The following is a 143,437-nucleotide window of genomic DNA, read 5'->3' as shown; positions in this document are numbered from 1 at the left end:
TTTCTAAACCAGATGAGTTCTCAAATAGCTGCTGCCCAATACCATGGTGGGCATGCATAATGTTGGATCCATTGGAATATAAGGTATGGATAATAATAGAGCCTGTAGAATTATAGAAAAAGCAGTTGGGAAATGAATGTTTATGTTTCAAACATTAAATGTTCAGAATGAGAATAGATTTAGGTGGTTTAAATTATTAGCCTAACTAACTTTCTAAAAGTTGACGTCCCCAAATTCTGGTCCATCCATTCATTATTCTACTGACTATGACTGAGTGAGACATGTTTTCCATAATGTATGTTTTATGCATATACATTAGAACAAAGAACACCATCACAAATAGTGATTCACAGAGACAAATAGCAAAGGTGTCTCAGGCAGTATTTGAAGTATCTAAATATAGTGTCGCCTGGACGTTGCAGTCCAGAAATGAGAGCTTTACCATCTACGCCAAAAGGCTGGATCTCTGATGGAGACTGTCATCAACGCACGCTTCAGTATTCCTCCTCTCTAGGAGAAGGAGTGTGCCCAGGCCCCATAGGTGTATCGAAAGGATCCCACCCTGGTCACCAATGTAGCCAACCGATATAGAGAAAGAAGTGTCGTAGTGGAATGCAATTTTAGGAATGCAATCTTAAAATCGTGTGGTCCGGAGACTGAGAACTCCACCATCTACAGCAAAAACCTGGGCTCCTAACATCGACAATAGAATTCTCATCACTTCATGTTACAATGGTAAAACATAATCTGTTTACAATAGTAAAACATAATCATAACCTTGTCTTCGAGATGCTTTAACAAGCATGTGTATCTGTAGTGGGTGTTCTTCTACTCTAAAATGCACTAGACTGTGTAAGACAACATCTACAAAGAAAAGACAACAGGCAAATGCACGTGGTCACAATGTCTAATAGTGACAGGAGGGCTAGTTCAAATGAAATTAGGATGGTTCTCCTCACAGGTGAGTGAATCAGTTGAGCCAATGCTTGGTAAATAGTACTTGGTTGATCTCTGGGAGCAGGACACAAGAGAGGAGAGATACTAAATCCATGTGTGTAGTGCGCGAAGAGGTTCCTCGTCATCTTAGCTGCCGCACATCTAGAATTTCCCAGCATCATTGCCGGAACTAGTCATTTCTATGCGATGCAGCCACATGTAGAAGTAAATGACAGCGCACCCACAGTGCTTCCAAAACAAAGATCTACACACACATACAAGAGGCATATACAGTGGGGGAAAAAAGTATTTTATCCCCTGCTGATTTTGTACGTTTGCCCACTTACAAAGAAATGATCAGTCTATAATTTTAATGGTAGGTTTATATGAACGGCATAGTGTGTTACCAATTGTTTTCTTGGTGACTATGGTCCCAGCTGCCTTGAGATCATTGACAAGATCCTCCCGTGTAGTTCTGGGCTGATTCCTCACCGTTCTCATGCTCATTGCAACTCCATGAGGTGAGATCTTGCATGGAGCCCCAGGCCGAGGGATATTGACAGTTCTTTTGTGTTTCTTCCATTTGCGAATAATCGCACCAAATGTTGTTACCTTCTCACCAAGCTGCTTGGCAATGGGCTTGCAGCCCATTCCAGTCTTGTGTAGGTCTACAATCTTGTCCCTGACATCCTTGGAGAGCTCTTTGGTCTTGGCCATGGTGGAGAGTTTGGAATCTGATTGATTGATTGCTTCTGTGGACAGGTGTCTTTTATACAGGTAACAAGCTGCGGTTAGGAGCACACCCTTTAAGAGTGTGCTCCTAATCTCAGCTTGTTACCTGTATAAAAGACACCTGGGAGCCAGAAATCTTTCTGATTGAGAGGGGGTCAAATACTTATTTCCCTCATTAAAATGCAAATCAATTTCTAACATTTTTGACGTGTTTTTCTCTATTTTTGTTGCTATTCTGTCTCTCACTGTTCAAATAAATGTACCATTAAAATTATAGACTGATCATTTCTTTGCCAGTGGGCAAACGTACAAAATCAGCAGGGGATCAAATACTTTTTTCCTCCACTGTAGCTCACTCAATACAAAACATGGATTTTCTCTGGTGTTTGTAGAACCACCTGCAACTGGACACAGACCTTTATTAGATAACTGTTTTCCAGAATCGAGAACGATGAAAGTATTGCCAATACCAGGTTAGTTTTAGAATCTATAGCGGCGTTTTATGTAAAGTTGGGAGTTATTTTTCTATAACTAAATAGAATAAAAATGTAAAAAAGACGTAGCAGTTTGTCGGACGGAGTTCTCTCTCGAACTGTCACCAGCTGTGTTTAGTTCCTTAGATACGGAGAACGTGATTGGCAGACGTGATCAGCAGAGATGGTACCTGGATAGTAGGTGACTCACTGTGTTGATTGGTTTGCTGCTTAGTACTTGGCAGTGTTTGCCTGTCCAGCTAACAAACATAAAATTATTTAGAAAAAAAGGGCAACAATTGACATTGCCAACAAAACAGAAATGTGTTCCGAATAAAAAAATATACACTATATAAAAACCGATCATCTCGAAAACTAAAGCAGATACGATGCTTCAGTTCGCTAACTATAACTTTTTCACACAAATATTTCTTCAAAACAGCATGGTTCGAGACAGCACACTCTGCAAAATTCCAGGTACAAATGTTCTCTTCTTCTTCAAGGTTGATTGGCAGACTACAACCTATGAAGTGCATTGCCGCCACCAACTGGACAGGGGTGAGTCATTAATCCACACTAAAAATAAAAATAAACAGTGTAACAAATATCATCCCACAGTCAACAAAAAAACGACATAAATCTCTACTCAGGTTCTGGGGCCTGAGGGTGGTACTGCCTGAGACAATTCTCCATGTAACTCCTCCGCCGAGAAATCTTGTAATTCCAGGAACCGCTCTGCCGTAGACACAATGACGTCAATCTTTCTGGACTTCTTTTCCACCTTGGCCACAAAGTCCACCTTTTTTTTACATGTAAAGTTTCTGGGTCTTGCCGGTGAGAGGTAAACTCTGCAGCTTGCGGTGAAGGCCCCTCCGCCACCATTGAACTTTCTGAACCACTCGGTCCCTCAACCCTTTTCACAGCCTCTTTTCCTTGTTTCCATTCACCACACGATTCATCCGACTTGCGTTGACCACACCTGGGATATTCTTCATTAGAGCAACATCGACTTCCCACGAGACGGCAGATATTAACCCATTGAGAGGTGCCCTACTCCGAACAGCTACGAAGACACGGCATATTTCTCAAATCGGGTGAGAAGCAACATGCCTTTTCTGTTCTGCTGAAATACAAAAAATCTGAACAAGCCCACTCCTTTTGATCCTCACAGCTTTCACTTAATCCACCACTTTATCCACCACTTTGGATATCCCAAACGGATTCGTGAAGTTTGGTATTGAGCTCTGTTCATCTTCAAAAAAAACATACCCCTACCAGATAACAGGAGATATTAGCAGAACTCTAGGTTCTGTTTTCCACCAGAACTTTGCTCAGTTTTCCATTCTTTTGGACAAAAGTCAAATCTTCCTCGATTCTACCGCCATTAGATTCAAGCTCTGCTGTACACCTACTTTTGCCATTTCTCCACCTGCCTTCAACTGCTAACTTCTTTGGTGGGGTTTACAGGCGGTTGGCATCCAATATGTTGCATTACCGCCCCGAACTGAACTATAGTATAAAGCCATTACACTGTGTGATACAAAATGGGAAAGGGGAACTGGGAAAAATAAAATAAATGTTATTTTTTTATTACCCTACCAACTACCCTACACTCTTTAAAACCCACCACATTATTCCACTAATTTAACCCTATCTGATCTTACCCTAGGGCAACGACATTAGAGGACATCACTCAACACACCCTGTGAAAACTTCGGAAGTCTCTGCAGCTGCCACCACAACATGTATTTTCTGTGACTTACGTTCCATCTCTGCAGTACAGTTGATAACCATTGCTCTGAACTTACTGAAACATACACTACCATTCAAAAGTTTGGGGTCACTTAGAAATGTCCTTGTTTTTGAAAGAAAAGCAAAAACAATTGTCCATTAAAATAACATCAAATTGATCAGAGATACAGTGTAGACATTGTTAATGTTGTAAATGACTATTGTAGCTGGAAACTGCAGATTTTTTAATGTAATATCTACATAGGCGTACAGAGGCCCATTATCAGCAACCATCACTCCTGTGTTCCAATGGCACGTTGTGTTAGCTAATCCAAGTTTATCATTTTAAAAGGCTAATTGATCATTAGAAAACCCTTTTGCAATTATGTTAGCACAGCTGGAAACTGTTGTTCTGATTAAAGAAGCAATAAAACTGGCCTTCTTTAGACTAGTTGAGTATCTGGAGCATCAGCATTTGTGTGTTCAATTACAGGCTCAAAATGGCCAGAAACAAAGACCTTTCTTCTGAAACTTGTCAGTTTATTCTTGTTCTGAGAAACGAAGGCTATTCCATGTGAGAAATTGCGAAGAAACTGAAGATCTCGTACAACGCTGTGTACTACTCCCGTCACAGAACAGCGCAAACTGGCACTAACAAGAATAGCAAGAGGAGTGGGAAGCCCCGGTGCACAACTGAGCAAGAAGACAAGTACATTAGTGTCTAGTTTGAGAAACAGACGCCTCACAAGTCCTCAACTGGCAGCTTCATTAAATAGTACCCGCAAAACACCAGTCTCAATATCAACAGTGAATAGGCGACTCCGGGATGCTGGCCTTCTAGGCAGTGGATTCAGCACAAAAGCTCTAACAGCCTAACTCATAACCTAACATTACTTTATCAGCTAAAGACTAATTCAAAGCTCAAAATATCTGTTTCACCACACTCTCCACCAGATCTGTGTCGCACCAAACGTCACAAACACATGACATCTTCAACTTCAATTGCTCCACCTCCACACTTAACACTACCCCAGAAATCACTCCCTTCAATGGTGCCCTATACCTAAGCATAAAGCAAGATACAGGTCTTCCCCAAGTTGAGTCACATGGAGCGCCTGCTCTCTCTGATCTGAAGAAACATCACAAGTCCACTTCAGGTTACCTTCACTGACTCAACAGCACCCACCATCTTTTCCACAAAACCTGAATCCACCCATGTGTCGTGTCTTTGGCATCATTAAAACTGAAGACTTATTTATTAAATAACTCTGTAATTATTATTACGCGATTAAACTGATTAATCATGTAACTGTAATTAACTAGGAAGTCGGGGCACCAAGGAAAATATTCAGATTACAAAGTTATAATTTTCCTAATATAACTTTCAGATATTTTGATATCTGACCAATTAGTCTTCGAATTAATGAATTATTATTTACCTCACGTTAGTCTCATTCCAAACGTCGTAAATTGTTGGTTATCTGCATGAACCCAGTCTTCACTATGAGTCATCCATACATCAATTGTCTTAAAATCATTTATTTACTAAGAACTCACAGAAATGCATAACAAACAAACAAAGTAGATATGGTTACAAAGAAATGATAGGAGGATGTGCCCTAATGGGCTAAACTGGTATGGCGGCTTGTTAGACAAAAGGGGAGTGGGGGTCAGCTGAGAAGACACTACAGAGTTGATAATTATAACAAATGAAATGCTAATCCTTTGCACCTGAACGCTCACTCATTCGGGAATAATTGCAATCAATATATATATTTATGCTCAGTGTGTCGCCGGGATTTCTGTTGAAAAGTTTGTTTCTGTTGGAAAGTTTGTCCGCTCTCTCTCTCTCTCGTGGTTAGAATGGATAGTTTAGAGTGACATTCATTCATGTCGTGATAGAATAGTGGTTAGGCGGTTGTCGGTCTTCGCATTCAATGATACCGAATTCCTAGCTGCAGACTAGTAATTAATATCAAAGACTTGTTCTTATTCTGTCGGTATCGATAGTCTAAGAGTTTAACCACGTGTTATGGTTAAAAGATTCAGCCATCTACTCAAACCTTAGCTTATACTCAGGTTTATGGTCTCTCCTCAAACCTTGGCCCTCTCGTGGTAAGCTGGTCTGCAACCTTTAGCCATCTCGTAATTGAGGTAAGCTCGGTCTCCTCTCAAACCTTGGCCCTCTCGTTATCGAGGTAAGCTGGTCTGGTGATAGAAAACCTAGGTGGGGGTTTTATTCGGATGTCTCATGACGCCAGGTCCTGTCTGTGCCCCTGGGGGCGTGCCAATGACTTAGTGAAACTTTAAACAGAAATACAATTCTCTCACATTAACATCATTACATAGCATCCCATCATCTCACAAATAGCTTCATCCTTATTCATTCATTTTATACAACCATTAGATGTAAGCCTCATAACTGAGACTCTTCTATAAACATGGTTATGGTAATGTGGCGGTATTGTCTCTCATGAGTTTCACAAAATTGTACCAAACGGACCAGTTCGTAGCTGGATTCTTCACTGATCGTTTATACCTTCTCCAGAGCCTAAATATTGTTCGGTTGTCAAGTTCTGTGAGGTGGAAGAAATTCCTTTGTTCTCTCTATGAAAACTCACTCTCTCTTATACTCTGGCCATGAGGAGAGGGTCTCCTCATGGCTAAACTGGGATATGCTTAACACCCCGGCAGTCTTACAATCTAAGCTAGATGCCCTCAATCTCATACAAATTATCAAGGAACCCACCATGTACAACCCTAAATCCGTAAACATGGACACCCTCATAGATATTATCCTGACCAACTTGCCCTCGAAATACACCTCTGCTGTTTTCAATCAGGATCTCAGCGATCACTGCCTCATTGCCTGCATCCGCTGTGTGTATGGGGCTTTGTCACCAAAGCCCCATACACCACCCACCACTGCGATCTGTATGCCCTTGTCGGCTGGCCCTCGCTACATATTCGTTGCCAGACCCACTGGCTCCAGGTCATCTATAAGTCTTTGCTAGGTAAAGCTCCGCCTTATCTCAGCTCACTGGTCACGACAACAACGCCCACCCGTAGCACGCGTCTCTGCAGGTGTATCTACCGATCCTGTAGGTTCATGCTCTACAACATTCGCAGAGTACGACCCTGCCTCACACAGGAAGCGACGCAGGTCCTAATCCAGGCACTTGTCATCTCCCGTCTGGATTACTGCAACTCGATGTTGGCTGGGCTCCCTGCCTGTGCCATTAAACCCCTACAACTCATCCAGAACGCCGCAGCCCGTCTGGTGTTCAACCTTCCCAAGTTCTCTCACGTCACCCCGCTCCTCCGCTCTCTCCACTGGCTTCCAGTTGAAGCTCGCATCCGCTACAAGACCATGGTGCTTGCCTACGGAGCTGTGAGGGGAACGGCACCTCCATACTTTCAGGCTCTGATCAGGCCCTACACCCAAACAAGGGCACTGCGTTCATCCACCTCTGGCCTGCTGGCCCCCCTACCTCTGAGGAAGCACGGTTCCCGCTCAGCCCAGTCCAAACTGTTCGCTGCTCTGGCACCCCAATGGTGGAACAAGCTCCCTCACGACGCCAGGACAGCGGAGTCAATCACCACCTTCCGGAGACACCTGAAACCCCACCTCTTTAAGGAATACCTGGGATAGGATAAAGTAATCCTTCTAACCCCCCCCCCCCCCTTAGCCTGTTACATCTAGGGGGCAGTAATTTCACGGCTGGATAAAAAACGTACCCGATTTAATCTGATTATTAGTCCTGCCCAGAAACTGGAATATGCATATAATTATTAGCTTTGGAGAGAAAACACTCCAAAGTTTCTGAAACTGTTTGAATGGTGTCTGTGAGTATAACAGAACTCCTATGGCAGGCAAAAACCTGAGATGCTTCTGTTCAGGAAGTACCCTGTCTGAACATTTCTTGCCCTTCTTGATTCTCTCTATCGTTTACAAAGGATCTCTGCTCTTACGTGACACTTCTCACGTCAACAATGGAGTCTCACAGCCCGGGAAAAACAGGAATGATGTCATTCAAAGCCCTGGCTGAAGCACACGAGAGCAAAAGCTGAGTGGTCAGTCAATGGACTAAGCCTTAGGCGCGTGACACGCCCCGCCCCCGGCTTTTGGTTTTTTCCTCAGTTTACAGACAGGCAGATTCCCGGTCGGAATATTATCGCTTCTCTACGAGATAAATTGCATAAATATTGGTTTTAAACAGCGGTTGACATGCTTCGAAGTACGGTAATGGAATATTTCGAAATTTTTTGTCATATTTTGCGTCATGCTCGTGGCCGAGATTTAGCGTTGGGATAGTGTCTAGAACGCACGAACAAAACGTCGCTGTTTGGATATAACGATGGATTATTTGGGACCAAACCTACATTTGTTATTGAAGTAGAAGTCCTGGCAGTGTATTCTGATGAAGAACAAGCAAGGTAAGAACATTTTTCTTATAGGAAATGTGATTTTGGTGAAGGCTACACTGGGTGGGTGTCTAAATAGCTAGCCCTGTAACGCCGGGCTATGTACTTACATTATTGCAAAATGTGCTTCATCCGAAAAGCTATTTTAAAATCGGACATATCGAGTGCATAGAGGAGTTCTGTATCTATAATTCTTAAAATAATTGTTATGCTTTTTGTGAACGTTTATCGTGAGTAATTTAGTAAAATCACCGGAAGTGTTCGGTGGGAATGCTAGTTCTGAACGTCACATGCTAATGTAAAAAGCTGGTTTTTGATATAAATATGAACTTGATTGAACAGACATGCATGTATTGTATAACACAATGTCCTAGGTGTGTCATCTGATGAAGATCATCAAAGGTTAGTGCTGCATTTAGATATGGTTTGGGTTTATGTGACATGATATGCTAGCTTGAAAAATGGCTGTGTGATTATTCCTGGCTGGGTACTCTGCTGACATAATCTAATGTTTTGCTTTCGCTGTAAAGCCTTTTTGAAATCGGACAGTTTGGTTAGATAAAGGAGAGTCTTGTCTTTAAATAGCTGTAACATAGTCATATGTTTGAAAAGTGTAAGTTTTCGGATTTAGAGGAGTTTGAATTTCGCGCCCCGCCCATCATTGGATATTGGAGCAGACGTTCCGCTAGCGGAACGTGTAGATGTAAGAAGTTAAAAGATTTAGATGCACTATTGTAAAGTGGTTGTTCCACTGGATATCATAAGGTGAATGCACCAATTTGTAAGTCGCTCTGGATAAGAGCGTCTGCTAAATGACTTAAATGTAATGTAAATGTAAATGTAATCTCACTGGTCATCCCCAAAGCCAACTCCTCCTTTGGCCGCCTTTCCTTCCAGTTCTCTGCTGCCAATGACTGGAACGAATTGCTAAAATCGCTGAAGCTGGAGACTTATATTTCCCTCACTAACTTTAAACATCAGCTATCTGAGCAACTAACCGATCATTGCAGCTGTACATAGCCCATCTGTAAATAGCCCATCCAATCTACCTACCTCATCCCCATATTGTTTTTACTTACTTTTCTGCTCTTTTGCACACCAGTATTTCTACTTGCACATCATCATCTGCCAATCTATCACTCCAGAGTTAATTTGCTAAATTGTAATTACTCGCTACTATGGCCTATTTATTGCCTTACCTCCTCATACCATTTGCACACACTGTATATAGACTTTCTTTTTTTCTATTGTGTTATTGACTGTATGCTTGTTAATCCCATGTGTAACTCTGTGTTGTTGTTTGTCACACTGCTTTGCTTTATCTTGGCCAGGTCACATGTGTAAATGAGAACTTGTTCTCAACTAACCTACCTGGTTAAATAAAGGTGAAATAAAAATACAATTAAAAAATTTAAATAAACTATTTGTCAGCTAAGTTTAGCGTTACGTTAGCTAGCTAACAGCTCGTCTTCCATTGAATAAAATTACAGCATTGTTTGCCGGTAGTGGCAGCTAGCTTTCATGCTGACACCCCAATCATGAAATAAATAGCTGCAATTACTAACTTAATCATCCTAAGCATTTAGTACTCCATGTTGAGTCTGTGGTAAACTCAAATAACCCGTCAGCAGCTAAATAGCTGAAGTAACATTAACTAGCTAGTTAGCCAATAAAGTCTACCAACACTAAGTCTTATTCAAGGTTAAACAGGATATCTAGCTAGCTAACTTAGCTATTGTGTGTGTTTATAATTTCAGGGTCAAAGCCAGAGTGGGGGCCAAGGAGGCAAGAAGGATGACAAGGTGAGAATGACATAGCAACAACCAGAGCCTCTGACAACAGCATCTCCTCACCTGGATCTTTCAGATGTCTGTGTTAACCTGTTTTATTCTACTGTCACTAAACATGTAACCATATCATATGTTTATAGGAGAATAAGAAGTATGAGCCTCCCATCCTCACCAGAATTGGGAAGAGGAAGAAAAAAAGCAAGGGACCAGATGTGGCTAGCAAGCTACCTTTGGGTAACGCTGTTATGTCACCTCACTTAGGACAAAGAATCTCTCTTTAAAACGGAACCATCGGCTCAATATCTAGCATCTGTCTCTGCGTCATTCCTAACTCTCTAGCTATGTCATTTCTCACTCACTCGCTTGTCAAGAAAAACTATATTGATAACGTATTGTATCTCCCTCTACAGTCACCCCTCACACCCACTGCAGGCTGACGCTGCTGACGCTGCTGACGCAGGAGAGGATCAAAGACTACCTGCTGATGGAGGAGGAGTTTATCAGGAACCAGGAGTAGATGAAACCCCTGGAAGAGAAACAGGTGGTACTGAACATAGAGATATATAATACTATATTACATATAATGCTATTTTACTTTAGTTTATCAGGAACTAGATGAAACCCCAAAAGGAGAAACAAGCGGTACTGAGTAGACCATTGAGATACAGGTAACTGACAAAATAAAGGAAACGCTTGAGTAAATGAGGGATGCAAAGTGTTTTGAAAGCAAGTGCTTCCACAGATATTTGGTGCCTGAGTTAATTAAGCAATTAACATCCCATCATGCTTAGGATCATGTATACAAATGCTGGGCAGGCCATTATTTTCGCTACCCTGGCTATGCCCCCATAGGATGACAATGCCCCCATCCACAGGGCACGAGTGGTCACTGAATGGTTTGATGAGCATGAAAATTAATGAAAAAAAAAATATATATATATATATATATATAAAATACTTTACTTTATCAGGAACTAGCAGATGAAATGGGAGGTACAGAGTAGACTACAGAGTAGACCATTGAGATATACTGTATAATACAATTATTATATGAAACTATAGAGCAGAGAAAAAGGAGGTACTGAACATAGAGCTATATAATACTACAGCTATTACTTTAGATTATCAGGAAGAAGGAACAGATGAAATCCCTGGAAGAGAAACAGGAGGTAAAGAGCCAGTAGATTATGTCAATTCAAATCATAAAGTTCTTGTGTCTAACATGTATTTCCTGTGTGTTCTTCTGCAGGAGGAGAGGTCCAAGGTGGATGACCTGAGGGGAACCCGCCTGTCTGTGGGGAACCAGGAGGAGATCATCGGTGTCTACATCAGTGGGATCTGAGCACTACATCAGCATCCTCTCCTTCGTCAACAAAGACCCGCTGGAGCCGGGCTGCACGGTACTACTCAAGAGAACCTCCTTCCCTCAGCCAGGGCATTGAAAATGGGTCGTGGATGGGTATTCCAGCATGACAATGACCCAAAACACACGGCCAAGGCAACAAAGGAGTGGCTCAAGAAGAAGCACATTAAGGTCCTGGAGTGGCCTAGCCAGTCTCCAGACCTTAATCCCATAGAAAATCTGTGGAGGGAGCTGAAGGTTCGAGTTGCTAAACGTCAGCCTCGAAACCTTAATGACTTGGAGAAGATCTGCAAAGAGGAGTGGGACAAAATCCCTCCTGAGATGTGAGCAAACCTGGTGGCCAACTACAAGAAACGTCTGACCTCTGTGATTGCCAACAAGGGTTTTGCCACTAAGTACTAAATCATGTTTTGCAGAGGGGTCAAATACTTATTTCCCTCATTAAAATGCAAATCATTTTATAAATTTTTTCACATGCGTTTTTCTGGATTTTTTGTTGTTATTCTGTCTCTCGCTGTTCAAATAAACCTACTATTAAAATTATAGACTGATTATTTCTTTGTCAGTGGGCAAACGTACAAAATCAGCAGGGGATCAAACACTTTTTTCCCTCACTGTACGTGTGGCGTTTATATTTTTCCTCTGTGTATATCTGCTCTGTACTAATCAACCACAAGGTATGAACATACGCTGAGTGTACTGAACATTAAGGACACTTGCTCTTTCCATGACATATGCTGACAAGCTGAATCCAGGTGAAAGCTAAGATCCCTTATTGATGTCACTTGTTAAATCCACTTCAATCAGTGTAGACGAAGGGGAGGATGCAGGTTATAGAATGATTTTTAAGCCTTGAGACAATTGAGACATGGATTGTGTGTGTGCCATTCAGTGGGTGAATGGACAAGAGAAAGGATTGAAGTGCCTTTGAACAGGGTATGGTAGTAGGTGCCAGGCGCACCGGTTTGTATCAAGAACTGCAACGCTGCTGGGTTTTTTATGCTCAACAGTTTCCCGTGTGTATCATTTAATGGTCCACCACCCAAAGGACATCCAGCCAACTTGACACAACTGTGGGAAGCATTGGAGTCAACGTGGGCCAGCATCCCTGTGGAACACTTTCGACACTTTGTAGAGTTCATGCCACCGAATAATTGAGGCTGTTCTGAGGGCAAAAGGGGGAGGCGCAACTCAATATTAGGAAGGTGTATATCTGATCCGTACAACTCAACCACAAGGTACTGACATATCTGCTCTGTCCTACTAGTGCTGAGCGATTAGTGCTTTATGAGGTTGGTTCAATCATTTTTGACATTATATGCATTATGTGGGTTGAATGCTGTAACAACACAGACTAAAACAATTAATACAAGTCCCATGATGGTAGTGACTGCCCATTACTGCTTATCACTTATTAACCATTTATTCACATTACTTTAAAAAAATTATATTTCAGTTGTTGTGTATGTTACATTTGTTTTTATTTGATGACTGTATTATTTCATTCCAAGTCATCTAGTCTTTATAGTGCTGCTGCCTATGCTGTCTGACAAAATCACTATTTTAGTAGTTCTTTAAAGTAAATAAGGCATACTTTTTTATGACTGCTGAATATCAACTATCGACCACTTAGAGCATGTATTTTCAAGTAGAGATACCTTGGGAAGCAACTGCTCTCTATCCCTCTCGTCTTCTCTCTCTGTGTCTGCCCCACACTAACCTAATGTCGCAGGCTTAAAAGAAACACACAGGCCGGACTAGTAGGCGCGCGATAGATTATGGTTGTTGTCAATTACCAAGTTTTCTGCGCTAAACTATGTAGAATATTGGCCTGTTGGTAACTACAACTCCTTACTACATCGCACAGTTCGGGCTTGATCTGATTTATCTCTAGAGAAACTGTGCAATGTACGCATTAAGCTCACAGAAAAAAAAGGAACAAAATGGAATTCAAATAATTGAGCCGACTTCGGTCAATTAGTTTAAAAATATATATTTAAAAAATAACTGAAATGTTGGTTAATCGCTCAGAACTATGTACTACTCAACCACAAGGTACTGACATATTTCTGCTCTGTACTACTCAACCACAAGGTACTGACATATTTCTGCTCCGTACTACTCAACCACAAGGTACTGACATATTTCTGCTCCGTACTACTCAACCACAAGGTACTGACATATTTCTGCTCCGTACTACTCAACCACAAGGTACTGACATATTTCTGCTCTGTACTACTCAACCACAAGGTACTGACATATTTCTGCTCTGTACTACTCAACCACAAGGTACTGACATATTTCTGCTCCGTACTACTCAACCACAAGGTACTGACATATTTCTGCTCCGTACTACTCAACCACAAGGTACTGACATATTTCTGCTCCGTACTACTCAACCACAAGGTACTGACATATTTCTGCTCCGTACTACTCAACCACAAGGTACTGACATATTTCTGCTCCGTACTACTCAACCACAAGGTACTGACATATTTCTGCTCCGTACTACTCAACCACAAGGTACTGACGTATTTCTGCTCCGTACTACTCAACAACAAGGTACTGACATATTTCTGCTCCGTACTACTCAACCACAAGGTACTGACATATTTCTGCTCTGTACTACTCAACCACAAGGTACTGACATATTTCTGCTCTGTACTACTCAACCACAAGGTACTGACATATTTCTGCTCTGTACTACTCAACCACAAGGTACTGACATATTTCTGCTCCGTACTACTCAACCACAAGGTACTGACATATTTCTGCTCCGTACTACTCAACAACAAGGTACTGACATATTTCTGCTCCGTACTACTCAACCACAAGGTACTGACATATTTCTGCTCTGTACTACTCAACCACAAGGTACTGACATATTTCTGCTCTGTACTACTCAACCACAAGGTACTGACATATTTCTGCTCCGTACTACTCAACCACAAGGTACTGACATATTTCTGCTCCGTACTACTCAACCACAAGGTACTGACATATTTCTGCTCTGTACCACTCAACCACAAGGTACTGACATATTTCTGCTCTGTACTACTCAACCACAAGGTACTGACATATTTCTGCTCTGTACTACTCAACCACAAGGTACTGACATATTTCTGCTCCGTACTACTCAACCACAAGGTACTGACATATTTCTGCTCCGTACTACTCAACCACAAGGTACTGACATATTTCTGCTCCGTACTAGTCAACCACAAGGTACACAATACATATTTTATAGGGCTTTTTGCACTACTGAGCCGAGTCAAACCGAGCTGTACTGGGCTGGCGTGGTTATGCATCCAGCATAGTTGCTGGAACCGTACTGAAAAGGACAATGTGGAAACAAATATCTGAATCGGCATAGTTTGGGTTCGGTGAGCACAATAGTGTGAAAAGGGTATAGGTTTTACGCACTAACTGTGGATACGAGCGTCTGCTAAATGACAAAAATGTGTCCAAGTCAAAGGCAAATTTCATTAGTTTGGTGGGAAAAGTATTTATTATTATGTTTGGGTTGAGTAGTGAGTGACGTTGACTGACTCTGTCCCTATTCTCTGATCCATGTCTGTCCTCTAGGTCCATGCCGGGATTGGTGTCCTGATGGACGACACTGATCCCCTGGTCACGGTGATGAAGGTGGAGAAGGCCCCTCAGGAGACCTTTCGCTGACATAGGAGGACAGGAAAGCCAGATATAGGAGATCAAGGTACAAGAGAAGGACTCCACTAAACGTCATACCTTGTAACTGTTTAGTAAGTATTTTAAGCATTTTATCTGAAATGAGATGAGTACCACGTTATGTACCAGCCTATACTAGACTCTCTGGACACTCTCTGGACAGCCTGTAGTCATTCACTGTACGTTTGTTAGGATACCGGTATCGCGATACCAGATTTTCCTTGGCAAAAAAGAAAACACGGAAGCATACAGAACTCTATGGTCCTTTTTTAAAAAACGACTTTATGTCAAATAGTGTGTGCTATAGCTTGCAAAATTAACAAACGTGACTCTGGGTGAGAATGTACGGCTGTTTTCTTTCCAACATTAGGACTGTTTTCCTAAAATAATTCAGTCTGCTTCTGACTGTGACGCTGTTGTTCTGTAGGAGTCCGTGGAGCTGCCCCTCACCCACCCTGAGTACTATGAGGAGATGGGCATCAAGCCCCCTAAAGGAGTCATCCTCTACGGAGCACCTGGCACTGGTGAGTAAGATGGACATGAAATAAACCATCAATACATAATAACAAACATCAAAACAATATACATAATCCCTGAGACATGCTTAGCGACGAGCAGTATGGACAGGGAAATTATATTACAATATAATAAATATTATAATATATGCCATTAAACAGACACTTTAAGCGACTTACAGTCATGCATACATTTTACGTATGGGTGGTCCTGGGAGTTGAACCGACTATCCTGGTTTTGTACGCCCCGTGCTCTACCAACTGAGCTAAAGAGGACCATAATTACTTAATATGGGTGCGGTTCGTGCAAGGTTGTTTGTCTGTGTGTGCGTGCATATCTGTGCCTGTTTGTGCGTCTCTGCTAATATGTTTGTGTGCCTGTGCCTCTCTCTGTGTGTTAGGTAAGACCCTGCTGGCCAAGGCGGTGGCCAACCAGACATCAGCTACATTCCTGCGTGTGGTTGGCTCAGAGCTGATCCAGAAGTACCAGGGAGACAGGCCCAAGCTGGTCCGAGAGCTGTTCATGGTGGGCCGAGGAACACGCACCATCTATCGTCTTTATCGACGAGATAGACACCATCGGCACTAAACGGTACTTACTAAAACTAGATCTGAATTTGGACTGCACTATGCAGAAATCGCTCTGCCATTTCCTGGTTGCTAAAATTCTAGTAGTTCACCTAATTTCAGTTTGTAACAAAACAAGCAAGTATAGTGTAGATGGTATAATGACTATCTAAATATATTTCCCTTAACCAAACATATTGTATTTTCAGCTGTTTAAAACTGGTGTATAAAACCGAAAGTAAAAAAACGCTAAAACAAAAACTTAAGAACGGGAAGCATAAAAATAGCGCACATAGAACAGATCTACCGCTTCTTAGACTTACTTTCACCGAAAATTACAGATCTATAACACACGTTTCTATGTGAATTTGGTCAGGCCGCCCCAAAAGTTACATATTGCAGCTTTAAATGATAGGAATAGGCATAGCAAGGTTGTTTAATAGCTCCACCTTGCCCTCTGATAGGCTTGGCGAAGGTTGACCCGAATCCTCTTAGATATTGACAATTACAGGATCTGACGGGTTGATTTGGGAATGTGCCGACTACTGTTTCTCTGCCCTTTAGGTGTGACTAAACGTTGTTTTTCTCTCCATGTGTAGATATGAGTCTAACTCTGGAGGAGAGAGGGAGATCCAGAGGACCATGTTGGAGCTGCTCAACCAGCTGGATGGTTTTGACTCCAGAGGAGGTGTCAAGGTGATCATGGCCCCCGACAGGATAGAGACCCTGGACCCTGCACTCATCAGACCCGGTAAAACACTCTCATGAGTATCTGAAAGATGGAACCTATTTTCGTATCGTGTATCATATTGAAATCGACCGGTAGAGTGGGACTCTTAGACAGGGATAAAACGACCTCAGCTGAAGTGTATATTGAGGATCAAGATTCTACTATAAAATGAATGCAGATTAATTTCCTCCTTCTGAGCTCCATCTGTGGAACTGATCTCTTGACCTTGAGCGAACAACGGATGGAGCTCTCAGAACACTTTACAAGACTCCGATCAAAAGAAACAACATTCACTGAAGCCATTTGAGCAAAGCGTCTTTTTTTCTTCCCACACTGTTGAGTCAATGTCAATAAGTATTCTGTTCTAGAATCAGAATGAGTAGAAAAGAACGGCCATTCCCTCGCTTTGATATTCCATGTCCCTCACCCCCTTCCCTATGTTTTTTCCAGGTCGTATTGACAGAAAGATAGAGTTCCCTCTGCCTGATGAGAAGACCAAGAGGATCTTCAACATCCACACCAGCAGGATGACCGTACCTGGTCTATCTGCATGGTCATTGGGAAGACTCATAACAGCATAGGTCATTGCGATACAGTTACCCAAAAAGTTTTTAAAAACACTGCATTACCACTACTAAGATGAGGTAGTCCCCCTATCTAGTACTGTTGCCCCCTGCCTGCCCACAAAGAGTTGGCCTCCATGGGTTTCAATTGCTTTAGGTGTGTGGTGTTTGCAGCCACTCCAGGGAAAACATGATACTCAAACTGCCTCTTGCTAAACCAGATTTAGTATATTTGACTTGACTATGCTGCCCTCTAGTGGCAGTTCTTTTAAGGGAAATCCTGAAAGTATTCTTCTACCTCCCAGGAATGCTGGGCCTTGTTCGCCTACTTTCAGAATGCCTCCCTCCTTCCTTGAAGTCATGGATCTGAGAGAGTTAAGTCTAGGATCAGGTGTTCCATGTCCATATATTCTTATTCATTATGACATAAAAGACTAAACTGATGCTAGATCAGTACTCCTACTCCGAGACTATTTGTGAATACAGGCCCTGATCTTTTGAGGCTGACCTGAGTTGACCTTTCTCCTCTCTTTCTCCCCCTCCTCCAGGCGATCTGCACCGAGGCAGGCCTCATGGCCCTGAGAGAGCGCAGGACGAAGGTCACCAACGAAGACTTCAAGAAGTCCCAAGGAGAACGTGCTGTACAAGAAGCCGGAGGGCCTGTACCTCTAACCCCGGACGTTTAACCCTTGACCTGTACCCTGTCCGTGGTGTGAGAGAGCAGAGAGAGCTTTGATATATTTCGTTGGATGTTACGTTTGGCTTCCTTTCCAGTTGTCTACTTTAACTTCATGAACTCTGACAATAAATACAAGAATTTGAATGGGAGAGAAGTGTTGTTATTCCTCGTTCCATATATGATTACTCTCATTTCCCTCCGTGTTCTGTTTAGTATAGGTAGTGTCACGTCATCAGTTGTCCTAAAGTTTGGTCTGCATTGGAGAAGCCTGGAAATCTAGGCTAGAGTAGAAGTAGTGTTCAATAGCATACAGTCTGCATCATACCCACGTTCGGGTTACATAACTGGTTCATCAGCCCCAGTAATAATCTTTCTATGTTTATTTTGCGGGAAATGAATCCCATTTTATTTATTCCGGGTCAATCACCATGTTCCAGTAGTATTCAGACTTCAGACAACACTGTACATACTGTTTATACAGATGCCCTGTTTCTTCATAGTCAGACTTAAGGGATATCACTCTATTCCTCTTGGTTGCAGAGGTCTGTCTGATTCCCAAGACAGAATAACAGGACAGGGGAGGAGGGTGCAACTCGTGTCCTGATGCTGAAACTATCGTATCTCTCTTTACCATCTCGCTCCCCTCTTTCTCTTTGCTTAAAAGAAGACCTCCACTAATAACAGGAATGTTCCAGGATCTCCCGCCCACGACGTGGTTTTGAAGCCACCCGGACACACATCTAAATAGTCCCTCGCATCACTTCTCTCTGTTCCAATAGGAAGTGTAGTATATCGCTTTGATATGAAAAAGACATGCTATACACACTGAAACAAATGAGCCCCTCCGAATCCTCCCGGGCCTCTCAGAAGCTACTCATTTCCAATCCCCATTCCAGTGATTCACCTCTATGTTCACCCCTTTTGCAGTACACTGATCTTAAGAGCACAAATTAATCTGCTTTTTTGTGTGCCGTTGAGCAGCCGCAGTTCATTTGACGCGTGCAGCAGAGACGCGGGGTTGATTTATTTCCTCTTGATGTGGGGCCATGTATAACTTTGTATTCAGCAGAACGCTCGCTAGCCCATAGAGTTTCGTTTTGGGATTGAGTGAAAATGCCGCACGCAGCCCTGATCGCTCTCCCCGTCATCCCCCTTATTAAATCTGTCACGCAGTTCAACTGCAACGCAGCGCACATTGCAGCACATTCAGCAAACCCTAAGAAAACTTTAAATCAAGCGCAGCGTATAGTAGGGCCAGAGAGACAGGATAGGAGGGGAGAGGAGGGGAGAGGAAGGAGGGGCGAATTGTAATGAGCCATTTGGCCTGCCAAGGATAATATCTGTTGAGGATGTCTTATGCATGCCAGCATTAAAGACTGTTGGTTGTGCAGAGCTAGCCTACACAGTTATAACTACTGGTTATTACTGTGTAATAAAACCTATGTCATGTGGGACTGTCGTATAATAATAAAGGCTAACCTTGTTTCCATGTTCTGGTACATATTTATTCTAATTTTACCATTGAACTGAGATTTGATTGACAGGCCCACTGTTGACCTTTCAGTGATTTCTCAGTCAACTGAGGAGGCAAAGATCCTGGACGTATCTGAGGACTTCTCTTCATTGTCATTTACTTCTAATGTGTTGAGGGTGACTTTAACAACCTCCGTTGCAGGCAGAGACTTCTTAAAGACTTCGTGGATTATTAAAATACTTGAATTAATGTTCTGACAGACAGGATCTGATTGCGTTCGCAACTGGATTTCTCTGTGGCCAGAGGGAGAAGCATTCTCATCATTCACCACTAAGTGGCGCCTAAAGTGCGTGTTTTTTTAAATAATCGCACTGACAAAAATAAACTGGACGTTAGAATTAGGCCGGTCACACTTCTTGGACAACGAATATCGCATAAAATCTGATATTTTGTTTTCATCAATCGAACACAACATTTACTCAATTATAAACTAGTGTAACCTATGCTAAATCCTGAAATAGCATTCCTTGAAAACATGTTATATTTAGCCTTATCAACTCCTTATCAAAGCAACAAATACAACATACTGATACTGTCTCTTATGAAGGCAAAACTGTTCAAATAAAATATAGAGAGCAGCGCTGCAGCTTTTGCCAGATTACATTTATTTACACCACCGCAACTATCCTCCATTCTTAAATTTCGCGTACATTTAGAAATACTTTCTAGTAGGTTGCATATCATCCAATGGAAATACTTGCACCTCCCAGCATCGAGTCTCAGCAGCATGTCAGCCCGACAGATCCTCTCTTCTGTCACAAAATACTAACATTTCCAACGCTTTCAGTAAACCATAATTCCATACCCATCTAGAACAACATCTACAGGATTAAAATGTGCCGTTTGGACAAGCGACGGCCCTAAAACGCATTTGTTTTTAACTTTGTTATATTTATGGGATTTCCATCAAGCACTTCTGCCTGGTGCAATGCAGATCCGACCTAGCCAATAACTGTGGCCAATACATAGTGTGTAATATTGCGGGTCTGCTCTAACCAATCAGAGGCAGCGTCACATAAACGGCAGCGCAAAATCCTCCAGCGTCAACCAGGTAGCGTCTTCATACACCAGTGGTATCCTTCCGCGGCAGAGAAATAGTTCCGTGTGGAAGTTCTGCGCTGCTCGAGTCGAGATCTAAGTTCAGTTTGAACTCATGGCCCTTCGAAATACACTATCATGGATGGTCATAATGATATTAATGCGGAAAGAAGGTCTCTATTATTCACTGACATATTTACTGTAGTGTGATCAATTATGATTTTTTTGTAGCAAAATAACATTAAAGGGTGTTTTGGAGGTTCCGATATCATCTATCCTCATGCTTGAGGGTGGGTCAACCAATATGGGCACAGGTGTCTATTACCGAAGGGAAACATTTATAGCTAAATGGTTATTTAGACTTGGATGAGATGTGCCTATGATTTATATGCCTCTAGTAAAAATAACATAAAGGGGCATAATCTAGAAGTACCATGATGACGTTTAGAATGTTCTTGGCTGTTGCCCGGAGTTTATGGAGAGTTGCAGCTGCTAACAGATCAAACGCATTTGTCAATATGCTTCGTAAACAACAGGTGTAGACTAACGCTTACTTACAAACCCTTCCCAACAATGTAGAGAGAAAAAAATTGAAATAATAGAAAAATAATAACACGAGAAATAAGTACACAATGAGTAACGATAACTTGGCCATATACATGGGGTACCAGTACAGAGTCGATGAGCAGGGGTACGAGGTAATTGAGGTAGATACTGTATGTACATATACTGTCTGTAGGTAGGGATAAAGTGACTAGGTAACAGGGTAGATAATAAACAGTAGCAGCAGCGTGTGTGTCGAGTCAAAAGAGTGCTAAAAGGGTCAATGTTGCAGATAGTCTGAGTTGGTGCATCGGTACGGCTTGCTGAGCGGTAGCAGAGAGAACTGTCTATCTATATATGCTACACCGGTGGCTGGTGGCACCTTAATTGGGGAGGACAGGCTCATTGTCACGTCCTCCCCTCAGCAGCCTCCTGTGCCACTGGCGCAAATCATCATTGAATTGGGGGATGTGCACAGCAGGGGTGTATTCATTACTGAAACTGTTACCTAACGGACGCAAACAGCAAAGAGTTTTTATTGGATAAATGTAGGTAGCTTCCTCCCCGTTTCGCAACAGAATCGGCGGAATGAATACACCCGAGGCCTGCTGCACCACAGGACGCTACAGTAGACGCGAGCTGTGCTGTGACTGGCGTGTCCCGGTCCTGTAGCGGAGCGGGAGGGGGGCTCAGATCGGCCAACAGCTCCAGTTGAAGGAATAAGGAAGTGAGTGAACAGGCTGGGCTGGTGTGGCGGAGGGATACATAGTCCCCGTTCTCACCACCACCACCACGGCGACGCACCTCCATCCCGCTGGAAAGTCCATCTAAGGAACGAGCACACACGTTGTCTAGTTCATAGACAATCAGCCCAGATCCATCGAACATGGTATGTATTCTATATTTTTGGGGGGATTCATTTTTTAAAATCATTTGTCAATGCATTTAATGCCACGATGTAATGGGACATGGAAGAGGGTCAAGATATGGGGGAAATCCACAATTTTGCTATTCATTCATATAGGTTTACAGCATTTTATCTTACCGGGAATTAAATGAGGGTGATCAAAAAGCTTGCTGATTTGCAACTGTTATGTAATTGCATGGGATATGTCATCTTTAGTCTTACGAGGGCGAGTTGATTATATTTGGATGAACATTTTCTAGGGCGATATAACCGCTGAGGTGTATATGAACAGGATGTTACACAAAATGGAGCGGGATTCCGCGATAACTGCGCAATTCCTACGGCATAGTAGTTGGCTCGATGGCTATACCGGGGTATGTTGCTGGCTCGAGGCTGCACGGTGCAGATTTCATTAATTCAAACATCTGATTAATAGCATTGGGATAACTGGCAAGTTGCTAGATGATTACAGCACAATTCTGTAGCTAAAGTGATTACATTTCAGAGTATAGTGTGTTGGCTGGAATAGGAAAGCGCACTGGCAAATTATGGGGTAACGCTGCACTCGTAAAGAGTTGACAAGCCTTTTTACCTATGATGCTGCTTCATGTCTCAACACGTTTTATTAATGGGCAATCTAGTTATATCAACTCCTATATGCTACCGAATAGGATTCATCCCATTTTGAGGAAAATGAACCCATCCCATTAGCTGCATTTTTCCATGTTGCATCATCGCGCTGTCTGATGGACCAACCATAATGCGAATTGCAGCAATACATCGCCTGTGATCCGCAACTGAAATCGCCCGTCTCCCTCAAATGGGGGAATCTGAAAAAATGGAAACATTTTATATAATTCTACATTACAGTAGTTACAAAGTTTCGCCTTCAAGCGCCGTTTATCTCACTGTAACGCCGCCTGATTTTGCGTTCTTAATGGTATGCAAATGCCTACTCGGTAACCTACTCGGTAGCCTAGGCGAGAACATCAACAGCTGTTCAGTCTTGGGTCTGCTGTTTTTTTTATTCCTTCAAATGCAGAATAAAGTATTTGATTGATGTTTAATGTCATTCTTATTACATCATTTAGCAGCAACAAAGTTATATTTTCTGGGAATTATTGTTAGGCTAAATCATAAATGTGTTTCAAACTTCACTGTATAACTGTCAACGATCGAACGGCTCACACACAATTTCCAACTGTCGAAATTGACTTCATTCAATGACATAGAAAGGGAACGGGTGATACCTAGTCAGCTGCACAACTGAATGCATTCAAACCCAAAATGCCTATTCTACGTTTAACCCAACCCCTCTGACTCATATAAAAGCATCTCTCGGATGTCACAGCAAGATAAATCATCCGGTGGAAGTGATGAAGCCGGGTGTGTTGAAGGGAAAAGTCTCTCCCAATCAATATATGAACGATCTATTGATTACCAGCCCTGTGGATCATTCATAGCACTAGGGGGAGTCAATAGAAATGTTTCTCTGTGCGATCGCATATCTATCCCGTGTGGTATTGAACTGCTGCATGCGGTAGGTTTCATGTTGCACACCAGTGTAGTAATTGAAGTATACGTTGCGCATCGCCCTTTTGAAAAGTTGAATCCGTGAGCAAAGCCCCGTGTAGGCCTACCATACACTCCAACATAATACAACTATTGAAGTGGAAAACGTGTGTCTCTATTCAGATGGAAGTATCAAGTGAGTCTACCTGTCCCTATCCTGTTCCAGCCTTCTTTGCTGGTGCGTGTTTAGTAACTTAGAGGACATCTGATCCAGGGCATTGAATCATTTATTTGCCTGGCAGGTGGTCCTGGCCTGGATGAGTCAACCTGTAAACTGCTACCGGGGTTGTGTTCATTAGGCACCAAACGGACTGAAAAATGAGGAGGAACTACCTGGACTCGTCCAATAAGAAATGCACATTTTTGTTTTCCATTGCAAAATGTTTTCCATTTTTTTACTGTGGGTCCTAATGAACACAACCCAAAACTCAACCCACCAATCAGGTCCATATGGTGCCCTAGGCTGGTGTTGATGATGCACCCCCCCCCCCCCCATCTTTTGTCCAGACTGAAAGAGAAGAGGCGTTCAACACATATGAGCTCAAAAGCTTCCCAGTACAAATGTACGTCTGTGTGCTCATACATATAGTATGTCCCTGGGGACTAAGAGTTTCCTTTGTTATGAGTCATATATTCATACACTTTAGGGGAAGCAAGTCCATATAAGGGGCCTTACTGATGCCACCTACTCTCTATTGTAGGCTACACTGTAAAACAATAGACTAGAGATGCTCGGATAATACCTGCCTGCCTTGTAAAGGATGTTTAAGAAGCGTGATGGACTGCATAGCAGAGACCAGCCAAACTAGTTTCTATCGGTAAGCTACTGCTGTTCTGCAGCCTAAAGACAGACACCAGAACAATAGGCTACCTGATGATGTTTGAGAAGAGAAAGAATGTCATTTGTCTAGTGAACTAACGAGTCCTGTCACTAGTCCCGTGCTGTGGTTGGTCAGTGGGAGTGGTTGTCCCACTCATGCCAGAGAACCTGTAACGGGCAGGAACCCCTCCACCCACACCCTTCTCTCTCAAGCTGGCCTGAATGCTTGCCCAACAACACCCTCACTTCCATAGGAAATGGTGACTCAGAGGGAGTTTCCTGGACACAGACGTGTGTGTGTGTGTGGAGTGGGTGGAGTGGTTCTGTGTTGTGTTAATTCAGCAGTACTTTGCTGCCTACCAGCACGTTGCTACATCCACCAAGCCCCCGTTGCCTTCCAGCTAGACTGGCCAAAAGAGAGAGGGAGTGAGAGGGCGCCCCAGAGGGGAAAGGCCTGTATTAGGAGCGTGGGCCTGGTTCCAGGCAGCCCCAGTGATGCCAAGGGAAAGGAAGGGCCGGAGAAGGCCTGGTCGCGCAGCAGCACTGTGAGGCCCAGTCATGCAAAGGGAACGGAAGGGCTGGAGAAGGCCTGGTCGCGCAGCAGCACGGTGAGACACAGCTGTCTGGGAAACAGCCACAGGAGCTCTGCCACTGAACCCACCTGACGCCCCGCCCTTCAGAGGGAAGAAGATAGGGATGACAGAGACAGAGAGGAATAGGAGCGTGAAAGATAACAGGAGTGAGGGATGAGAGAAACATGAGTTGTAGGGCGGGAAGAGAGGCCGTGGCCGATGTCCATTCGTTCATTAACCCCACCCGTCAGTGTAAAATCATTTATCTCGGACATTTCACAAATCTCGCAGATGGAGGGAACAGGGAGTCGAGAAGGAGGAGAGGGAAAAGGCTATTGTCTAACGCTTATCGAATCACGTCAGCTAATCTAATTTAGCCTGGTGAAGTTAACCATCGCACTGGACGTATCAATCAAGGCCACCGGAGCCATGTAGAGACTATTTTGCTATCAGCCTGTTAAAGAGCATCTAAAAAAAAATTCAATTGTGTCATTTGAGGTCTAGGCCTTCCCTCCGGCCGTCTCCATGAGTTTGTGTCTGATCTATCCAAACCAGCAGGCCTTATCGCTAGGAAAGAACCTCACCCTTCATACACACTGTGGTATAAGGAGTGGCCTTTGCGCATGTCCGTTTCATATGGTTGACTGAGGACAGAATCAACACTGTCGTGGTCTATGTTTGGGGTTGCAGTTACACAGACGTCTATAAAGCCTCCACATATCTACTGTACTGTAGGGTATTTGGTCTGCTTTGGGACAGAACTGAACTGGTTGCTATGGGACTAATTCACAGGAAACCTGGCGATGGAAACTAATGGCATAGAGGGAAATGCCAATTAAGAGTGTGTTCCTGTCCCCCCCCCCCCCCCCCCCCCGCCAGCAGCAGGCACTCAGCGTTACGTCAGTGGTTTGTTGCCGTAATCATAAGCATGTTTTGCCAATCTGGGAGGGTACCGCGGGATTTACCATTTACACACACACAGTGTTGTAAGACCTACGGTGCTGTTGCTGTGTGTGAATGTTTGTTTGAAACCTGAGGTCCTGTGTGTGTGTGTGTGTGTGTGTGTGTGTGTCAAGACTTCATCCATCTGTGGGCCAACTGTAGAGGAGTGCTGCCAAGTCATTACACACACACACACACTCACACACACACACACACACACACACACACACACACACACACACACACACACACACACTCATTAAAACGCCTCTGACTCACCGGAGTCATTAAATAGGGCTAACAGAGAACAGGGAACATGCTGGGAGGGAGTCAGGGAGACCAGATCAACTGAACACACCCCTACAGCCGTTTTAGCATTTTCAGCTAACAGCAGGCCAGGGCCATGGCCAGTAGGCACAGAACAGGTTCTTCCACCTGGGTAGCGTTCAGTCGGAAGAAAAACGTTTAGAAACAGACGTGGTACATGACCTTGGGCCAATAATAGAGAGCACTCTTTTTCTGTTTCAAAAACATGTTTGTGGCCACTGAAAATGGTCCAAGGTAGTCTCTGGAACAAGGTGGGGGGGGAGTCTCTTCCCTGAACAATGTCCTCACTGTGGGGTGTTGGGAAATCACGGAGGCAGCATGACTAAGTCGTTTGGTATTTGGGATTTAGCGACTGAGTGAATGACTGTTTGTTTGTTTTTCTCCCTCGATGTTTTACCCTCAGGCCGATCAACTAACTGAGGAACAGATTGCAGGTAGGAACGACTGAGTAATCCCGCTCTCTAGCATGTTTAACACGTTTGACTAATTCATGAACAGTGCACACACACATTACATATATATACATATATATTTAATTTTTATTTTATTTAACTTTAATTTAACTAGGCAAGTCAGTTAAGAACAAATTATTTTTACAACGACGGCCTACCCCGGGCCAAACCCGAACGACAGATAACATACTGTAACGGAAAAATACAGGAGTTTATTTTCTCACTGTCCATTGACTTCAGCCATGTTCTTGTCTGAAATAAGTGGAATGAAATATCGTCTTCTCATTTGATGTGTGTGTGATTTGGGCCAGCGATAACTAGCTAGTACACTCTGTTATTCTCCTCAGTTAGATCTCTAAACCCCTGGGTGGCTAATTAGCCAATGCTACTGGGTCCCAGGCTAATTCGGTCTTGTCTTCAGCAGTACACTTCAAACATCTAACCCCGGAGGGGTTTCTTGTGGCCCGTCAATATTAAAATCCCTTAGATCTGCCTGTATATTGATTTGAACAAGTTATCAAACACCATCACGTCTGCTCTAAACTTCCTAAAACACAGATCTTTGGCTGTAGGTCTCTCTTGAACTACGTCTCGCAAACTAGTAATTAACTGTCTATATAAGCCCCTTACAACCTCCCTTAAGTCTATCTTAATGTAAAGTGTTACCCATCCCACAACCAAAGCTTGAGCCACAGCCCAAGAAGCCCTGACTGAGTCTGTGATCCACCCACCAGTAGGAAACACTGACTTAACCATAGAGACTTTACGTAACCCCACCTTTCCTTCTCCTCCCTCCCTCCCTCCCTCGCAGAGTTCAAGGAGGCGTTCTCCTTATTCGACAAGGATGGCGACGGCACCATCACGACCAAAGAGCTGGGCACCGTGATGAGGTCGCTGGGACAGAACCCCACAGAGGCGGAGCTGCAGGACATGATCAACGAGGTCGACGCTGACGGTGAGTAAAACACCTGAAGCTGGGTTAAGGCACACCCGATTGGTTAAACAACTCATTAAAAATGGGGGTGTGAAGTTCAGACGGGGGAGACTTGGGCAAACGCGTGCGTCGTCAAAAGGCGACGAAACCTGTAGTCATTGTGAGTTCCACACCACGAACTGCCCAAAATAGAATGCACTTGCATGATCTCCACGTATTGGTTTAGCACGGTCTGTCCCCATTAGAGTTTAGCCTATACAATTGTTTGGGATTGTGCCTTTAGCAGTTGTCACTCACTGCCTGTCAAAACAGTCCCTCGGTGTCTTATGACTTCACTGTTACCTGCCTGAAGGCCAGGCAGATTACTGCCACGGTGTCAGCTTTCGCACTAAGAGCACTATGGTGAGTGACAAGTCTTCAAGACCCCTGTCAACTTATCAACACAACTGTGTCCTGATTAAATAGATATGGCTGAATCAACTGAGACTCTTGAGATTTAATCCCAAATTACACTCTGTTCCCTTTCCAGTGCACTACATTTGTCCAGGGCCCATAGGGGGAGCCATTTGGGACACACATTGAGTCAGTGAGAATGAGAGTGATCATGGTAGGAGGCAGTGTCCTTGACTCTTAACGATGTTGGAAATTAAACCTGCTAGTCGTCTAGGCGACCAGGCAGGGCCACCTATACCAAGATGATGCCCTGTCAGCGTAAAGGCTTTTGGTAAATGGGGCCTTATCAATTGCAGACATATTGCTAGATCTCACCACTGTTTGGCTCGGCTCGCTGTATCTATCCAAAGTCGCCGCCTCTCTCTCTGTCCTCTCTATCCTGTCTAGTTATCTGTACAGCGTTTTCTCTCTGGTTTAGGCAATCTGGGTCAGACAGCGATGAAGCTAGTAATGGAAAATAAAACTAATTACATAACCTCTGATCTGCGTTTCGCTCTCTACACTCAGTATCTTCTCTCCTCTCCGCTTTGTACATTCAGTACCCTCATAGTGATGTCAACAGCAGGGCCACAGATTATTTACTAAACAAGCAGAGTGGATGCCCGAGGGAGAGAAGGAGGTTAGCTTTACCCCAGAGAGGTGTGCTGTTGGTCTCTGAGAGAGGAGGTCTCTTGTTTGGGCTCTGAAGTGGTGTTTTGTGTTGCCCTATCATTGGTTCTCCGGGTTTGATCCCGCCCCACCAATCTCTGTTGCCCCCGTGTGAAAAATATTTGGACTTCATTGGTTTCAATGGAACATTTTGCATGTTGTCTTAGGGGTTGGTCCGCCTTGCCTAGGAAAAGCTATGGGGAAATAGTACTAGCCTAAGGAATGAATGTCCTCATAGACCGTAGAATGAGTCTTCCTCTTATAGTTTGCGTCAGCAGTGGCTCTTATATACAGTATAATCGTACCATCTCCCACTCGTTCCCTCTCTCCTCCTCATCTCCATCTCTCCCACCCACTCCATCGCTCCTTCTTGTACTTCAAGCCCGGCAGAGTCGGGCCCTGGAGTCACAGCCAGCTCTCGCTGCAGAAAGATCTCACCGGGTGTTTCTCAATATGCATACTACCGGACTCCACACTCTCATGCTCCGAGTGCATTCTCCGAGGACGTTCTCTCGAGTTCATTCTTGTGAGGACAAGAGTGTGGAGAACGCTTAAAACGTTACATTTGAGAAGCACTCGCACTCCCCCATGCTGCCTCACGCTGCACCTCCCCATTCACTGAACGTTCTTCCAGCCAGGACAATGGCAAGAATAGAGACAAAACAAGGTACACGCAAAGCAAACAATTGACTTAATTATTATCAGCCAGCTATGTGAATCATAATAATCCTGCTAACCAGCTGGTTTAACAGGAAAAAACAACCTTCAAATAATGTTATGCAATGTAGAGGTCAATTCTTCGTGGGTAGCCAGCTACCAATTCTTCGTGGGTAGCTAGCTGTCAATTCTTCGTGGGTAGCCAGCTGCCAATTCTTCGTGGGTAGCCAGCTGCCAATTCTTCGTGGGTAGCTAGCTGTCAATTCTTCGTGGGTAGCTAGCTACCAATTCTTCGTGGGTAGCTAGCTACCAATTCTTTGTGGGTAGCTAGCTACCAATTCTTCGTGGGTAGCTAGCTAGGCCTATTGACTTAATATGGACTTACCCATTCATGGAACCTTCTTACAGCCAGAACAGTGGCAAAAGAGACAAAACAAGATATACACAGAGCAAACCTTTTACTTCATACAGTGCCTTCAGAAAGTATTCACACCCCTTGACTTTTTCCACATGTTGTTGTGTTACACACAATACCCGTAATGTCAAAGTGGAATTATGTTTTTGACTTTTTTTACGCATTAATTAAAAATGAAAAGCTGAAATGTATTGAGTCAATAAGCGTTCCACCCCTTTGTTATGGCAAACCTCAATAAGTTCAGGAGTAAACATGTGCTTAACAAGTCACATACGTTGCATGGACTCACTCTGTGTGCAATAATAGTGTTCAACATGATTTTTGAATACCTCATCTCTGTACCACACACATACAATTATCTGTAAAGCCCGAGCAGTGAATTTCAAACAGACTCAACCACAAAGACCAGGGAGGTTTTTCAATGCTTCGGAAAGAAGGGCATCTATTGATAGATGGGTAAAAAAACTAAACAGACATTGAATATCCCTTTGAGCATGGTGAAGTTATCACATACACTTTGGATGGTGTATCAATATATCCAGTCACTACAAAGATACAAGCAGCCTTCCATGAGGTCAATGGTGACTTTAAAACAGTTACAGAGTTTAATGGCTGAGAAAACTGAGGATGGATCATTGGATCATAACATTGTAGTTACTCGGCAATACTAACCTAATTGACGGAGTGAAAAGAAGGATGCCTCTAGAGAATGCAAATATTCCAAGACATGCATCCTGTTTGCAACCAGGCACTAACTAAAGTCAAACTGCAAAAAATGTGGCAAAGAAAATTACTTTTACTCATGAAAACAAATCTTCCTGATTGGCCGAGTTACAGCTCTAAATCTACTTAAATCTGACAAGACCTGAAAATGGTTGTCTAGCAATGATCAACAACCAATTTGACAGAGTTTGAATAATAATATATATAAAAAAGAAGAATAATACACAAATCCAGGTGTAGAAAGCCCTTAGAGACTTACCCAGAAAGACTCACAGCTTTAATCACCGACAAAAGGTGCTTCTGCAAAGTATTGTCTCAGGGGTGTGAATACTTATGTAAATGAGACATTTCTGTATTTCATTTTTAATACATTTGCACACAAAAAAAATCGATTTAATCAATTTTGAATTGAGGCTGCAACACAACAACATGTGGAATAAGTCAAGGGGTATGAAACATTTCAGAGGGCACTATAACGATCAGCTACATGTGACTCATAATAATCTAGCTAAACAGATAGTTTAACAGGCTAAAACGTTATGCAACGTAGACGTCAATTCTTTGTAGGTAGCTAGCTAACAATTATTTGTGGCTAACTAACAGTAGTAGCTAGCCAGTTAGCCCGACGGACATACAATGGACTTGCGATCTACGCACACTGCAGTGAGTATTGGAAGGCAGGTAAACATGCTAAAATGAACATAGCATGTATTTATTAACGCATCGAGTAATATTGTAGTCAGGCAACATATGAGATGTGAACGGGCAACATTTCATTCTGAAGTCGGAATGTATGTTCTCTCGCTTTAGCTCAAATAACGGCGCCATTGATTTCAAGAAATGTAGCAAAAAAAAATGTTTATATTTCTGTGCATACTTTCCTCTGAAGCTTGCTTCGATGCGTGCTTCAAAATATGTACAGAAAGGGTACGTATTCGAGATATGTGCTCCGTTTCGCATACTTTGATTTGGACTCCTACTCCGAGCCTTCCGTGCTCCGATTTGCGTGCTCAAAGCACGGTAGTATGCATTTTGAGAAACAGCCATAGTTTCCCTTCGAAATTCAAATTTGTTATGGACGAACGTCTATTTCAGAGTGGTTACAGGGTTAATTCCGCATGCTTACAGGGTTAAAACAGAAACAACTCAAATTAAGTTTAGGTATTAATTCCCGAGTGCATAAGGTTAGGTCTATGTTTCGGGGAAGGCTTAAAACAAAATCATGAAAAACATCACCCATTCTCACGGCTTGCTAGAGCATTTAGACTGCGGTGGTCCAGTAGCCTAAGCAGCACGCTCCGGTTCCGAGCAACACGTGATCGAGCCCAGTGATGGGCGATCGTTTTTCTATTTTTTTGTGAGCGCCGAGGAAAGCATATCGACGTTCCCAGGACTTTGTGAAACGTCCGAAACTGCTGTCTGTTACTAGTGATCAGGCTGCTTTATTACTCCAGGCCTCCTCTTCCTCTTGATTGTTCTTCCAGTGCTATGTTTTCAGGCCCTGCCTGGCTGCAAAGGGGCTCATCACACACACACACAAAGGCTGTCTGCTCTCTGATTGGGGCTCCCCAGTGGCATGTGTTCCTTTTGATGGCTGCTGTGCTTGTGCTGCTGGCCCGGCCAAGTGTGAGTGTGTGTGTGTGCATCTCTCTGTATCTCGTCTGTCTTTCTGTCTGTGTCTCTTTCTGTCTATGTGCGTCTATGTCTCTGTGTGTGTCTCTCTGTGTGTGTGTGTGTGTCTCCATGTTTGTTTGTGTCTCTGTGTGTTAGGCCCTGAGATCACTAGCCCGCGGCCATTAGATCACCATCTGCCTTATCGCATTATGCTCTCTACTCTGCTGTTGTTACAGCCCTGCTTACAGGGAGATCTGCTATTCCCTGGGTAATCCCAATACCACCAGCCCCACCCATCCTCTGCTCCACACACACACACACACACACACACACACACACACACACACACTCTACTCCATGCGAGGTTAATCCAGCGGGTTCTCGGACCTCTCCTCTGACCTTCCCCCTCTCTCTGCCACCCCCGCACATCCCAGTCCACCCACCCACCCAGCTCCCTCTCTTGCTGAAAGGCACTCACACACATTCACACACTCATTCACACATACTGTACACACACAGCATATGTTTTACTATCCTTGTGGGGACCTAAAATTGATTTCCATTAAAATCCTATTTTCCCTAACCCCAATTCTAACCCCCCCCCCCCCCCCCCCCCCCCACACACACACACACACACACACACACAATCCTCATACATTTTACATTTACATTTAAGTAGTAGATCCCAGAGCCTATCCCCTCCCAGTAGAGTACCATTATAATCCCTGGGTACTGTACTGTATGTAGATCCATAGAATAGGCTGGTTAGAGCCTATGTCAGGGAAAGGGTAGGGATCTCACCGCTGCCACCAACATCCATCACACGATGATGAAGAATTGCTAGTCAACAAACAAGCCTTTTTTGTAATTTACACACAGTTAAAAACATTTTTTACTGTATGTTTACTATTATCAGCATCTTATCATTGCAATTAACTAAACAGGGTGTTATAATGAACTAAACGGGGTGTTATAATGAACTAAACAGGCTGTTTCCTATCTACAATCCAGGCAATGGCACCATTGACTTCCCGGAGTTCCTGACCATGATGGCCAGAAAAATGAAGGACACAGACAGTGAGGAGGAGATCCGTGAAGCCTTCAGGGTATTCGACAAGGTAAAGTACTGCATGTTTACTATCTAACACATCCTCGGAGAGTAATCCTCAAATGACAATGTTGCTTTGTAATGAACTAGTAAACAGTCCATATATAAGATACATCCACCTTTGATAAACACATCGTCAAAACCTCCGGTTATGGTGATGGTGCACTCTTAGAAAGAAAGGTGCTGTCTAGAACCTAAAAGGGATCTTCGGCTGTCCCCATAGGAGAACCCTTTGAAGAACCCCTTTTGGTTCCAGGTAGAACCCTTTCCCTAGAGGGTTCTACTTGGAACCAAAAAGGATTCTACTTGGAACCAGAAAGGGTTCTCCTATTTTTTTTCTGGGAGTGTATATATATCATTAACCATCCAATGGGGATTTGATACTCCGTTCATTACCTAATGGGGATTCACCTCTCCACTCATCATTGCCCAATTGGGATTTGCGTCTCTTTTTTATCCTGATTGCTCCCCAATGGGAATGCCTTTCCGTCTATTCTCACCCAATGGAATTTCTTCCCTTGTGTCTCCAGGACGGAAACGGCTACATCAGCGCAGCAGAACTCCGTCACGTCATGACAAACCTGGGGGAGAAGTTAACAGACGAGGAGGTAGACGAGATGATCAGAGAAGCAGACATTGACGGAGACGGACAGGTCAACTATGAAGGTAAGAAGACAGTACACCTAGCCCTGTATGCTTAACCAGCCACATGTGGCAGTGGATATTATTGGTTAATATAACGGAGACGAATTATGAAGGTAAGAGGAGGACAGTAGTTGTTCCAGGCTAGCTCTGGGTAGTGTTCATTGGGTCACAAAACGGAAAACGTTTCAAAACATTTTGCATGGAAAACAGAAATTTGTTTCTTATTATAAATCTAGGAAGTCCCTCTCTGTTTCAGTACATTTTCTTCCATTTGGTACCTAATGAACATGGCTACAGTGCCTTTAGAAAGTATTCATACCACTTGATTTATTCCATATTTTGTTGTGTTACAGCCTGAATTCAAAATGGATTCAGTTAAGTTTTGGGGGGCAAATGTATTGATAAGGAAATATAGAAATATATCTAATTTTCATAAGTATTTACACCCCTTTGCAGTGACACTCCAAATTGAGCTCAGGTGCATCCGATTTCCTTTGATCGTCCTTGAGACGTCACTACAGCTTGATTGGAGTCCACTTGTGGCTCATTCAATTGTTTGGGCATGATTTACAAAGAAACACACCTGTCTATATAAGGCCCCACAGTTGACAGTGCATGTCAGAGCAGAAACTATACCATGAAGTCCAAAGAACTGTCCGTAGATCTCCAAGATCAAATTGTGATGATGCATATATCTGAGGAAGGGTATAAAACATTTTTTGTGTTGAAAGTTTCCAAGAGCACAGTGGTCTTCAACATTGGGGTAATTGAAAAAATATGGAACTACCCAGATTCTGCCTAGAGCTGGCCGTCCAACCAAACTGAGCAACCAGTCAAGAAGGATCTTAGTCAGGGAGGTGACCAAAAGCCCAATGACCACTGACAAAACTACAGAGTTCCTTGCCTGAGATGGGAGAACCTGCCAGAAGGACAACAGTCTCTACAGCACTTCATCAATCTGGGCTTGATGGGGGAGTGGCCAGACGGATGCTAATCCTGAGAAAATGACACATGATAGCATGCCTGGAGTTTGCAAGAAGGCACGTCAAAGACTGAGATCATAAGGCTAAATATTCTGTGGTCTGATGAGACAAAAATGTAACTCTGGCCTGAATGCAATGTCTGGAAAAAACAGGCACAGCTCATCACCCGTCTAACGCCATCCCTACCGTGAAGCATGGTGGTGGCAGCATCATGCTATGAGGATGCTTTTCAGCGGTCGGGACTGGGAGACTGGTAAGGATAGAGGGAACAATGAATGGAGCCAAATACAGGCAAATCCTTGATGAGAACCTGCTTCAGAGTGCAAATGACCTTAGACTGGGGTAAAGATTTACATTCCAACAGGACAATGACCCCAAGCATACAGCCAAAGCAACACTGGAATGGCTTCAGAACAAGAATGTGAAAGTCCTTGAGTGGCCCAGCCAAAGCCCAGACTTGAATCCCATTGAAAATCTGTGGAATGACTTGGAAGATTGCTGTTCAACTCCGCTCCCCATCTAACTTAACAGAGCTTGAGAAAATCTGCAAGGAAGAATGGGAGAAAATCCAGATCTGCCAAGCTATAATCGCCGCCAAATTTGCTTCTACAGAATATTGAATACTTATGTAATTGAGATATTTCTGTGTTTCATTTTCAAAAATGTCTAAAAATAAAATAATGACATTTATAAAAAAAAATTATTCAGGCTGTAACAGAACAAAATGTGGAATAAGTCAAGGGTTATGAATACTTTCGGAAGGCACTGTACATGCATCAGTCAGTGCTATCCCTGTAATGGGCATGTAACAGACATGGAAGAGGTATAGCCAGCTACATGTAGCAGTATTGGTTACTACTGGTTATACAGCCTTTCCAGCACTGTACAGCAGGCTGAACCAGCTACATATACCATTTGTAGTGCCAGCCCTGTAGCAGGCTTGTAGCATCCCTGGAGCAGGCTTGTAGCATCCCTGGAGCAGGCTTGTAGCATCCCTGGAGCAGGCTTGTAGCATCCCTGGAGCAGGCTTGTAGCAGCCCTGGAGCAGGCTTGTAGCAGCCCTGGAGCAGGCTTGTAGCAGCCCTGGAGCAGGCTTGTAGCAGCCCTGGAGCAGGCTTGTAGCAGCCCTGGAGCAGGCGTAACTAGCCTTTTGCTCTCTTTCTTGTGCTTCCTCTCTCTTTTTCTGTCATTCTTTTCTGTCATTCTTTCTCTTTCCTTCCTTCTCTGTCTCTTCTTCTTTCTCTCTCCCCCTCTGTCTTTTCTCTCTCTCTCAGAGCTGGGCGACATGGACAAAAATCTATTTTGCGATAAATTGCCTAAATTGATGCGATAACGATAAATAGAATGATACGTTTCTAACATTAATGTGCACCACAGATTTTCTTTAAACGATCCTTTAAACTGCTACTGCTAGTTAGATGGTTGTATCCGTCAATTGTCCCATTAACAATCACCCATATCAGAAAATGCATTTCATTTCAAACTTCACGATATCAGCAAAATGCCTGCGATAAGTGACCGGTATGGTCGACGTCGATCATTTTCAGTTTTCTACTCTGTCTTCCCCTCCCTCCACTGTCACTCCTATTCCCAAAGTGCATTACACAAGACACTGCGCTCATTTTTTTTTTAGAGGGAGCTGTTGACACAATAAACAGTCCATATGTCTTGGCTGGAAAGCGCCCTACTTCCTCACTCTCTCATTGTGCCATAAAAAGCATATGTAGTCTAAGCATTTGAAAGCCTTCTCTTTATTTTGGTTGGACGTCATTGTGTTGTTTTCACAGTGCAGTGACTTTTTAATCAAATAAGCTTAATGGGATGAACATGAAAGCCGTTTGGAAACGGGACACTAATTAGAATGATGTGCATTCTGTTTCTCCACTGCTTGATTAAGAAAATGTATAAACAATTTAGCAGGTGACTGCCTCGCCTGGAGCTTTGCCAATGGGGCTTAATGAGCTACAGTACGTTACTTATCTTTGTCTTTGTGTTCTTCTCTCTGTCTCTCTCTCTCCTTTCAACAGAGTTTGTACAGATGATGACTGCAAAGTGAAGCTCGGCCAACCTGCCTTGTCCCCTTGGAGACGGAGAAAAAAAGATCACTAAAGTTTTACTTACCTCTTGGGAAAAAAAAATGTTCATTTATTCATACTGTTTCTGTATAGAAAATAATTGAATGTTAAAATAAAATATCCTTCTGTCCATCCACACAGAGAAAACAAAAAGATACAAAAAATATCTGCATGATATGGTTAGTGACCCCCCCCCCCCTAAAAAAAAAAGATGAGTTTAGCATCAGTACTTTAAAGACATATAACAACCCTGTAATAACTACCTTCAAACTGAAGCAAGGCATTTGGATCCCCTGGAACCCCTTCCAAGTTCCATCCATTTGCTGGTGATGTTTGGGCTGGCCATCTCTCTCTCTCTCTCTCTCTCTCTCTCTCTCTCTCTCTCTCTCTCTCTCTCTCTCTCTCTCTCTCTCTCTCTCTCCCTCTCTTTCCTGTTCTTCATGCATGCAGCTTGTGACTGGAGCACTCCCTCCAGCCAATCCGAGCGTGCTGATTCCACAGGGCTATGGTTGGTATGGTGTCGTTGGTTTGGTACAGTTTTTTGTATTTGGAGAGGAACCCTAGTGATATGGTATATGAAAGGATACAAGGTTTATAATTCAAGCTGAAAGTGGAATGGAACTTACTCGTATGACAGATAAAGTACATTTTCAAAATGTTTGGCATGTGTTTTTTTTTAATTTTGTTTATTTTATGTTATTTGGACGGCCATCTTAGGTATTTGTGCGTCCCTGCCCTGAAGAGGAGGGATATAAAAAGTCTTACGGTGGAGCTTTGTTTTTTTTGCTGGGATGGAGTGTTCCTCTTTCTGGCATTAAGGGAGATTCACTGGCCTTCACGTTTTTTTCTTTCTTCTGTTTTCTCGACTCGGACAAGAGTGTGGCGGAGTTGTTGTGTACGGTGTATATGCAGTATGCATTCTGTAGGTAGGAGTTGCAGCACAAGAGTCTTTTCAACTGTTCATCTGAGTTCAGTTTACATTCATTCCAAGTTGTACATGCTAGTCTTTCATTTTTGTTTTTCAAATAAAAAAAAGACCATGAACTTAATCGCTGTTGTTATTGTGTGGTTATAGGATGCTGCTGAGATGTCATGCGACAGTGATTTTGAATCCATTGTCAAATATCACCTGTGATGATACTACAAAAAAAATAAAGACAAAGTATGCATATCTCTGACATAGAAGACTGAATTATAGTCTTAGCTTATTCAATTGCTCAAGATTACCGTGTTGTACACTGTATATCGACGTCGTTCGATTTAGCCAAACCATAGCCAAACCAGTCGCGGCAACATTTGAATATCTGGTCCTGCTCTGTCAGCAAACTCTGGCTAGAGGCTTGGGGGGGAAAGGGAAAAAGACACCACTGTTTGCGTACTCACTCAGCCATAGATAAACATCTATGTGCTTCGGCTCTCTGTTGCTAGGCAACAGCTGCATGCTGTTACTAGGATGTTGGGGGGTTTGGAAAAAGGCAGGAAGGGAGTTTTAATAAGCCTCAGCTGGAGAGGGAAGCTTCCATGATGTAGCCGTGTCCTAGTAAGGCCAGGCTAAAACTGGTCATAAATGTTTCAAACACACCAGTAGAGAAACGTGGTTGACCACTCTATGGTCTTACCTGAAAGTCCATGAAGACAGAACCACATTGTCGGACTATATTTGGGTCACGATTTGACCATAACGACCAGTTAAACCAAAGGCTCCATTTCATGGTCGTGTGGTGCAACCTGTCAGCCACTCACTCTCGTGGTTGGCTTGATGCTAGTGGGGACACCTATAACACACAGAACTGTCCCACTACTCTAAAGTCCAATACTGATTGTGGACAGGTGGGGTACTGACAATACATGCCATTTAGCAGATGCTTTTATATAAAGCGGCTAATACATGCGTCCATTTTACGTATGGGTGGTCCGTGAACAAAACCAGTGGGCGTGACAATGAACAATACCCTACTACTGACAACCGGCCAATGAGCCGGAGCACCGCGTCAGCCAATAACCAGACTCCACAGACGTGCATGGTTGAAGTGGAGGGCGGAGGAGGAGAGGGACCAGACTTCCCCTCTATTCTTGACACTGGTGGGTTACACACGTACACACACACACACTGCATACCAGTAAGACCTCCCCTCTTCTCTGTAGTAACACCGGAGCCCCCCCAGGGGTTAAATGAAGTGTAAATGAAGTGTAAATGAAGCAGCACTTTGCGGTGGCAGTGGTAGTAAGGGGAGAAGCACTTGCCAGGGAGGGAGAGACGGAGCAGGGGAGAGATCACGTATCACAGCTGCTACTGCGGGAAAGAACTAGGCACACTGATGAGACAGGTCTGTGAATTACAGGTCTGTTTTGGTGGAGGGGGGGCACCGACTCATAGGATCCTGCCAGGAGTTATTCCTGACAGCATGAACTGGTCTATAATGGTGACTGCAGTATTGGTGCAGTCTTACAGAGCTGAGCCACAGTGTTCTCTAGTAATCTATCACCTCGCTGTACAGCCCCTTTATGTCCTAGTCATCCCAACCTATAGCCTACTGAATCAACCTGTGTGTCTTTTCAGCTTGGGTCTGTCTCTCTCCATCTCCCTCTGTTTCTCTCTCTTTCGCTCTCCCTCTTTCTCCTCTCTCTCTCTCTCTCTCTCTCTCTGCGGAGCTGGAGTTAGGACCACAAGGAGCACCCTTCATCACTAGGGCCCTCTTCTCTCTCCCTCTCTCTACTGCTCTCTCTCCATCCCCCCTATTGCTCCCCCCTCTTCCTGTCTCCCTACCCGTTCTGTTTACAGCATTTCTTCGTTTTTATTCTCCCCCATCACTCATCTCTTTCATTTCAACTTGATTTCTTCAGTCTGGTTTCATCTTTGGGGGTTTTCCTCGTTTCATTATTCTCCCTCCCTCCATGTACCTATGGGGGAGAGAGATCTTTGATTGTTGGGAAATATTACTACAGTGTCACGCCAACAGGGCCTCTGAACTCATGCAATATTCACAGGCGATAATATACGATTCCCTCGCCAGGCCAGGCATTACAAACAACCTTTAATAATGGACGGACTGGCAGAACAGGAACAGTTTGCTCCCTCCTAGCGGTGTGTGTGTACGTACATACGTACGTGCGTGTGAATGTGTGTTTACGTCTTGTGCACGTATGTGCGTGCGCGTGAATGTGCGTGTGTGCGTGTGTACGTGCAAGAGTGCAGGCATAGATCAGCCGGCCATCTATGGCTGCTAGTGGTGCAGAGTCCCAGTCCTGTGGGGCCCACCTGCATTGTAGAGCCCAAACATTGTTAAGAACCTTGGAACAGTGGGGATAACCTGCACCGTGGGGTCCAACAGCGCCACAGGGCTTATCTGCAGCACACGGATTACCTGCGCCATGGGGCCCACCTACAGAATGGGGCCTACCATCACTAGGTGCATATCTGCACAATGGGGCCTTCCCTCACTTTGATAGCTTATGTATATCATGGAGTTACGGTAATAACATTAACACAGTCTGAAGTGCACCAACACAGCTGTGTGGGGGAAACCCTCCCCCCCACACACTCCCTATTCCCCTTACATAATACAGTTGACTGAACACACACACACACACACACACACACACACAGAGGGGGGATGACTTCGTTGAAGAGGATTGTGGCAGTGTCAGCAGTTGTGTGCGCATGCATGCAAGTGCACATGCGTGTGTAGTACTGTGTGTGTGTGTGTGTGTGTGTGTGTAGTACTGCCAGTGGGTGTGTGCAGAGGGAGAAAGTGCTGAACTGGGATCCTCGTGACAAGGATTTCCACCCTCTAATGTATTCCCCTTTTTTCCTGCACAGTACCCCCCACACACACACACCCACACACACACCCACACACACACACACACACACACACACACACACACACACACACACACACACACACACACACACACACACACACACACACACACACACACAGACAAGACCAGAGTGCACTGGCTGTTCCCCATCACAGTCTGGAGAAGACGTGGCAGAGAGGCAGGGGCAGGGGATGGGAAAGGGGCCAGTCTTGCAGAGGCAATAGAATGCTAATGCCACCATAATGCAGTAGACAGGAGAGGAGCAGCATTGCAGACGTTATAACTGTTGTTTATTGAGTTAGCTACATAATGTGTTGTTATGACTGTTGTTTACTGAGTTAGCTATACAATGTGTTGTTATGACTGTTGTTTATTGAGTTAGCTACATAATGTGTTGTTATGACTGTTGTTTATTGAGTTAGCTACATAATGTGTTGTTATGGCAGTGTTGTTTATTGAGTTAGCTACACAATGATGTTGTTATGACAGTGTTGTTCATTGAGTTAGCTACACAATGATGTTGTTATGACAGTTGTTATTGAGTTAGCTACATAATGTGTTGTTATAACTGCTGTTTATTGTGTTAGCTACATAATGTGTTGTTATGGCTGTTGTTTATTGAGTTAGCTACACAATGTTTTATGGCTGTTGTTTATTGAGTTAGCTACACAATGTGTTGTTATGACTGTTGTTTATTGAGTTAGCTACACAATGTGTTGTTATGACTGTTGTTTACTGAGTTAGCTACACAATGTGTTGTTATGACTGTTGTTTATTGAGTTAGCTACACAATGTGTTGTTATGACTGTTGTTTATTGAGTTAGCTACACAATGATGTTGTTATGACAGTTGTTATTGAGTTAGCTACATAATGTGTTGTTATGACTGTTGTTTATTGAGTTAGCTATACAATGTGTTGTTATGACTGTTGTTTATTGAGTTAGCTATACAATGTGTTGTTATGACTGTTGTTTATTGAGGTAGCTGCACAATGTTTTGTTATGACAGTGTTGTTTATTGAGTTAGCTACACAATGTGTTGTTATGACTGTTGTTTATTGAGTTAGCTACACAATGATGTTGTTAGGACAGTTGTTATTGAGTTAGCTACATAATGTGTTGTTATGACTGTTGTTTATTGAGGTAGCTACACAATGTGTTGTTATGACTGTTGTTTATTGAGTTAGCTACACAATGTGTTGTTAGGACTGTTGTTTATTGAGTTAGCTATGCAATGTGTTGTTATGACTGTTGTTTATTGAGTTAGCTACACAATGATGTTGTTATGACAGTTGTTATTGAGTTAGCTACACAATGTGTTGTTGTGACTGTTGTTTATTGAGTTAGCTATGCAATGTGTTGTTATGACTGTTGTTTATTGAGTTAGCTACATAATGATGTTGTTATGACAGTTGTTATTGAGTTAGCTACATAATGTGTTGTTATGACTGTTGTTTATTGAGTTAGCTATGCAATGTGTTGTTATGACTGTTGTTTATTGAGTTAGCTACACAATGATGTTGTTATGACAGTTGTTATTGAGTTAGCTACATAATGTGTTGTTATAACTGCTGTTTATTGTGTTAGCTACATAATGTGTTGTTATGGCTGTTGTTTATTGAGTTAGCTACACAATGTGTTGTTATGACAAGTGTTGTTTACTGAGTTAGCTACACAATGATGTTGTTATGACTGTTGTTTATTTAGTTAGCTACTTAGAGTGTTGTTATGGCTGTTGTTTATTGAGTTAGCTACACAATATGTTATGACTGTTGTTTATTGAGTTAGCTACACAATGTGTTGTGACAGTGTTGTTTATTGAGTTAGCTACACAATGTGTTATGGCTGTTGTTTATTGAGTTAGCTACACAATGTATTGTTGTGACGGTGTTGTTTATTGAATTAGCTACACAATGTATTGTTGTGACAGTGTTGTTTATTGAGTTAGCTACATAATGTGTTGTTATGACTGTTGTTTATTGAGTTAGCTACACAATGTGTTGTTATGACTGTTGTTTATTGAGTTAGCTACACAATATGTTATGGCTGTTGTTTATTGAGTTAGCTACACAATGTGTTATGACTGTTGTTTACTGAGTTAGCTACACAATGTGTTGTTATGACTGTTGTTTATTGAGTTAGCTACACAATGTGTTGTTATGACAAGTGTTGTTTACTGAGTTAGCTACACAATGTGTTGTGACAGTGTTGTTTATTGAGTTAGCTACACAATGTGTTGTTATGGCTGTTGTTTATTGAGTTAGCTACACAATGTGTTGTTATGACTGTTGTTTATTTAGTTAGCTACACAATGTGTCGTGACAGTGTTGTTTATTGAGCTAGCTGCACAATGTATTGTTGTGACAGTGTTGTTTATTGAGTTAGCTACACAATGTATTGTTGTGACGGTGTTGTTTATTGAGTTAGCTACACAATGTATTGTTGTGATAGTGTTGTTTATTGAGTTAGCTACATAATGTGTTGTTATGACTGTTGTTTATTGAGTTAGCTACACAATGTGTTGTTATGACTGTTGTTTATGGAGTTAGCTACATCTTTCTCCCCTCTCTCTCCAGATGAAATCTTGCGTCTTGTGACGGCCGGCCGCTCAACAACCTGCCCGCTTGACTCTATCCTCTCCTCTCTTCTCCAGACCATTTCCGGAGACCTTCTCCCCTACCTCACCTCGCTCATCAACTCATCCTTGACCGCTGGCTATGTCCCTTCCGTCTTCAAGAGAGCGAGAGTTGCACCCCTTCTCAAAAAACCTACACTCGATCCCTCCGATGTCAACAACTACAGACCAGTATCCCTTCTTTCTTTTCTCTCCAAAACTCTTGAACGTGCCGTCCTTGGCCAGCTCTCCTGCTATCTCTCTCAGAATGACCTTCTCGATCCAAATCAGTCAGGTTTCAAGGCTGGTCATTCAACTGAGACTGCTCTTCTCTGTGTCACGGAGGCTCTCCGCACTGCTAAAGCTAACTCTCTCTCCTCTGCTCTCATCCTTCTAGACCTATCTGCTGCCTTTGATACTGTGAACCATCAGATCCTCCTCTCCACCCTCTCCGAGTTGGGTATCTCCGGCGCGGCTCACTCTTGGATTGCGTCCTACCTGACAGGTCGCTCCTACCAGGTGGCGTGGCGAGAATCCGTCTCCGCACCACGTGCTCTCACCACTGGTGTCCCCCAGGGCTCAGTTCTAGGCCCTCTCCTATTCTCGCTATACACCAAGTCACTTGGCTCTGTCATATCCTCACATGGTCTCTCCTATCATTGCTACGCAGACAACACACAATTAATCTTCTCCTTTCCCCCTTCTGATAACCAGGTGGCGAATCGCATCTCTGCATGTCTGGCAGACATATCAGTGTGGATGACGGATCACCACCTCAAGCTGAACCTCGGCAAGACGGAGCTGCTCTTCCTCCCAGGGAAGGACTGCCCTTTCCATGATCTCGCCATCACGGTGGACAACTCCATTGTGTCCTCCTCCCAGAGTGCTAAGAGCCTCAGCGTGACCCTGGACAACACCCTGTCATTCTCCGCTAACATCAAGGCGGTGACCCGATCCTGTAGGGTCATGCTATACAACATTCGCAGAGTACGACCCTGCCTCACACAGGAAGCGGCGCAGGTCCTAGTCCAGGCACTTGTCATCTCCCGTCTAGATTACTGCAACTACCTGTTGGCGGGGCTCCCTGCCTGTGCCATTAAACCCCTACAACTCATCCAGAACGCCGCAGCCCGTCTGGTGTTCAACCTTCCGAAGTTCTCTCACGTCACCCCGCTCCTCCGCACACTCCACTGGCTTCCAGTTGAAGCTCCCATCTGCTACAAGACCATGGTGCTTGCCTACGGAGCTGTGAGGGGAACGGCACCTCCGTACCTTCAGGCTCTGATCAGGCCCTACACCCAAACAAGGGCACTGCGTTCATCCACCTCTGGCCTGCTGGCCCCCCTACCTCTGAGGAAGCACAGTTCCCACTCATCCCAGTCAAAACTGTTCGCTGCTCTGGCACCCCAATGGTGGAACAAGCTCCCTCACGACGCCAGGACAGCGGAGTCAATCACCACCTTCCGTAGACACCTGAAACCCCACCTCTTTAAGGAATACCTGGGATAGGACATAGTAATCCTTCTAACCCCCCCCCAAAAAAGATATAGATGTACTATTGTAAAGTGGTTGTTCCACTGGATATCTTAAGGTGAATGCACCAATTTGTAAGTCGCTCTGGATAAGAGCATCTGCTAAATGACGTAAATGTAAATGTAAATGTAAATAATGTGTTGTTATGACTGTTGTTTATTGAGTTAGCTACACAATGTGTTGTGACAGTGTTGCTTATTGAGTTTGCAACACAATGTGTTGTTATGACTGTTGTTTATTGAGTTAGCTACATAATGTGTTGTGACAGTGTTGTTTATTGAGTTAGCTACACAATGATGTTGTTATGACTGTTGTTTATTGAGTTAGCTACATAATGTGTTATTATGACTGTTGTTTATAGAGTTAGCTACACAATGTGTTGTTATAACTGTTGTTTATTGAGTTAGCTACATAATGTGTTGTGACAGTGTTGTTTATTGAGTTAGCTACACAATGTGTTGTTATGACTGTTGTTTATTGAGTTAGCTATACAATGTGTTGTTATGACTGTTGTTTATTGATTTAGCTACCTAATGTGTTGTATGACTGTTGTTTATTGATTTAGCTACCTAATGTGTTGTATGACTGTTGTTTATTGATTTAGCTACTTATTGTGTTGTTATGGCGGTTGTTTATTGAGTTAGCTACATAATGTGTTATGACTGTTGTTTATTGAGTTAGTGACACAATGTGTCATAACAGTGTTGTTTATTGAGTTAGCTACACAATGTATTGTGACAGTGTTGTTTATTGAGTTAGCTACACAATGTGTTGGACAGTGTTGTTTATTGAGTTAGCTACACAATGTGTTGGACAGTGTTGTTTATAGAGTTAGCTACACAATTTATTGTGACAGTGTTGTTTATTGAGTGAGCTACACAATGTATTGTGACAGTGTTGTTTATTGAGTTAGCTACACAATGTGTTGTGACAGTGTTGTTTATGCATGCGTCGTTATTCTAATTCATGTTTTGTTTCCCTCACCATTGTTGAGTGTTCGACTCTAGTTGCAACAACAACCAGTCGACTCAGAGGTTTTTATAGAGATGGACAGGCTGAGGTACAGTCACATAGTCTTTCTGCTGTGGGAAAAGCTCTGTCGGAGAAGAGAGCTACACATGCACGCACGCACGCACGCACACACACACCCTATCAGAAGAGAGATGAGAAGGATGCGACGGTGAGATCAGAGGAGAGTAGTTTGGACAGTATGCCTGGTGTATTCTGTGAAAGATGCTGACAGACAGACATTGGTGTTAAAACCTGTTTGGTATAGGGGGCAGTATTGAGAATTTTGGAAAAAATATGTTCCCATTTTTAACGGCCTCCTACACCAACTCAGAAGCTAGAATATGCATATTATTGTTCAGGTTTGGATAGAAAACACTCTGAATTTTCTAAAACTGTTTGAATGGTGTCTGTGAGTATAACAGAACTCCTATGGCAGGCAAAAACCTGACAAGGCTTCAAGCAGGAAGTACCCTGTCTGACAAGGAGTCGTGCGTCTTACCTCTTTTTATTGAAAAGTAAGGATCTTAGCTGTAACGTGACAATTCCCAGGGCTCCAATAGGCTCTCAGAGCCCGCGAAATAACTGAAGGTTTACGAGGGAACCTCAGGTTGAAATATATTATCGCCTTTTGTAAGTGGATGCTCGGAGGACCTTTCAATGATGCGCGTGCATGAGTCGCTTCTGAGGAGAAATTTTATTCGGCTGTTTAGGCTCAATGCATACTCCCGGTCGGAATATTAACACTTCTCTATGACATAAATGGCATAAAAATTGGTTTTAAACAGCGGTTGACATGCTTCGAAGTACGGTAATGGAATATTTAGACATTTTTGACACGCCAATGCGCCATGCGCGACACCGCGAAAAAGCATTCTAGAACTCACGAACAAAACGTCGCTGTTGGAACATAACGATGGATTATTTGGGACCAAACCAACATTTGTTATTGAAGTAGAAGTCCTGGCAGTGTATTCTGATGAAGAACAAGCAAGGTAAGAACATCTTTCTTATAGGAAATGTGATTTTGGTGGATGCTGACCTGGGTGGGTATCTAAATAGCTAGCCCTGTAATGCCGGGCTATGTACTTAGATTATTGCAAAATGTGCTTCATCCGAAAAGCTATTTTAAAATCGGACATATCGAGTGCATAGAGGGGTAATGTATCTATAATTCTTAAAATAATTGTTATGCTTTTTGTGAACGTTTATCGTGAGTAATTTAGCAAACTGTTAGTAAATTCACCGGAAGTTTGCGGTGGTTATGCTTTTTCTGAACGTCACATGCTAATGTAAAAAGCTGGTTTTTGATATAAATATGAACTTGATTGAACAGACATGCATGTATTGTATAACACAATGTCCTAGGTGTGTCATCTGATGAAGATTATAAAAGGTTAGTGCTGCATTTAGCTGTGGTTTGGGTTTATGTGACATGATATGCTAGCTTGAAAAATGGCTGTGTGATTATTTCTGGCTGGGTACTCTGCTAACATAATCTAATGTTTTGCTTTTGTTGTAAAGCCTTTTTGAAATCGGACAGTGGGGTTAGATTAACGAGATTCTTGTCTTTAAATAGCTGTGAAATAGTCATATGTTTGAGAAATTGAAGTTATAGCATTTCTAACGATTCAAAAATCGCGCCACTGGATTTCAGTGGCTGTTACGTAGGTGGGACGAGTTCGTCCCACATGTACTAGAGAGGATAAAAGGACAGGCAGTAGGCAGCATATTTCCTCCCTGCTTCCTCCCAGGATAGGTCAAGCACCAGTGAAGGCAAAGCTACAGTTAAAAAACAGACAGTGAACTGTCAGAGCTCTCGTCTCTCTTAAAAACCCCTGTAGGTCTAAGCCCTTAGATATCAATATCTACTAAGCTAGCATATGGAATTGTTTTAAGATGGTCATAAAATTGATCATTTAGCCATTTAAATTTGACAAACTGTCAGAAACCGTGTCAGAGAAGCTCATATGATTGCTCGTCGTCCTCACCAGGGTCTTAACCTGACTGCAGTTCGGTGTTGTAACTGACTTCCGTGTGCAAATGCTCACCTTCGATAGCCACTGGCATGCTGGAGAAGTGTGCTCTTCATGGATGAATCCAGGTTTCAACTGTACCGGGCAGATGGCAGACAGCATGTATGGCGTTGTGTGGGCGAGCAGTTTGTTGATGTCAACGTTGTGAACAGAGTGCCCCATGGTGGTAGTGGGGTTAAGGTATGAGCAGGCATAAGCTACGGTCAACGAGCACAATTGCATTTTATCGATGGCAATTTCAATACCATGAGGAGATCCTGAGGCCCATTGTCGTGCCTTTCATCCGCCACCATCACCTCGTGTTTCAGCATAATAATGCACAGCCCCATGTTGCAACGATCTGTACACAATTCCTGGAAGCTGAAAATGTCCCAGTTCTTCCATGGCCTACATACTCACCAGACATGTCACCCATTGAGCATGTTTGGGATGCTCTGGATCGACGTGTACGACAGCATGTTCTGGTTCCTACCAATATCCAGCAACTTCACACAGCCATTGAAGAGGAGTGGGGCAACATTCAACACGCCACAATCAACAACCTGATCAACTCTTTGTTTGTAACTCACGCGGTTCGGGTTATACAGGCGCAAACTTTATATTGGTGGAAAGAGGGGATTGAGTTGCAGCATAAATAGCATAAACACACAGGGAGGTATTCAATATTCAATGTGATGCACAGGTGTGTCAACCAACTCTAGGGGTTTCATAAAGAATTGAACAGGATCTTGTAAGCACTTACAAATTCCTAACATATTATAGCAATTGGAATTTGCAGCATGTCATACAATTTGCACGATTTTGTATATTTTTTTTGCAGGACAAAACATATAAAATGGATGAAGTACACAGTAGGGCAACATTTTCGAGGACCTGTTTTGGCTCGTGAGTCATTATAATCTATTTATAAAGTGGATGCAATAAGTTATTTGTTTTGATTTTAGTCTGAACGGTTATATGGAAAGTAGATGTATTGAATGTTGTATTATGTTCAAGATGTTGTTTTTAGATGGGAGAAACCGGTATGACACACTGTGTCTGATGATTCGGATCAGGAATACATCATTTGCTTTTAGATGGGAGAAACCGGTATGACACACTGTGTCTGATGATTCGGATCAGGAATACATCATTTGTTTTTAGATGGGAGAAACCGGTATGAAACACACTGTGTGTCTGATGATTCGGATCAGGAATACATCATTTGTTTTTAGATGGGAGAAACCGGTATGACACACACTGTGTGTCTGATGATTCGGATCAGGAATACATCATTTCAGCACCACTTCGCTGTCCATCTATTTTCTCTCTCGCTACAGCACGGCAGGCCGCGCAATGATCCTATCTGTTGGTCAACTTTTTGTTATTTCGCCATCCTGATTGCAATTCATCTCTGAATCTGATAGGCCAGTCTCCGTTCAGGAAGATGACTGATTTATGATGTGACGTGTTATTAAAAAGTCAGCCTAATTTAATATTTGGAATGGACAACATGTTGTCTGTTTGATAGGCTATGTTTTGATGTCATTCATGGCTACGTGAAGTGGGATGGAACTAATGATAAGTCACATGATTAACTTAGTTATTTTGATTTAATTTTTAAAGCTTATATATGGAAAGATGATATATTGAATGTTTCTAATGTTCACGATGATTCATTTTGAATCTGATCTAATGTTCAGCAACAGGGCGCTGTCCACCTCTTTTCCCTCGCCACGGCGCCAAGCCGCCGCCCACAGACACAGTTCTAAAGGCAATAGCTTTTGTTAATTAACTTGTTTGGATCATTAGCAACGATGACTATTTGGCCTATTTGTTATGTTGACAGGACTTGAGTTATGTCATTAAACCGTTATTTGATCAAGTCTATTCCAGTCTTCCTTTTCTATATTCATTTTTCCATTGGCTTATTGTGTGGGGGGTATTTGCTATTGTGTGTGTGTGTGAGGAGTGCACAGAAACATTGCCAAGGCAGAGATGATGGCTGGTTCGCTGTTGGTTCCTGGAATTATTTAGAGTGGATCAACGTGCGCAGGCAGCCTACGGTGCCTTTGAAGTGATTTGTTTGACAATCAGATGAAAACGCTCTGACTGGTTCTGCTAACCGGTATAAAAGGTAAGCCATTTAATAAGTGAAAAGACGGGTTCTATATGAATTGGGACCATCAAAAATATTCGTGCACACACAAGCGCGTGCACAGATAGGAGGTGCGGTACTGAAAATAATTTTGATCTACTTTCACCCCTGCTCGTGAGCACTACTTTCAAAACTACTGGCTGGAATTATACAAAACCTTTATAACGCATATTTAAGCCAGTGGGACATAACAGTTCAAATAGACCAGGACAAATCTCATACAGGCAATACACTACAGTAGCTAACACACAACAGAATTTATCTTGTAAAGATACATAGCATTATCTAACAAATGTCTCTGATACAGTAGGGACAGGCAACAAGTGTCAGTACCAAATAAATAACAAATCAATGTTGTTGCGGTCGCAGATTCACCCATTTAATAAAAAGATGATCTGGTAGACTAGTTGCTAGTTATGTCATCAGGCTACTGCCTGTCTGATCACAGAGAGGCTGATGGTTTTGAGCACTGAGCGTCCGTAGTGCCACGTCCTACCAGACACACTACCACACACACTACCACACACACACACACACACACACACACACACACACACACACACACACACACACACACACAGAGGTCTATTCACCAGGTTGGACTCAGTTGAACAGATCTAGGCTCACAGCGACTGAAACGCAAATAAAATCGCTTTCCCGAGCCAAAGAAAAATAGTTTCCATCTATGATGAACGCGCGCACCCATACACACACACACATGCATGTAGCGCACACCCACACAGACACACGTTGCAGAGATGTGTAGGGCTGTTTCAGGATGAAAGTCAACATTTACCTACACAAGACCTTCAAAAGGTTTTTAGAATCCTTTTTGCAGTGACTACCAAAGGATGAGCAATTCACCCTTTCCAATATGAGAAAATGTATTATTAGGGAACAGATAACATGTCAGATGACTCAGATTGATGACGAAGCATGGTGTGTACAAAACCAAGAGTTGTGGTTATGAGTTGTGGGTTGGATTCCCGATGGGTCACTTATACTCAAGTTTGGATATATGCATGACTCAATGTGGATAAATGCATAATGTACTAAAGCATCTGTTAAATGTATAAATACCATATTATCATCATAATCATTATAAAGTAGCCATGAGTGTTAAACCAACCTGGTCTCATAGACTAGACGTAACATAGTAAACGTAAAACAGTCTAAATAGTAAGATATGTTACGTTTGGTATGGTTAAATAAGACAGAAGTTCACTTAAGGCAAAAACGAAGTAGGGTGGTTGGTCGGGGTGGATGGGTACAACGCGAATGCCTAGCAACCAAAAGGTTGCGTGTTTGAATCTCATCACAGATCATTTTAGCTAATTAGAAACTTTGGAACTACTTACTACTTTTTTAGCTACTTTGCAACTACTTAGCATGTTAGCTATCCCTTCCCCTAACCCTAACCTAACCCCTAGCCTAACTAACGTTAGCCACCTAGCTAATGTTAGCCACGACAAATTGGAATTCGTAACATATCATACGTTTTTCAAATTCGTAAGATAGTGAAGAGTCAGGATTAGATTAAGGGCCTTGCTTTCTAACTACTGACTTTATCTAATGAGGGGGAATCAAATGCCTGCCTGGCCTTTAGTTAACAAACGTTTACTTGTTTATAAAAATAAAAAATACAGAGAAAAGAGCAAGAATCTAAATCCATATTATAAGATATGATAAAGGCTCATACGGTACATGCTTATAACAAGTTATAAAGCATTACACCTTCAGACTTTTCTAATGGGTCTTTGTGGAAAATAGAGGGGTCATACAGGCCAATGTTAACTTCTAGGGCCTAGCTGATGCAGAGCTTCAGAGACAGGTCAAGTGAAGTGGGGGGGGGGGGGGGGGGGGGGGGGTGAACAACGAAGCTGTAGTGTGTGAAACGTATGGAGTGGCAGACCAAGAGAGAAGGACATTCCCCATACCACATCTCTAGGCTATGGAGTGCTCCTTTGTCTGTCTGAGTACACCTCTTTCTTTCACTTCAACACACATGCTTACACACACACACACACACACACACACAGCTTTGCTTATTTTCTCTGTCACTGAACGAGCACTAAAGTGGATAGATAAATTAGAGGGTCCATCCAGCGTTGCTACGGGGACGCAGCGGGGACTCAACATGGATGAAGAACCTGAGAAGTGCAGGGACACAGCACGGTGAAGCGCTGCATTAAAACTCACCACCACCTATCCAACCTGGGTTCAATTTACCCTGGAGTGGAGCTTGTCAGATCCCTCTCCCTGCCTGGGCCCAATCAGTCGGCTCCCTGAGACTAGATGACAAACAGGCTGGCTAGTAAAACTGGGTTCAAATACTATTTGAAATCTTTCAAATACTTTCAGTGTTTGCTTTATCCTGCCTGGGGAGCCAAATGGGTGAGGTTTTCCCATTTAGCCACCAATTTGTTCTATTGCGCCAGGCAAGCTCAATCAAGCTCAGATAAAGTATTTTAAATGATTTCAAATAGTATTTCAACCCAGGTATTCTGATTCTGGTTGACAGACTGCGGCTGAGCTGATGTCATAGACGTAATAACTCCTTAACCCCGCTGTATTAATGAGACACTGGATCCCACATGAGGACAGAGTGTTTATCAGCGGCCACGTGAGATGTGGTACCTCTTTAATAATGGAGGTTTATGGCCAGTTGCCTGGGGTCAGAGTCAGAGCTCAGTCCTGCTGGAGCACCACCAGGAAGGCCTGGCAGGGAGGGGGTTAGAGAGAGGCGAACAGACCATGGCCTTTGGGCATCACGCCCAGTCCTGCAAGTGGCACTACCTAGGGCTTAGGTCAGTAATACAGAGCAGTGTCCTAAAGTCCATAAAATGTCTTGTCATACTACATAGTATGCAAAGACACTGTGTGCAAGTATGGATATTGGGACAGATTCTAGACAACCACAATCTATCTAGCACAGAAAGCGCAAAGGTGAGGCTTCAACATTTACTATGAGGCTCACTCATTCTTGGTTAATTCGAACAAGCAAGGAAAATACTAGCGATTCAATATAAAAGCCCATTGGGTTGGTCTGACCAGGAAATGATTAAACCTTCAGGGACTCACTCCATTAGTGGTTGTTGTTCTGTCTGCTGGCTGTGGTCCGTCTGCCTCTGTCTGTACCCAAACCATAGACCCAAACCCATTACATCATTGTCCATTTCGCGATAAAAACGCTTTCACAACAAAAGCCCTTTCACCACAGACATACTGTAACACCGTGGCCCTGTGCATTAGCTCTCTGACAGAATAAAGGGAACCCAACGTCTCCCTGTAAAGCCAAGTGGACTACTTCTCTATCCAACCACTATTACAAAACATCCCCACCACCCTATCCCTCCTCTCTCTCTCTCTCCCTCCCTCTCTCCCTCTCTCTCTCTCTCTACCCCCCCTCTCTCTCCCCCTCTCTCTACCCCCCTCTCTCTCTACCCCCCTCTCTCTACCCCCCCTCTCTCTCTACCCCCCCTCTCTCTCCCCCCTCTCTCTACCCCCCTCTCTCTCTACCCCCCTCTCTCTACCCCCCCTCTCTCTCTACCCACCCTCTCTCTCTACCCACCCTCTCTCTCTACCCACCCTCTCTCTACCCCCCCTCTCTCTCTACCCACCCTCTCTCTACCCCCCCTCTCTCTCTACCCACCCTCTCTCTCTACCCACCCTCTCTCTACACCCCCTCTCTCTCCCCCCTCTCTCTCTCTCTCTCTGTGTGCTCTCTTTATATAGTATGTTCCAGTGCACAGTCTGTAGGCTAAAACACATCCTGCGGCCACGCTGACGCTCAACGAAGACAGTGAAGAAGAAAGAAGAAGGAAAGAAGTGCCTCTTTTCTCTCTCACTCTCTCTCACTCTCTCTCACTCTCTCTCACTCTCTTCTTCCTGGTTACAAAAGAGGTGAAGGTAAATCTCAGATGCAGAGAGCCCAGGCATGGCTGAAAGAGCCTGGAGGTGAAAGCAGGGCTGTTAAGCTGAAGCTGGGTTGTGTTACAGCCCAGTAGGAAGACATAGCCATATGAACGAATGAATGAACGGCACAGCAGCACAGAGAAGAGAGAAATGGTCGGTCAGAGTGAGCTATTCTGTTACTTATTTTTTTTAAAGAGCTCGGGGGGGGGGGGCATAAGATTATTCACAGTGAACGTGATTGTGCGTGTGTTGGGGGGGGGGGGTGTACACGCGTGCAACGTGTGTGTGTGATGACATGCATATATGTCTTACCAAAGAAAATAAATCACAATTGGGATCATTCATTCGGATCACACTGATGTCATTAGCATTAAAAAGTACTTGATTTGGGCTGTGTATTTGGAAATAATCAAATACACAGGGGGGAAAAAAACGATGGTAAATATCAGATACTAAAATGTATTTTAACCCAGGTCTGCCTCTTATGTCCGGTTCCTTCCTTAGGTTGGCAATACACAGTGTCTCATACAGTATGTGACAGGCGATGTTGGCTTATAATGATAGATGAACCAGTGTTAAGGGTTAAGCACTGAACCAGCTTCCTGATAAGTGGAACAGGTTTACTGTAACTCCTCCGCAATGCCCTGGAGATCTCTGTAGCACAGCTGAAAGGTTTCTCTTGTTCAATGCCCTGGAGATCTCTGTAGCACAGCTGAAAGGTTTCTCTTGTTCAATGCCCTGGAGATCTCTGTAGCACAGCTGAAAGGTTTCTCTTGTTCATTGCCCTGGAGATCTCTGTAGCACAGCTGAAAGGTTTCTCTTGTTCATTGCCCTGGAGATCTCTGTAGCACAGCTGAAAGGTTTCTCTTGTTCAATGCCCTGGAGATCTCTGTAGCACAGCTGAAAGGTTTCTCTTGTTCAATGCCCTGGAGATCTCTGTAGCACAGCTGAAAGGTTTCTCTTGTTCATTGCCCTGGAGATCTCTGTAGCACAGCTGAAAGGTTTCTCTTGTTCAATGCCCTGGAGATCTCTGTAGCACAGCTGAAAGGTTTCTCTTGTTCAATGCCCTGGAGATCTCTGTAGCACAGCTGAAAGGTTTCTCTTGTTCATTGCCCTGGAGATCTCTGTAGCACAGCTGAAAGGTTTCTCTTGTTCAATGCCCTGGAGATCTCTGTAGCACAGCTGAAAGGTTTCTCTTGTTCATTGCCCTGGAGATCTCTGTAGCACAGCTGAAAGGTTTCTCTTGTTCATTGCCCTGGAGATCTCTGTAGCACAGCTGAAAGGTTTCTCTTGTTCAATGCCCTGGAGATCTCTGTAGCACAGCTGAAAGGTTTCTCTTGTTCATTGCCCTGGAGATCTCTGTAGCACAGCTGAAAGGTTTCTCTTGTTCAATGCCCTGGAGATCTCTGTAGCACAGCTGAAAGGTTTCTCTTGTTCATTGCCCTGGAGATCTCTGTAGCACAGCTGAAAGGTTTCTCTTGTTCAATGCCCTGGAGATCTCTGTAGCACAGCTGAAAGGTTTCTCTTGTTCAATGCCCTGGAGATCTCTGTAGCACAGCTGAAAGGTTTCTCTTGTTCATTGCCCTGGAGATCTCTGTAGCACAGCTGAAAGGTTTCTCTTGTTCATTGGAAATTGTACAACATCAATCAGACATTTGTTGTGACTCAGGGATGATAATATGGACATGAAACAGAATGAATCGGCATCAGAACATCATAAATGGAGAAGGAAGCAGCTAGGGGGAACAGTAGAACAGCGCACACTTTCACACGCGATCGAATATTCACGCACACAGCGGAGTAGTGTCTCCAGCCTACAGAGAACAAAGCTAAAACAAGAACTTTTAGAAACGGCATCTCTCAATCTGGGTGTCGCTTCTCATTAAAAAGCAGAAGCGAAGACAACCCTGAATAGCCTAGACAGGGGTCAAATGTACAAGCGTGCAAGTTCTCTTTCTTTTCCCAAACCTCAATGATCTTTACCAAGACAGATGTGAATTCCGGAAAAGATGGAGACCTATAGGAATAAGACCTAACGGGAGGTCTTACTATAAAGACATGTGTAAATCAGTAACACTTGTAGCCGTTGCAACCTCACATGTTTTGTATCATAAAGCTGTTCTTTTATGAAGCGAGCATGTGCTGCAGGACTGTTGAGGGGGAGGGGTGCTGGGAAAGGAAACAGTGTGATGTCGGTATGTGCTGAGAGAGTGAGTGTGTGAGAGAGAGAGAGTGAGAAGAGAAAGACAGTCGTAGAGAGAAGGGATGGATGCTGAAGAGGGAGACAGTGAGGAGAGACTAAGCTGAGAGATAAAGAGATAGAAAGAGAGAGGGCGAGATGGAGAGAAAGAGAGAGGGGGCGAGAGAGAGAGAAAGAGAGAGGGCGAGAGAGAGAGAGAGGGAGAGAGAGAAAGAGAGGGCGAGAGAGAAAGAGAGAGGGTGAGAGAGAGAGAAAGAGAGAGGGCGAGAGAGAGAGAGAGAGAGGGAGAGAAAGAGGGCGAGAGAAAGAGAGAGTAGGGATATTGAGAGGGAGACCGTGAGGAGTGAGTATAAGCTAGTTAACCATGCCTCCACTGCAGTCGTCCCCTGACAGTAGGCTCTGAGACGCCTGGACACTCAACACTACAGTTGCATTCTAAATGGCACCCTACTCCCTATATAGTTCTATGGGCCCTGGTCAAAGGTAGTGCACTATGGAAAAGAGTGGCATTTGGCACGCCGGCTACAACTCTCCCTCCTCTTAACTCTGCCTCTCTGTTGAAGGAATTAACCACAGTTCACTTCTTCTCAATGTTGCTTGCTCTGAGGTCAGACTATTTTGCTCTCCCTCATTTCTGTAAGGTTCCTAGAAAGATATGTAACCAGGGTCTATTCAGGCTACTTTAAAACCTTCTCTGGGGGCACTGGACTGAGGCTGACCCTGGGCTTTAATCTCTTAGTAGTTGTTTATGTGTGTGTCAACAACAAAACAATTGCCACAAAATAGACTTGGGCGATATTGCGGATGAATGTAAACTCTATAGTCCACAAGTGGAATACATGATGCAGTCTATTTCAGGTGAACTGACCAAAGGGGAACTCCTAGTTTGTACGTTTGGGTGTCACCTGAACATTTACATAATGTTGGGTTTAAATTGCAGTCTTCCTACTAGACACATCCTTCTGCCCTCCGCGGCAACCAAGTGTGTGTGTTGTCCCATTGAGTCAAGTGTGCAAACTGTACGTGTGGGGGTTTGATTATCTATGCCCAGGATGTCTGGCTCAATTTGTCTGAAGTACCGAGATAATTAGTGTGTGTGTGTGTGTGTGTGTGTGTGTGTGTGTGTGTGTGTGTGTGTGTGTGTGTGTGTGTGTGTGTGTGTGTGTGTGTGTGTGTGTGTATCCAGGCTGGGCTGGGTCACCATGCAGTAGAACAAACTGGCTGATGAGCTGAGAAAAATATTTTTAGGCTTGGCTCCACTCCAGCATGTTCCCCTTTTTTTCTGTAGCGAAAGCTCAGAAAAAACAAAGTAGTACTCTTCAAAGGCCGGCTCAGAAGAAAGGAAGGGCTGCTGCTGTGTTCTTTGGTGAAAATTAGGACAGCGGGGGATTCCTGGGCGGAGGAACGCACACACACACACACACACACACACACACACACACACACACACACACACACACACACACACACACACACAGAATTAAGTAGCTACCTGTCTGAGATGCACTGTCAGCATCCTGTCAACTCAACCAATTAGGACCAGAGCCAAATGGCTGGCTGAGCTTTCTCCTCACTCCACTGAGTCTGAGTTGCGGTGTCCAGTACGTACCCACGCGCACATACAGATACATACGCCGCCACAAAAATACATACACTCGCCAACCTGGTCTGAAGAGCATTTTGTATTATTTTGTACGGAAATCTGAAGATTCTCCATTTGGTATGATATGTTACGTTTCATACGGTATGTATTCATTTGTGGATGTCCATCCCCCATTTAGTATGATATGTTACGAATTTGAGTGTCCCAGATTTACATTTACTCTGAGACCAGTCTGCACACACTGACAGTACTATACACACACTTGCATGCATGGGCACACAAACACACGTATGCAAGCACCGCCGTGCACACACTTCTGTAAATAAAAGCTACTCCAGCACTGGCTACTCCAGCACTGGCTACTCCAGCACCGGCTCTGTAGTCTCCCAATGACAACCAACACCAGCTGGAAATTTGACTACGTTTCCATATCAGCCCAGCTCTGTGCTTGTGCCCACACTACTGCCACCCTACAGCCCTGCCCACCTTCATAGGGAAGTTACAGCTGCTGCTTTCCATATCATACTTTTGGCATTATATTATGCCACTTCGAAGACACTCCTTTTATCCCAAATGACTTACAGTACAAGCATGCGCTTCCCTTCACTTCTTTTATGAGATAGGAGTCTGAGGAAAGACAGCGACGAGGAACCTTATTTACACAGCCACCATGACAGTTCATAGTCTTTAACCAGGCCAGGGTTGTATGTATTAGGCACCAAACGTACGAAAACAGACTGAAGCAGGGAGGGACTACCTGACTCCAATAAGAAACGCTCATTTTTGTTTCCCGTTGCACATTTTAAAACGTTTTCTGTTGTGTGCCCTAGTGAACACAACCCAGGTGACAGCTGAAGTGTGATGGTGACACTTGGCTGCACTGGGCAGGCGAGGCATACCTGCTTTCTGTATCTCACACAGTGAGACAGATACCTGAGAGAATGCCTTTCTTGCCATGCTGAAAATACATTTCCCCCGAGGGCGCAGTCATCGTGGTGAACGCTTCCGCTGCTGACAAGTTGCCTGTCCAGCCTGTGTGCATATTACATCGTCACACACATACCCACAGACACGCACGCACACACGCTGCAACCCACACACAGGGACAGAGGACTATACGTTATTTTAGCGGAGTGTCACACTTTACGGTCTAATCAGCTCCATGTGTTGCTTTAAACACATCCCAATGACTCTCACAGTCTGGTGGCTCATCAACTACGGATAGGACCGAAACTAGCCTCTGCCTCGCTCTCATCCAGCAACACCTCAACACCTCTGCAGTCACAGGACCTAGTATCATACAAAGCTCCAAACAACCTGGCTAATACAGCAACGCAGACCTTCTGACATGAGTGAGAGATAGGGAGAGAGAGAGAGAACATGAGAGGGGGAGAGCAAAAGACAGAGTGAGAATCTCCTCTTGTAATGCATGTTTGAACAGATTCCGGCTCAGAGAGAAGGCTCTAGAGAAATGCGATTGTGTAGAGACAGACAGCCGGGGCCCAGTCCTGCCTGCCTTTGAGGCTGTGATGGGGATTTTCCTCTCTCACTCTCTAGTTCTCTCTCTCCCTCCATCTCTCTGTATTACCCTCTTTCTCTTGTTCTCTCTCTCTCTCTCTCTCTCTCTCTCTCTCTCAGCAGCAGCAGACATGGCCAGCGAGCTGTGATGTGATGAAAGTGTCCCTCCACAGCAGACGCCCGCCTGCGTCCCTCCCTCCCTCCCTTCATCAGCTGGGAAGCTTCTCTCCAGAAGGGTGCCTCAGTTACAGGGACCACTCTCCTCTCCAATCTAGTGCAGTGCTGCAACACCGCCATAGTGGAGCTCTACTGACACTACCTGGTCAGAAGGGAGCTCTGCAGTGAGACATTTGATTTTGGTAGTACTGCACTATATACTGCATGTGCTTTTGGGAGTAAAATCACCTCCAACCACTGATACAGGGTCAGATATATTTCATACCTCTAATTGTTGTGGGTAGGATTGGGGGCAGGGTGAACTGATCCTAGATCTGTGTCTAAGGTCAACTCCTATTCAGTAGGCTACTTTGTAAATTAGTGTATTAGATTGTGTTCAGCATAGGAGATAAGTCGAGAATGGAGAAGGGGATGAGTGAAACATTTAAGTGGATCCTGAATCGATCCCAATACAGTGTTAATCTAGTGAGTGCCCCACTGGCAGACAACACTGGCTAAAAGGTTGACCAGCACAGCGGACTTAAGCCAGTGTCAAACTAGCCACGCTCACTATTACAAAGCAAGTCATTTTCAAATGAAGATGGTTAGGTTGCATAAACGTTGGAATTGGCAGCATTGTCAGCCAGACTGGCGCTATTATGATTATACCTAGTGATTTGGCTGTGGTAATTAATGCTGCTCATTTCACAATGGACAGAGAGCAATAAAGATTGGCTTATGCTGAGCACAGCGGACTGCCCATTACACGTCAAGTTGATTTAGCTAGACATGCTGTCAACTAGGCTTGGGCGATATACTGTATACCAGGGTATTTAGACATACTGACAGTACGATTGTCAATACCGTAAAAAAAAAAAAAAGATATAATTGGGGTTGGGGGCCCCACCGCCCCGCGGGGATCTGTGCTACGTATCTGGATCAAGATCCCCATGTTGCCTAAATTGTTGAGCCCCAACAATTTTTATTTTTAAATAGCATCTTTTGTGTGCACTTCTGGTAATATTGTATACTCCCTACAGAAACAGTACGAAAATCAAGATACTGCTCAACCCGAGCACATTATATATATTATATACATCTCTGACAGACAATATAAAAATGAATTATGATAGGCCCTAACATCCCATCCAGCATATTTCGCTTCAATCAATGGCTATAAGTGTAGTTATATTTTTATGCATACTTCATGGGACTTCAATCGTTACAAATGAAGGCAAGTGACATGTTTACTACAAAATTAAACATTTAATTTGCTGTACATGCATTGGCACTATGACAAGAGTTGTATTCATATTTCCCTCCCGCATGATATGAAAAGATAGGCTGAGCGTTATGACTTACTACAAACCCCCCCCCCCCCCCCCCCAAAAAAAAATATATACACAAAATAACAATCCATACTTGACAAATAAAACAAGAGGACAAAAGCAATACTACTTTTCAATTCATGGCACTGTAACATTTGGCCTAATCGTATTATGACAGACCTTCTCCGTGAGCTGCAACAAAAATAAAAACACAACACTGCAAATACTCCCGACATTACAGCTTGTAACATCTCTACACAATTCATAACATGTTGAGAATCTTCTCAATGCAATACTGTTGGCAGTTGATACTTTTATACAGATGTGATGCTGCTGTGAATGTAAAGCACCACATGACCACATAGAGGTTGAACCAGCAGTGCGTTACTATACACACACACGGTTTCCCCTCTATCCAATAATGTGCAAAAGAGTGGATGGGATTGCATGGACGGGATTGTACGACAACCAGACACTTTGACCCTTCTCAATGTCATCAGATCCCTCTGGCGTGGGTAGGGAGGAGTGCGCAAGTGCGCACTACAGGAGAAAAGGGTAGAGCATAGTTCGAACATAGAGACGCAGGGAGTTCTTCACAGGGGAGGGAAGATGACACAGAGAAACGCAGGGGGAATCTCAATTGCGTACACCTCGTGTCGCCTCTCCCCGACGACTCCTCAACACCCGTTGGAGGATAAGGTCAGAGGGGAGGGACCTCTGGCTTTCTCCCCCAATCGGTTTTGAGGGGGAGGTGAGGCGAAAGGATGCAAGGAATACGCAATTGAGATTCTCCAAAAGTACACTACAAGAGGCAGATGGCTACTGAGTTCACAGTGAAGTTAAGACATGACACAGAATTAGGGCCAGGAGTTTTTCCTGACAATGTGTCCAACAGAGTTCTCAAGCCCTAGTCTCTAACCAGGCCTCAGAGATCTTCTGGCGCTCATCATAATCAACAAGGGTTCTGTACAGAGGGCAAACATACGACTGGCTGTGCCAGCCTGCCGGCGTAAAATATGCGATCTCAATGTTTAGGAAATTCGAATAGTTCATTCTTAGCCTGGAAGGTACACTGCAGGTTTCCATTTATTCACCCGCTCCCAAAAAAATGACCTGCTTTGACTTGATCCTAGTACTGTTCTCACAGGCCGTAGGAATTAAGGCTTCACTGCACTGAGTTGGTTCAGGACTGTAGGCATCTTGTTCAAAAAGGCACACTACAACACCACCACTACTCTCAACAGCAACTCATCCCTTCTTAGCAGCACTTGGTTCTTTCTCTTCCAGGAGGAACGACACTTGGACGCCTTGCAGATATTAGTAACATACATACATATTTAGAGAAAGCAGTAGTTAGTCACCAACCTTGCACAACCCCTACCCACCCTGACCTACAGCTCTCCAGCAGCTGGTGAAGACCGTTGACATAATGTTGTTTCCCCCTACGGCAATGAAAGTAAGGGACGGGATCTTGTGGCACTGAAGTTCACTATTTGTTATCCAGGGAGAGAAAGTACGGCAAGCCGTGAGGGACATTAGGAGTGTTTGATGGTGTATTTGCCTTTCTGCAGCTGAGAGATGTACAACTTGGACTTGCTGCCGTCCTGCCGCTTGAACCACACCTCGTCGTGGTTAATGGTGGTTATCATGGCGCTGTGGAGGAGAGGTGGAAGAGGATTGGATTAGAAAACATAGGAACGTACATTATGTACACACACGGCTCACCACACAGCGACAGTTGAATCTAGTCTATGAACGACAGCAGCATACGCGCGCAATTGCGTCACATGCAAATATACACGCACGCACTTTACTCAAGGACTCCAACGTAAGCGCACACACGCCATTTAAAAACATACATTTCATATACAGACTCACACCTGGTGGGGTATTGGTCCTTCCTGTTGATGCATATGGCCTGTCCTCTGCAATACCACTGGCTGTCATAGAACAGTCTGCCCTCCTCAGACCTCGCCACATGGTGGTGTCTGTCAGCCTTGGTAGGGACTACACACACACACACACACACACACACACACACACACACACACACACACACACACACACACAGCAAAACATCTGTCATAAGGGCAGGTTCAACAGTTTCAACTATTACTACATATCAACAGTTGCACTGCAGTTACACTGTACCAGTCTACATTGAGTGTAGAAAACATTAGGAAACCTGCTATTCCATGACAGACTGACCAGGTGAATCCAGGTGAAAGCTATGATCCCTTATTGGTGTCACTTGTTAAATCCACTTCAAAATCAGTGTAGATGAAGGGGAGGAGGCGGGTTAAAGAAGATTTAAGCCGTGAAACAATTGAGACATGGATTGTATACGTGTGCCATTCAGTATGGTACTAGGTGGCAGTTTGGGTTTGGGTGTTTCACGCTCAACAGTTTCCTGTGTGTATCAAGAATGATCTCCCCCATCCCCCCCCAAAGGAAATCCACCCCACTTGACTAAAATGTGAGAAGCATTGAAGTCAACATGGGCCAGCATCCCCGTTGAACGCTTTTGGCATCTTGTCGAATACATGCCACGACGAATTGAGGATGTTCTGAGAGGCAAAAGGAAATGTTTCCTAATATTTTGTACACTCTGGGTATATATAATTGAATCTATATATTTAGATATTAGAGACACTTAATATCATCTGGGATTAGACACTAATAGATCATTTATAAACCATGCGTAGGCACAAAATATACCCCAAAATGTGCGTGCACTAGTTCACGCAAAAGTTGGCATTTATATAAAATGTACTTGACGTGAGAATGTGCTCACATCCTCGCAACTTTCAGACCATGCGTACGCACATCTGCTAGTGGTTGAAGTATTGTACTGCAAGCCGGCAAGTATATTTTGTGCAAATGGGTGATATGAAAAGCTTAATCACGAACAAGTAAAAACAAGCATGCAACCATGCTAGTGATGAGAGCGAAAATCAATGTTTTATTTTTAGAAAGTAAAATAATTAGACATAGGAATCTTTTTCATATTTATTTTCCTAACCATTGCAGAATATATTCACCACCTTCTCTAGCCATGATGGGTTCATTTTCCCGAAGGAGACATACAGGAAATGAACATGCGCATCTCTCATTTAATGGGCCCTAGTTGCCTAGTAAGTAGATAGGCCGTTTACTTCAAGTGTTGCTATATCATAGGCAATGTGGTTTATAATACCGGTATAGAGTTGCATTTAACAGCTGGTCTTTTACATTGAAGTAGGACTATGCATCAAGTTACGTTTTTATTGTCACATGAATAAGTACAGTGAAATACTTTTCTTGCTTCCTCTTTCCCAACAACGCAGTAATAAATATCAGTAGCACTATAAAAAATGTTTAAAAAAAAGTCAGGTAGAACAAAAAACACACAAGAAATGGAACTGTAACTTTCTTTTTTTGTCTGCCCTACAATGTTTCAGAATTCGCATGCAGTCCATCATATTTAGGTTGGGGGGAAAAGTCAATGCAAAACACTGTTGAATTCAAACGTTCTGCTGACAGGTCAACAAATTCGCATTGTTTTCTCTTTCAGTAACTGACACAGTCCTTTTCCAGACACAGCATAAATTACTGCTGAAGATTAATACATTCAGCCAACACAGTAAATAGGCCGGTGGCTTATGCAAAATATTTGACAGTATGGGTAGGCTTAGGACTGTTACGGTGACCGTATTACCGCCACACCGGCGGTCACGAGTCAAGACGGCAGTCAAATTCCACGTGACTGTTTAGTCACCAAAATGAGGCTCCTCCAAGCTCTGATGCTGCCGATGGTCATTAGTGGCCTACCAAACTTGATAACTGCCTGGTACTCAACACTACTGTCCCTCTAGTCACTCTGACATCAATGCAAATGTAATCGAAAATCTAATCAAACACTTTATGAGTGCCCATGAGCTCATGATGCGCAATTTCTAAAGGAAAGGGGGATACCTAGCCAACGGAATGTACTCAACTTAAATGTGTCTTCCGAATTTAACCCAACCCCTCTGAATCAGGCTATGCAATTGCATGAGAAAACAAAAGTGATGGCCTTTATTAAAAAGAGGAGGATCCCATCAGCTTTCTATAGGCTAGGCCTACTATAATTATTTATGAACTTAACTAATATTAAGCACATTACTTTGCTTTATAACAGGAGTATAGCCTACCTGGCAGGCATGAAAATAAACCATGGGAAAAGCATCATCCATTCGCTATTTGAGTGCATTATACCCCATAATGACAAAGCAAAAACAGGTTTTTAAATGTTTTTTTTAGAACTGAAATATCACATCTACATAAGTATTCAGACCCTTTACTCGGTACTTTGTTGAAGCACCTTTGGCAGTGATTAAAGCCTCGAGTCTTCTTGGGTATGAAGCTACAAGCTTGGCACACCTGTATTTGGGGAGTTTCTCCCAATATGTTCTGCAGATCCTCTCAAGCGGTGTCTGGTTGGATGAGGAGCGTCGCCACACAACTATTTTCAGGCCTCTCCAGAGATGTTCGATCGGGTTCAAGTCCAGGTTCTGGTCGGGCCACTCAGGGACATTCAGAGACTTGTCCCCGAAGCCACCCCTGCATGGTCCTGCCTATGTCCTTAGAGTCGTTGTCCTGTTGGAAGGTGAACCTTCGCCCCAGTCAGAGGTCCTGAGCGCTCTGGAGCAGGTTTTCATCAAGGATATCTCAGTACGTTGCCCCTTCCATCTTTCCCTCAATCCTGACTAGTCTCCCAGTCCCTGCAGCTGAAAAACATCCCCACAGCATGATGGTGCCACCACCATGCTTCACCATAGGGATGGTGCCAGGTTTCCTCAAGATGTGACACTTGGCATTCAGGCCAATAAGTTCCATCTTGGTTTCGTCAGACCAGAGAATCTTGTTTCTCATGGTCTGAGAGTCCTTTAAGTGTCTTTTGGCAAACTCCAAGAGGGCTCCCATGTGCCTTTTACTGATTGTGGAGGGCTGCAGAGATGGTTGACCTTCTGAATGGTTCTCCCATCTCCACCGAGGAGCTCTGGAGCTCTGTCAGAGGGACCATCGGGTTCTTGGTCACCTCCCTGACCAAGGCCCTTCTCCCCCGACTGCTCAGTTTGGCCGGGCGGCCAGCTTTAGGAAGAGTCTTGGTACCCTTCGCCAGATCTGTGCCTCGGCGCTCTACGGACAATTCCTTCGACCTCATAATGACAAAGCGAAAAAAGGTTTAGATATTTTAGCAAATGTATTATTATTAAAACAGAAATTATTATTATTTACATAAGTAGTCAGGAATGTCTGTAGAGCTCCAAGACAGGATTGTGTCGGGGAACAGATCTGGGGAAGGGTACCGAAACATCTCTGCAGCATTGAAGGTCCCCAAGAACACAGTCGCTTCCATCATTCTTAAATGGAAGAAGTTTGGAAAAACCCTAGACTCTCCCTAGAGCTGGCCACCCGGCTAAAATGAGCAATCGGGGGAGAAGGGCATTGGTCAGGGAGGTGACCAAGAATCCAATTGTCACTCTGACACAGCTCCAGAGTTCATCTGTGGAGATGGGAGAACCTTCCAGAAGGACAACCATCTCTGCAGCACTCCACCAAATCAGGCCTTTATGGTAGCGTGGCCAGACGGAAGCCACTAATCAGTAAAAGGCACGAGAGCCCGCTTGGAGTTTGCCCAAAGGCACCTAAAGGACTCTCAGATCATGAGAAACAAGACTCTCTGGTCTGATGATTAAACTATTTTGCCTGAATGCCAAGCGTCACATCTGGAGGAAACCTGGCACCATCCCTACAGTAAAGCATGGTGGTGGCAGCATCATGCTGTGGGATGTTTTTCCAGAGGCAGGGACTGGAAGACTAGTCAGGATTGGGGGAAAGACGAAAAGAGCAAAGTACAGAGAGATCCTTGATGAAAATCTGCTCCAGAGTGCTCAGGACCTCACACTGGGGTGAAGGCTCACCTTCCAACAGGACAACGACCCTAAGAACACAGCCAAGACAACACAGGAGTGGCTTTGGGACAAGTCCCTGAATGTCCTTGAGTGGCCCAGCCAGAGCCCGGACTTGAATCCGATCTAACATCTCTGGAGAGACCGGAAAATAGCTGTGCAGCGACACTCCCCATCCAACCTGACAGAGCTTGAAAGGATCTGCAGAAAATATTGGGAGAAACTCCCCAAATACAGGTGTGCCCTAGCTTGTAGCATCATACTCAAGACTCAAGGCTGTAATCGCTGCCAAAGGTGCTTCAACAAAGTACTGAGTAAATGGTCTGAATACTTATGTAAATGTGATAGTTTTTTTTATTTTTAATACATTGCAAACATTTCTAAAAACCTGTTTTTTCTTTGTCCTTATGGGGTATTGTGTGTAGATTGATGAGGGGGAAAAAACATTTAATCAATTTCAGAATAAGGCTGTAACATAACAAAATGTGGGAAAATGATTGGGGTCGGAATACTTTCCAAATGCACTGTATAAACCCAATAATCTATTGATAAACAAAATGTTGAACAACAATTCGTATTTTGCATGATGTGGCGTACCAATACAAGGTGAATGGAGGCGTTTACCAGACAGAGTTTTAATTCTCGCTCGCGCAGTTTTACGACAGGACCGATTTATAAACGGGAAACATGCGTATGCATGGTGTGCGCCAAGTTTATAAATCTCAATATTTTTCATTGTGGGCAGATTTTTCAGATATGGCGCACGTAGAAATATAAGGGGAAAATTACGCAACGGTTATAAATGAGGCCCCTGGGCTTTACAGTGACTCAATGATATGAGAGATTCTTACCGTCAACCTTGACCCTGTGCGGCCCCAACGACGCCATCGCCTGTGGTGCATACAGAACAAGATCAAAAGGTTAAATTCCAACCCTAAACAAAATCACAACAAAGGCTTACGTTTGGTTAACTCAAATACCTTTCGAATTGCTGTCCAGTCTTCAAGTATATCCAGGTCTTGCAGCATATAAACAATATACGGACGTGAGAAGGGGTTAAGAAAAACGAAAACATCTGGCACAGTATTGAAATGAGCCATTTTTATTACCACTGACAGTATCTCTTTGTATCAGAGGATGGATAGAGGAAGACCGGTAGAAAGAAAGGATATCGGAGACGACAACAGGCTTCTTCTTCTTGGCAGGGCAGAAGGGATCCTTCTTCTTGTTCTTCCGTGAATGTAAACCATCATTCCAAAGTTCTGGAATGCAGAGAGACAGATTTAAAAATAATAATACAAAAAAAGAGGGCAAAGCAAACCCTGGAGAGCTACAGGCAGTGCAGGCTTTTGTTCCAGCCCAGCTTTTAAAAACACCTGATTCGACTGTTCAACTTTTCCTCCGTTACTTATGCCAGGTTTGTTATATTAGTGCAGTGCCGGAACAAAACATTCCAGATCACTAGAGGTCATGTGTGCAGAGTACCTGAGGTGATGTCGATGCTGTGTCGGTCCTCCTCCAGGCGTCTGATCTTCTCCTCTAGCTCACTCTGCACCGTGTCAAACAGCAACAGCTTCTCACTCTGGGAGGAGAAACACAGTAAACAGATGCCTACTGTAGTACCAAAGCCACGGAGAGAGACCCTGGTCCAATACATACGAAATGCACCTTTGCTGATTGCAGAACTGCAAAGCATTCTACTTAGACAAAGGTAATATCCCAGTAGTTTTCCATTAATCCTTCATTCCTCCCTTCCTTCCTTGAGGTAGCCATATTGTTGATCTGTATGTGACTGTACAAGTGAAGGCAAGGATTCAATCCAACAGCTTTCACCTGCCCAATCAATCAAATGTATATATAAAGCCCTTTTTATATCAGCAGATGTCACAAAGTGCTTATACAGAAACCCAGCCTAAAACAGCAAACAATGCAGGTGTAGAAGCACGGTGGCTAGGACAAACTCCCTAGAAAAGGCAGAAACCTAGGAAGAAACCTAGAGAGAAACCAGGCTCTGAGGGGTGGCCAGTCCTCTTCTGGCTATGCCGGGTGGAGATTGTAAGAGTACGTGGCCATTAAGGCCAGATTGTTCAAGATGTTCAAATGTTCATAGATGACCAGCAGTGTGAAATAATAATCACAGTGGTTGTACAGGTCACCAAACGTGTCAGCACCTCAGGAGTAAATATCTGTTGGCTTTTCATAGCCGAGCATTCAGAGGTCGAGACAGCATGTGCGGTAGAGAGAGAGAGAGCGCGCGAGTCAAAAACAGCAGGTCCGGGACAAGGTAGCACGTCTGGTGAAACAGGTCAGGGTTCCATAGCCGCAGACAGAACAGCTGAAACTGGAGCAGCAGCACGACCAGGTGGACTGGGGACAGCCAGGAGTCATCATGCTAGGTAGTCCTAAGGCATGGTCCTAGGGCGCAGGTCCTCCAGGAAGGAGAGAGAATTAGAGGGAGCATATGTAAGTTCACACACGAAAACATAAAACAGGAGAATACACCAGATATAACAGACCCCCGGCACATAGACTATTGCAGCAGAGATACTGGAGGCTGAGACGGGGGAGATCCCGACGATAGCCCTGGGGCCAACGAGGCAGGCAAAAACCCCACCCACTTTGCCAAAGCACAGCCCCCACACCACTAGAGGGATATCAACAGACAACCAATTTACTATCCTGAGACAAGGTCGAGTATAGCCCACAAAGATCTCCTCCACCGCATAGGCCCGAGGGGATGCAAGACCAGACAGAAAGATCCCGTCAGTGGCTCAACTGACTCAAGTCGAGTACAGCGCAAAAAAGCCTGACACGACATGACGCACCCCTCCCCAGGGACGGAGTGGAAAAACACTAGTAAGCCAGTAACTTAGCCCCCGTAATAGGGCCAGAGGCAGATAAACCCAGTGGAGAGAGGGGAGCTGGCCAGCCAGACAGCAAGAGCAGTTCATCATTGCAGTGACTTACCGTTCACCTTCGCACCCCTGGGCCAGACTACACTCAATCATAGGACCTACTGAAGAGATGAGTCTTCAGTAAAGTATTAAAGGTTGAGACCGAGTCTGCATCTCTCACATGGATTCCATAACAATTGAGCTCTATAGGAGAAAGCCCTGCCTCCAGCTGTTTGATTAGAAATTCTAGGGACAATAAGGAGGCCTGCGTCTTGTGACCGTAGCGTATGTGTAGGTATGTATGGCAGGACCAAATCGGAAAGATAGGCATGGAGCGAGCCCATGTAATGATTTATAGGTTAGCAGTAAAACCTTCAAATCAACCATAGCCTTTACAGGAAGCCAGTGTAGAGGCTAGCACTGGAGTAATATGATCAAATTTTTGGGTTCTAGTCAAAATTCGAGCAGCTCTATTTAGCACTAAATGAAGATAATTTAGTGATTTATCCGGGTAGCCGGAGTAGAGCAATACAGTAATCTAATCTAGAAGTGACAAAAGCATGGATTAGCTTTTCTGCACTATTTTGTGACAAAAAGTTTCTGATTTTTGCAATGTTATGATGGAGAGAAAAAAATCTGCCCTTGAAATATTCTTGATATGCTCGTCAAAAGAGAGAGATCAGGGTCCAGAGTAACGCGGAAGTCCTTCACAGTTGTATTTGAGACGACTATACAACCATCAAGATTCATTGTCAGATCAAACAGCAGATCTCTTTGTTTCTTGAGACCTAGAACTAGCATCTGTTTAAAAGATACAAAATTGCCAACATCCACTTCCTTATGTCTGAAACACAGGCTTCCAGGGTAGGCAATTGTGGGTCTTCACCATATTTCATAGAAATATCCAGCTGTGTTATCCGCATAGCAGTGAAAGTTGACATTGTGTGTTCGAATGACATCACCAAGAGGTATAATATACAGTGAAAACAACAGTGGTCGTAAACAGAACCTTGAGGAACACCGAAACGTACAATTGATTTGTCAGAGGACAAACCACCCACAGACACGAACTGATATCTTTCCGACAGATAAGATCTAAACCAGGCAAGAACTGGTCAGTGTAGACCAATTAGGCTTTCCAATCTCTCCAAAAGAATGTGGCGATTGACAGTGTCAAAAGCGGCACTAAGGTTTAGGAGCACGAGGAGCACGAGGACAGATTCAGAGCCTTGGTCATTCAGAGCCTACAGTATTTAGACAGGGCCAGAGATAGACAATTAATGCACTTTATGCTTGACTACTGTGTTATTACTCACTGTGCCAACAATTGCCCCTTGGGGATAAATAAAGGTTTATTGTATTGAATTGCCATCAGACCTCCCAGTGTTGGCAGGCAGCCTGGATTTCACAGTCATACTTGTTCTTCACAGACTCCAGACACAGCTCTCTGTAGATCCCTGGAGAAGATACAAGACAAGGAAAACATATTTTTACCCTCAGTCGGCACCCTTCAGAAGGTTTGACATCACTGAGAACAGAGACATATATTACATTGTAACATTGTTATAACAGTACATTGCATATAAGAATAGAGACAACATATATAAACAGATGTGTGTTTCTTATATTTGGAGGTAGCCTACCCAGGGAGCTGGTGGGTAGGTCATCTGAGGAATACACAACTAAAATGTTAGAAAACCACTGATCTTCCTGACATTGACATCTGCCACAACTAAAGTTACAAAGTGGGACGTTAGTATCTAATCTAGTGTAGGCTAAAATTACATTCAAACTTACCAGCTACTTTGGTCCTGATCTGCATATTCTCCTGCAGGTTGGCCAGTGGTTCCAGATACTCTTGGGCACAGCCAGCTATCACTTCCTTCAGCTTTATATCCACCTGACTTAGCCTCTCCTTGTACAACCTAGTGACGACGAGACAGACAGCGGTGAGCAATACAGCGGCATCAGTAGTTGGTTGGCTTATACTCATGCATGTAAACATGGACCAGAAAGAAAACAATGTGGAACGTGTGCTTAAATCTAAAAAGTAGCAAACGTGTCTTTACTGTTCTTTCAAGTCACCGAATTGCTTCTCGAGGGTAGTCATCTCGTCCATGCATTCAATTCGTCTTCTCTCACAGTCCTCATCGTCCATATCTGTTGACAAAAATAAAAGATGCAGAACAAATCTAATACAGTAAACAAACTAGAGGTAGCTTGATACTAACTAACGTCAGCTAGCTAGCTAGTTGGCCACGAAGCATCAACATCACTTTCTTTGGCCAGAATTAAGGAGACCATCATAAAACTGGACCTACATTGCATTACAGCACACACACACGTTCAGTTAGGAACTACAATGCATTATGCATAGCAGCCGGCTGCATTTTGCCTAGCTAGCTCTAATATTTACAGACTAGTAATGTACCTATCCCTTACCCGAGCTGTCTCCATCTTCGGATACAGAAGAGCTTACAGTGTCCTCTTCGTCTGTGCTGCTAGCGTCTTGATCGGGAAAATCAACCTCCATTTCTTCGTGGTTGCTTTCTTTCTTTTCACGGGCGTGCACCGGCATAACGTTAGTTCTCTTGGAAAATTAGAGGAAAGGGTTTGCGAACTGTCTTAAAAAAAAATAGCAATAAAAATGACGACGGCTAACCGGATAAACAACTAGCTAGCTAAAACAACAGAGGGAACTGGAGGTTAAAAACATGGCTACCGAATCGACCAATCAGATGCTCTTTTACAAAAAATGTCCACATTTTTGAGGAGATGGGAAACTCTATTAGAAATATATAACGCCGTTTGTACGTTGTCAATGGGCCGTGCAAGTCATTCTGGGACAAGGAGCGACAAAAGCCCAACATTAGCATGTATGTTGTGAACAAGTAGTACAACATTACCAATCTTAACTGAGATAATTGACTTGTTCAGTGTAATACCGTGTAGCTTTGTAATCGTGACATTACGTACTTTCGAGGAAAATAGACAGACTTTAGATTTCTCGACGAAAATGCTAATCGGAACTAGGAAACGCGGACATTTCGGACTTGCTGATTCGTTGAACGCGGCACGTGTGTAACTACAACCCGTTTCCTAGTTCCGACTGGCACATGAGCGCTTGACGATTAGTTTAGCAGTTGCGTGACGTATAATTACAACGTTTTGGTCGACAGTCTGCTGGGTGGGACGTTATACGTACTCTATTCATTTCCCAATGTGAGTCCCATCTCTTACTTTCTGTAATATCTCTGGTGCGCTGACTTTTTGCGGGGTTGATGTACAGTAGCTAGCTATCACATTTAGCCACCTAAACGGAGGTAGACAGAAGCGAAGTAGCCCGTCTTAACCGATAAACCTACTGGTTGTTGGTAAGTCAAATCTGATTCGGTAGTTTGTTTTTCACTTCATTGTCTGAGTATTATCGACGGTATTTAGCTGGCTAAGTGTAACTATCAAACTGTGAGAATGGTTTCCCCGGTACGGTAGTTAGCTGCTAGTTAGCGTAGTTACAACACACAAGCTAGCCTTGCCAGGCTTGTTGTGGAGGACAAAACCTAAAACCTCTGTTACTTAGCGAGTATAGCTAACGTTAACTAATTACAATACGTTGTAGCTGACCTTAACGACAAATATGACAAACAAGGTGAAGTTAATGTCTTTCATAAGTAACTTAGCCTGCTAAAGTTACCCAGAGTCATGGATATGACCTGACGACGTTACAGTTATCCAGTTAGCTAGCCATCTAACTAACTTAGCTAACGTTAGTTAAGTTGGCTAACGTTAGTACCAGGCCTTCTATCGACCACACAGATCTAACTTACGACCTGTGGCGGATATTTTACAGGTGGATATCTGTCAGCTGACGTATGCAGCCACAAGTACAAAAAAGCCAGCTGAACACGTGCTGTTATCTTGTGTTGAGAGATGGACAGGGTCTAATTCGTACTATTACAGTTATTTTATTACAGTTCTGACTGGTTTTCTTTGGTTCCATGTTTAGGTGGGTGATTTCCACAAGATGTCGTTCCCTCCTCATCTCAACCGAACCCTTTTGCCACCGGGCATCCCCCCTCCACAGTTTGCAGGTTTTCCTTCAGGTGAGTCATCAGAGACAGATATCCCATCCTATGGGCCTGTCTGTATGTAAGTTAAACAGCAACTAGATGGTTAACATGACTGATTTGTAAGGATATCTAATACTCAGCGAACTTTGTATTGAGAGAGACATTCATTTAAAATACATTTTGTATACATTAGAGGGTTCGACCGATTATGATTTTTCAACGTCGATACCGATGGCAATTACAACAATACTGAATGCACAATGAACACTTATTTGAACATAATATTATACTTTAAATCAACTTAGTCTCAAATAAATAATGAAACATGTTCAATTTGGTTTAAATAATGCAAAAACACAGTGTTGGAGAACAAAGTAAAGTGCAATATGTGCCATGTAAAAAAAGCTGAAGTTTAAGTTCCTTGCTCAGAACATCTTCGAACGCCAAGTTAACAAACAGATTAGTGACCATTTTGAATCCCACCGTACCTTCTCCGCTATGCAATCTGGTTTCCGAGCTGGTCATGGGTGCACGTCAGCCACGCTCAAGGTCCTAAACGATATCATAACCGCCATCGAAATACAATACTGTGCAGCCATATTCATCGACCTGGCCAAGGCTTTTGACTCTGTCAATCACCGCATTCTTATCGGCAGACTCAACAGCCTTGGTTTCTCAAATGACGGCCTCGCCTGGTTCACCAACTACTTCTCAGACAGAATTCAGTGTGTCAAATCGGAGGACCTGTTTTCCGGACCTCTGGCAGTTTTTATGGGGGTGCCACAGGGTTCAATTCTCAGGACGACTCTTTTCTCTGTATACATCAATGATGTCGCTCTTGCTGCTGGTGAGTCTCTGATCCACCTCTACGCTGACGACACCATTCTGTATACTTCTGGCCCTTCTTTGGACCCTTTGTTAACCTCTAGGGGCTATGTGGGACGCAAGCGTGCCACCCCTGGTACACCCTATCAACAACAGGTGAAATATCAAGAGCGCCAAATTTCAAAACAATTAAATGTCATAATTCAAATTTCTCAAACATACAACTATCTTACACCCTTTGAAAGATAAACATCTCCTTAATCTAACCACGTTGTCCGATTTCAAAAAGGCTTTATGGCGAAAGCATGAAGTTAGGTTATGTTAGGAGAGTACATTGACAATAGCTGTGTGTAATCTTTTGTCAATTCAAAGACAGGCGTCACCAAAAGCAGAAAACCAGCTAAAATTATGCACTAACCTTTGACAATCTCCATCAGATGACACTCCTAGGACATTATGTTAGACAATACATGCATTTTTAGTTCTATCAAGTTCATATTTATATCCAAAAACAGCGTTTTACTATGGCGTTGATGTTCAGGAAATCGTTTCCCTCCAATAACCGCCAGTCAAATCAGCACAACAAATTAAATAATTACTATTCGAAAACATTGGTAAAATATTATATTGTCATTCAAAGAATTATAGATTTACATCTCTTGAACGCAACCGGCTTGCCAGATTTAAAAATAACCTTACTAGGAAATCACACTTTGCAATAATCTGAGCACTGCGCCCAGAAAAATACGCTTTGCGATACAGACTAACCGCCATGTTGGAGAGATCGAAAATACTATGTAAATAATCCATTACCTTTGATTCTCTTCATCAGATGTCACTTCCAGGAATCCCAGGTCCATAACGAATGTAGTTTTGTTTGAAAAAACTCAATTTATGTCCAAAAAGCTCTGTGTTGTTAGCACATGATCTATGCTCGCCGGACTTCACTTCATGAACGAGGGAGAAAAAAATATTTACGTTCGTTCAAACATGTCAAATGTTGTATAGCATAAATCATTAGTGCCTTTTTTAACCAGAACATGAATAATATTCAAGGCGGACGATTGCATTCTCTTTTAAAACGTATTGGAACGAGAGTACCCAACATGAACTCGTGCGCCAGAGTCTAATCGGCCATCACCGTTCCATGGCTCTTGTTCGGTCAGATCTCACAGTAGAAGACTCAAAACACTTTGTAAAGACTGGTGACATCTAGTGGAAGCCATAGGAAGTGCTCAAAGATTAATAAGCCCCTGTGTGTTTCAATGGCATAGGCTTAAAGGTAATTCAACACATCAGGTATCCACTTCCTGTCAGAATTTGTCTCAGGGTTTTGACTGCCATATGAGTTATGTTATACTTACAGACACCATTCAAACAGTTTTAGAAAATTCAGTGTTTTCTATCCAAACCTGAACAATAATATGCATATTCTAGCTTCTGAGTTGGTGTAGGAGGCAGTTAAAAATGGGCACATATTTTTTTCATAAATTCTCAATACTGCCCTCAGAGCAGCTTACAGATCATTGCACCTGTAAATAGCCCACCCAACTACCTCATCCCCATATTTTGTTGTCGTCTGGAGGTTTGTTAACTTCTTAGGGCTACTAAGAAGTTAACAAACCTCCAGACGAGCTTCAATGCCATACAACTCTCCTTCCATACAACTCTCCTAAATGCATGCTCTTCAACTGATCGCTGCCCGTACCTGCCCGCCCGTCTAGCATCACTACTCTGGACGGTTCTGACTTAGAATATGTGGACAACTACAAATACCTAGGTGTCTGGTTAGACTGTAAACTCTCCTTCCAGATTCACATCAAGCATCTCCAATCTAGAATTGGCTTCCTATTTCGCAACAAAGCATCTTACACTCATGCTGCCAAACATACCCTTATAAAACTCAGTATCCTACCGGTCCTTGACTTCGGCGATGTCATTTACAAAATAGCCTCCAACACTCTACTCAGCAAATTGGATGCAGTCTATCACAGTGCCATCCGTTTTGTCACCAAAGCCCCATATACTACCCACCACTGCGACCTGTATGCTCTCGTTGGCTGGCCCTCGCTTCATATTCGTTGCAAAACCCACTGGCTCCAGGTCATCTATAAGGTGGAGCATTACCTAGCAATGGCTTATCTCAGCTCACTGGTCACCATAGCAGCACCCACCCGTAGCACGCGCTCCAGCAGGTATATTTCACTGGTCACCCCCAAAGCCAACTCCTCCTTTGGCCGCCTTTCCTTCCAGTTCTCCGCTGCCAATGACTGGATCGAATTGCAAAAATGACTGAAGCTGGAGACTCATATCTCCCTCACCAACTTTAAGCATCAGCTGTCAGAGCAGCTTACAGATCATTGCACCTGTAAATAGCCCACCCAACTACCTCATCCCCATATTTTGTTGCTCCTTTGCACCCCAGTATCTCTACTTGCACATTCATCTTCTGCACATCTATCACTCCAGTGTTTAATTGCTAAATTGTAATTATTTTGCCCCTATGGCCTATTTATTGCCTTACCTACCAAATCGTAATTAATTTGCACACACTGTATATAGACTTTTCTATTGTGTTATTGACTGTACGTTTGTTTATTCCATGTGTAACTCTGTCGCTTTGCTTAATCTTGGCCAGATATCAGTTGTAAATGAGAACTTGTTCTCAATTGGCCTACCTGGTTAAGTCAAGGTGAAATAAAAAAACATGAGAACATACAGTTGAAGTGGGAAGCTTACATAAACCTTAGCTAAATACATTTAAACTCAGTTTTTCACAATTCCTGACATTTTATCCTAGTAAAATTCAGTGTCAGTGGTCTGTTTGGATCACCACTTTATTTTAAGGATGTGAAATGTCATAATAATAGTAGAGTGATTTATTTCAGCTTTGATTTATTTCATCACATTCCCAGTGGGTCAGAAGTTTACATTCACTCAATTAGTATTTGGTAGCATTGCCTTTAAATTGTTGGACTTGGGTCAAACATTTCGGGTAGCCTTCCACAAGCTTCCCACAATAAGTTGGCCCATTCCTCCTGACAGGTTTGAGTCAGGTTTGTAAGCCTCCTTGCTCGCACACGCTTTTTCAGTTCTGCCCACAAATGTTCTATGCGATTGAGGTCCGGGCTTTGTGATGGCCACTCCAATACCTTGACTTTGTTGTCCTCAAGGCATTTTTCCACAACTTTGGAAGTATGCTTGGGGTCGTTGTCAATTTGGAAGACCCATTTGCAACCAAGCTTTAACTTCCTGACAGTCTTGAGCTGTTGCTTCAATATATCCACATCATTTTCCTGCCTAATGATGCCATTTATTTTGAAGTGCACCAGTCCCTCCTGCAGCAAAGCACCCCCACAACATGATACTGCCACCCCCATGCCTCACGTTTGGGAATAGTATTCTTTGGCTTGCAAGCCTCCCCCTTTTTCTTCCAAACATAACGATGGTCATTACAGCCAAACAGTTCTATTTCTGTTTTATCAGACCATAGGACATTTCTCCAAAAAGTATGATCTTTGTCACCATGTGTAGTTGCAAACCATAGTCTGGCTTTTTGATGGCGGTTTTGGAGCAGTGGCTTCTTCCTTGCTGAGCAGCCTTTCAGGTTATGTTGATATAGGACTCGTTTTACTGTGGATATAGATTCTTTTTGTACCTGTTTCCTCCAGCATCTTCACAAGGCCTTTGCTGCTGTTCTGGGATTGATTTGCACTTTTCACACCAAAGTACGTTCATCTCTGGGAGACAGAACGCGTCTCCTTCGTCCTTCTTGAGCGGTATGACGGCTGCGTGGTCCCATGGTGTTTATACTTGCGTACTATTGTTTGTACAGATGAACGTGGTACCTTCAGGCGTTTGGAAATTGCTCCCAAATGTCAACCAGACTTGTGGAGGTCAACAATTGTTTTTATGAGGTCTTGGCTGAAATCTTTGGATTTTTTTCCCCTTGATGTCTAGCAAAGAGGCACTGAGTTTGAAGGTAGACCTTGAAACATCCACAGGTACACCTCCAATTGACTCAAATTATGTCAATTAGTCTATCAGAAGCTTCTAAAGCCATGATGACATTTTCTGGAATTTTCCAAGCTGTTTAAAGGCACAGTTAACTTAGCGTATGTAAACTTCTGACCCACTGGAATTGTGATACAATTAAATAATCTGTCTGTAAACAATTGTTGACTTTCCATACCTATAGTTTGTGAACAAGACATTTGTGGAGTGGTTGAAAGACAAGTTTTAATGATTCCAACCTAAGTGTATGTCTCTTCCAACTTCAACTGTATGAAAGCCGGTGGTTCCTTTTAACATGAGTCTTCAATTTTCCCAGTTAAAAAGTTTTAGGTTGTAGTTATTATAGGAGTTTTGATGTGTCGACTATTTCTCTCTCTACCATTTTGTATGTCATATACCTTTGACTATTGGATGTTCTTATAGGCACTTTAGTATTGCCAGCCTAATCTCGGGAGTTGATAGGCTTGAAGTCATAAACAGTGCTGTGCTTCAAGCATTACTAAGAGCTGCTTGCAAACGCAGTAAAGGGCTGTTTGAATGAATTCATACGAGCCTCCTACTGCCTACCACCTCTCAGTAAGACTGCTCTATCAAATATCAAATCATAGACTTAATTATAAAGACACAGAAATACGAGCCTTTGGTCCTTAATATGGTCAAATCCGGAAACGGTCATTTAGAAAACAAAACGTTTATTCTTTCAGTGAAATACGGAGCCGTTTTGTATTTTATCAAACGAACGGGTGGCAACCCTAAGTCTAAATATTGCTGTTACATTGCACAACCTTCAATGTTATGTCATAATTATGTCAAATTCTGGCAAATTAATTACCGTCTTTAAGAAGAAATGGTCTTCACACAGTTCCCAACGAGCCAGGCGGCCCAAACTGCTGCATATACCCTGACTCTGCTTTCACTGAACGCAAGAGAAGTGACAATTGCCTGCTAGCATGCATTTCTTTTAATTAAATATGCAGGTCTAAAAAAAATATACTTCTGTGTATTGATTTTAAGAAAGGCATTGATGTTTATGGTTAGGTACATTTGTGCAACAATTGTGCTTTTTGTTAAATCATCACCCGTTTGGCGAAGTTGAAGTAGGCTGTGATTCAATGATAAATTAACAGGCACCGCTTTGGTTATATGCAACGCAGGACAAGCTCATTAACCTAGTAATATCATCAACCATGTGTAGTTAGCTAGTGATTATGTGAAGATTTTTTTTTTTTATATAAGATGCGTTTAATGCTAGTTAGCAACTTACCTTGGTTCCTTGCAGCCACAAGGTCCTTTTGATGCTGTCCTCGCGTAACAGGTGGTCAGCCTGCCACTCAGTCTCCTCGTGGATTGCAATGTAATCGGCGTCCAAAAAGGCCCATTACCGATTTTTGTTATGAAAACTTGAAATCAGCCCTAATTAATCGGCCATGCCGATTTTTAAACGGTCGACCTCTAGTATACATTATTGCGTTGTCTCTATTCCAGGTACCCCAATGATACCAGTCCACATGGGTATTATGACCCAAACCCCCGCGGTCTTGGTGCCCACCTCCATGCCTGCGGCACCCAGGAAGGAGGCCGCCCTGGTGAAGGCCAAGGAGACGGACGAGAACAGTGGCCCCACCACCACTGTGTTTGTAGGGAACATCTCAGAGAAAGCCTCGGACATGCTGATTCGACAGCTGCTGGCGGTGAGGAAGGGGAACTTGAATGCAGATGCTTTGGAAAGAGACATTAAACTTTATTTAGGCTATAGACAGTGTCTTTTAGTCACAAGTCGTGCTAGTGGAATAGACAATTGAAACCACCTTTCTGAACCAGGATAGTTTTGCTTCTGTTTTTTTTTGCATGTGACAGTGCAGTTTGCCTTTTTTAGGTTTGATTTATAAAAGCTGTTTCCCTTTTGGCCAACAATGTTTCCCCTGATACTCTGATGAAAAGCAATGTCCTTTAGTAGGTCCCTGTAGTAAAGCAAGCAATTATTCACTCTTCAGAAATGTGGCCTGGTCCTAAGCTGGAAGAGAGTCCAAGGAGCCTCTGGAAAACTTCAAGGTAAAAACAGAACAGGTACAACACTTCTAAAGTACTCTACCACCATGTAAGTCCAATGTCACCCTCGCTAAGGCGTGCTTTGCCAATGTGAAGCAACTACTATTTAGTGGGGGGAAAAATGTGCAGGCTCCTGTTCAGTAGGTATTAATCAGAAGAAAGCAGACTAAAAAAGGTTGTAACTACATGGACATGTCTGATAAGAAACACTCGTTTAAATTTTCCATTCCATGCCCTAATGAACACGACCCTGCTGAAGCTATTCCTCATTCCTGGTTGCGACTCCGATGGCTGTGTATTGCTATAAACCCTCGGCCCCCATCCTTCCTTCTCTATTCTCTCCAGCTTTTGGGTTCTGTGAGTACAAGGAGCCTGAGTCAACACTACGGGCCCTTCGGCTGCTCCACGAGCTGCAGATCGGGGTGAAAAAGCTGCTGGTGAAGGTGGACGCCAAGACCAAGGCCCAGCTGGATGAGTTCAAGGCCAAGAAGAAGAGCAGCACCAACGGCAATGGGGTGGGTAATGTAGTTGGGAAGGGGGACACTCCGAGCTGGAGGGATGGGAGAGGCGACTGTCACATTACCATGTAGGTTATGGGCTAGTTTCTAGGACAGATATTAGTCAAGGACTAGGCTTAATCTATTTCAATGGAATCTCTATTGAATTAGCTTTTTAGTCCTGGACTGGGCTTAATCTGTGTTTGGGAAACTGGTCCTAAATGTTGAATGAAATTAAAACCTTCAGCCACCTGCCAGTATGCTGGTCTGAGTGACATCCAGTGGAGACTGATGGACCCAACTCTCGGAGGCAGGGTTGGCTAAACGAATGGGAATCTCTGGCGAAAGGCCTGAAACAAAATAGCTCCTTATATTTCAAATAAAAAAATTTAAACAAGTGAGGCTGAAGATCAGTTGGCTTGGATGTAATACTAACCCGCCCGTCTCTCTCGCGGTCTCCGTTTTTCTTTCTGCTTGAAGGCAAAGGCAGAGGGTGGAAAAGAGGAGGAGGAGGAGGAGGCGGAGGAAGAGGTGATCGACGAGGACACCAAGAGGCGGGATCAGGTCGTCAAGGGCGCCATCGACGGTCTGATCCGCGAGTATGCCAGCGAGCTCAATGCTGCCTCGAATGAAGAGTCCCCCCACCGCAGGAAGAAGAAAGAGAAGAAAGAAGAGGTACGTAGGGCTACTTTCTCTCTTATCTCACTTTAGATTTACCTGGTACGCGTTGGTTGGGGGTTGTGATACTGTATTGTATTTGGGTACATTATATACAGTCATGACCGAAATTATTGGCACCCTTGATAAAGATGAGCTGAAGAAAAGGCAGGATAACGCCTCCCGTGTGGCGCGGTGGTCTAAGGCACTGTATTGCAGCGCTAGCTGTGCCACTAAAGATCCTGGTGTGAGTCCCATGCTCTGTCGCTGCTGGGTCGTGACCCGGGAGACCCATGGGGCGGCGCACAATTGGCCCAGCGTTGTCAGGGGAGGGTTTGGCCGGCAGGGGATGTTCTTGTCCCATCACGCTCTAGCGACTCGTGTGGCGGGCCGGGCACAATGCACGCTGACACGATCGCCAGGTGTATGCTTCTGGATTAAGCGGGCATTGTGTCAAGAAGCAGTGCGGCTTGGCTGGGTCGTGTTTCGGAGGACGCACGGCTCTCGACCTTCACCTCTCCCGAGTCCATACGGGAGTTGCAGCGATGGGACAAGACTGTAACTACCAATATGGATATCCCAAAAAAGGGAAAATAAAATAGACTGAATAAAATGGTATGTTCAAAAAAAAGGGGAAATTATTTTATATTAATCCAATTGCCTACATTGTATTTGTTGGTATACGAAAGTCTGGATAGGGATTAAGTCTAGTCCTGAGGAGTATCCTACGTACCTGGTGAGATGACGGTCAACTCGGGATAACCGGTCATTCGAAAGTGTCTCACCTTTTAGCCAGGTCCATTTCTATGGCAATGAATCCTTCAGCACTAACCTGGTCCGGTGCAGGCTAACTCCATTTAACCTAAATAAAATGACTGTGCCATGACTTGAGGACCAATCCCCTTAATTTGAGGAAGACTGCAGATTCAACATTTTGTATTAAATCATTGTTGTGTAAGTTTGGTTGACAGAATGACCCTGAACACTGTCCCTTCTTCCTGCCTCCCATCGTCCCTTAGGAGGATATCAACGCAATTGGCGGATTGGAGGATGACAAGAGAGACCTGATTTCTAGAGAGATCAGTAAATTCCGCGACACCCACAAGGTATATTACCTTACTCTTCTCTCTCACTCACATTGCAGGTTTTTGGAAAAGAAGCTACACACGCTAGTAGTGCACTTCTTTTGGGTTTTCACACTTACTGCTAGTGGACATTTTGTGCCAGGACCTGTTTTATATAGTCTAAATCAGGGATGGGCAACTCTGCTGGGGGTGGGTGTCCACACAATCTGAACTCATCATGAGGGGCTGCAGTTGCTCGCGGGTCTGTGTACCCACATCCATTCCCCCCCCCCCACACACACACACACACACTGCGAGCAAAACATTTTGGTGGCCCCCCTTTTGACAGTGGAGATACATTTTTGTAATTTTTTGTGTGTGTGCAATTCTACTCACTTTGCCATGCAGTTGGAGAAAGGTTTGCAGTTTTTTAAAATTTGTTTTCTGACTGAGTCTGACTAACAAAATCAATGGGGGGCCCCCTGCCGGTAATTCACCATGATAACAAGTTTAGATAGCTGGTCGCTAAACTAACTTGGCAATCTAAAACATTTTAGCTGACATGGGCAAATTGACTATCAGTCAAAACAAGAGTAAAACTGCATATGTACAACCAAATTTTGAAATTCAAAAGGCCCATGGGCCACCAGTTGCCCATCCCTGGTCTAAATTTAGGATGGGAGAATAGTTGAATTTTTATGTCAAAATATTGCATACCTTGCTCAAATCTCAGTGTGAAATATCTGGATTTGTAGTATTGTCACCGTTTTCAAACCTAATTTGACTCGTGTCGGCGGGACATTTTATTTTGTATATATTAGGGTATTTAGGTGTGACAGTATAGCTGGCTAGATCCATAACTCATTCATCACACACAAACAAAATGCATGGCGACGATGTAAAGTTACCTTAAAGCTAATCTATTCATTAAACCCCGCCATTATGATAGAGATCATATGGTGACTAAAGCAAGATGAATCTCAGAGCTTTGGAAAAAGTTGTCGAGGATAGCATGTAAGTATGAGCTTTCCTTTATTTTGTACATATACTGGGCGCTCCCCCCTTGAGGATTCACATAGGGGCAACTGCACAGGCACTCCGGCATACAGTGGTGGCTGAGGTTGTGGAACTTAATGAGAACCTCTCAACACACAGCCCACCTTTTCCATTAGATACATGTCAACAGAATGTTGGTCTTGCTTTTAGACCAGTTATTTGCCATATGTGGAGAGAACCATGCCAATTTTTGATTTCCATCTATTTATCATGTCTGCAAGCCAGAGAGGCCAGTGAACCTGTGTGAGTCCTCTGTAAATGATGATCATTCTACATAATGTGTGTGTAAAAGTCAAGTCACTGAGACTCGGTCAATAACCACTGCAGTGATTTGGGCTGTAGATTGTACTGTTATAGCAGTGGGGTTGGGGGGGGCGCCCCTCCACAGCACTCTGCGTTCTGAAGACGAGCCAGGTGAGTTCCAACCCACCCTGTGGATAAGTGTGTGTGTTAGAGAAAAGTCCCATCTCCTCGTCCTGTGTCCAATTGTCAGTCCCTCTATTTCTATGTCTTCTTTGATTCTCTTTCCCTCTTGTCACTTTAGCTCTTTCTCCCTTTATTCTCTGAACTTGTCTGTCCCCTTTTCTTCCTTATTTCTAATTGCCGTTCACCCCCTTCATCTTCATTTTCATGCAGCCATTATTTGTGGTGTTCATAATCTACGGCAGTAGACTTGCGGTAAAGGAGGTACTAGTTATACGTAATGAGATCCTTTCTCAAGCTCAAATGGTAAGGCCTATGCTTGATATAGAAGGGAAACGTCATGTACCCTATGGCCTACCTGCAGTTACTCTATGCCCAAGCTGTCACCAATGGCGCGCAGAGCACGGTAAGTTCAAGTAGGAAGACTTAACCAATCAGACCCCTTCCACCCATGCCCATAGTACCTGTGTGCTCTCTTCTCTATTTCCCCCCCATCTCTCCTTTTCTACCTGTTGTTTTCCTTGCTCCTCGTCTTAAGCTGCACTAGACCCGTGGCTCTGTAGTCTGGGTCAGTCCAGAAGGACAACCATCTGTTGTTCGTTATGGACTGCTTTTAGCGGTCTGACCCCATAGGTAACCTGTGGTCTCACTGTATTTCACAAAAACCCCAACCTCGGTGTATTCAGAATGCATGGTTTGTAATTCTGTAAATCGGTTGCGTACACGGGGAGCCATGGGCGTAGTGCTAGGAGGGAGTTGTCTCTTAGCGTGTGTCTGGGAAATGGAGTCACAGGAGAACTACAGAAGACCGAAGCAGGGGTAAGAGCCTCTACGATTTAATTTACCTGTCCAGAAAATGTCAAAATAACTAAAAATAAGATGTACCAGGATGTTTCACGGCTTTCTGTTTTTACCAATGTACCCCATAGAAGTTAACGGTTGTTTTTGATGATTTGCTTGAGGGAAAGTGAATTTCCCCCCCTGTGTATCGTTTGACCTGCTTTTCCTTCCAGGCCTAACTTTTATAGGCTTGTAGGGGCAGCGACGGGCTGAAATCCGTAGTTCAACACCTGTAAGTCACAACAACTAGTTTCACGAAAGGATTGACACCTTTTTTTTGTTTTGTTTCTCTTGTAATGAGGACACTGACTTGGGAGAGAAAAAGCGTTGTCTATCAAGCAGCTCCTTTTTCTCGTTTTGAATGCCTGTGACCTTTGACATGGCCAACAAGATGTTGTCTTTGACCTCAAAGTGGTTTCCAGTGTCTTTTTAGTTAACTTGTAAGTCACCCTGCTTGTGCTAAACAATCATTGTACTATATTGATACTGTGGTCTGCAACTGGTGGCCCGCAGGCCAAATCCATCCTGCAAGCCTAATTTGTTTAATTTTGAACATTTTATTTGGTCCCCAAGGTTCTCAGTAAAAAAAACGAAATCATGCTATACATGGACAAAGGAGTGCCGTGTCTCATGACAGCTTGTTGTTATTTTCCCATAGGAACTCTTAGCCCTGCCAAGGAGTGGCTGTTGTGCCAAAACGTCAGCCTCTATCTAACTCAACTACTTCATCCTTAGATAACAGGAATCTGCATTGTTACAGTAGTCCCCTCTGCCCCCAGAGCCTGGAAGCCACTTCTAGATCCACTTCTGTGCACTTATAGAGAAGCGTGTGACCCAGCCTCACTGTGCTCCTGTTCTGTTGCATGGCTGTCCTCCCCGGAGCCTCCAACTTATCAACCTCCTCTGTTCTCTTTGCAGAAACTGGAGGAGGAGAAGGACAAGAAAGAGAAGGAGCGTGCAGAGTTTGATCGCGAGCGACGGGAGAGGGACAAGGAGAGGGAACGTGAAAGGGAGCGCCGGGACCGCGAGCGGGAGAAAGAGCGCGAGAAGGAGAGGGAGCGGGAGAGGGAGCGTGAGCGCGAGAGAGACCGCGAACGGGACAGAGGTGACCGAGACCGCGAACGGGATCGCAACCGGACGAAAGAGCGAGAGTGGGAAAGGGAGAGGAGCCGCGACAGGAGCAAAGACCGCAGCCACTCCAGGTGTGTTTTTAAATAACGCAATGAATTGTGAAGGAAGGAAGGAATGATTGGGAGGTAACTAGGTTGATGTTATGTTGTAGAGAGGTGAGTCGCGACAGAGACAAGGACAAGAAGCGTGACCAGGAGGATGAGGAGGAGGTCTACGAGCGGAGAAGGCTGGAGAGGAAACTCCGAGACAAGGAGGCAGCCTATCAAGAGGTAGCTTACAGTTGCGTGAGAATCATGTGTGTTGGCTGTGAAATGTTGCTTAATTTCTGTCTCGTGTCTGTCTGAAGCGTCTGAAAAACTGGGAGATCCGCGAGAGGAAGAAGGCTCGAGACTACTCCAAGGAGTCTGAGCGGGAGGAAGAGCGCAGGAGAGAGATGGTAGGAAGAAATACAAACCCCGTTCTCACCCTCGCATGGCATTCCTGGGTTGTGTTGAGCAGGGAGAAAACCTTTTGAAACAAGGGGAGGGACTACCTGAACTTGTCCAATGGGAATGCTGATTTTCATTGTCCGTTGTGAAACGTTTTGCTGCGCTGTGCACCACTACTGAACAGGACTCGGGTTTACCACTGATCTGGGCGTGAAATGTCCTTTTGGTTTGAAGAGTCCTGCCGTAGACATAATTGGTATGTGTTTCCATTCATCATTGTGTCCTACAGACTAAAGAAAGCAAACGGCTGAAGGAGTTCCTGGAGGACTATGATGACGACAGAGATGACCCTAAGTACTACAGGTGACCACCAGCACATTGTTTTTCATTTATGATGCTGATCCGCTAGGTTTACATACTACAGAAGATAAATCAGAATGGAAGATATAATTGAGACCGTTTTAATGTCGATAATGTAAACTGTCAAGATGATGGCGGTCTGAAACGATAACATATGTTTTTGGCTTTGACATTTGGGAAGAGAACACCCCCCCCCCCAAAAAAAAACTTGAAGACATTTGATGAGTGTCAGGGCCATTGTTATAAAATATGTTGTTCCGTGTGTGACCCCTAGGGGCAGCGCACTGCAGAAGCGTCTGAGAGACCGGGAGAAGGAGACTGAGGTGGATGAGCGCGACAGGAAGAGAGAGAAGGAAGAGCTGGAGGAGATCAGACAAAGGCTGCTGGCCGAGGGACACCCAGACCCCGAAGCCGAGATACGCAGGGTGAGAGAGAGGGAGGGAGTGTGTGTGTGTGACTGTATCTGCCTGACTGTGTTTATGCCTGAAGGTCATTTTGTCCTCGGATCCCTTTGTCTATATGTCTGCATTGTAAGTGGGTCTCTATCCATCTGGCTATCTTGGCTACACAATAACGTTAGGTGAGTGTATCCACTTTTCTGACTGTGTAAGCCCCTTGTCTCACACTGCTTCTCTTTACCGATTGGTCCAGATGGAAGAAGAGGCGGAGCGTCTGCGCCAGCCTCCGGTGAAGCCAGAGCCCGACCCTGAGGAGGAGCGGGTACACAAGGCCCCACGGGTGGACCGGGATCGCCGAGGAGACAGGGACCGAGACCGAGGTGATCGGGAGAGAGAGAGAGGTGATCGAGACCGAGGTGATCGGGAGAGAGGGGAAAGAGAACGAGGTGATCGGGAGAGAGGGAGGGGGGAAAGAGACCGGGAGAGAGGGGAGAGGGACAGAGGGGACCACCATGTACCCCACCATCACCACCCCCACTCTGATGATGATGTGGAAGAGGGGGAGGAGGAGTTTGATGACGATGACCAATCGGGGTCCAAGCCCTGCCTGAAGCCCACGCTGCGGCCAATCACGGCGGCTCCCTCTGTTTCGTCGGCCAGCGGGGGCGCCACCCCCAACACGCCTTGTGGCGGGGATGAGTCGCCCTGCGGCATCATCATCCCCCACGAGAACTCGCCCCCTCACGAGACCCCGCCCCAGGAGGAGTTCCGCCCCAAGATCGGCCTCAGTCTCAAACTGGGTGAGTTCGGTCGGTGGGACAAGCTAGGTCTAGAATCATCTGGACATAATGACAACTATAGTGCTAACTAACTAATGATCTGTTGTGTAGATCCAATTAAGCGCCTCAATCACTAATGAAGGGGAAAGATCAGGATAATGAAATAAGACTGCATATCTTCACCATTTTTAGATTGAGGCATATAGCTGTATCTGCACTGATGTCTTGGGCTGTGGCCTGAAAAACTAATATGAGAGGGATGCCACTTAAACTGCTTTAAAATATAAATTAAATGGAACTGTCCTGTTTCAGACATACTTTAAGCCTTTCTTCATGGAGTATGTCTAAATATCTCTCTAGGAGCCACTAGCAGCCCCAGCCAGCCCAACGTGGCCATCAAACGGAAGAAGCTCACTGTGGACAGCGTCTTTAACAAATTCGACGATGAGGAGGCAGACGAGGCTCCCCGCAAGCGCAAGCTGGTGCCACTGGACTACGGCGACGACGACAAGAACCTCCAGAGTGTGGTAGACGGCGCCTCGGGCCTGGCGGCCATCAAGGGCGCCAACACAGAGGAGAAGCGCAAGCACATCAAGAGCCTGATTGAGAAGATCCCCACGGGCAAGACGGAGCTGTTCTCCTACCCGCTGGACTGGTCCGCCGTGGACTCGGTGAGGATAGGATGTGGCAGTACCCTGCTTTCCAGTCTGTTTCTGCTCTCTTGCCAACTAATTCTGTGTTAGCAAGAGCGCGGAAACCAGACTAGTGGTGGGCAAACCAGAGGAAATGTGACATACAGAACGCTGGTTGGTTTTGATAATTCAACAACTAGAAGCTCTAGTCCAAGGGAATTGCTGATGTAGCCCTTTGTCAAAGTAGAAAATGTGTTTCCCTACAAAACTGGTACAGAACTATATGAATAATATCTGGTGCAGTGACTAAAGTACTTCTGACTGTCCTCCCCAGACTCTGATGGATCGACGCATACGCCCCTGGATCAACAAAAAGATCATAGAGTACATTGGAGAAGAGGAGGCTACACTAGTCGATTTTGTCTGCTCAAAGGTGTGTAAACGTGATTGACGCAATTTACTGGGGAGCTGGGTGTTTTTGCAATATGAGTTTCATTCTGATTCCTTCATTTTGACCTCCCCCAGGTGATGGCTCATGGTACACCACAGGGTATCTTGGATGATGTTGCCATGGTGAGTATCCCAAGAAATATACTGGGAAACACTCAGTTGTCTGTCCAGCTAAAACTGATTTGACTGTGTTTTGATCAGATTGAGTTTAGATCGAAGTATTAAACAGGCCTTAAGGGCCTTGTTGAACTGCTTTTGGTCTCCTGATTTAAAAGAAAAGTTAAGTACCATTTCATTAATCTCACTGTAATGCGGTTTCTCTACACCAAGGTTTTGGATGAAGAAGCAGAGGTCTTCATTGTTAAGATGTGGAGGTTGCTGATCTACGAAACGGAAGCCAAGAAGATTGGGCTGGTGAAATAAGAAACCCAAGAAGGCACTGAACGAATCCAACTTTTTCTAATAGAGTAATCTGACTTTAGCGTTGTCAGTCACCAAAAAGACTTCTCAATTTGAGCAGCCTAAAATCAAAGAATGGGCTCAACCTAATAATACCAACAGCATTCACACGTTGAGCTCCCGTTTTCTCATTCTTCCAATAGACTCTGGTACATGTCATGTTACTCTACTACAGCTGCTGACTTTGTATTGGTGTGTGTGTGTGTGTGTGTGTGTGTGAGAATGACTGACGAAGTGCTTATTGAAGATGCATGAAAGCAACCACTTGGACAATGGCCCTACTACAGTCTCTTGGCTCGAGTTGGATGTTCTGAGGGTGACAGTGGAGGTAGCGGATAAGGGGTTAACGGTTGATGAAGAGAATAGCTACTAAGCTGTGGAAAGAAGTTTACTGAAAAGCATCTCACCGTTCTGTTTCTCTATAGTTTTGTGATGTTAGTATTCGGAACCATTCACAACTTCTCTATCATAAGTTATTGGACAGCTGTTTATGCGAAGGGTAGACCTTTTAAGGAGATTTGTTTTTGTATTACAATACTTTCTATAAATTCTTCTATTTAAGGAGGATAGGCCAGCTATTGAACATTTGACTTGTGGTTGGTTGGTCTCGTAACACAGGAAACAGCACCACCTGGAAAGGATACTGATTTGTGTAAACATTGTTTCCATTTTCTTTTTGTACCAGTGGAAATTTTGTTTTCAATAAAGCTTTTTTTTTTAAGACTTGAATACTTGGGTTTTGTCAATAGAAATGTGATGTGGCCCAGTGAGTCTTTCATACACCAATAGTTTAAATACTTGTTATTTACTAGGAATGTCGTAGTATAAAAAGCCACTGTGCCACGGTACAAGCACTTTAGGATAGCTATTCATTTAAGATGCTCTTATCCAGAGTGACTTAAAGTAGTGAATGCATACATTTCTTTTTTTGTACTGGCCCCCCGTGGGAATCGAACCCACAACCCTGGCATTGCACACACCATGCTCTACCAACAACCACAGGGAAGTTTGAATATTTGTTAATATGGGCATGTTGCAGATGAAAATAACAAATGTGATTGGTTTTTCTACACAATCGGAGCGCAGCTGCAATTCATACCCAAAACCACTGAGATCAAACTTGCAGAACTTTATTGATGTCATGAGCTACACAGGAGCAAGATCCTGCCAGTAAAAATCCATACTACTGGCAGAGGAACAGCACATAAGTAACCCAAGCCAGTATCACACACAACTAGAGCCTATACCTCTTTTACACGCATCACTTCCTGTGACCAGCGAGAGGTGAATTTGCGATGGACACTGGGGCTTTTTTCCAAGAAAGTAAAAGGCCACTGCTTGTAAACAGTTTTCTGCATATATATGGGTATAATTGATCCAAATTGGTTCTGTACTGTAAAATGGTTACTGGTATAGTTTCTTATTTGCTTTAAAACATTTGTCTATCCATTTCTAGACTTGAGAGAATAGCAATGTATGTTTCTCTCCATCTTCTGAGAAGTCCCTAATTATCAATTTAGAGGGTTATTAGCCAGTGAATACCTCTATGTAATATGAGTTACACATCTGTGGGACAGTGTGACTATGGCCAAGTCTGTCCATCCTTCTGTTTTCTTCCAAACGTCCCTTCTTTCAGGGCTGACTATACTAGTCCTCTGCTTTAGCCTCCATCTCTCCGTCCTCGTCGTCTCCGTCCACCTCTGCATTCTCCCGCTCTAGCCTCTCAAGCTGACGGGCCAGCTCGGTCTCGTCCGTGTCCGTCACCACCTTTGCCTGAGAGGGGGGGGGGGTTATAACAAGAACGTTACACTGCATTTAGTTATTTAGCAGATGCTGTTATAAAGACCGACTTATAAATCAGTGCACATAATCAATTCCCTCAAGGGGAGTGGGATATGCAACAACACAAATGTAGAATCCAATTCACAACGTGTGAAATAGGACAAACATAAGCACCCACCTAATTATTATTATTGTAGTAGTAAAGGTAAGTAAAACTAAAAATTGGTGCAAGTAAGGAAAGGCACAACAGTCATGTTATTTACTGATAGATTGTAAATGACTATTATATATCCTCAGATTGAAAGTAGTGTTAGGTTCAAGCTCTGTATGAGAAGTGTAATTATTTAGTGGACTGCAGGGGACTGAAGGAATGTGCACTCCAAATAAATAAAGGCCTCTCCTGGCTGATAAGAAATCCTGGGCGATGAAAATGGAAATCTTTGTGGAAGGGAGCGGGTGAGAGCTAAGGGTGTAAATGGACACGGCACTGTATTGAATGGACGTAGTCAGCTGGTACATCTTCGCCGAGTCAACATTTGAAACGTCAATCGGAGTTTGGGCTCTTTTGTATGATATACATGGTTGGACATGACACATGCACTTCATGGGAAGTAGCGTCAAAGGCCACGAAGAGAGAAACCACCTTTCGCATAAGTACTTTGGTATTCCCTCACACCACTGGCAAACTGACCACCCATCTCTCCATCGTTTTCTCACCCAACCATCTACTGTATCTACAGTGCCTTCACAAAGTGTTCATACCCCTTGACCTGTTTCACATTTTGTTGTGTTACAGCCTGAATTTGAAATGGATAAAATTGAAACTTTGTGTCACTGGCCTATAACAAAACACCCCATAATGTCAAAGTAAAATTATGTTTTTGCACATGTTTACAAACGCGCCTCCCGCAGCGGCCTAAGGCACTGCATTAGAGTGCTAAAGACGTCACTGCAGACCCGGGTTCGATCTCAGGCTGTGTCGCAGCCGGCCGAGACTGGGAGACCCATGAGGCAGCGCACAATTGGCCCAGCATCGTCCGGGTTGGGGGAGGGTTTGGCCGGCCGGGATGTCCTTGTCCCATCGCGCTCTAGTGACTTCTTGTGGTGGGCCGGGCGCATGCACACCGACTTCGCTCACCAGCTGTAAGGCGCATTGGTGCAGCTGGCTTCCGGGTTAAGCGAGCAGTGTGTCAAGAAGCAGTGCGGCTTGGCTGGGTCGTGGCTCTTGACCTTCGCCTCTCCCGAGTTTGTACGGGAGTTGTAGCGATGGGACAATTGTATATCACGAAATTGGGGAGAAAAAGGGGTAAAAAAAACAAACATTGTGTTTACAAATGATTTAAAAATGAAAAGCTGAAATGTATTGAGCCAATAAGTATTCATCCCCTTTTATGGCAAGCCTAAATAAGTTAAGGAGTAAAAACTTGCTTAACAAGTCATATAATAAGTTGCATGGACTCACTCTGTGTGCAATGGTAGTGTTTAACATGATTTTTGAATGTGTACCCCACACATACAGATAATTGTAAGGTTCCTCAGTTGAGCAGTGAATTTCAAACACAGATTCAACCATAAAGACCAGGAAAGTTTTCAAACACCACAAAGGGCACCTATTGGTAAATGGGTAAACATAAAAAGCAGACATTGAATATTTTTTTGAGCATGGTGAAGTTATTAACTACACTTTTTCACTATAAAAGATACAGGCGTCCTTCCTCAGTTGCTGGAGAGGAAGGAAACCGCTCAGGGATTTCTCCATGAGGCCAATGTTGACTTTAAAACAGTTACAGAGTTTAATAGCTGTGATAGGAGAAAACTGAGGATGGATCAACAACATTGTAGTCACCCCACAATACTAACCTCAATGACAGAGTTAAAACAAGGAAGCCTGTACAGAATACAAGTTATTCCAATACATGCATCCTGTTTGCAATAAGACACTAAAGTAAAACTGCATAAAATGTGCAAAGAAATAAACTGTATGTCTTGAATACAAAGCGTTTTGTTTGGGGAAAATCCAACACAAAACACCACTGAGTACCACTCTGCATATTTTCAAGCATGGTGGTGGCTGCATCATGTTATGGGTATGCTTGTCATCAGCAAGGACCAGGGAGTTTTTTGTTGTTGATAAAAATAAATGGAATAGAGCTAAGTACAGGAAATATCCTAGAGAAAAACCTGGTTCATTCTGCTTTCCAACAGGGTCCGGGACACAAATTCACCTTTCAGCAGGAAAATAGCCTCAAACACAAGGCCAAATATACACTGGAGTTGCTTATCAAGACGACAATGAATGTTCCTGAGTGGCCGATTAACAGTTTTGACTTCAAACCTATGGCAAGACTTGAAAATGGTACAATCCAGGTGTGCAAAGCTCTTAGACTCACAGCTGTAAATTGCTGCCAAAGGTGATTCTAACATGTATTGACTCAGGGGTGTGAATACTTATGCAAATGAGATATTTCTGTATTTTATTTTCAATAAATGTGCAAACATTTTCACTTCATCATTATGGGGAACTGTGTATAGATGGGCCTGTTTAAATCATTTTGAATTCAGGCTGTAACACAACAAAATGTGGAATAAGTCACGGGGTGTGAATACTTTGTGAAGTCACTGCATATCCTCAGTCTCACCTCCATCTGGATGTTGAAGACGCCCCTCTTCTCCTCGATCCTCTCCTTGATGGCCGCCATGGCCTGGTTGAGGACCGACAGGCCCTCGGTGCGCTCCAGAGTGGTCGTGGTCATGACGTAGCGTGGCGGTGCTATCAGATTAATCTAGGGAGAGAACGCACCCGAGCGGTCATACAACGCCTTCGAGAAAGTTGAGGTCAACCACAGAGCGACAAAAATGAAAATCGATATAGAAATATAACTAAATAGATTAGAAGTATTGAGTATGAGGGTGCCTTGATTCAACCTACCTTGATGGGCATGGCCTCTGTCGAGCAGCTAAGCCCCGCCCTCAGTGCGTCTTTCACAGCGTCAATGCCCTCATACCCGTAGCATGCCACCTCGATGTCTGCAAGGACGAGAGTAAAAATGTATTGTTTAAAGAAAATAAAAAGTGTCAAGTCGCCATGTTTCTAATTTGAAAACTTCAGGAATTCAATAGTGTCATCAACATGCCACTCTGGCGAACGAATCAATGAACATTATGTAGCATATGTCTCTAATTTCCATAGTTGTGTAGGCACATATATATATATATTTTTTAAACTCCACACATTTGTTTAACTACACAAATCAAATATGGAAATACGGACCCAACAAGACTTCATCAGTTAGTCAATAACTTTCCTGCCATTGAAATCCCTGGGTGGACCGCCTAATGGTGTTTACAGCTCGCCAAAGTCCAAACAGTGGGAAAAAGGTTTCTAAATAAATTATCATCCTAAAATAATGAATTTAGCAGTATAGATTTTCTTATTATGTTCGAGCAAAACAACACCGCATTAGCCATGGCAAAATGCATAGAATTGCAGTAAATCTGCAAAACTCTCTCTCAGCCGCACAACAAAATGCATAGAACTGCAGTAAATCTGCAAAACTGTCTCTCAGCCGCACAACAAAATGCATAGAACTGCAGTAAATCTGCAAAACTGTCTCTCAGCCGCACAACAAAATGCATAGAATTGCAGTAAATTTGCAAAACTCTCTCTCAGCCGCACAACAAAATGTCTAGAATTGCAGTAAATCTGCAAAACTCTCTCTACTGCACCAGAAAATGCATAGAATTGCAGAAAATCGGCAAAACTGTCTCTCAGCCGCACAACAAAATGCATAGAATTGCAGTAAATCTGCAACCTTCTCTCTCTGCTGCACAACAAAATGTCTAGAATTGCAGGAAAGTAGCAATTCTAGACATACCTTTGCAATGTAATCTCCCTGCCATTTATGGACATTCCCCCCCCCCATTGATCTTCTCTAACATGTCTAGTACATATTGATTGACCTGGTAATGTTGAGTGTGCTGTGATCTCAGTCTGACCTGCTCTGATTTTGACAGCCTGTGGAGTTAGACGCCTGTTGATGTTGTCGATGAGCACAGCCCTCTCCTCCTCGGTCAGGTCTAGCCCATCCAGCATGGCAGGGTCACTGGGAAAAAGAAAACATTTTTGGAGCATGGATATCTGACTAAATGATATGAGGAGATCGGGAGCAAACACTACAACCCATTTCACACCCGCATCAATCTCTCACTAAGAATGGCCGATGGTATTTTATTAGGATCCCCATTAGCTGTCGCAGAAGCAGCAGCGACTCTTCCTGGGATCCACACAAAACATGACATAATACAGACCATTAATATATAAGGACAGCGCGAGGGCAGACCTACATAAAAGGTCTTGGTCTCATTGTAAACCTCATTCACACTACAGGGTAGTTCAGCCACACCGTGCTGGCTCGGATATATTATTTTCACATTGTCCTTTTCAGCATGCTTCCAGCAACAATGGAGAATACGTAACCAAGCCAGCCTAACACAGCTTGGCTGAGCTTGGTTTGGCTCAGTCATGTGTACAGTACCAGTCCAAAGTTTGGACACACCTACTCATTCTAGGGTTTTTCTGTTTTTTTAAAAACAATTTTCTCAATTGTACAATATTAGTGAAGACATTAAAACTATGAAGTAACACATATGGAATCATGTAGTAACCCCCCCCAAAAAAGTGTTAAACAAATCAAAATATATTTAATATTCTTCAAAGTAGCCACCCTTTGCCTTGATGATAGCTTTGCACACTCTTGGCATTATCTCAACCAGCTTCATGAGGTAATCACCTGGAATGCATTTCAATTAACAGGTGTGCCTTGTTAAAAGTTCATTTGTGGACTTTCTTTCTTAATGCGTTTGAGCCAATCATTTGTGTTGTGAAACGGTAGGGGTAGTATACAGAAGATAGCCCTATTTGGTAAAAGACTAAGTCTATATAAGTCCATATGGCAAGAACAGCTCAAATAAGCAAAGAGAACCGACAGTCCATCATTACTTTAAGACATGAAGGTCAGTCAATACGGAAAATTTAAAGTACTTTGAGTGCAGTCGCAAAAACCATCAAGCGCTATGATGAAACTGGCTCTCATGAGGACCGCCACAGGAAAGGAAGAACCAGAGTTACCTCTGCTGCAGAGGATAAGTTCACTAGAGTTACCAGCCTCAGAAATCAGCAATTAACTGCACCTCAGATTGCAGCCCAAATAAATGCTTCACAGAGTTCAAGTAACAGACACATCTCAACATCAACTGTTCAGAGAAGACTGCGTGAATCAGGCCTTCATGGTTTTGCTGCAAGGAAACCACAACTAAAAGGACACCAATAAGAAGAAGAGACTTGCTTGGGCCAAGAAACACAAGCAATGGACATTAGACTGGTAGAAATCTGTTCTTTGGTCTGATGAGTCCAAATGTGAGATTTTTGGTTCCAACCGCCGTGTTTTTGTGAGACACCCGACTACAATATCTACGTCTATCTCTTACTAAGAATGACGATGGTATTTTAGGTGAGCGGATAATCTCTGCATGTGTGGTTCCCACCGTGAAGCATGGAGAAGGTGGTGTGATGGTGCTTTGCTGTTGACAGTGTGATTTATTTAGAATTCAAGGCACACTTAACCAGCATGGCTACCACAGCATTCTGCCATCCCATCTGATTTGCGCTTAGGGAGAATATGTAAGGGCTATTTGACCAAGAAGGATAGTGATGGAGTGCTGCATCAGATGAGCTGGCCTCCACAATCACCCGACCTCAACCCAATTGAGATGGTTTGGGATGAGTTGGACCGCAGAGTGAAGGAAAAGCAGCCAACAAGTGCTCAGCATATGTGGGAACTCCTTCAAGACTGTTTGAAAAGCATTCCGTGTCACTACCTCATGAAGCTGGTTGAGAGAATGCCAAAAGTGTGCAAAGCTGTCATCAAGGAAAAGGGCGGCTACTTTGAAGAACCTAAAATATAAAGTATATTTTGATTTGTTTAATACTTTTTTGGTTACTACATGATTCCATGTGTTATTTCATAGTTGATGTCTTCACTATTATTCTACAATGTAGAAAATAGTAAACATAAAGAAAAACCCTTCAATGAGTAGGTGTGTCCAAACTTTTTGACTGGTACTGTATATAGGAAGAAGAGTCACGATACTCACGATACAGCCTGTTTGAAGACGTCGTAGGCGCCGTATCCCGGACGCTTGTACTTCTCATCAAACACCCAGGCGGTGCGCGTGAACAGGCTCTCCAGCTGCTCGTCCTTAGTGTACTCCAGCACCTCAGCCACGTGTCGAAGGATACTGTACACCTGCCACGGACGCCACACCATAAAAACATTTACACCTCGATATCACCTCTGGTCAAGAGGGAAGACTCACAAATGTCAGCATGGTCCAAGATCTGAGCCCGTATTCATAGTCTCAGAGTATGAGTGCTGATCTAGGATCAGGTGCCCCCTATTTGTGTAATCACATTCATTATGATTTAAAAGGCTACACTGATCCTAGATCAGCACTCATACTCTGAGATGCTCTATGAATAAGGCCCTGTTTGTGCTTTCTTACGGACTCCTATGGTCATTGTCACCCCAACGACGACAGTAGTAGGCTGTACAGCACAAACAGATCTGGGACCAGACTGCACAAACGTCTGAGAGTTTATGACATCGGCGGAACGGAATGATAAATAGAATTTTGTATATTACAGCATCCTCCGGCACGTGGCTGAGTGTTGACGGTGAACCTGACTTACGGTTTTAGATTTGGTGAATTTGTCTTCACATTTGATAGCATCCTCTGGCGAAACTCTTCTCTTTGATAAATCAATGTACCCTGCAAAGAGTTGACAATATAATGTTTTTTATGTTGTTTTTTTATTACCTATAACACAATGTGTACACACACACACACACACGGTCTACATTTCTTGACCGGACACACTCAAACTCCGCCTCACCCTTCTCTTTGTCCACTCGGATGACCACCACGCACTCATTGCGTCCGATCCTAATGAGCTTGTTGATGGAGCGGATACGTCGGCGCGACAACTCGCTCAGCAGGATCATGCCCTCAATGTTGTTGTACTCCAGCAGGCTGACATAGGCGCCCATCTCGGCAATGGAGCGCACGTTCACCATCACCACATCCTCCACCTCAGGGAACCGGTGCTGGTAGAACCTACAGCTAAGGTTCGGCATCGCTGGGGGGGGGGGGGGGGGATTATGGAGACAATAGGACAGAGGCCAATATAATGAAACCAGAGAGATATGCTATTCCTTATACTTACAAAGGGTTTTAAACAGACTTTGATTAAACTCTAGAGAGTAACTGAATGAGAGGTCATTAGGGTGAAAAGAGGGAAATGGGATGTAGATTTGGTTGGACAGTCACATCAGGAAAAGATGGAATACGGTGGCAGTTATCTTCTGTCAATCATTCTTGGTAACAGTACTGGAGCTATTGAAAATAGCTTTTTTTTGGGGGGGGGGGGCACAAGGAGGAGTGATCTGGTGTCGCTAGATTGCAATATCAGAACAAAATGCCAGTCATCTCTCATAGTCATGTAGCTATCCTTGTACACTCACTCAACGTCATCATCTTACTTACCGTTAACTAACTTACCTACTGTAACGTTAGCTGGCTAGAGCTGAAGGTTTTACTAACACAGTGCCATATATACTTGCAAGACTAAACAACTGTCAACATGGATCTATGTCTTCAGTCTGATGTATAGACGTCAACGCACCCCCCATTTATTCACACACAAAACGGATCCTTCAGCTAGCTAGCCACCCAGCTAACCCACTAGCTCATACATGCGGCACATGCACCTATAGCACCAGTAGCTAGCTACCTAGCTACGTTACTTAGCCAGTTATTCACAACTCCGGCAAACAGCTGTTTTGTTCGCGGTGATTCGAGTAGATGCCTTACCTGTATCGTATGGTTACAGAACAATACTGTTGAATGCCCTGTAATAGATTTTTTTTTAAAACGTTATAATTTTTATTCAAATACGTAGCTAGCAAATTAGGCCCGATTGCTACAACTTCAAATTCATCCGTGGTGTGCAAATGTTTCGACCCGGAAGAGAAAGCGCCCGGGTTGACACGCGCAAGCGCAATAACTGTTAACAACACAGTCACATGACTTCTAACCAGCTGATGGCTTTTTTGCAATAGAATATCATGAATAACACGACATCGCTTACAAAGCTGTTATTCTCCAAGTAATAACAACGGTGCAATACCTATTCTTTAATATTTTAGCTATTTGCGTGCTGTCTCGTTATTTAATCGCCGTCCAGACGTAATTGAAGTACATACGACCGTTTGCAGCCAAAGGACAAGATGTCAGGAAAAGAGAGAATCGACGTCTTCCCCTCTAGAATGTAAGTAGCAAGTCTAGGTAGCTTGTTATTTTAGCTAGCATAGTTTGACATTTCTAGCAAGCTAGTCCACTCAATCTAGGGTAGAAAGTTTATGCCCCCCCTCCCCAATTAATATAAATGTACATAACCGTTTAGTTGTGTTAGGTTGAGCCAAATTGAAATGAAGGAAATTACAGATCAGTAAGCTCAGCTCGTTAGACAAGCGCAGTCAATTGTGAGCCCTTTTAAAATAAATGATGAGAACTCAACCTTTGCCTTTTTTTTCAACAATTTGCAATGGCATTAGTTATTATTTCGAGTCAATAGTTGTATTTCGTTGCCATTTCATGATGAACATCTAAAAGAGGAAATGGACTGTCACTGTCATGTGATGACTGTCCATAATTTCCAAAAACCTCTGGGAGATTTTTATGTGCCCTAACTTTACTCACACAGTCTATGGCATAGATTACGCCATGTCTAACTACTTACTATGTTAATTTGTCTTGAACATCATAATGATGGGTCAATAACAGGCACTTTGATATTGTGGTGACCTGCAGAAAACGGCATAAAAGCACCAATACCTTTCAACATGATTGAAATCTGAATGGCCATGCATGTTTATGATGGAAGTCCTCTCTGACACCTGATGACTTGTCTGTGAAGGGCCCAGACCATCATGAAGGCCCGTCTGAAGGGGGCCCAGACTGGTAGAAACCTACTGAAGAAGAAGGCTGATGCCCTCTCCATGCGCTTCCGTCAAATCCTCCGCAAGATCATCGAGGTAATTCAAGGAGGTTTAAAACCATAGAAACAAGAATGACTAGAATGGAAAAAGCCCCTCAGACCATGGACATTTGACAGTACGCTCATGCGGCCCACCCATCACAGACCATCGATTTTTGAATGGGAATATCTGTTCTAGTAGTTCTGTTTCTATGATTTACACATTGTCTAATTCTCTGTTTCTTATCTGATTTTAATATTATTGTATTATTACTTGTAACCCGTGTGGCTCAGTTGGTAGAGCATGGTGTTGCAACGCCAGGGTTGTGGGTTCGATTCCCACGGGGGACCAGTACGGAGAATTTTTTTGTATGAAATGTATGCATTCACTACTGAAAGTTGCTCTGGATAAGAGCGTCTGCTAAATGACTAAAATATAAAATGTTGTATAAAATCCTGTCATCGGGGCATATTACATTGACTCCTGTCCTTTTGTTTCCTCTCCCGATTTCTAGACAAAGACATTGATGGGTGAAGTGATGAGGGAGGCGGCCTTCTCTTTGGCTGAGGCGAAATTCGCTGCTGGCGACTTCAGGTGAGAGGATGGGCCTCATCATGAGCCATTTGAGGCCTTTATTTAGGTATTTGAGGCCTTTATTTAGGTGTTTGAGCCATTTGAGGCCTTTATTTAGGTGTTTGAGCCATTTGAGGCCTTTATTTAGGTGTTTGTCTGATGTCAATATTTTGCTAATGTTTTGTCAATATTCTCATAACATTATCATGTTCCCACAGCACCACTGTCATCCAGAATGTGAACAAGGCCCAGGTGAAGGTTCGGGCTAAGAAGGATAACGTGGCAGGTCAACTCCTTTGGACTTCTCTGTATCTTTTTAGAACAACCGCATGTCTCTCCTAAATGTCTCACCTGTGTGATTCTCCTTTTCCTCACAGGTGTCACTCTACCTGTGTTTGAGCACTACCAAGAAGGAGGGGACAGTAAGTAGTGTTCTTATCTGGTCATGCAGGGTTGAGGTCAATTCCAATTTAGTTTGAAATTCCAAATCAATTCTTGAATTCAGTCATGAAGTGAAGAATTTACATTGAATTCAATTAGAATTTCAACAATGTTCAAGTTATGGAATTGGATTTAGGCTGTTTGGACGGTTTGAATTGGAATTGAATTGGAATGATAAAAACGGTTAATAATTCAAATTAAATATTTCTACTTCGCCCAGTTAATGAAATGACTGCAGGATTTGTTTGAAGGCATTAACTTGTATTTCTATATTTCCAGTATAGCTATACTGTCTGAACAGTGACATGATCAGCCTTAAAGCCTGAGGGCAATTGAATTCAAATTGGAATTTATGGAATTGTTGAGGATAATATAGCCAAGAATTAAATTCCCAACATTGGAATTGAGAGGAATTGAATTATCTCTGAATCAGTGTTGGGTAGTAGTAAACTACATGTAGTTCAACTAGTAATTTAACTACATATTGCAGTAGCTTGGTGGTATTCAAATCTACAGTGCCTTCAGAAAGTATTCATGCCCCTTGACTTATTCCACATTTTGTTGTTACAGCCTGAAATAAAAATGGATTAAATATATTTTTTCTCTCACCCATCTACACAAAACACCCCATAATGACAAACTGAAAACATGTTTTTAGAAATGTTTGGCAAATTAAATACAGAAATATAATTTACATAAGTATTAACACGCGAGTCAATACTTTCTAGTAGCCCCTACAGCTTTGAGTTGTCTTGGGTAGGTCTGTTATCATTTTTGCACATCTGTATTTGGGGATTTTCTCCCATTCTTCCTTGCAGATTTTCTCAAGCTCTGTTAAGTTAGATGGAGAGCAGCGGTGAACAGCAATCTTCAAGTCATTCCACAGATTTTCAATGGGATTCAAGTCTGGGCCACTCAAGGACTTTCACAGTCTTGAAGCCATTCCAGTGTTGCTTTGGCTGTATGCTTGGGGTCATTTGTACTCTGAAGCAGGTTCTCATCAAGGACTTGCCTGAATTTGACTCCATTTATTTTTCCCTCTATCCTTATCAGTCTCCCAGTCCCTGCTGCTGAAAAACATCCCCATGGCATGATGCTGCCTCCCATCCTGTAGTGATGGTGTTAGATGGATGATGAGCTATGCCTGTTTTTCCCAGAAATAGTGCTTTGCATTCAGGCCAACCCGGACGACGCTGTGACAGAGCCTGGGCTCGAACCCAGAGTCTCTGGTGGCACAGCTAGCACTGCAATGCAGTGCCTTAGACCACTGCGCCACCCGGGAGGCCCCTAAAATTGATACATTATTTTTTTTCCCCTCATCAATCTGCACACAATACCCCATAATGGGGCGAAACAGCTTTTTAGGATTTTTGCAAACATATAAAAAAACTTTATTTACAGAAGTATTCAGACCTTTTACTATGAGACTCGAAATTGAGCTCCGGTGCATCCTATTTCCATTGATCATCCTTGAGATGTTTCTACAACTTGATTGGAGTCAACCTGTGGTAAATTCAATTGATTGTACATGATTTGGAAAGGCACACACCTGTCTATATAAGGTCCCACAGTTGACAGTGCATGTCAGAGCAAAAACCAAGCCATGAGGTCAAAGGAATTGCCCGTAGAGCTCAGAGACAGGGTTGTGTCGAGGCACAGATCTGGGGAAGGGTACCTGCAGCATTGAAAGTCCCCAAGAACACAGTGGCCTCCCATCATTCTTAAATGGAAGAAGTTTGGAACCACCAAGACTCTTCCTAGAGCTGGCCGTCCAGCCAAACTGAGCAATCGGATGAGAAGGGCCTTGGTCAGGGAGGTGACCAATAACCCGATGGTCACTCTGACAGAGCTCTAGAGTTCCTCTGTGGAGATGGGAGAACCTTCCAGAAGAGCAACCATCTCTGCAGCATTCTACCAATCAGGCCTTTATGGTAGCGTGGCCAGACAGAAGCCACTCCTCGGTTAAAGACACACTACAACCCGCTTGGAGTTTGCCAAAAGGCACCTAAAGACTCTCAGACAATGAGAAACAGGATTCTCTGGCATGATGTAACCAAGATTGAACTCTTTGGCCTGAATGCCAAGTGTCACATCTGGAGGAAAGCTGACACCATCCCTACGGTGAAGCATGGTCAGTTTTTCACAATTCCTGACATTTAATCCTAGTAAAAATTCCCTGTCATTGGTCAGTTAGGATCACCACTTTATTTTAAGAATGTGAAATGTCAGAATAATAGTAGAGAATTATTTATTTCAGCTTTAATTTATTTCATCACATTCCCAGTGGGTCAGAAGTCGACATACACTCAATTCGTATTTGGTAGCATTGCCTTTAAATTGTTTAACTTGGGTCAAACGTTTCGGGTAGCCTTCCACAAGCTTCCCACAATAAGTTGGGTGAATTTTGGCCCATTCCTCCTGACAGAGCTGGTGTAATTGAGTCAGGTTTGTAGGCCTCTGTGCTCGCACACGCTTTTTCAGTTCTGCCCACAAATGTTCTATGGGATTGAGGTCAGGGTTTTGTGATGGCCACTCCAATACCTTGACTTTGTTGTCCTCAAGCCATTTTGCCACAACTTTGGAAGTATGCTTGGGGTCATTGTCCATTTGGAAGACCCATTTGCGACCAAGCTTTAACTTCCTGACTGATGTCTTGAGATGTTTCTTCAATATATCCACATACTTTTCCATCCTCATGATGCCATCTATTTTGTGAAGTGGACCAGTCCCTCCTGCAGCAAAGCACCCCCACAACATGATGCTGCCACCCCTGTGCTTCACGGTTGGGATGGTGTTCTTCAGCTTGCAAGCCTCCCCCTTTTTCCTCCAAACATAATGATGGTCATTATGGCCAAACAGTTCTATTTTTGTTTCATCAGACCAGAGGACATTTCTCCAAAAAGTACGATCTTTGTCCTCATGTGCAGTTGCAAACCGTAGTCTGGCTTTTTATGGCGGTTTTGGAGCAGTGGCTTCTTCCTTGCTGAGCGGCCTTTCAGGTTATGTTGATATAGGACTCATTTTACTGTGCATATAGATACTTCTGTACCTGTTTCCTCCAGCATCTTCACAAGGTCCTTTGCTGTTGTTCTGCGATTGATTTGCACTTTTCGCACCAAAGTACGTTCATCTCTAGGAGAAAGAACCCGTCTCCTTCCTGAGCGGTATGACGGCTGCGTGGTCCCATAGTGTTTATTCTTGTGTGCTATTGTTTGTACAGATGAACGTGGTACCTTCAGGCATTTGACAATTGCTCCCAAGGATGAACCGGACTTGTGGACGTCTAAACATTTTCTTCTGAGGTCTTGGCTGATTTTATTTTGATTTTCCCATGATGTCAAGCAAAGAGGCACTGAGTTTGAAGGTAGGCCTTGAAATACATCCACAGGTACATCTCCATTTGACTCAAATGATGTCAATTAGCCTATCAGAAGCTTCTAAAGCCATGATGGAATTTTCTGGAATTTTCCAAGCTCTTTAAAGGCACAGTCAACTTAGTGTATGTAAACTTCTGACCCACTGGAATTGTGATACAGTGAAATAATCTGTCTGTAAACAATTGTTGTAAAAATTACTTGTGTCATGCACAAAGTAGATGTCCTAACTGACTTGCCAAAACTATAGTTTGTTAACAAGAAATTTGTGGAGTGGTTGAAAAATGAGTTTTAGTGACTCCAACCTAAGTGTATGTAAATTTCTGACTTCAACTGTATGTAAATATGATAATTAAGATTTGAGTTCTTTATCAATTTGCAAACATTTAAAAAAAATGTTTGCATTCTGCTTTATTGTGTATAGATTGAGAGATGATATAAACTATTTTAGAGTAAGGCTGTAACATAACAAAATGTGGAAAAAGTCAAGGGGTCTGAATATTTCTGAATGCACTGTATATAGACAGGTGTGTTTTCTTTCTAAATCATATCCAACAACAATTCAATTGGCCACAAGTTGTAGTGACATATCAAGGATGATCAAAGGAAATTAAATGCATCTAAACTCAGTTTGTAGCATCATAGCAGGGGTGTGTAAATGAGATATTTCTGTATTTCTTTTTTCAATACATTTGCAAAAATGTCTAGAAACATGTATTTTATGTAGATGGGTGAGATCTTGTTTTTATACATTCTGTTAACATATGACCCCAAAGTAGCCTATGACATTTCAAACGAAATTTTCAGAGTAGCTTCCCTAACACTGTTCTGAATTCAAACACCTAGAATTTGAATAGAATGAATTTGAATTTACAGGGAGAGGGAATCTAATTTAGTGTGTGGAATTAACCCCAACCCTGTTGTCCTGTATGGCTTTGGATAAAAGCGTCTGCAAATGGCATTTATTATTATTATTACCTCAAATATTGGCATGGCTGCATTTAAAGGCAAATTTAGTTTAACAACTTATAGAAAGCTATGCCCTGCTATTGAACTTGTAGTGTGTTTCTGTGTCACTGCTCACTGTATTCTTTGCTTCCCTCTATCCTCTCCTTGTTAGGTTATGAGCTGACTGGTCTGGCCAGGGGAGGAGAGCAGCTCTCCAGGCTGAAGAGGAACTATGCCAAAGCAGTGGAGCTGCTAGTGGAGTTGGCCTCCTTACAGGTAAGTCTCGCGAGACTAGTAAACCACGCGGAGCAAGTGTGACTGAACAACAAAGTCTCATGGTCTCACTGTTTTGATCTACAGACTTCCTTTGTCACGCTGGATCAGGCCATCAAGATCACCAACCGCCGTGTGAACGCCATTGAGCACGGTGAGTCTGCACCGCTTTGGCACAATAACTAAACCTGCACTCCGTATCGATAATGGCAGTCAAAAGAGATGGTTGGAAGACAGCGTGCAGAGGATAACATGTGGTTTGACCTGTCCGCAGTGATCATCCCCCGCATTGAGCGGACCCTCAGCTACATCATCACTGAGCTGGATGAGAGGGAACGAGAAGAGTTCTACAGGTAAGTTACGTCATCCCTCAGACTTCCTCATCCTCAACGCCAAGACTACACCCCCATCTGACCGGAGGATCACTGTCCACGTGTCTCGTAGAGATATCGAGTGTTCTAATTCAAATTCTATGGTGAATCCCACCTCCTCAGGCTGAAGAAAATCCAGGAGAAAAAGAAGCAGATGAGGGAGAGGACGGAGAAGGAGATTGCCGCCCGTCTGGCCAAGCTGGGCCCCATCGCTGAGCCGTCCAACATGCTGATGGAGGAAACCGACCAGGACCTGCTGTTTGAGTGACATGCCGTCACCCGTGGCTACTCCGTCACCCACATCCTATTTATTCTGTGCCTCTCCGGCCACGTTGATGTCTTCTTCTTGTGTGCGAAAGGGAAGAATTGTCTGTTTTTTTTGTGTACACGTTGGTGATGTTTTGTTGTCGTTTTCAGTATTGGAGATGTGTCCAGATTTATCACTGTATAGAACTGTCAGAACTTTGCAGCTAACAGCAATCACATCAGTTCACTAGAGTGTCAAACTTGTCGAGGATGAGTTATCTTTTGAATGCTTAAGTAGCAAATAATATATGTACATTGAGTTAAATGACATGGTTTACAAATGTGAGCTGTATTAAGCATTCCATCTGATTGGGTTAGGTAGGACATAGATGGCTAATGGCAATGCTTCCATCAGAACAGTCAGTCAATGCATGCTGTCATTCTGTACAGTTAAAACAGGGTGGTCGTTCTTCCCCCCCCCCTAAGTGTCTGTGTTGTGGATGCTAATCGCTTCCATGGTGACCACATATCAGTATTGACCATAAAAGAATGGCATTCTGTTTCTGTGCAATTTCATTCTATTTCTATGGTACTGTATTGACCCTTTACAGGAGGATGGCTAACATGTGGGTCCCGTGTGGCTCAGCTGGTAGAGCATCACTCTTGCAACGCCAGGGTTGTGTGGTCCCCCCCCCCCCCCCCCCACGGTGCCCCAATATGACAAATGTACTGTAAGTCACTCTGGATAAGAGTGTCTGCTAAATGACAATGTACTGCTGACCCCCTATAACCATCTGCAGGGGCACCCTGAGTGCAACCCCACTTAAGTCGGAACAATTCATCCAAATAAAGATGATCTGAATATTCTCCAAGTGTCACTTTGCGATTCTTATCTCAAATGAGTGTTACTGTAGGTGTTGCAGCCACGATTTGTCCCTCAGTTGCTGATGTCTGTTGACAAAGCTGTGCTGGAAACATTGAACAAAGTAATGTCTGAGAAAGCTATTACAAGGTACAACATCCTAAATGTATCTGGGGCACACACCTGTATGTGAAATGGCAGCCATTTTGCATTGAAGCACTAAATGTAACATGCTGTATTATGTGGTGCCAAGGAACGAATTCATGTAAGGAATGAATGTACATTTTATATTCGCTCTAGTTATTTTTCCAACTCAAATGTTTTAACTATGCATACCCTCATACACAATGAATATGTATGAAGTATACTCCAAAATCATACATTTACCGTATTAAATAGTATTCATGTAACTTTAATATCCACCATTTTGAAACAATTCTCATCAGGAATATTCATTATATTGAAGATGGCTTCTTTTGAGTTGTGCTTATAAAGTACCAAAGAAAATACAAGTTGGTCAGATTAAATTATGCTAAATTGATATGTTGTTTTCACACTTGATGTCCGTAGGTAGACACTAGGTACACTAGACAATGGATACTGAGGTCATCTTTACTGATGATCAATGATTCTTGAGGTCTGTTTTTGATGTAAAAGTGCAGCAACACAAGATGACGCAACATAATACTATCATTGATACACAGCAAGTACCTTTACCCATCTTTAGAATACAACGGCTTCCTCTTTGGTTCTTACTTCTAGGAGAAAGTTACATAGTTCCCCAGGCGCAAATTGGTCCTCAATTGAGACAAACAGTTCCAGTCTTGTATACCACATACAAACAAACCATACATTATTAGACTGGGTCTGAGGTAATGGTAAATCACATGTGTTTGCCATTTCATCTAAAAATAGATATTTACACATAAATAACTATTTAGAGTAGAATAAAATGAAAATATGTTTTCTACAGTTTTGGATAAATGTCTTTGCATATGCTACTGGAATCTGGAATGGTGCCGACATTGACAAAAACACAAAAAGAACATTCACAAAGACAAACACAGAAAAAAACACTTATACAATAAAAAGTCCATCCCTGCAAATGAAGTAAACTCCAATTTTCATAAGAAGGCTAGATAAAGGACAAGTTACCCTTTCTGGCAAAAATGAATGGGCCCTCTATTTTGTGTCTGCGAGGCTCCACAATGGTCTAACGGTGTTCTCAATGATCATTGTCCATCCTTCCTTTTAGGGTCGTTCCTCCAGAGCTGTGTTATGGGTCATGTTCATTAGGATACACCGTAGTCAAATGTGTTAAAACATTTTTCTATGAAAAACTAGAACAAATGGTTCTTATTGGATAAGTCCAGGTATTCCCTTCCTGTTTCAATGTGTTTTCTTCCATTTGGTGCCGAATGAACACAACCCAGGCCAAACTCTCCTTCCTGTGGCTCCCTGGAGTTGAACGCTAGGTTGACCCCTCAACCCTGACCTCTTACCCCTAGCACAGCCAGGAGGAGGGCACCCACTGGGGCTCCGTGTCCAGCTTGTTGATGAGCCGCAGGAGCTCGTGGAAGGCCGTGTCTGTCTCGCCGTTAACAATGGCTGCGTCAAACAGGTGGCCGTAGGCCTGCTCCATCTCCCGGGCCTTCTCAATCAGCTCCTTCAGCTCCTCTGGCTAGATGTAGGGACACAGTAGGGAAGGACAGTGGTTATAGATATCCTGGCTAGATGTAGAGACACGGTAGGGAAGGACAGTGGTTATAGATATCATGGCTAGATGTAGGGACACGGTAGGGAAGGACAGGGGTTATAGATATCCTGGCTAGATGTAGGGACACAGTAGGGAAGGACAGGGGTTATAGATATCATGGCTAGATGTAGGGACACAGTAGGGAAGGACAGTGGTTATAGATATCCTGGCTAGATGTAGGGACACAGTAGGGAAGGACAGGGGTTATAGATATCATGACTAGATGTAGGGACACAGTAGGGAAGGACAGTGGTTATAGATATCCTGGCTAGATGTAGGGACACAGTAGGGAAGGACAGTGGTTATAGATATCATGACTAGATGTAGGGACACAGTAGTGAAGGACAGTGGTTATAGATATCCTGGCTAGATGTAGGGACACAGTAGGGAAGGACAGTGGTTATAGATATCCTGGCTAGATGTAGGGACACAGTAGGGAAGGACAGTGGTTATAGATATCCTGGCTAGATGTAGGGACACAGTAGGGAAGGACAGTGGTTATAGATATCCTGGCTAGATGTAGGGACACAGTAGGGAAGGACAGTGGTTATAGATATCCTGGCTAGATGTAGGGACACAGTAGGGAAGGACAGTGGTTATAGATATCCTGGCTAGATGTAGGGACACAGTAGGGAAGGACAGTGGTTATAGATATCATGGCTAGATGTAGGGACACGGTAGGGAAGGACAGGGGTTATAGATATCCTGGCTAGATGTAGGGACACAGTAGGGAAGGACAGGGGTTATAGATATCATGGCTAGATGTAGGGACACAGTAGGGAAGGACAGTGGTTATAGATATCATGACTAGATGTAGGGACACAGTAGGGAAGGACAGTGGTTATAGATATCCTGGCTAGATGTAGGGACACAGTAGGGAAGGACAGTGGTTATAGATATCCTGGCTAGATGTAGGGACACAGTAGGGAAGGACAGTGGTTATAGATATCCTGGCTAGATGTAGGGACACAGTAGGGAAGGACAGTGGTTATAGATATCCTGGCTAGATGTAGGGACACAGTAGGGAAGGACAGTGGTTATAGATATCCTGGCTAGATGTAGGGACACAGTAGGGAAGGACAGTGGTTATAGATATCATGGCTAGATGTAGGGACACGGTAGGGAAGGACAGGGGTTATAGATATCCTGGCTAGATGTAGGGACACAGTAGGGAAGGACAGGGGTTATAGATATCCTGGCTAGATGTAGGGACACGGTAGGGAAGGACAGGGGTTATAGATATCATGGCTAGATGTAGGGACACGGTAGGGAAGGACAGTGGTTATAGATATCCTGGCTAGATGTAGGGACACAGTAGGGAAGGACAGTGGTTATAGATATCATGGCTAGATGTAGGGACACAGTAGGGAAGGACAGTGGTTATAGATATCATGACTAGATGTAGGGACACAGTAGGGAAGGACAGTGGTTATAGATATCCTGGCTAGATGTAGGGACACAGTAGGGAAGGACAGTGGTTATAGATATCCTGGCTAGATGTAGGGACACAGTAGGGAAGGACAGTGGTTATAGATATCCTGGCTAGATGTAGGGACACAGTAGGGAAGGACAGTGGTTATAGATATCCTGGCTAGATGTTGGGACACAGTAGGGAAGGACAGGGGTATAGATATCCTGGCTAGATGTAGGGACACAGTAGGGAAGGACAGTGGTTATAGATATCATGGCTAGATGTAGGGACACAGTAGGGAAGGACAGTGGTTATAGATATCCTGGCTAGATGTAGGGACACAGTAGGGAAGGACAGGGGTTATAGATATCATGGCTAGATGTAGGGACACGGTAGGGAAGGACAGGGGTTATAGATATCCTGGCTAGATGTAGGGACACAGTAGGGAAGGACAGTGGTTATAGATATCCTGGCTAGATGTAGGGACACAGTAGGGAAGGACAGTGGTTATAGATATCCTGGCTAGATGTAGGGACACAGTAGGGAAGGACAGTGGTTATAGATATCCTGGCTAGATGTAGGGACACGGTAGGGAAGAACAGGGGATAGAGATGTCCTTGCTAGATGCAGAGAAACACAGGAGGGAAAGACATAGGTTAGAGATATCCTGGCTAGATGAAGGTAAACACAGTAGAGAAGGACAGGAGTTACAGATATCCTGGATAGATGAAGGGAAACACAGGAGGGAAGGACAGGGGATAGAGATATCCTGGCTAGATGCAGGAAAACACAGGAGGGAAGGACAGGGGTTACATATATCCTGGCTAGATGCAGGAAAGGACATGGGTTAGAGATATCCTGGCTACATGCAGGGAAATACAGGAGGGAAGGACAGGGGTAGAGATATCCTTGCTAGATGCAAGGAATGACATGGGTTAGAGAAATCTAGATGCACGGAAATACAGGAGGGAAGGACAGGGGTTAGAGATATCCTGGCTAGATGTAGGGAGATACAGGAGGGAAGGACAGGGGTTAGATATATCCTGGCTAGATGTAGGGAGATACAGGAGGGAAGGACATGGGTTAGAGATATCCTGGCTAGATGCAGGGAAATACAGGAGGGAAGGACAGGGGTTAGAGATATCCTGGCTAGATGCAGGGAAATACAGGAGGGAAGGACAGGGGTTACAGATATCCTGGCTAGATGTAGGGAAGGACATGGGTTAGAGAAATCTAGATGCAGGGAAACACAGGCGGGAATCACATGGGTTAGAGATATCCTGGCTAGATGTAGGGAAATACAGGAGGGAAGGACAGGAGTTAGATATATTCTGGCTAGATGCAGGGAAATACAGGAGGGAAGGACAGGGGTTAGATATATTCTGGCTAGATACAGGGAAATACAGGAGGGAAGAACATGGGTTAGAGATATCCTGGCTAGATGTAGGGAAATACAGGAGGGAAGGACATGGGTTAGAGATATCCTGGCCAGATGCAGAGAAATACAGGAGGGGAGGACAGGGGTTAGAGATATCCTGGCTAGATGCAGGGAAGGACAGGGGTTAGAGAAATCTAGATGCAGGGACACACGGGAGGGAAGAACAGGGGTTACAGATATCCTGGCTAGATGCAGGGAAATACAGGAGAGAAGGACATGGGTTAGAGATATCCTGGCTAGATGCAGGGAAATACAGGAGAGAAGGACAGGGGTTACAGATATCCTGGCTAGATGCAGGGAAATACAGGAGGGAAGGACAGGGGTTACAGATATCCTGGCTAGATGCAGGGAAGGACAGGGGTTAGAGAAATCTAGATGCAGGGAAACATGGGAGGGAAGCACATGGGTTACAGATATCCTGGCTAGATGCAGGGAGATACAGGAGGGAAGGACAGGGGTTAGAGATATCCTGGCTAGATGCAGGGAAATACAGGAGGGAAGGACAGGGGTAGAGATATCCTGGCTAGATGCAGGGAGATACAGGAGGGAAGGACAGGGGTAGAGATATCCTGGCTAGATGCAGGGAGATACAGGAGGGAAGGACAGGGGTAGAGATATCCTGGCTAGATGCAGGGAGATACAGGAGGGAAGGACAGGGGTAGAGATATCCTGGCTAGATGCAGGGAGATACAGGAGGGAAGGACAGGGGTAGAGATATCCTGGCTAGATGCAGGGAAATACAGGAGGGAAGGACAGGGGTTACAGATATCCTGGCTAGATGCAGGGAAGGACAGGGATTAGAGAAATCTAGATGCAGGGAAACATGGGAGGGAAGCACATGGGTTACAGATATCCTGGCTAGATGCAGGGAGATACAGGAGGGAAGGACAGGGGTAGAGATATCCTGGCTAGATGCAGGGAGATACAGGAGGGAAGGACAGGGGTTAGGGATATCCATTCCAAAGGGAAAGGGATGATAGGGAGAGAAGTAGGCCATGTCCAGAAACAACGCCTAGCTGCTTATCTCACAAAAAAACTCTTTATCAGCATCAGCAAGTATCGGTGATAAATTCATATCCACTGTGAATGTGTTACTACATTGATCACACGTATCAAATAGATTATATATACCTGTGAGAAACGATACTCCCTTTTGTTGGTACAATGCTTAAACACTGTTATGATCAACTTCTCCTCTGCTAGTATAGTAATAGTTCTGCCTTACCATCTACCGGTCTAGGTGGAATTTTTGCCACATTGCTTGTACATTTGCAATCTTTTCTGATAGGTCGAGAGTAGGAAATACCTTTGGGTTTTTGCCATCCTTGGCCAGCAGGGTGCGCAATCGCTCCTGAGAGGGAGGCGCGATGAAGATCACATAGGGCTTGAGGTTGGAGGACCGCAGTACCCGCAGTGACTGACAGAGAACAAATGAAAACAGCAGCAGGAGAGAGGGTTAGAGAAAAGGTAGGTAATAGAGAAGAGAGTAATAGCGTGGTTAGTAAGCTTTCAAAACCTGCTTATGAAGTACCCTCCACAACGGTGGTGGAAAAAGTACCCAATTGCCATACTTGAGTAAAAGTAAAGATACTAGAAAAAAGAAAGAAAAAGTAAAGATACCTTACTAGAAAATGACTCAAGTAAAAGTGAAAGTCACCCGGTAAAATAATACTTGAGTAAAAGTCTAAAAGTATTTGGTTTTAAATATACTTAATTATCAAAAGTAAAAGTATAAATAATTTCTTATTCCTTATTTGAAGCAAACCAGATGGCACCATTACATTATTTATTTATGGACAGCCAGGGGCAAACTCCAACATTCAGACATCATTTACAAACCAAGCATTTGTGTTTATTGAGTCCACCAGATCAGAGGCGGTAGGGATGACCATGGATGTTCTCTTGATAAGTACGTGAATTGGACCATTTTCCTGTCCTGCTAAGCATTCAGAATGTAAGTACTTTTGGGTGTCAGGAAAAATGTATAGAGTAAAAATTACATTATGTCTTTAGAAATGTAGTGAAGTAAAATTAAAAGTTGTCAAAAATATAAAAAGTAAAGTACAGATACCCCAAAAAAAACACTTAAGTTGTACCTTACACCACTGCTCCACAACATATTCTCAACTAGTGGCTAACAAGAGTCCCACTTTAAACACATCATAACATAGAATAATGTAGCCTTAATAAACCCTTTATAAGGCCTGTTTAGATGCTTAAAAATGTCTTGCTCTAAAATGTGTGGCACGAGGGCTATGCCACATTTGGCAAAGCACCAGACGTAAGGACCTATCATCCTTTATGTAGAATGACTTGCTTCCACGTGATTGATGAATCCTCTACGTAGCGCTAAAGAAGTTATGTGTAGTGCTTATGAAGTTCTACGTAGCGCTAAAGAAGTAACGTGTCGTGCTTATGAAGTTCTACGTAGCGCTAAAGAAGTTACGTGTAATGCTTATGAAGTTCTACGTAGCGCTAAAGAAGTAACGTGTCGTGCTTATGAAGTTCTACGTAGCGCTAAAGAAGTTACGTGTAGTGCTTATGAAGTTCTACGTAGCGCTAAAGAAGTAACGTGTCGTGCTTATGAAGTTCTACGTAGCGCTAAAGAAGTTACGTGTAGTACTTATGAAGTTCTACGTAGCGCTAAAGAAGTTACGTGTAGTGCTTATGAAGTTCTACGTAGCGCTAAAGAAGTTACGTGTAATGCTTATGAAGTTCTACGTAGCGCTAAAGAAGTTACGTGTAATGCTTATGAAGTTCTACGTAGAGCTAAAGAAGTTCTATGTAGTGCTTATGAAGTTCTATGCAGTGCTTAAAAATCGGTATTTTCCTACCTTAGTGTGCAGGCACAGCAGACAGATCCTGCCTGAGTTGATGACCTGTCGGACCGAGTCGCTGCTGGTGCCGTACAGGTTTCTTTCGTACTCCCCGGACTCGATGAACTTCCCCGCTGCCACGTCCGTCTCAAACGCCAGCTGGTTTACAAAGTGGTACTCTCTCCCGTTCTTCTCGTGTATGCGTGGGTTTCTCGTTGTATCTGAGTGATGATTATTGCGAAATGAGAATTTGGTGTTTTAAAATGTACAGTACCAGTCAAACGTTTGGACACAGCTACTCATTCCAGCGGGGCAAGACTTGAGATGGGTCTAGGCTACACAGTTATTGTGTGATGATAAGTTAAAGTTTGATGGAGTTTGATAGCTTGGAGCATTGACAAATTACAACAGGAATTCAATCAGGTAGGGTAAACGTTACCAATACATACAGCTTAGCTTTTATCAATTTCTCATGTATTATTTCATGTTAAACTGTTTATTATGATAGACTAGACATAAACTAAATTATACAGTACCAGTCAAAATTTTGGACACACCTACTCATTCAAGGGTTTTTCTTTATTTTGACTATTTTCTACATTGTAGAACAACAGTGAAGTCATCAAAACTACGAAATAACACATATGGAATCATGTAGTAACCCAAAAAGTGTTTTATATGTTAGAATTTTCAAAGTAGCCACCCTTTGCCTTGATGACAGCTTTGCACACTCTTGGCATTCTCTCAACCAGCTTCCTGAGAAATGCTTTTCCAACAGTCTTGATAGAGTTCCCACATATGCTGAGCACTTGTTGGCTGCTTTTCCTTCACTCTGCAGTCCAACTCATCCCAAACCATCTCAATTGGGTGGAGTTCGGGTGATTGTGGAGGCCATCTCATCTAATGCAGCACTCCATCACTCTCCTTCTTGGTCAAATAGCCCTTCCACAGCCTGGAGGTTTGTGTCTAGTCTATTATAATAAACAGTTTAACATTAAATAATACATGAGAAATTGGTAAAAGCTAAGCTGTATGTATTGGTAACGTTTACCCTGCCTGATTGAATTCCTGTGGTAATTTGTCAATGCTCCAAGCTATCAAACTCCATCAAACTTTATTTAAAGTGCATTGAATATTCACAACACTTTATAGAAAATGGACACAATAAAAGATATTGAAAATCATACCTAACAAGCCACTAACTTAACATCACACAATAACTGTGTAGCCTAGACCCATCTCAAGTCTTGCCCCGCCCTCCATCCCCCAAACCCCTCCTCTCATTGGTCTACTTACGTGGCACGGCGCCGGCGAACCTGTCCGGCTCGATGGACAACAGCCTTTGCCGCAGCTCGTCCTGCCCGCTGTTAGGCGGACCAATCAGGGCGATAGGTCGCTTGCGATTGGCCGGCTGGTGGTAGAGTGCCATCTCCTCATAGGTCAGGATTTCATCGGCGTAGTAGTCTGGGCGGGACAGAGGTAGGTAGAGAGGTGGGGGTGTACTGGAGGTGAAGTGTTGTCATAGAAATGTTACTCTATCAGATAGAAATATGTTATGTCGAACAGATATACCTATCTGAAAATTCAGCTGAGGGTAAATGTTGCCGATAGAAATGTAATGGATAGAGCAGGCATGATTCCTGGGTACATGTCACACCAACACCAAGTCTGGCTCAGGAACCAGCAGGCTTATGAAGTCTTAGAATGTACATAGGGACATTGACTGAGAGAGAGGCCAAATCCCAAATCAACTCCTATGCCTATGTAGTATGTCTATGACCTATGCCCTCTCTATTTTGTGAATATCCGAGAGGACTTGACAGGTGGAAGCTCCACCTTGTCCTCTGATAGGCTAGGTGGAAGTTTCACCATATTGCTCATACTCCACAAATCTCCACAAATGCATAGGGGTCTAGGGGTCGATTTGGGATTGGACCAAAAAGAGCTGGGATAAAGAAGTAGCCTTACCAACGTTCCTGTTGGGGTTGTACATGGTTTTCTTCCTCTGCTTCTTGTTCTTCTTTGCACACCAAAGCTTCCCTGGAGAAAATTAGATGTGGAATGTTATCAAAGGCTGATTTGGAGCCTATCACCGTGAAATGCTTACCTACAAGCCCTTAACTAGTAATGCAGCTTATCAGATCATAATGACAACGATCATATGCTAATGTTGAGCATGTGTGTGTGTGTGTGTGTGTGTGTGTGTGTGTGTGTGTGTTTGTGTGTTAAGATGCTTGTGATGGTGGCCAGAGTGTGTACAGGGAGTATATAAACCCTTACCTGGGCTGTCAGGATTCTTGTCCACAATGTTTTTCTTCATAGCTTCTCTCTGCTGCTGGAAGCTCTTCCCTGGGAGAGGAAGAAGGGAGACAGAAACATTTACTTGGGGGAAAAAAAGTGTATTTCAATGAAAGTGTTGTAGCCTAACTGCACTATGACTAACCCATAGACTGTCATAGTTTATAGTTCTCCAAGGAGGAGGTTGATAAGCCTCATATCAGGGACAAGCCCTTCCAGGGACTGGTTCTTTTCATTCCTGTCCCTGTAGACCTGCCACCAGCTGGGGTCAGGGTAGGTGTTGGGGTTGGGGTTAGTTTTGGGGTTGGGGTTAGTGTTGGGGTTAGGGTGGTAAGGGTGGTTAGGGTTGGGGTTAGGGTTAGGGTGGTTAAGGTTATTTTTGGTGTTAGGGTTAGGGTTGGGGTGGTAAGGGTGGTTAGGGTTGGGGTTAGGGTGGTTAAGGTTAGTGTCGGGGTTAGGGTTAGGGTTGGGGTGATTAGGGTTGGGGTTAGGGTGGTTAACCTCTCTAGGGTAGGGTGCAGTATTTGCACGGCCGGATAAAAAACGTACCCGATTTAATCTGGTTATTACTACTGCCCAGAAACTAGAATATGCATATAATTATTGGCTTGGATAGAAAACACCCTAAAGTTTCTAAAACTGTTTGAATGGTGTCTGTGAGTATAACAGAACTCATATGGCAGGCAAAAACCTGAGAAGATTCCTTACAGGAAGTGGCCTGTCTGACCATTTCTTGGGCTTCTACACTCTCTTTATTGAAAACTGAGGATCTCTGCTGTAACGTGACACTTCCTACGGCTCCCATAGGCTCTCAGAAGGCGGCAAACCGGTGAATGATGTCTTTGGAGCCCCTGGGTGAAAAACATTAGCGCATTTGGATGGTGGTCGAGCAGAGGACAATGAGACTGAGGCGCATGCACGAGGCGACACCATGTTTTTATTTTCTCTGTCTTTGAACGTAAACAGGGTTTCCCGGTCGGAATATTATCGCTTTTTTACGAGAAAAATCGCATAAAAATTGATTTTAAACAGCGGTTGACATGCTTCGAAGTACGGTAATGGAATATTTAGAATTTTTTTGTCACGAAACGCATCGGATAGTGTCTTGAACGCACGAACAAAACAGAGGATATTTGAACATAACTATGGATTATTTTGAACCAAACCAACATTTGTTATTGAAGTAGAAGTCCTGGGAGTGCATTCTGACGAAGAACAGCAAAGGTAATCCAATTTTTCTTATAGTAAATCTGACTTTGGTGAGGGCTAAACTTGGTGGGTGTCTAAATAGCTAGCCCGTGATGAATATTGCAAAATGTGCTTTCACCGAAAAGCTATTTTAAAATTGGACATAGCGATTGCATAAAGGAGTTCTGTATCTATAATTCTTAAAATAATTGTTATGTTTTTTGTGAACGTTTATCGTGAGTAATTTAGTAAATTCACCGGAAGTTTGCGGTGGGTATGCTAGTTCTGAACGTCACATGCTAATGTAAAAAGCTGTTTTTTGATATAAATATGAACTTGATTGAACAAAACATGCATGTATTGTATAACATAATGTCCTAGGATTGTCATCTGATGAAGATCATCAAAGGTTAGTGCTGCATTTAGCTGTGGTTTGGGTTTATGTGAAATTTTCTGTTAGCTTGAAAAATGGGTGTCTGATTATTTCTGGCTGGGTACTCTGCTGACATAATCTAATGTTTTACTTTCGTTGTAAAGCCTTTTTGAAATCGGACAGTGTGGTTAGATTAACGAGAGTCTTGTCTTTAAAATGGTGTAAAATAGTCATATGTTTGAGAAATTGAAGTAATAGCATTTCTAAGGTATTTGAATAACGCGCCACGGGATTCCACTGGCTGTTGAGTAGGTGGGACGATTTCGTCCCACCTACCCTAAAGAGGTTAAGGTTAGTGTCGGGGTTAGGGTTGGGGTTAGGGTGGTAAGGGTGGTTAGGGTTGGGGTTAGGGTGGTTAAGGTTAGTTTTGGGGTTAGGGTTAGGGTTGGGGTTAGGGTGGTTAGGGTTAGTGTTGGGGTTAGGGTGGTTAAGGTTAGTGTTGGGGTTGGGGTTAGGGTTGGGGTTAGGGTGGTAAGGGTGGTTAGGGTTGGGGTTAGGGTGGTAAGGGTGGTTAGAGTTGGGGTTAGGGTGGTTAAGGTTAGTTTTGGGGTTAGGGTTAGGGTTAGGGTGGTTAGGGTTAGTGTTGGGGTTAGGGTGGTTAAGGTTAGTGTTGGGGTTGGGGTTAGGGTTGGGGTTAGGGTGGTAAGGGTGGTTAGGGTTGGGGTTAGGGTGGTTAAGGTTAGTTTTGGGGTTAGGGTTAGGGTTGGGGTTAGGGTGGTTAGGGTTAGTGTTGGGGTTAGGGTGGTTAAGGTTAGTGTTGGGGTTGGGGTTAGGGTTGGGGTTAGGGTGGTTAAGGTTAGTTTCGGGGTTGGGGTTAGGGTTGGGGTTAGGGTAGTGTACCTGGTACTAGCCCGGCTAGGGGCTGGTTGTCCTCATCCCCGTCCCTGTAGGCCTGCCACCAGCTGGGGTCATCCTGGCTGATGATGTGGAGGATGTCTCCCTTCTGGAAGGACAGGCCCAGCTCCCTGCACGGCACGTACGGGTCATCAGACGGGTCGTAGTTAAAGTAAGCCCTCACGTGCATCTGAAGACATGGGTGACATCATCATCTCTCCAAAGAGTTTATTAACTGATTAGAGTTGAATAATTGAACACACATTCTGTGCACACACACACACACACACACACACTCTGAAGGAAAACCTTACCACAGTCTGCCTGTGTGAGGGCGTTTTGTTCTGAGAACTGGGGATAAGGAGGAAGGTCAGAGTGCCATGCATCTCCACCTGAGGAGAGAGGAGAACACGGTAACACACAGTGAGTAGAATATACATGGAATCAGCTTGATTGAAATTAAGTAATAATCACACAACGTAGTCTCGAGGGACCAGACCTTAACACATATTCTGGTTCAAGAATGGCTTGAGGTAAGATGGGAGCGGCGCTATATGAAATGTTATATCCATTAGATCTGACGGCATCAATGTGCCACTGACACCAGTCAATTGAAATATGACAGATGTGATATCCAGCGTGAGCATTCCTGACTCGTTAACCCGTTCCTCACCAGAAGGTCATGGACCTCGTTGACGTTCTTCCCGCGGACAGGCACGCCGTTGATCTCCAGGATCTCATCTCCCTCAGCCAGGAGACCGCTCCGCTCGGCTGTCCCGCCCTTCACCACACGACTCACTACCACGCTGTCCATCTCGTTACGAACCGTGGCGCCCTGGGCAAATACCAGTCAGACATGCTTATCAGTGCAAACCACCTAGACGTACTTGACACAAAGACACAAAGATCCACTACAAAGACAAGTCTGCATCGGGGACATACAATACAATACATGGCATGCTTTATTGGTCTACAGAAATTGATATTGATATACAGTATATATATATTTTGCTGTCCCAGTACCCAGCCTGACACAAAACACACATCGCAGGCTGGGGGCAGCACACGAGCACCCCTGGAACAATTAAGGTGCCTTGATCAAGTGCACAACAGCAGCATGTACTGTAGTATATAGGATATTGAAGCCGGTAACCCTCCAGCTGCCGGCTCACTCCCTGCAGACTTCCTCCCAGTCAGCCCGGGGATTCAGCAACCGGTAACCGGTCATTTGTGAGGGATAGCAATTGGAATGTCTCGGAGTATCAGAAGAGATGGGTGTGTGTATGAGTGGGGGTGGGGGAGTGGCTCACCAGAGGAATGTCGCTGGCCTTCTCCAGCCGCACCAGTTTGACGGTCTCACCCAGGTACTGAATCAATCTCTCTTCTGGGTCCGGCTCCAACTCCTGCTCCGCCACACTGTCATGGGCCTGCATCAGAGCCTGGGACGGACACAACACACACAGGCACATGGATGAGAAGGAGTGTGTGTGCCGTGAGAACTGGGAAGTGTGTGTATGCGATTTTGTTTGAATTAGATTGTTGTAGTAATGACTAAGGTGAATTGGAGCTTCTTGATCTTGAGCCACTACATGATACACAGTGTATCCACATGCATATCCTTTCATATTCACCAGTTATTGTAAAAGGTCAAGGGGGAAACTTAAACTCTGCTCCCATCCCATGCTTAAACATGCACCTGTTACCCAAAGCCCACCCTGTCTCTCTCTCTCCCTCCCTTCTTCCCTCCTTAACACAATCCGTCAGCAGTCTCCACCTCTAAGCCAACAAGAATACAAAGATTACTCCCCCACTTCATTTAAGGTGACAGGCGCTCCGTACTTCGCAATTAATAACCGTCGAGCCAAATTAGTGTCTCTATCCTGCAGCAGAGAGACTTGAGAGAGGAGGGCTGGCTAAGCTTCCAGCGTACACACAATCCGTCTTAATCTGCCCTGCATTTAGGAGGCAGGATTCCCCTCCATCAATCATCAAAACACCTCGATCTCAGCATTCCCCGGAGAAGGAAGACGGGAGGGAGAGGAGGAAGGAAAAAGGGGAAGAGGGAGAGAAGGAGGCAGGTTTGTGTTGTTCCTAGCGGTTACCTCTGTGAATTGGCGTCTGTGCCCAGTGGGAGTTCCCTCCCCGTTTCATTCCATTTGCTTCAGTTTAAGAAATGTATTGCAACAGAGTCGGCAGAATTAATGCACCCCAGTCGGAAGTTTACATACATTAGGTTAGTCATTAAAACTCGTTTTCAACCACTCCACAAATGTCTTGTCAACAAACTATAGTATGTACTTTGGTGCGAAAAGTGCAAATCAATCCCAGAACAACAGCAAAGGACCTTGTGAAGATACTGGAGGAAACAGGTACAAAAGTATCTATATCCACAGTAAAACGAGTCCTATATCGACATAACCTGAAAGGCCGCTCAGCAAGGAAGAAGTCACTGCTCCAAAACCGCCATAATAAAGCCAGACTACGGTTTGCAACTGCACATGGGGACAAAGATCGTACTTTTTGGAGAAATGTCCTCTGGTCTGATGAAACAAAAATAGAATTGTTTGGCCATAATGACCATTGTTATATTAGGAGGAAAAAGCTTGCAAGCCGAAGAACACCATCCCAACCGTGAAGCACGGGAGTGGCAGCATCATGTTGTGGGGGTGCTTTGCTGCAGGAGGGACTGGTCCACTTCACAAAATAGATGGCATCATGAGAAAGGATAATTATGTGGATACATTGAAGAAACATCTCAAGACATCAGTCAGGAAGTTAAAGCTTGGTCGCAAATGGGTCTTCCAAATGAACAATGACCCCAAGCATACTTCCAAAGTTGTGGCAAAATGGCTTAAGGACAACAAAGTCAAGCTATTGGAGTGGCCATCAGAAAGCCCTGACCTCAATGACATAGAACATTTGTGGGCAGAACTGAAAAAGCGTGTGCGAGCAAGGAGGCCTACAAACCTGACTCGGTTACACCAGCTCTGTCAGGAAGAATGGGTCCAAAATTCACCCAACTTATTGTGGGAAGCTTGTGGAAGGCTACCCGAAACGTTTGACCCAAGTTAAACAATTTAAAGGCATTGCTACCAAATACCAATTGAGTGTATGTAAACTTCTGACCCACTGGGAATGTGATGAAAGAAATAAAAGCTGAAATAAATAATTCTCTCTACTATTATTCTGACATTTCACATTCTTAAAATAAAGTGGTGATCCTAACTGACCTAAGACAGGGAATGTTTACTAGGATAAAATTCCAGGAATTGTGAAAAACTGAGTTTAAATGTATTTGGCTAAGGTGTATGTAAACTTCCGACTTCAACTGTATATTTAAAACACAGGAAAATCCTTTTTGACCACACTGGGCCTTTAAAGTCTTTAGGCAGTCAATTAGAGGGCTGCCACACCCTCGTTAAGGGAACAGTGTTCAACTGGAGCTTGTTAAGGCACCCGCATACGAGGTTCGGTTTTCGAATGGAGTGAGATTGTAAGCTTGACATCAAAAGGTGAAGCAGGAGGAAGGTGGCGAAGGAGGGGATGTTTTGTTTGAAACTGATGGCACGTTGAGCGAAGATGAGCGTGAGAAGGAATGGATTACAGTGGCGAACAAGAAGGGAAATAAGAGAAGTAAAGTAGTCGTGGAATCTAGTAAATCCAAGCCTTGTTCTGACTCTTTTGTTCTTGTTGTTGGAGTGAGGGTTTTGGACCAATGGCATTATCTGGGAGATCCGTTTGACGTCTCAATGAAAATCCTAGATGCGTCAACCGGCCTCACAACCACAGTCCATGTGCATGGCGTCATGTGCACGAGAAGTTTGCTGATGTCAACGTTGTGAACAGAGTGCCCTATGATGGCGGTGGAGTTATGGTATGGGTAGGCATAAACTGCGGACAACGAACACAATTGCCTTTTATCAGTGGCAATTTGAATGCACAAAAATACCGTGATGAGATCCTGAGGCCCATTGTGAGGCCCATTTTTTTTTAAGGCATCTGTGACCAACAGATGCATATCTGTATTCCCAGTAATGTGAACTCCATAGATTAAAGCCTAATGAATTTATTTCAGTTGACTGATTTTCTCATATGAACTGTAACTCAATAAAATCAATGAAATTGTTGCATGTTGAGTTCATATTTCTGTTCAGTATAGATTCCGTGGTTGGTGCACGCCCATATTATTTTGTTCTTTGAAGAAGAGTCTTTCCCTTCGCATGTTCGCTTTTAACCAATCAGCATTCGGGATTAGACCCACCCGTTGTATAAAACATTAAGGACACCTGCTCTTTCCATGACATAGACTGACCAGGTGAATCCAGGTGAAAGCCAGGTGATCCCTTATTGATGTCACTTCAATCCGTGTAGATGAAGGTGAGGAGACAGGTTAAAGAATGATTTTAAAGCCTTGAGACAATTAAGACATGGATTGTGTATGTGTGCCATTCAGAGGGTGAATGGGCAAGACAAAAGATTTAAATGTATTTGAACGGGGTATGGTAGTAGGTGTCAGGTGCACCGGTTCGTGTCAAGAACTGCAACGCTGTTGGGTTTTTCACGCTCAACAGTTTCCCGTCTGTATCAAGAATGGCCCACCACCCAAAGGACATCCAGCCAACTTGACACAACTGTGGGAAGCATTGGAGTCAACATGGGCCAGCATCCGACACCTTGTAGTGTCCATGCCCCAGCGAATTGAGGCTGTTCTGAATGCAAAAGGAGGGGGGCCTTAATGTTTTGTACAGTGTATTTTGGGTTAAGTGAGATACCATGTAAGAGCCAGGCTGTCCAGCCTGTCTCCTATCCGGAGGCGTCGAGGAGAGTGGAATAAGGGGTTAACGTTGAAAAAATCATGGTAGTTGGGTAAGAGACCCCAGTAAATGTTACTCGCCGACAGGATCCTGACATGTCGCATGGACGTTGTATCATTTATTGCATTGGTTATAAACAAAGTGGAAATAGAAGGAAATAGGCATCGTTGTGAGGGATTTTACAGCACAGGCATTACAAGAAATCCTGTGGACGAATGTTCCATCCTCACAGACCCCTGCGCCTGTATAGGGATGTGATTAGGACTATGTCTGAAGGATGGGGAATGGGTTTTTGGATTTATTTCATTTTTGAATTGTATATTATGTTGGGTTTTTCCCATTTCTCGCAATGGGGTGGCCTCCCTTACAGTAGGTGGCGGCATGCACCTTTAAAGTTTGTTTGCAGACCGCCATAATACCAGAGAACAAGAAGAAAAAGAAGGTTCGGTTTGCTCGTAGCAGAACTTGGCTAGGCGAAGCGAACGTATGTGCCTCGCACACTCCCTTAAAAGACCTTCGCTTGAAAAGCTAGAAAAAAGCGGCAATGTTACCGTTTGTCCCTCTTGATACGCTGTAGCAACAACAACAGCCACTTCCTCAAAATATTCAAAATAAATCTAAGATAAATAAAGGCATTTGTAATACATTTGTACATTTTTTGCAGAGGAGGGTTAGTCGCGCAATTTAACATCTAACTAAGATGTTTGGTGCAGTATTTCTCAAGTGAAAAAATTAGCATGAAAACGAGTTGTCTCTCGTTGAAGGACAACAAACACTTTATTGAAGAATCCTGTCCATAGTTCCCACTGCCACTAGGGGTAGTACTGTTGACCAATCACCGACAAAGGGGCGTAGACTACGGCTACCAAACTTTGACGTGCCCCAAGAAAACAATTAGTGTGCCCGAACAGACGAACAAACCCTGCCGAACACCAAAACGAACAAAACGTCACAAAATGTAGTCATAATATATGCACAAACTGTTTTGACTGGGAAGCATGTGACAGGCTTTAGAGAACACATCTCAGCGGTGCCAACACCAGGCTGGCACGTAGCCCTGGGGACAATCATGTAAACGTCAGCAGTAAGCCATCTATATTGAGTGACCTCTCTGTACCTGTGTGGCACGCATATGGGCATGCCATTGAGCTGGACACTGACCAGCAAAGAAGCTTGGGTCAAGTGTCAAAGGGCAACTCTTACGCTACTTCGTAGATCTAAGGATTTGTTGATGACATGCTCGGCTATAAACCCAAAGAAGAGATTTCGCTGTCCGAGATGCATACACTGTAAGTATCATCCTAATTGTTTGTATCATGTTAACCTTCCAAATTCCAAAACCCAAGATGCCCTGTAATATCACCTATACAATGGCCTTGTCTCATTTGGGAAAAAGTCCGTTCTCCACCCTCTCTCCTCTGTCCTCTCTCATCCGTGACCTGAAAAGCGTGCCAATTCATTAGTAGGCAAATGGAAGTGTCCTCCCCTAACTTTCATCGAGGATAGTCATGTGTACCTTTAGTCAAGACACAGAGTAAAGTTCAAGGCCCTTAAAGGGCCAAGCACCTTAAAACCCACTAAGTGACTTTCCTTAGCCCCTCTGAGGCTGAAGTCAGGATTGGATACAGTCGACACATGAGGATGACTCAGGGTCTCGCATAGACGTACAGTACATGGAATCTATGAACAAGGTATATGGAGCATATTCACAGATATCTGAGTGACAAATTGGAAATTGGGATTTTATCCATAGTATGCCTCAGGTGGCCAGCTCAGGAACACTGACAGAATGCGGGGGCCATGGACACCCCGCAAACCAAATAATATTTTCTAGATGTTATTTGAGGTTATTTTGATGTTTCCTAATTGAAGGTTACGGGTTAAGTTCTGGTGCATCTCAGGTCTCTTACCTGGAAGTGGGGGGTGGTGAGTAGGTTCCTGAGCTCTACACCTTCCTCCTGGTGACTGGATTGTAGGATGCATTGCACCTTGAAAAAGAGAGGGGGGAGAGTAGGGAGAGATCAGGAGGGAAGGAAGGGGGAGAGAGGACGGGGAGGGGGAAGAGGATGGAAAGGGAGAGAGAGGGGAGGGAATGACAGAAAGAGGGGGAGCGAGTGGGGGAGAGGAGGTGAAGGGATGGTAAGGAAGAGAGAGCGAGAGAAGGGGTCATGTTATCGTAAGCTGTATAAGTACCACTAAGTAACAAGCATTGGTCATCTGGAATCGTCATTTCGAAGTTCAAAGTGTGCATGAGTTAATAACATCACCAGCCAGGAACCAGTAGGGACATGGCCATCTTGAATACTCCTTGAGACTCTATGTGTGATTTAACATCGCAGTTGAATCATACAACTTCCTGAACACAAGTCATGGGTTGAAGAATCACCCCGTCCTCAATACAGCCAAGGCTTTAGTCATTACTCAGAAACGACTTAGTATATTATTGTTAAAACCACTGATGGTTCATCCTGCTACGCTTCTCATCGTGTAGTGCATGTGTTGTGACTGAGGGCTCATGTTATCAGAGGTATTTTGTCCTCATATGAAGGCCATAACAGTAAATATGTTTGCCTCATAACTGAGGGCGTCTCAGTCTGCAAATCATTTGTTCTTAGGTGAAGGTCATGTCATACGCCATTCTGCTGTTAACATAATCGATTGCATTCCTCCACATAGACACACGCATGCACGCGCACGCGCACACGCACACGCACACACACACACACACACGCACGCACGCACGCACGCACACACACACAGAGAGAGAGTTGGCAGCTCTCCAATGGGTCACAGTGGGGTTTCACATTCCAGACAGGGAAGTCACACTACTGTAACAGTCTCCATTCCAAATGGCACCCTATCCCCTAGTATACTACTTTTGACTAGGGCCCATAGGGCTCTGGTCAAAAGTTGTGCACTATATAGGGGATAGGTTGTCACTTGAGACGGACACTTATTCTGCTCACTGGCTGTCGCGTTGGAAAATAAAGACACTGAATGAAGCCCTCAACATGTGAGGTCCAATAGAAGCATGAGAAGTTGGTTGTGCTGTCATCACGTTCGTGTTTCTATAGCATGTCTTTAACAACTTCATAGCACCCACAACTATCAACATCCACAAACTACTTCATCGTAGAAAAAAACTGCACACTTCAAAAAGAGAATCCCAATCCTCTCTTTCTCTCCACCCTCCTCCCCCTCTTCTCCGTCTCCCTCTATCCCGGTCCCTGGCTCTAGCTTAGCTCATCCATTCAACTAATCAAAGGTGTCGGTAACGAGGTGACGCACTTTCCCCTCTCCCCCTCCTCTCCCAGCCCTCCTCTCCTCCAATCCCACCAGCCCTCCTCTCCCAGCCCTCCTCTCCTCCAATCCCACCAGCCCTCCTCTCCCAGCCCTCCTCTCCCAGCCCTCCTCTCCTCCAATCCCACCAGCCCTCCTCTCCCCCTCCTCTCCCAGCCCTCCTCTCCTCCTCCTCTCCCAGCCCTCCTGTCCTCCCTCCAGCCCTACTCTCCTCCCTCCCTCCAGCCCTCCTGTCCTCCCTCCCTCCTCTCCCCCTCCTCTCTCAGCCTTCCTCCCCTCCCTCCCTCCCTCCCTCCCTCCCTCCCTCCCTCCCTCCCTCCCTCCCTCCCTCCCTCCCTCCCTCCAGCCCTCCTCTCCTCCCTCCCTCCCTCCAGCCCTTGCCCCTCTAGCCTGTAAGCCGCTGGAGGTTCTTTTTCTGGCCACGGCAGTTCAGATCCCCAGCCACTTCCTGCCAGGCCCAGGGGCAGCAGGGAGATTAGCTCGCCCTGAAGGCCAATCAGGAAGTCCCACGGCACCAGCCACTTAGTTTAGACACACAGTTCACCGGCTCAAACTATTACCACCTTGCTAAGTATCTCCTGGCGCAAATGTATACATCTATTTACTGTACGCACAGAGATGGTGTGTGTGTGTCTGAGAGAGATCATCATCGCACTGATCGAAGCCCTCAATCGAAGCCTACGACCTCTTCCTTAATGTCACACAGTGCTCTCCAAACTAACCCTACCAGCCTAAAGCAGTCTCTTTGTTAGTTAGCCTATTGTTTTTTTTAAATGTATTTCACCTTTATTTAACCAGGTAGGCTAGTTGAGAACAAGTTCTCATTTACAACTGCGACCTGGCCAAGAATAAAGCAAAGCAGTTCGACACATACAACAACACAGTTACACATGGAATAAACAAACATGCAGTCAATAATACAGTAGAAAAAGTCTATATACAGTGTGTGCAAATGAGGTAAGATAAGGGAGGTAAGGCAATAAATAGGCCATGGTGGAGAAGTAATTACAATATAGCAATTAAACACTGGAGTGATTGATATGTTGAAGATGAAGGTGCAAGTAGAGATATTGGGGTGCAAAGGAGCAAGATAAATAAATAAATACAGTATGGGGATGAGGTCGTTGGATGGGCTATTTACAGATGGGCAATGTACAGGTGCAGTGATCTGTGAGCTGCTCTGACAGCTGGTGCTTAAAGCTAGTGAGGGAGATATGAGTCTCCAGCTTCAGTGATTTTTGCAGTTCGTTCCAGTCATTGGCAGCAGAGAACTGGAAGGAAAGGCAACCAAATGAGGAATTGGCTTTGGGGGTGACTAGTGCTGGAGCGCGTGCTATGGGTGGGGGCTGCTATGGTAACCAGTGAGCTGAGATAAGGCGGGGCTTTACCTAGCAGAGACTTGTAGATGATCTGGAGCCAGTGGGTTTGGCGACAAGTATGAAGCGAGGGCCAACCAACGAGAGTGTACAGGTCGCAATGGTGGGTAGTATATGGGGCTTTGGTGACAAAACGGATGGCACTGTGATAGACTGCATCCAATTTGTTGAGTAGAGTGTTGGAGGCTATTTTGTAATGACATCGCCGAAGTCTAGGATCGGTAGGATGGTCAGTTTTACGAGGGTATTTTTGTCAGCATGAGTGAAGATGCTTTGTTGCGAAATAGGAAGCCGATTCTAGATTTAATTTTGGATTGGAGATGCTTAATGTGAGTCTGGAAGGAGAGTTTACAGTCTAACCATACACCTAGGTATTTGTAGTTGTCCACATATTCTAAGGCAGAACCCTCCGAGTGGTGATGCTGGACGAGCGGGCAGGTGCAGGTAGCGATCGGTTGAAGAGCATGCATTTAGTTTTACTTGTATTTAAGAGCAGTTGGAGGCCACGGAAGGAGAGTTGTATGGCATTGAAGCTCATCTGGAGGTTAGTTAACACAGTGTCCAACGAAGGGCCAGAGGTATACAGAATGGTGTCGTCTGCGTAGAGGTGGATCAAAGAATCACCAGCAGTTAGAGCGACATTATTGATATATACAGAGAAAAGAGTCAGCCCGAGGATTGAACCCTGTGGCACCTCCATAGAGACTGCCAGAGGTCTGGAAAACAGGCCCTCCGATTTGACACACTGAATTCTATCAGAGAAGTAGTTGGTGAACCAAGCGAGGCAATCATTTGAGAAACCAAGGCTCTTTAGTCTGCCGATAAGAATGTGGTGATTGACAGAGTCGAAAGCCTTGGCCAGGTCGATGAATACGGCTGCACAGTAATGTCTCTTATCGATGGCGGTTATGATATCGTTTAGGACCTTGAGCGTGGCTGAGCGTGAGCGTGATTGTGATTGTTTGACAGCCAGCTTTCCTATAGAAATCAAGACCTGGGTCCAAATAGTATTTGTTTACATTCAAACTCATAAGTGTGTTATTAAGCCTGCCGCGGAGTGCCAAATGGGAGAAGTTTCCCTTTGGGACTATTCAATTGATTCCAATGCGCCAGGCAAGCTCTCTCCACTTCTCTTCCCTACCCTGCTGTACCGTTCTACCTTTCCATATTCTTATCTCCATCTGTTCATCCCCCAAATCCTCTTCTCCCAACACTTCTCCACCTTCTTCCTAACGCCATCCCTTCTTTCTCCTCTTTTCTCCCCCCTACCTCCTGACCGATACATTGGTGAAAAAAAGATCCATTCAATTTCTAGATCCATCAAGATCACTAGTCTGCTGGAGTTTCTTTTCTACTTCACTCTACCTCCTGATAAAGGCCGTGGGCCTGGGCGGTGAGGGGCAAGGGCGGGCTGCCACGCGGCTGCATCTGCTGGGCCACGGCGCTGTGGATGGCGAAGGCGCTCTGGAAGTCCTCCTTGTGCAGCAGGCCCAGCACCAGAGCCACGTCGGCCTGCGACTGGGCGTCCACCAGGCAGCTCTGCACCTGCCGCAGGGCCTCCAGCAGCTCCTCCAGCTCTGGGGAGGGGAGAGGAAAGGGGAGACAAAGAGGTTGGTTAGGTTCAATTGCCTAATTTCCAGGAACACCCGATCTCCATGCGAGCCCTTGCTTACTAGTGCCATAGAGAGAGGCTTAAAACAGAGAGACTCAACATGCATTTACTTCCTGTAACGCCCGTGACCCTAAAGATTCAGACCACCGTCAATGGGAAGGTTTTTTCTGAAGTTAATCGCATGTCTCTGTTTCAAACCTCTTTGGAGCTCGAAAGCACTGGCTTGCATGGAGACAGCGTGGTTATGTGAAAGCCATGCTACTAATTGGATATTGTCATGCCAAAGTCAATTTAGGTGCCAAACCCTGCTTGGGTGGTGCAACCATGGGATTCTGCACTTCCCAGACAGGATTAGGCATCTGCATCAAGTTTGGCATGAAGGTACCACCTACACATAGCAACTCTGAGGAGTACAGAGACACAGCACCAGGGGAAAGGGAGGGTAAAGCCTTTCTTAAACAGCCCAATCTATTGTTATGAACCAGCAGGTGGTCTGTTTAAGTGACCAGGTGCATTGATTACTGATTACAACCTGATTAATGTTATCAAGATAGTGATCTCATCAGGGGGTATACCTGAGATAAGAAGAAGCAGGGAGGGTGTACAGTGTGTGTGTGTGTGTGTGTGTGTGTATGTGTATGTGTGTGTGTGTGTGTGTGTGTGTGTGTGTGTGTGTGTGTGTGTGTGTGTGTGTGTGTGTGTGTGTGTGTGTGTGCGTGTGTGTGTGTGTGTGCGTGTGTTTGTGCGTGTGTGTGTGTGTGTGTGTCTGTGTGTGTGTGTGTATGTGTGTGTGTGTGTGGGCCATTTAGTATCTTGATGTAGTCATTGAGTGCTAGGAATATGAGACCAAATACGAAACTTTTTACTACTTTAGTACACATATAAGTGAATGTGTCTGAATTACTTGACACCTTCAAACGGGGGGACTAGATACATAAAGTGCTTTCATTTCTAAACGGTAAAACATATGTATGAAAATAACCTAAAATAAAAGTTCATTCTCTACTGTCACCTCATATTATTCTTTTTTTAATCTCAAATCCAAAATGCTGGCTTGCAAAGCCAAATAAAACATTTTAGCTTCACTGTCCAAATAAATCATTAGGGGAGTGTATGCCCATGTTGAGTGTGTGTGTGTTTTTTAAAAAGGCTGTGCAGATATAAGGTTCTATTTTATTAATGGTCTATATGTTATAGGCACTTGAGGCAGACTTGAGTTTTAGGCTCACAAGAGTCTGCTAAAACTGGTCAGCAGCAACAACATTTTCTACAGCCTACTGTCTCCTCTAAATCTAGCCAACGGACACAAAAGCTAATACTCTGAGGAAAAATGTATTTCAATTCACTCGTTTTCACATCACAACTCTTATTAAGATCACTTAATATGATTTACAACCACCCTCCAACCAAGCAGATAGTTTTCAGGCCTTCGCAGGAATGAGAACACCTCCGATAAAAAAACAACAACTTTCAAACCCAAGTGTTTTAACTCCAAATGAATCCAGAGGTGAGGGAGAGTGAGTGACTCTAATGTGACTAAATGGAGAGAGCCTCTGCATTGACATTCACTTCTGATCCCCCATTCTCCACCAATACCCCTCGCTCAGCCCCCTCCCTAAAACACTGACTCTTTGTTTCACAGAATTTACACCAAAGTTCCCAACTCTCCTATTCTTCTTCTCACAGAGCTACCCCTCGCCTCCACCTCCCCCACTTCCTCCCTTCAGTCCCACACGACCCTACTCACCCACAGCCGAGTCCCCGCCAAGCGGGGGGCTCCCATCCTTGGTCTCCTTGCCCGCCTGAGGCGCTTCGAACGTAGGGTTGTCGATACCCGTCTTGGCTGGGTTCTGGGCGAGCTTCTTGAGCCTGAGCGAGGCGGTGAGATCGATCTCATGCTTCCCTTTGTTGGCATCCTCCTCCCTCTTCCTCCTCAGCTCTTCCTGGTACCGCTGGATCCTCTCCATCTGGGCGCTGCACCGGGAACCCTGCACAACGCTGCTCCCAGTTCCCACCACCTTGTCCCCAGGGGGGCAATCCACAGCCCTCTCCCTCTGCTGCAGTTTGGCTTCACTCCCAAGACCCTCTGTGCCACTTGCAGGCCCCATTGGGTCCTCTGTTACATATCCGGGTCCTCCGTTCATGTGGGAAGTGATCATCCCTGCTCTGGGAGTCTGACCCTGGCCTGGCCCTGGCCTACACCCGTGTGTGATGATAGCTCAATGTCCACTATGAAGACCTGAGGCTAGGACTCCTCACTGCAGCAGGGGCCATAGCGCTTCAGTTGGGAACGGCTCTTATCTGTCTTCAGTGGGGCAGCAGGTCCTGAAACAGATAATCAGGATAGAGCAGCAAGGTTACCACTGTTTTAGTCTTGTGAGCAATATGCGACAATAATAGCCAACCCGGTTGCTTCACCCTGATCTTTGTTAATCACCTACCTTACTATAAGAACCACCATTTTCTCCTTCCTCCTCACAGGTTTCCAATCACAGGAAGAGCTAATCTAACTCCTAACATGGCAACCTCCCTGGCCTGCCCTCACTTTGCCTGCTGCAATCCCTTGAGTCCAGCAGGTTCATCCACCCTTGTCTGTCACTCTGTCCCCAGCCAGCCTTGCCTGAGTATCTCTCCTTCGTTTAATACCCGCTTAGCACTTAACTCTTTGCTCTCTGGGTCCTTCAGGCTGATCTTATCCATCTACAGCCATAATAGGGATACAAAATGAGACGATAAGTGTGGGATATTGCACTCAACCAGTACCGTTATACTACGGGTATATAACCAACCTGATCTGCTATTGCTGCTGTGGATTACAATCTATTTTAAGGATGTCACCCAGTATTAATCTGGATTAGCCAACTATATGATTGTATGACTATTAGATGTTCACTCTCTTGGGAAATAGACAACTGAACTTCAAGTTCTTTTTACAGGGCCAAATGTAAGTATTTATTTCTTCAGAAAGAGATGAGAATGGATGAGGAGAAAGCGCTTTGTGTGTGAGGGACAGAAGTACAGTATTTCAGGATGCCAGGATGCGAGGACAACGTTCTCACAAAGGTGAGGTTCTGTCTGGCTAAGAACAGTAGAATGGAGAAGCAGAAAGCTAGGACCATTACTCAGGTAGTGTTTGGGGCACTTCACTATAAAAATCAGATGGCTCTCAAAATGTCCACCCAATCAAGACCCAGTCAGACCTGATGCTGCGGGAAACTGGGGAAAAAACCTCATGAAAATGAAGCAAACAATGTAATTGTCTCGAACTAATGAAAGGGAATAACAGGAAATAACATGAGAACGTCATCAGTGTAATAACGAAAGATTATCTTGGACATTTTCTCAGCATTTTCTTGGACAGAAACCTGGGAGGATCCTGTCAGAGATCCTGCCACCCACAACATACACATATGACACATCCCACATGGTAAACCTCCCTATCCCCCTCACCAGCTAATCATGTCTGGCAGGTCTACTCTCATTTAGCCCCGTTTAAAGCGCGGTGAGGCTGACAAACAGTACAGAAAGCCACAGTCAGCCACCAAGGCCATCTGTTCCTCTGTTCCTCTCCTGTGGGGTTGGTTAAGCCTTGGGAAAAGGGATCTCCTAGTTTACTATACTCCTCCAGGCTTCATCTCTGTCAGCAGCGTGAGACTGAGGAGAGATCTGGTTTACTACACTCCTCCAGGCTTCATCTCTGTCAGCAGCGTGAGACTGAGGAGAGATCTGGTTTACTACACTCCTCCAGGCTTCATTTCTGTCAGCAGCGTGAGACTGAGGAGAGATCTGGTTTACTACACTCCTCCAGGCTTCATCTCTGTCAGCAGCGTGAGACTGAGGAGAGATCTGGTTTACTACACTCCTCCAGGCTTCATTTCTGTCAGCAGCGTGAGACTGAGGAGAGATCTGGTTTACTACACTCCTCCAGGCTTCATCTCTGTCAGCAGCGTGAGACTGAGGAGAGATCTGGTTTACTACACTCCTCCAGGCTTCATCTCTGTCAGCAGCGTGAGACTGAGGAGAGATCTGGTTTACTATACTCCTCCAGGCTTCATCTCTGTCAGCAGCGTGAGACTGAGGAGAGATCTGGTTTACTACACTCCTCCAGGCTTCATCTCTGTCAGCAGCGTGAGACTGAGGAGAGATCTGGTTTACTATACTCCTCCAGGCTTCATCTCTGTCAGCAGCGTGAGACTGAGGAGAGATCTGGGAGCTGGCATTGGTTCTGATGAGATGACTGTATGTAAATTCAACTATGAACGTACACACACACACACACTTTGTAGGGGTAACTTTATCCAAATTTAGGCCTAAGTAGGATTATCTTCACTTGTATCATTTAGATGTGTATAAAATCAATTCAATAACTGTAAGCTTTACAATAGACAGTAGGGCTCAAGGGTCATCTAGTTTTAACTACACTAGATCATAGCTAATTGATTCATTGAGGAGGACATTGATAAGAGGTGCCCCTCTGGGTAAACAGGAACAAATTGGTGGCTAATTAAATACTGTTCCTTACAGCTGGTGGCTAGACTACTTGTCAGAGTGACTGACTGTGTACTAAAATGGCACCCTATTCCCTATATAGTGAACTACCTTTGACCAGCGTTATGGACTTTGCTCAAAAGTAGTGCACAAATAGGGAATATGGTGCCATTTGGGATGCAGCACTGTCTATAGCCCTATTTATCCCTGATGCTAACATGGGTCCGTTGTCCTGATCTTGTCCACATTCTGATTGTGCCCAGATTCCCAGAAATGTGTCTACACATGGTATTAAAATGTGTCTGTTATCCATCCACTGTGTCTGCATTGTGACCAGATTCCCAGAAATGTGTCTACACATGGTATTAAAATGTGTCTGTTATCCATCCACTGTGTCTGCATTGTGACCAGATTTCCTGGTCCCTTCCTTTATGACAATTATTTCACAGCTATTCTTTCTAAATAATATTGATTTATTTATTGTAAGACATAATGGTGCTACCTGTCAGTGATTTTAGAGGGCGTAATAATGATGATTTAGCACGGTTTATACCTGTGTTTATACCTGTGTTCTAACATGCAGCCTTCGTCCTGATCTTGTCCACATTTTGATTGTGCCCACATTTTTGACAGGTGTAGAAGATTAAAAGATGCATCGTGATCAGATCTTAAAAGCGTAAACAGACAAGATCAGGACGAAGGACACATGTTAACAGCAGGCATAAACAGTGGTTTTTGTCCAGATCTGTCTACACTTGTAAGATATCCAGACACAATGCGTGTCTGACTTCCTCTGGAGGTGGGCAGGATGATCTGATCTGATCATAATCAGATCACAATGTGTGTTTTGATGGTCTAAACTGGTTTTAAAATGTGGGCTTCTGTTCACAGGACTGTGCCCTGGAGTCTATTGTACAACTCTGTTTTAAATGTCTTTTAAATGTCAGGTGGACTCATAAGTCAAAAGGGTTCCTGCTTCTATAGAAATGTATAGAAGCAGGACAGGACAGCCATGTGCGCTTGCTTAAAAGTAAGTTATTGTTAGACCTACTTAGATTAGGTAGCTTAGAGGTTTGTTTCACAAAACCTATTAAATGTCTAGTAGTGGGGCTAATACTGGGAGCAAGGAGTTATTGTTACATAATGGCACTACATAGCTGTTACATAGTAACACCGTTAATGCAACAATTATAGCCTACATTTGGAGTGCCGATCTGTCATGTACAGTTTTAATTGTGATAAACAGCCACTTAAATTGTGAAATACAGCAATATTTTATACAAGTTAAATTGATGCATTTGTAGGCTTGTTGTTTGTGATTTTCTTTATTGAATGGTTGGAATACCGTTGGGCGGCCAACATTCCACACCATACAGTCATTGCATTCTACACACACACTCAAGAGTGCGCTGATCCTGTTGGTGAAGTTGGTATTCAATGAATGTTTCTAGAGTAGTCAATCGATCGGACTCAAGTCTCACTACACAGAGAAGTCTACTCACCGCTTCCAAGTCTTTACAGAAGAAGTAATCCCGTAATCCCTTAACATGCGATAGTTCTGAAATGTCGGTTCTATTGCGTACATAACATTTCCAAGATGCGTAGCTTTTTTTAACGTCTTTATTCTTCGGCCGGGTCTCTCATGATCGTACTTAGCGGGTCTGTGGCGAGTTGGGTCAGCTCACATCATTGTGGTGTAACTGCGCATGGTGTTTGGGCATCTCCCAGGCAAATCCACAGCGCCACAGTGGACCATTTAAATGGTCATGCGCCAAAGTGTTCACCTGTCAACAGCCTGAAATACCTTGATATCCTATTCCCCAAACAATGCGCTAGGTTACTTTTAGCACGATACATACATAAAGGCGAAATATTACAAAAAGAACACTTTGGTCAGAATTAGTGGAGTTATGGAGAATAGACTGTGCACCTCACAATCATATTTGACTAGTGGAATTATATTGTAATATCACGTGGCAGTGCGCATGAAGTCAATGAAAAAGGGGTCTCACTATAAATGAAGTAGCCGTCAATTTATAAAGGCTTTACATAGGATATATAAAGGCTTCATAAACACTACATAACTGCATCACAAATCCTCTTTAAGAGTGTGTAATACTATAAATGGTTTATAAAGGGTGGCATAACCATTCCCACTTTAGGGTGAATTGCCAAATGCGACGTAATGCACTATGTACGCTTATACACTATTTATATATTATGTGTGAAGCATTTATGTGGTGCTTATGAAGCGTTTGCGTATGCTATATAAAGTTTTTACAAGTTGTACTTAGTTTAAAGTGGGACCGAAAAAGGAAGCAATTGATGATTCTAGGTAGGGTCAGTCAACGGCACCTGCACTGTATCTGTCTGCCCAAACACAGCTTCAGAAGTATTTCCACTGTATTTTCTATGAGGGTAATCCGCTCATCTCTCAGTGACACGTGTATTTAATCAACCGTTCATTGGCCAAGGCTTCTTCATAGGCTACGTCAGGATGCAGAACGTCCAGGGCCCCGTATTCATAAAGCGTCTCAGTGTGGCAGTGTTGATCTAGGAATATAGTCTGAATTGCAAAACGAATCCTAGATAAGCATTCCTACACTACAGGCCACGGAACTGCTAATAAACTCGATCAACGTGATCTTGTTAATGGTCCACAAGGTGTCACTGCACGCGTCAAAGAACAACACTTTTTTTTTTCTTTGAATAGGTTTTATTGAAAAAAGGAAACCCAACAATTTTTTAAATATTTTTTTTTTTTACATAATGATCAAGGATTTTTATTATCGTAGTCTCTTTCATCAGTTTCATATCATTACAGAAAATGTATTATAGTACAGCGGTGTTCAATGTCTCTTCATTGCTTAATAATAATAATTTCCTTAGGAGTGCTGGTCACATATATCTGTACAATATGGTTCATCTTCTTCGCATTTTTTTTTTATCTGTACATTTTTTTGTGAAGTCAGTTAAAAAGGCTGTCAGCACTTAAAGAAGCTGTTTCTTTTATTTCATTTTTTTTCTCCCCTTACTCTTAGTCGATCAAATAAAAGTTTTTGTTTTTCACGGGTGACCACGCAGAGTTGCACCTGGTCAGATGATAAATAAGGAAGCTTCAGGGTCTGGGCAGGTTGGTGGGTGACTGTCCGCCCCCCCCCCTCCCTCCCTCCCTCCCAGCACCACCATCGTCCCTGCCCAGGCATTTGGCACTGCGCACATAAACAAGACTCACAAGATAAACAACAAGCAAAGCTCTTTGTGAAGCCATTATGATGCATACTAACGAGAGAAAAATAGAAGTGTGTGGCGTCACCGTTAAAGCGTCACACCACAGAGGAAGTAGACCGAGATTATGCCCTCCCCTCCTTCCTCTTAGCCGAGCACCGTGGGAAATCTGGAGTCTTCCTCATTGTTTTTCTTTATATATATATATATATATAAAAAAAAATCCCTCACTAAAGATGAGAAAATAATATATATATATTTATTTTTTTGTCCTGGCAGGCACCTACAGCTCTATTAAAATGCTACCGATATCGATAAGATCTAGCATTGAACACACAAAGCAATTGCAATGAAAGGAATAAAGTTGACTTATAATATAATAATGATAATAAGAAGAATAATGATAACAATAATCCGAATAATCATAATAATATATTACAGAATAAATCTCTTTTGATAATTCGATTTTTTTCTTTAAAAGTTATATTTTTCTTTGTCTGAAATACTATTATAATCTTTTTAAAGTAATTATATATTTTTTTGTATCATATGTACCTAGGTTTGTGATCGAGATGTTGACTATACCTCAACGTTATCCAAATCAATAAAAACTAGCTGTGCCGTTGCATATTACAGAATTGTCAATGATATGTGGACATGCACCGTGAAACACCCATTTGAACCCTCTCTCTCTATGAAGCCATCTCAACGTCCCCCTTTGATGACATCATAGCCGGCCGATGACCATGACGTCGACCACCTCTCCCTTGTGCAGCTCCACGTATTGCTCGGTTTTTGGAGGTAGCATCAGGAGACCGTTGGCGCTGCGCATGCTCATCAGCCTGCTGCTCACCTGGTTACCTACAGGATGGAGGAAAGGGTAGGGAGGAAAGGAGGGAGGAAATGAGGAGAGAGAAAGAGAGAGAGGGTGAGATTACATGCGCTTTAGGCCCTAACCAACCACACAAGTCCAGGAGGATCTAACCCATGACAGTCAGGATGACCTCGGTACCACACCATGCATTGGGGTGAGAGGCTACTAATACCACACAATCTAATTGTAGCTCTTTATGCTCTTGAGCTCTACAGTATACTGAATCAATTAGGTACTACATGGAATACAAAACAGTGAAAATAGTCACAGCGGGAGGCTTTGTTAGATTAGAGGACTGTAGCTAACCCCTCTACAATTGCCCATGAACAAAATCAATGAACAGTCCATTGATAGTCCGTTATAGAGCCTGTGACTACACATGCAGTGTAGTATAGCAGTGTATCGCTCTGTATCGCAGTGCACAATAAAACAGAATAGAATAGAATGGTATTCCATTATTACCTGTGCTCTGGGCCCATGGCAGAGGCTCCTGGTGGTGCCATGTCAGAATGCAGCGGTGGTACTCAGGGCGAGGATCCAACTTTACGTCACATGACAACTACGAGACATGAAAGGAAGTAAACAAGTGTACACTTCAGGAGTAAGGACAGATTATTGGGACACAAAAATGTGAAGGCTCATAGGTAGGGCCCAGGGGCCTCATTTATAACCGTTTTATACATTTCATACTAAATATCTGAGTGCGCCATTTCTGAAAAGAGTACTTACGCCAAAAAATATAGATATTTAAAACTTTGCACACGTTGTAAATCAGACCTGTTGTAAAACTGTATGCACCTGAACGAGCATTAAAACGCCACCTGGAAAACACCCTCCATTCACCTTTCATGATGAAAATAACACCATTTTGCTGTAGAATTTGGAACTATTGGAATTAGGCAACGGCAGTTTCTAAAAGAAAGAGCAATGGCAAATGTTATAATGTTTTTGGAGATGGCAGAATCTTTTAACCTTTTGCAGTAACTTATGGTGTATTTGGCAAAGGAATGTGAGTTTCTGAAAGAGAAAACAATGGCAAATTGTTGTGGACCTGCCAGCAGAACGTTTGAATTCAACAATGTTTTGCATCGACTATTCCCCCCAACCCAAATATGCTGGGCTGAAACATTGTATAGTCTAGGCCTACTCAACAACAAAAAATACAGTAGCATACTTCATGTAAAAGATAAAGTGTTGGTCTTTGAAATTCGACTGTGTGACCTATTATAAACCGCACTACCTATAGGATCGCATACAGCAAAACTTGAAATACACAGCCTATCTATTTACTAGGCTACTAGGCCCAATTAAATGAGATTTGGGCCTGGTATGTTGTTGTATGACTTCGTTGGGAATATGAACCCATCACAGCCAGAAGAGGTGAGGAATTTTTTCTGCAATGTTTACGAAATTAAAATAAATATAGGAAATAGATTTCTATGTCAAATTATTTTACATTCCAAAAGTAAAACACAGAGATATCCACTCTTATCACTACCGTCAAATGGCTCCTGTTCAAAAAATAAATCAGAATAAGAATAAGCATGTCATCATATTCCCTCTATGCACAAAATACTTACTTGCCTGCTTGCAATACAATACATCAACCACTATAAAATGTGCATACACAGAGTATACATTTTGCATGGAGCTGATCCTACTTCGAGGTACGCGGGCTCTTTCTCGATTCCTTCTCAAAACGCATTGGAGGAGAAGATCCCAGATTCCTCCACTCTGACCTTCTCCTCCAATGAATTTGGAGAGGAAGGCGAGATAGAGAACGCAAGCAATTGAGCTAAGACAAATTGAGAAAGATTCATGGAGTCCTGTGCCTTCTTACCCTGGCTTTGATGATGGTGGGCCGTGGGTCCAGGATCCCCTGCATCTTCCTTAAGGCAGGGATAACAAAGAGGTTACATGTCACCACAGCAGACACGGGATTACCTGGGCCCGGGGGGTGGTGGGGTGGGGGGGGGGTGGGGAGGGGGGAGGGGGGGAGAGAGAAAAGAAGAGTGTGTTAGAAACCAGTCTGGAAACGATTGTCTGATTCCCTCTTTCTCTTTACTTTACACACTACCTGGGAGGGCAAAGATGAGTTTGCGAGCACCGTCCATGTCCAACGTGGCGAATGTTGTCGGGAGACTGAAATGATGGGAGAAGAGAAGAACAACATGTTTGTTCAAGGAACCATCCATCCACACATCCACCCAGCCAGCCAGCCATTCACCCATCCATCCATCATTACCCTGGTTTCATGAAGACTCGTCCAAAGTGGATCTGAGCATGCAGATCAATATCCAGCACCTGTTTCAGATAGTCCTGAAAAAGAGGATCACACATTTTGGAGTCTTCAAAGGTACATATAAACATTAGACAAAAGCATTCACCTTCTAGTTATAGTGTAGCTGTACTTAAAACCCAGATAAGTCTTGTGCACCACTGGGGTGTATTCAACAGGCACCAAACGGAAGACAACTGACTGAAACAGGAAGGGAGTACTTAGATAGAAATGTTTCATTGCAAAAATGTTTTCGTTTTGGGCCCTAATGAATACGACCCTGTGCTGTGTGAAATTCTACATTACTCCACATAATATTAACACCACAATTACACGTATGTATGTAACATTTATGTCAAATGTATAGGTAACAAAATAGCTGTAAAAAATAACAATTATGTCCTCCAAAGAGGGATGTGCAAATTAAAAACCTGGTCTCAGAGCATTTTGTATCATTATGTAATTAAATTCGAGATTTAGCATTTAGTATCATATGTTACGTTTCTTATGGTATGTATTAATTCGTAGATGTCCATCACCCATTTCGTATGATATATTATGAATGACAATTTGTATTATATGTTACAAATTTGCAAAACGTACTACATGTTACGAATTAGCAAAACGTACTATATGTTACGAATTTGGGCAAGGTGGCTAACGTTAGCTAGTTGGCTAACATTAGCTAGGCTAGGGGTTAGGGTTAAGGGTAGGGTTAAGTGTAGAAGTTAGTTTAAAGGGTTAAGGATAGGGGAAGGGTTAGCTAAAATAAAAAAATTGCTAAAACTTGCTAAAATGCTAAAGTTGTCCGTAATGAGATACAAACTCACAACCTTTGGGTTGCTAGACGTTTGCCTTATACTCCCATCATCCGTCCTACTTTATTTTTTTGCCTTCAATAACTATGTCTTATGTAACCATACCAAACATAACATATCATATTAATTTGTTACATCTGGTCTATGAGACCAGGCTGAAATAATATCTACTATATATTTTTAAACAGTTCCCCATCCCAACCACAAGGTGTCAGCATAGTGCAATGTCATAACCAATGACCATTCATACTCACTATTTGCTCACATACCTTCTCTCCCATAGACACCCCTCCAGAGGTGATGATGACGTCAGCACGGCTGATGCCCTCGTTCAGGGCGTTCAGGAGGTCGTCTGGGCTGTGGGGCCGATAGACAGAGAACAGTTACCAGTTACCATCAAACACCACAGAAGAGGAGAAGAGACGAGGAGGAAAAGTAATGGGAGGAAGAGGACTAGGAACAGGAAGGAGAGTAGACAGAGAAGAAGAGAAGGGATAGGAGGAGGAGGAAAAGGAAGATGAACAGA

At 43.8% G+C, this 143,437-nt stretch overlaps 7 protein-coding genes and 1 pseudogene across 13 annotated transcripts in view; 4 read left to right on the top strand and 4 right to left on the bottom strand.

The window, feature by feature from the left end:
- The window catches only part of LOC115174613 (26S proteasome regulatory subunit 4-like), a 27,023-nt pseudogene extending 8,688 nt beyond the window's left edge, over positions 1–18,335 (top strand).
- A 3,715-nt stretch (positions 18,336–22,050) lies between these two features.
- On the top strand, positions 22,051–38,202 carry LOC115174612 (calmodulin). Its single transcript, XM_029733316.1, has 6 exons — positions 22,051–22,195; positions 26,850–26,880; positions 27,710–27,853; positions 33,354–33,460; positions 33,981–34,116; positions 37,106–38,202. Exons 1-6 carry the CDS (start codon positions 22,193–22,195, stop codon positions 37,132–37,134), a joined length of 450 nt encoding a protein of 149 aa, XP_029589176.1. The 5' UTR covers positions 22,051–22,192; the 3' UTR covers positions 37,135–38,202.
- Positions 38,203–61,155: 22,953 nt separating this feature from the next.
- LOC115174609 (breast cancer metastasis-suppressor 1-like protein-A) lies at positions 61,156–72,816 on the bottom strand. Of its 4 annotated transcripts, none has more exons than XM_029733310.1 (11): positions 72,295–72,816; positions 71,922–72,012; positions 71,650–71,777; positions 71,496–71,519; positions 71,230–71,309; positions 68,444–68,540; positions 68,131–68,220; positions 67,939–68,003; positions 67,810–67,858; positions 62,906–63,032; positions 61,156–62,678 (listed from the first exon to the last, which is right to left on the bottom strand). In XM_029733310.1, exons 1-11 carry the CDS (start codon positions 72,428–72,430, stop codon positions 62,561–62,563), a joined length of 1,005 nt encoding a protein of 334 aa, XP_029589170.1. In that variant the 5' UTR covers positions 72,431–72,816; the 3' UTR covers positions 61,156–62,560. The 4 variants fall into 4 exon arrangements, with proteins under 4 accessions (XP_029589170.1, XP_029589171.1, XP_029589172.1 ...); XM_029733311.1 differs by having other exon boundaries at positions 67,810–67,849; XM_029733312.1 differs by lacking the exon at positions 71,496–71,519.
- Positions 72,711–90,713, top strand: LOC115174608 (RNA-binding protein 25). 4 transcript variants are annotated; one of them, XM_029733307.1, is made up of 17 exons: positions 72,711–72,728; positions 73,859–73,955; positions 80,247–80,452; positions 80,756–80,828; positions 81,156–81,325; positions 81,788–81,982; positions 82,984–83,070; positions 86,266–86,549; positions 86,630–86,747; positions 86,825–86,914; positions 87,196–87,269; positions 87,541–87,691; positions 87,918–88,464; positions 88,804–89,114; positions 89,410–89,508; positions 89,601–89,648; positions 89,856–90,713. In XM_029733307.1, exons 2-17 carry the CDS (start codon positions 73,877–73,879, stop codon positions 89,946–89,948), a joined length of 2,625 nt encoding a protein of 874 aa, XP_029589167.1. In that variant the 5' UTR covers positions 72,711–72,728; positions 73,859–73,876; the 3' UTR covers positions 89,949–90,713. The 4 variants fall into 4 exon arrangements, with proteins under 4 accessions (XP_029589167.1, XP_029589166.1, XP_029589168.1 ...); XM_029733306.1 differs by lacking the exon at positions 72,711–72,728 and adding an exon at positions 72,994–73,074; XM_029733308.1 differs by lacking the exon at positions 72,711–72,728 and adding an exon at positions 73,098–73,226 and having other exon boundaries at positions 80,756–80,813.
- Positions 90,714–91,098: 385 nt separating this feature from the next.
- LOC115174610 (eukaryotic translation initiation factor 2 subunit 1) lies at positions 91,099–99,878 on the bottom strand. Its single transcript, XM_029733314.1, has 8 exons — positions 99,696–99,878; positions 98,719–98,961; positions 98,515–98,594; positions 97,920–98,071; positions 95,763–95,869; positions 94,696–94,793; positions 94,406–94,549; positions 91,099–91,757 (listed from the first exon to the last, which is right to left on the bottom strand). Exons 2-8 carry the CDS (start codon positions 98,957–98,959, stop codon positions 91,632–91,634), a joined length of 948 nt encoding a protein of 315 aa, XP_029589174.1. The 5' UTR covers positions 98,960–98,961; positions 99,696–99,878; the 3' UTR covers positions 91,099–91,631.
- A 1-nt stretch (position 99,879) lies between these two features.
- Positions 99,880–107,954, top strand: LOC115174611 (V-type proton ATPase subunit D). The gene is made up of 9 exons (XM_029733315.1): positions 99,880–100,152; positions 100,801–100,918; positions 101,376–101,455; positions 101,653–101,720; positions 101,812–101,856; positions 106,370–106,473; positions 106,558–106,624; positions 106,745–106,823; positions 106,965–107,954. The coding sequence occupies exons 1-9, from the start codon at positions 100,112–100,114 to the stop codon at positions 107,107–107,109; spliced, it is 747 nt and encodes a 248-aa protein (XP_029589175.1). The 5' UTR covers positions 99,880–100,111; the 3' UTR covers positions 107,110–107,954.
- Positions 107,955–108,276: 322 nt separating this feature from the next.
- Positions 108,277–137,447, bottom strand: LOC115174607 (MAGUK p55 subfamily member 5-A-like). The gene is made up of 14 exons (XM_029733304.1): positions 137,216–137,447; positions 132,973–133,550; positions 130,979–131,190; positions 126,848–126,925; positions 121,434–121,562; positions 120,797–120,958; positions 120,438–120,515; positions 120,130–120,313; positions 117,651–117,719; positions 117,339–117,410; positions 116,667–116,834; positions 115,389–115,591; positions 113,861–113,971; positions 108,277–109,630 (listed from the first exon to the last, which is right to left on the bottom strand). Exons 2-14 carry the CDS (start codon positions 133,382–133,384, stop codon positions 109,454–109,456), a joined length of 2,055 nt encoding a protein of 684 aa, XP_029589164.1. The 5' UTR covers positions 133,385–133,550; positions 137,216–137,447; the 3' UTR covers positions 108,277–109,453.
- A 1,031-nt stretch (positions 137,448–138,478) lies between these two features.
- LOC115174606 (gephyrin) overlaps positions 138,479–143,437 on the bottom strand; it is a gene marked incomplete in the record, with an annotated part of 149,740 nt that continues 144,781 nt past the window's right edge. The window contains 6 exon segments of the mRNA XM_029733303.1: positions 138,479–139,802; positions 140,278–140,374; positions 141,656–141,759; positions 141,893–141,957; positions 142,061–142,134; positions 143,166–143,277. Coding sequence (XP_029589163.1) covers positions 139,669–139,802; positions 140,278–140,374; positions 141,656–141,759; positions 141,893–141,957; positions 142,061–142,134; positions 143,166–143,277 — 586 coding nt within the window.

Source organism: Salmo trutta, chromosome 35 (assembly GCF_901001165.1).
Source record: "Salmo trutta chromosome 35, fSalTru1.1, whole genome shotgun sequence".
Lineage (NCBI taxonomy): Eukaryota > Metazoa > Chordata > Actinopteri > Salmoniformes > Salmonidae > Salmo > Salmo trutta.
This window is presented reverse-complemented; position numbering and strand designations above follow the sequence as displayed.

What these genes read in the sequence shown, in the direction of transcription:
- LOC115174612 (XM_029733316.1), top strand. An exon ending in CCTTCAGGGTATTCGACAAG is followed by an intron (nt 33,461 to 33,980) that starts GTAAAGTACTGC and finishes TTGTGTCTCCAG; the next exon opens with GACGGAAACGGCTACATCAG. An exon ending in CGGACAGGTCAACTATGAAG is followed by an intron (nt 34,117 to 37,105) that starts GTAAGAAGACAG and finishes TCCTTTCAACAG; the next exon opens with AGTTTGTACAGATGATGACT.
- LOC115174609 (XM_029733310.1), bottom strand. Translation starts at nt 72,430, where the DNA reads ATGCCGGTGCACGCCCGTGAAAAGAAAGAAAGCAACCACGAAGAAATG. An exon ending in CCTACCCACCAGCTCCCTGG is followed by an intron (nt 71,310 to 71,495) that starts GTAGGCTACCTC and finishes TATCTTCTCCAG; the next exon opens with GGATCTACAGAGAGCTGTGT. An exon ending in ACTGGACAGCAATTCGAAAG is followed by an intron (nt 67,859 to 67,938) that starts GTATTTGAGTTA and finishes CTTGTTCTGTAT; the next exon opens with GCACCACAGGCGATGGCGTC.
- LOC115174608 (XM_029733307.1), top strand. Translation starts at nt 73,877, where the DNA reads ATGTCGTTCCCTCCTCATCTCAACCGAACCCTTTTGCCACCGGGCATC. An exon ending in GTTTGCAGGTTTTCCTTCAG is followed by an intron (nt 73,956 to 80,246) that starts GTGAGTCATCAG and finishes TCTCTATTCCAG; the next exon opens with GTACCCCAATGATACCAGTC. An exon ending in ACTGGTCCGCCGTGGACTCG is followed by an intron (nt 89,115 to 89,409) that starts GTGAGGATAGGA and finishes TGTCCTCCCCAG; the next exon opens with ACTCTGATGGATCGACGCAT.
- LOC115174610 (XM_029733314.1), bottom strand. Translation starts at nt 98,959, where the DNA reads ATGCCGAACCTTAGCTGTAGGTTCTACCAGCACCGGTTCCCTGAGGTG. An exon ending in CCGAGTGGACAAAGAGAAGG is followed by an intron (nt 98,595 to 98,718) that starts GTGAGGCGGAGT and finishes AACTCTTTGCAG; the next exon opens with GGTACATTGATTTATCAAAG. An exon ending in AATTCACCAAATCTAAAACC is followed by an intron (nt 98,072 to 98,514) that starts GTAAGTCAGGTT and finishes CGTCCGTGGCAG; the next exon opens with GTGTACAGTATCCTTCGACA.
- LOC115174611 (XM_029733315.1), top strand. Translation starts at nt 100,112, where the DNA reads ATGTCAGGAAAAGAGAGAATCGACGTCTTCCCCTCTAGAAT. An exon ending in TCCTCCGCAAGATCATCGAG is followed by an intron (nt 100,919 to 101,375) that starts GTAATTCAAGGA and finishes CCCGATTTCTAG; the next exon opens with ACAAAGACATTGATGGGTGA. An exon ending in TAAGAAGGATAACGTGGCAG is followed by an intron (nt 101,721 to 101,811) that starts GTCAACTCCTTT and finishes TTTTCCTCACAG; the next exon opens with GTGTCACTCTACCTGTGTTT.
- LOC115174607 (XM_029733304.1), bottom strand. Translation starts at nt 133,384, where the DNA reads ATGATCACTTCCCACATGAACGGAGGACCCGGATATGTAACAGAGGAC. An exon ending in CCTAGCCGGGCTAGTACCAG is followed by an intron (nt 117,720 to 120,129) that starts GTACACTACCCT and finishes TTCCTCTCCCAG; the next exon opens with GGAAGAGCTTCCAGCAGCAG. An exon ending in CAAGAATCCTGACAGCCCAG is followed by an intron (nt 117,411 to 117,650) that starts GTAAGGGTTTAT and finishes AATTTTCTCCAG; the next exon opens with GGAAGCTTTGGTGTGCAAAG.